This window comes from Girardinichthys multiradiatus, chromosome 12 (assembly GCF_021462225.1).
Source record: "Girardinichthys multiradiatus isolate DD_20200921_A chromosome 12, DD_fGirMul_XY1, whole genome shotgun sequence".
In the NCBI taxonomy this organism is placed as follows: Eukaryota; Metazoa; Chordata; class Actinopteri; order Cyprinodontiformes; family Goodeidae; genus Girardinichthys; species Girardinichthys multiradiatus.
The window spans coordinates 1,877,607-1,980,686 of record NC_061805.1 but is presented as its reverse complement, the minus strand read 5'-3'; the positions used below and the strand labels follow the sequence as shown (position 1 = coordinate 1,980,686).

General features: G+C 41.7%; 2 protein-coding genes across 3 annotated transcripts; both read left to right on the top strand.

Annotated features, from left to right (window-relative positions):
- The first annotated feature begins 23,666 nt into the window (after positions 1-23,666).
- Positions 23,667-42,542, top strand: arrdc1a (arrestin domain containing 1a). Its single transcript, XM_047380419.1, has 8 exons — positions 23,667-23,876; positions 29,417-29,527; positions 29,772-29,822; positions 33,765-33,919; positions 35,471-35,653; positions 37,032-37,208; positions 37,377-37,914; positions 41,602-42,542. Exons 1-8 carry the CDS (start codon positions 23,759-23,761, stop codon positions 41,634-41,636), a joined length of 1,368 nt encoding a protein of 455 aa, XP_047236375.1. The 5' UTR covers positions 23,667-23,758; the 3' UTR covers positions 41,637-42,542.
- A 2,366-nt stretch (positions 42,543-44,908) lies between these two features.
- ehmt1a (euchromatic histone-lysine N-methyltransferase 1a) lies at positions 44,909-97,612 on the top strand. Of its 2 annotated transcripts, XM_047380416.1 has the most exons (23): positions 44,909-45,007; positions 60,656-61,050; positions 62,170-62,302; positions 63,736-63,818; positions 64,533-64,728; positions 64,805-64,941; positions 67,162-67,305; positions 70,445-70,743; positions 70,854-70,922; positions 71,014-71,102; positions 71,450-71,556; positions 73,964-74,086; positions 75,251-75,352; positions 75,495-75,599; positions 77,453-77,607; positions 81,016-81,183; positions 83,181-83,325; positions 83,474-83,551; positions 86,254-86,369; positions 92,237-92,323; positions 92,418-92,496; positions 94,533-94,708; positions 94,789-97,612. In XM_047380416.1, the coding sequence occupies exons 2-23, from the start codon at positions 60,658-60,660 to the stop codon at positions 94,883-94,885; spliced, it is 3,081 nt and encodes a 1,026-aa protein (XP_047236372.1). In that variant the 5' UTR covers positions 44,909-45,007; positions 60,656-60,657; the 3' UTR covers positions 94,886-97,612. The 2 variants fall into 2 exon arrangements, with proteins under 2 accessions (XP_047236372.1, XP_047236373.1); XM_047380417.1 differs by lacking the exons at positions 44,909-45,007; positions 60,656-61,050; positions 62,170-62,302 and adding an exon at positions 63,433-63,586.
- Positions 97,613-103,080: the final 5,468 nt, after the last annotated feature.

Below are 103,080 nucleotides of genomic sequence, written 5' to 3'. Positions count from 1 at the left end.
CCTATATATCATATAGAATCGTTACACATAGAGTGATATATTCCAAGCCTTTGTTTCTTGTAATAAACAATGTTTCTTGTTTCTTGATGATTATGGCTTACAGGTAAAGAAAACCTAAAATTCTGAGCCTCAAAAGATTAGAATACTGTAAAAAGGTTCATTATTGAACGCTCTTACTGTCACACCCTAATCAGCTAATTAACTCAAAACACCTGCAAAGGTTTCCTGAGCCTTTAAAAGGGTATCTCACTTGGGGTCATAGGGTACACAATAATGGGGAAGATTGCTGAATGGACAGATGTCCAGAAGACCGTCATTGACACCCTTCACTAGGAGGGTAAGCCACAAAAGGAATTGAAGAAGCTGGTTGTTCACAGAGTTCTGTATTCAAACATATTAACAGAAAACTGAGTGGAAGGAAGAAGTGTGGTAGAAAAAAGTGCACCAGCAACATGGAGAACCGCAGCCTTGAGAGGATTGTAAAGTGAAATCCACTGAAGAATTTGGGGGAGCTTCACAAGGAGTGGTCTGAGGCTGGGGTCGGTGCATCAAGAGCTACCACACACAGATTAATACTAGACATGGGCTACAAATGTCACATTCCTTGTGTCAAGCAACTCCTGAACCAGAGACAAAGTCAGAAGCATCTTACCTGGGCTAAGGAGAAAATGAACTCGACTGTTGTTCAGTGGTCCAAAGTCCTGTTTTCAGATGAAGTCCACAGTCAACACAGCCATCTACTAGGATATTCTAGAGCACTTTTTATTGGTCTAATGTGATATTCAAAATTTTGAGAGACTGAAGTTTGGGTTTTCTTTACCTGTAAGCCATAATCATCAAAATTACAAGGAATAAAAGCTTGAAATATTTTACTCTATGTTGACAAATCTCTATTAAATAACCATTTCACTTTCTGAAATAGCTGGCAAAAAATATTGCACTTTTATGCAATTTTCTAGTTGTTTGAGATGTACCTGTAATTTCCTGGCAGACAGAAACTAATTGTGACTGTGCTGTACAGTTTGTTTGAAAGAAGGGTCAGAAGCAAGTTTGGAAAACGATGCAACATGAACAGTATGTGTTTAAACGTTTTTTCGCCTCATACGCTTAAAAATGTATATGATCCTAAGGAACGCAAATATAAGGACAACCCTGTTTTTGACTGTTACTACATACAAAATACTTGCGTCATGGGTCTATTCAGGAGATTGTCTAGAGAAAGTCTAGAGCTGTTTTGTAGCCCCATCCCACTCCTGACTGTCAATTCCAAAAATATTATAACCCTTGATGTTAATAATTTGGTTTGTGACAAATGTATGAAGCAATTTCATACAAAGCTAAGAGGACCATCATAGTCTGCAGTTTTGGCCCAAACTTGACTTATTTCCATAATGCAGGGCCATGCTGTATTGTGTCAGAGATATTTCCAGTGATGATGTCATTAACTTTGCTGCAATCCTTTTTGAGGGTGCATGTGAAACAGAAAGTAAAGAGTTAATGGCAGTAATACCACCTTTAGTGGCTCCACCTAGGAGAGAAATACAGCTAAACATAATGTTAACCTCATAGCATCATATTTGCCAAAATATGACTTAGGCAATTATGCTATGAGGCTGATGATATAAACTCTGAGCTAGTAGTATCATCCATGGAAAACAGAGTACATAACAGAGTTTGACACATTAATAGCTTCTTCAACTGTTGCTTCTAGGAGAGGCACAGGGTTAAACACAGAAAGACACAGTCAAGTATTTCATCTGTTGAGTGAGAATGCTTTGCTAGCGCTAAACCTCTAAACAATCTGTGGAAGCTAAAGCTAACCACTAAGGTAACTGTCACTCAGTCACCTTCTATAACTCTTCATGACTGCAATTCAAAACTGCCATCAGCTGTGTCACACAATAATGTCTTGACATGTGTATTGTACATGTAGTAAGCCACTAGCATGCCTAACGGACTCTCCAAGAAATGCCCAAAACAGATAGGAAAAATCTTGTGAATTTTTTTAGGGGCCTTGTGCAGCATTTACAGAGCTGGTCAGGTCCAGGAATTGGTCCAGTGATCGTTAAAAGTTAACGATGCTCAACTAGTAACTGCTTGATTAATGCTGTACCTTTTGACACCTACTTCTGCTCGCTTGAGGGTCTTGGCCTTTGGTCTCTTGCTAATATGCTTGCCATGTGAGTACCACCGTTTGGTGGCTGAGTTTCCCGCCCTCACGGTGCCAACTTTTTCTGCAGCAATAGATAAACATGGTGTGGAGCATTTTATCACTACTGTGGGTCCTACACTACTGTTGCACAGTGATGCCACCTAGATGCCGCAAAGGGGGAGTGGTGGCCTAGTGGTTAGAGCAGGAAGTTTGCCTTGGCATTGTGTACCACTGCAAAAGCCCATTGGCTTACACATGGTTCCCAAGACTGATGGGGCTGCCGGCCCTGTGAGGATTTCAGCACCTTAATAATGCGACCAGTAACAACAGGAACTCAGTCCCTCACATTCATGATTTTTCTGTCCATCTGGCTGGGGGTGGTTGTTTTTTCAAAGGTGTATTTGGTGTTGGGCTAAAATCAGGTTCCTCTCCATCCGCTGGATGTGCCCAAGACCACGGTTAACAATTCTTTTCAGTCTTTTTGAGTGTCTACGGATGCCTTTCAGCCCTGAGGGCTCCTCATGGATTCGGTCTTGTGAGGTATGCTGTTTTTGTTTGAGTATTTGGATGACATATCAGTGGCTAGTCCCTCCATTGTGGAGGACATGTTGCACCTCTGCCAGTTGTTTGTTCAATCCAGTGAGCACTGTGTTGTCGTTAATCTGGCTAAGTATCGGTTAGGTTTGGTCTGTCAGTTGTTGAGTTCTTGGGACATTGTGTGTCACATCAGGGGGCATTTCCCCTACCAGGCAAAGTTGAGGCGTTTTCAGTTAGATAGACTGGCTAAAGCTACACTTTTGCACCACCCATCTTCAATGGCTCCTGCTGCCCTCACAACCAATGTCACTGATTATGCAGTTGGTGCTTTGTGCGAGCAGTGGGTGGATGGTGCCTGGTAGAGCCTCTCACTTTTGGAATGATGAGGTTTCAGGATCATGGTCAGCATGGCAGCAGCAGCACCTTTCTGCTATTTCATAGTTTACTATGGACATTCAGCATGTGGCCAGTAGAAGTAATCTGGTGGATGACTGTCTGTCAAGGGCGCAGGTTACTTCTGTGCTCTATAATATGGACCACCTTGCTATGGCTTCCTGGTGGGTCCACTTTCCCCATCTCAAGGTTTCGTCCATCTCCTGACTATGGTGGGTAGGACTACATGGAGTCGAGAGGTGGTTCCTTTGCCATCAACTACTTCAGCAGATGTTTTTCTGGCTTTCATCTCCTCCTAGGTGTCTCTGTTTGGTGTACCACTGAACCTGACCTCCATCAGGGGTCCCCAGTTTACGTCTGAGTTGTGGACTACTAAGGCCGATAACCTGGGGGTAAAACTCCATCCGCGTACCACTCCAAGCCAATGGCCTTTGCGAGGGGTTCCACTGTACTGTGAAGGCTTCCTTGTGGGCCTCATCGGTGGACAACAGGTATGTTGACCTTGGGTTTTGTTGGTCCTGTGTTCGGCTCATATAGAAGGCCTGTGGTCTTCTATGGCCGAGTTTGTCCTGGGGCAGCCTTTTGAGGGTGCCAGGGGAATTTCCTCCTGGTGCGTCTGGTTTGGTTTGCTAAAAAGAGGAACAGGGCAGTTCTCCTGTGAGATTATCTTTTTTGGCAGCTCATAACTGCCTTCCACATCTGTTTATATCTAAGAATCTAATGCCTACCCAGTATGTTTTTATCTACTATGACGCACACCAATCCCCACTCCAACCTGCTTATAATGGTTTGTTTCACGTTCTGGAGGTGGGGCCAAAAGATTTTATGGTGGTGTTGGTGTAATGTCTGTTCATGTGTTTTGGTTGCCTTAATTATGGTCTTTTGGCTTCATTCATGTCTCGTTGATCCTGCCTTGATGTATTTCGCCTGGTTTCTTAATTACATGTCCCCTATTTAATCATCTTGGTTCCCTCCCTTCTTTGCTAGTTTGTGTCGACTCCTGTCAGCATACCATATGTCTTGTCTCGAACTTTGAAACTTTGACCTTGGCCTTGTTTTTTTGGAACTACACCTTTGGATCACTGACTATTTTTGTGTTCTTTTCTCTGTAACTTAAGACCGAGTTTGTACATTGGGTTCGGTCCTGCCCCTTGACAGTACAAACTAGCCAAAATGAATCCAACAGACTCGGACCCTATGCAGCATGCTATTAGGCATCAGGCGCACAACATACAGGTACAGGAAAGAGCCATTGTGTCCTTGCAACGAGACGTTAAATCCCTGGCGAATCAACAAGCTGATTTACAGGCTTATTTGAACTACCAGTTTATCCAAATGGTGGCCCAGATTCAGGCCATGCATACCGCCTTTACTTCTGAACCTGCAACCGCCCCTGCTGCTGTGACTTCTGATCCTTCTGCTGCAATGACTACTGCTCCTACAGCATCAGCTGACCTGTGTACCTCACTCCCACATTTGTCTCCACCAGTGCACTTCTCTGGAGAATCAGGAGACTGTAGAGCCTTTCTCACTGTCTGGAAGAGCGGAAGCCTGGGCTACTGCTGAATGGAACTGCGACGCTGCCATCTGCAACTCCTTCGCCCTGTTCAAGACCGCGTTTGAGCATATTTTCAAACATGTTTCTTCTGGCTGGGAGTCGGCTAGGGCCTTGGTTAATCTCCACCAGGGTCGAAGAAGTGTGGCCGATTATTCCACTGATTTCTGCACCCTCGCTGCTGGTAGCCAATGGAATGATGCGGCACTCCAGGACACCTTCCTGCTTGGATTGTGTAACCAGATGCAGGATCAGCTGGCGCCCCTCGATTTGCCTGTAGGCCTACACTCTCTCGTCGCATTCTCTCGTTGCCATTAAGATTGATTAGAGGTTTACCGAAAGTGAAAGGCTAAGGGACCCACTTCGTCTCCCAGGCATCGACGATTACTCCCGTTGTCCGCTGCTTCTCTGGAGACGCCGTCTTCTTCTGCTTCTTCTGGGTTTCCTGCAACCACTCAGGAAGAACCGATGCAGCTGGGTTGAGTCCGTCTATCAATTGAAGAGCAACGGCGCCGCCTGATGGAGGGACTGTTTTTACTGCGGACAGCATGGTCATCTCCGAGCTTGCTGCTCAGTAAAAGGACAGGCTCATCAGTAGACAAGAGGACTCTGGTGAGCCAAGCCATTGTTAATAATATTCCCTTTCGAGTCATGCCTACTGTTTTGTTTACTTCTGCCTATGCTTCTTGTTCTCAGGTGGTGTTGGTGGACTCTGGAGCAGATGCCAACATAATGCACTCTAGTTTTGCCAAGCGGTTGAGGTTACTGACTGCGCCTCTTCCCCAACCTCTTGAAGCCACCACCTTGGATAGGAAGCTCCTGTGGAGAGTGTTGGAAAATATTCATGCTATGCTTATAGGATCTGTATTGCTATGCTCAAGTATGTTTAATAATGTGTGAAATAAAATGTATTGTGTAACTTAGAGGCCTGCTAACAGGCTTCTCTGTGTATGTGTCTGTAAGATTTCTGCCTTACAACAGAAGATATTTCTGTATGTGTAAGATTTCTGCATATGTCTGTAGATAAAGGTCAAAAGTGGAAAAACAGGAAGTGCTGAAAAGTCAGCTGAATGTCAGAGTGCCAGACAGCTCCGGACATGAAATCAGACAGTCAACTGAAACTCGATTAAAATGTATGTTTTTAATGTACACGCCTTGCTTTTGAATAAAAACTGTTGTTCTGGATAGAAGGATTCAGAAGTTTCAGAAGTATTCGGACGAGCTTCTCCCTGTACAGGCATCTAAAAGCTGCGCAGTCTCCGTGTTCTCTTTTATTACTTTGTTTTTATTAGTAACAGTATAGGATGTCTTAGCTTTACCAAACAAACGAGCACGCAGGAGTTTAGGGAATAACTCCGACATTTTTAGTGACCCCAACGTGATTTGGGAAAATTGAGGACTTTTGGCTAAATCAGAACTTCACCAAAAGACTCTGACACCAAAAGACCCCTGCACTTCTTACAAGGTAAGCAGAAACCTGTTTAAACGAACTCTGCACTTTTGGCATTGTCGATAGGCCTAAATTCTTGGTGTCAGATGTCTGAGTAAGTGAAATGTTCTGCTAAATTTAAAATGTGTAGACCAGTGTGTTAAGATAATATAAAAGAGGTCAAGTAAAGTAAAGTGAGAAGTGTGTTTCCTGAGTTTGAGGGTTAGAGTCCCTCTGAATAAGGGTTCGAGGCCCGTGTGTTTCCTGAGTTTGGCAACTCCACATGTTTTCTGACGAGAATTCATGATTTTACTGGGTTGAAGTCCCGGAGGGTGGGGACCTCCGAAGTGTAAACAGTTTCTTAAGGTTTGAGTCCTTAAAATAGGGTTAGAGTCCCTAGGAAGGGTTAGAGTCCCTAGGAAGGCTGTTCATTGTATTCTGGAGTCAGAAAGCTAAGACCGGGCGAAAACACAAAGGTTTGAATGCTGTGTTTTATTTGAGTTCTGTCTCAATAAAACCAGATTACAGATGTGGTAAACCTTAAAACACATAGTCAAAAGTCCCATAAAGCTGTGAGCAGGCTGGATGAGCCAGTGAGATCAGTAACAGTTAGAGTGTGAATGTGAGTTATATATATAATAGTGAGAATAGAACAGATTAAGAGGAACTATGAGCTGAATAGGATAATTCAGCTAGAATAAACAGAAACGAGAGCATATTTAGTACACTCCAATAATAGATCAAAAGTGCATAAACATACAAACACACAAAATCGATGAGCTGTTCACAGAAGGGATAATCTGTGAGACAGACTTGTTAGGGGACTGCGTGTGAAAATACGGTGTGAGTGGGGAGAGGCGCAGCGGTTCGCCAGACTCTCATTGCAGGTGAATGATTGCAGCATTCCTGTATGGAAACCTAACTGGTGTCAACAATGACAGGGTGCTGATAAGCTGCTTGGTTTGGGGGAAAATTGAGGTGTCTTGAGACGTGTGTATGTCACTCTCAAAATAGTCCAGATACCAGGGACATAGCGTGCCACATTTTCTGGATGGCCTCAGTTGACCAGCGCATGAATAAAGTGAAAGGAAGGGTGTGAATGTTCACGTGACAAGCAAGTATTAAGGTGTAAAGACTTTGTGGGGTATTTATAGTCTGGTGAGGCAGTTTTACAGTCCAGTAAGATGGACGGGGAGTTTCAAAAGGAGATTGATGACTCAGGTTTGGGTGTAGAGGCACCGGTGTGGAAAACATTTAAGGAACAGGTGTATATGGTGAGGCAGTTGGTGCAGCAGACACAGGAAGAAAAACTGGAAGAAAAGTTGATTAAGAAAATGAATCAGAAAATACAGGAAGAGGTACAGAGAGATGGAATGGATGAAAAGAGCAGAAAGAACGTTGGCAGATGGTTTTGGCTGAATATGAAGAAGGCTAAGAAAGAAAGAGAGTTGGCGGAGGAAAAATGCAAAGATAGTGGATGGTTTAAAGGCAAGTGGAAGGATGTAAAAGATAAGGCAGCAAAAGATGAGACATTTTGGTCTCAGATGGTTTTAATATGGCAGGGCGGTAAATATGCAATGTTTGATAAACCTGACACCACACACACGGAACCACACACTGACAGGAATAAGGAAGTAGCTGACAAACCACCACCCTATGCACCTCCCTCTAGCTCTGCCCAGTCTCCTCCCCCTCCTACATCTCCTCCCACAGGTCTGTGCCCTGTACTTGACGTCAAAAAAGGGCATGTAACTGTTCGTGGGTTGTCCAGCCCACAGGCTGCTCTCACCTACTGTCCCGCCCCTACAGCTCCACAAGACGAACAAAAGGACTTAATTTCTTTCTTATCTGAATCACAAGACTCTCTGTCTGTACCTGATCCAGCTTGTTCTGAAGCACTCTCTGTTGGCTCTTATACTCAAGTAAGCCCAGATGGGTTTAAGCTTAGAAAAATGCGAGAAATCTTGGATGGTGCAACAATTCCCATCCCACTGTCTCAACACCATTCCCCAACCCCGCACAGATTATTCACCCCAAAGCATGACCATGGCAACACCTGCCCCATCTAAGCAAGTAGGCTCAGTGACTGTTGCTGTGTATGGTGACTGGCGGCCTGATGCCACACTTCCTCATAGATTATTTCCACCATAGACATCTACTCCTTGGGCTTCACCCACTCCTAGTGTAGAATGTGAGGCCCAGGAAAATGATGAAGCCGTCTCAACCCTGCATGGACCACCAGAAGACACACCTGAGTGCAGTGCCCCCCAACCAGAAACTCAAACCATGCAACCACGCGTCCTCCGTCAGGTGGCATCAAGAGGAGAGCCTGGGTTCTATAAAATGCAGTTGCCCCTCCTTCATCAACCTGGGTCCGGGGGTCAGCGCAAATATAAGTCTTTTTCCTTGGGGGATCTTACCACCCTCTGCGACAAGCTCCCACCCGTAACGGAGGGGGCTTCTATTTGGTTGCAAACATTAGATTCTCTTACCGCAGGCACCACTTTAGCTCTAGGGGACTATCGTGCAATTGCAGCACGTTGTATGAAACCACACAGCTGTAGAGAGGTTGAAGCGAATGCTCACTCCCTTCTCTTCCCAGACACAGATAATTTCTCTCTCCATGCCCAAGACATAGAGGACGCGCTGAGGGAGCTATACCCTGTAACCAGGGGGCGCACTATCCCTAAATTTGAATGGAATCCAAACACCAATCCAAGAGAATATTTGGATCAATGCAAATCCATGTGGCAAACACAAACAGGAACCAATCCAGCCAATGAGGGTTCACAGAGGGATTGGTTCAGAGACGCTGTGCTGAGAGGCTTACCCACTCAGGTTAAAACCAACATGGAAGACAATCCTGATTTACCAGGGCTGATACTGGAACGTGGGATCGCCATTTAATTCACCCTTTATCTAAAATAAGAGAGGAACATAAGAAGGATGAGGAAGAACTTAAAGCGTTGCAGACTCAGTTACTAAAAATACAGTTAGCTGAAGCAAAAGAAAAAGCAGGGGAAAAGAAAAAAGAGAATAAAACCACCAAAATAATGTATGAAGGTGCTGTGTCCCAACCACCACAAGCTCCTCCATTTCCTGGCCACCAGGACGCGTTTGCACAGGGGCCTATGATCTCTGGTCCTCATCAGGCACATGCTGGTCGTTTCAGGGGACAAGGTGGGCCCAGGGGAAGGGGATTCCAGCGAGGACCGCCACGGAGGTGGTGGAATGCTGATGTGTGCTATTACTGCGAAGAGCCTGGTCATTGGAACAGGTCCACATGTGGAATATGGATGGCATGGACCTATGGGAGGGCCAGCGAGACGCCCACAAAGGGGACGAGGTGGTCCATCACGTGGAGGCCAACAGCAGCAGCCTTCACTCCAATTGCCAGCCTGGGATGAGCCCAGTCTCTGGCCAGACCACCACTGAGGGTCCCCACAGAACCCCCTGGACAGAGGGACTGAGGACCCCTTACTGTCCGTGACGGTGTATGGACAAAGTCTTCCTTTTCTAGTGGACACTGGAGCTACATGCTCAACCATCAAACAAGCCCCTCCCAACACTCTCTCCACAAGGACTACCACTGTCATGGGGTTTTCTGGGGCTAAACAGGTCCTATCTTACACCAAGCCCCTAAGAACTGAAATAGGAGGGCAAATTTTGAACCACCGTTACTTAGTGTCCGCAGACACACCAGTAAATATACTAGATAGAGACATGTTGATCAAAATGGGCGCAACCATTCTGTGTGGTTCAGATGGACTGCAGGTGCATCTTCCTAATGGAACCCAACTTTCATGTGGCAGCAACGCACACTTTTCACATGGACAGTATTTAATCCAGCCCTTGTCTGATCCTATGGCTGACATTTACTGGGTCTTGCTACACCCAGAAACCACAGCATGCAGAGGTGTTCTCTCTTCCTTCCTTCGGTGGAAATCCTGGATCTCCACCCTGGCACCCTACATTTCTCCGCCTGACCCCCCGCATGTCACCCTGTTTTATGACAGAAATAACTGTGAATGTTACTAGGAAAGCTTTGCTGATGAGCTGGAAGGTGAGACATGTGACATTGTCACCACTGATATTTATGTAGCTCCAGAAGGCGTAGGTTGTCAGGTTGACCAAAGAACAGGATTTTGGTTTAAAATGTGGTCTGATAGCATTCCGCACCTTTCTTTAGCCCTACATCCAGGACATGAAGCACGTGAGTTAGGGGGTGTGTTAAAACGCTCCCTCTCCCTACAGGATTGGCGTCTCTCTTCCACTCCTAACCTCTCCTATTCACCTTCAGGGAACACTTATCGCATTCTTAATCACTCCATAGATGTAGGCACCCTGGAACATGTACAGTTAGACAGACATCATGGTAGAGAAAAATCAGATCACCCACTGGCAGCTGCAGTTGTACAGAGCATGCCCTCCACACTCTGGGCAGAAGGTCCCACGGACGTGGGCCTCACACACTGTACTCCCATTACTTTCCAGCTTACTTCTGATCAACCAATCTGGAGGTCCCAATACCCTCATAAACCCGCTGCTGAACTGGGCATTAAGGACACAATTGAGGGTCTGTGGAATGCCGTTGTATTAGAGTCGGCTGACTCATCCCCGTGGAATACACCTATTTTACCAGTTGAGAAAAAAGGAACAGGGAAATGGAGAATGGCACACGATTTGAGGGTCGTTAATGCAGCACTGTCCACTCCTACTGTCCCTGTTCCAAATCCTTATGTTGCTCTCACTAATCTTACTCCTGAACATGCATGGTTTACATGCATTGACCTGGCAAATGCTTTCTTATGCCTGCCTTTAGCTGAAGAATGCAGGGCTATTTTTGCTTTCACCTATGGATCACATAGGTACCGATACACTCGTTTGCCAAAGGGTTCTGCTCTCTCCCCAGGAATCTTTAACCAAGTTCTTAAAGACTCCTTACAGGACTGCCCACTCCCACCACATACTACACTCATCCAGTATGTTGATGAGATTCTTTTGGCTACACCTACTGTAACTGAATGTTTGGAGGCCACTGCTGTTGTTCTTCCACATTTAGCCAAGACAGGTTATAAAGTCAATAAGGCTAAACTTCAAATCTGCAGAAGACAGGTGGACTTCCTGGGCCGTGTGGTCTCCCAGCCAGGAACTGGTATGTCACCTGCACACCAATCTGCAGTACTTTCTCATCCCAAACCACTCTTTGTGAAAGACATGTTGTCATTTCTGGGCCTTACAGGTTACAGCAGATCATTTGTCCCTGGCTACACTGATCTCACAGCTCCCCTTAGAGACTTAGTGAAAAAACAGGGCATGAGAAATCTCACTGCCCCCTTGGAATGAACCACAGAAGCTGAAGAAGCTTTTATCACTCTCAAAACAAGCTTATCCCAAGCTGCACACTTGGCACACCCCGACTATACGCTTCCATTCTATTTGGATGTTTCTGTAACAGCACACACAGCCAATGGCCTGCTGTTTCAGAAAAAAGGGGGAATAAGAACAGTCCTTATGTACATAAGTGTTATACTTGACAACATGGAACAAAGGCATCACAAATGCACCAGACATGCAGCAGGGATGGCTAAAATAATCCAGAAAACAGCCCATGTAGTTATGGGACACTCCCTTCATATTCTCACATCACATGGAGTGGTGGCTTTTGTGAACTCAAAGACATTCACACTATCACCACTGAGACAACAGAGACTGAGCAAGATGCTGGAAGCTCCTAACATCACATACACACATGAAGGCATAAACATGGCAGACGAATGAAATCAGGAGAGCCACATGTCTGTGCAGAAAAAGTTGAGTTTAATGAAAAAATCAGACCAGACCTAAAAAGCACATCTCTGACAGATGCTAGAAATCTGTATACAGATGGTTGCTGTTTCAGACATGACACACAAGGACTTAAAGCAGCGTATGCAGTGGTGGAGGACACAGGGACAGACTTTGTGACAGTGAAAGCAGAAAGACTGACAGACACACAATCAGCACAGAAAGCAGAAGTTTTGGCAGTGATAGCGGCCCTAGAATTAGGAGAAGGACAGAAAGTAAACATTTACACAGACTCAGCATATGCCACAAGTGCAGTGCATGCTGAAATAAAGCAATGGTTGAGAACAGGGTTTAGAACAGCAGGACAGAAACCCATCAAGCATGAACAGGAAATGAGAAGGTTGGCTGAAGCATTGTTACTACCACAGGAGGTGGCGGTTATTAAATGCAAAGGACACGACAGTAGTAACACCAGAATAGCACAGGGGAACCAGGCGGCCGACAAGGCGGCAAAACAGTGCGTTGGTTATCAACCCAGAAACATATTGTTGTGTTCAGAGGTAGGGTGGACACCGGAACCCACCCTGGAGGAAGTGGGGAAACTACAAAAGGGGGCACCACCAGAAGAAAGGTCAGTTTGGAAGGCAAGAGGAGGCAGTGAGGACCAAAATGGACTTTGGAGGAGTCCAGACGGACGTCCAATCCTGCCACCAGGACTCACTACAGCAGCCCTGGAAGAAGCCCATGGCATGGGGCATGTAGGGACCACACAAATGATAAAAAATCTCGAACACTGGTGGCATCCTTATTTAAAACCAATGGCAGTGCATTGGATAAACTCATGTGAAATTTGCAGACAGTTCAATGTCAAACCTACTTTGAAGCCAGCGCCAGGGAAATTCCCAGTGGATCCTATTGCAGGGAAAGAAATCATCATTGACTATACAGATATGACTGAGAGAGTGAATGGGTTCAGATATCTGCTAGTGTGTGTGGATGCTTTCACAGGTTGGCCAGAAGCCTGGGCTACAAAAAAGGAGGACAACAAAGCAGTGGTAAAGTGTCTGATCAACCATTACATCCCCAGACACGGTTTCCCAGCCAAAATCAGATCAGACAATGGCACACACTTTAAAAATGAAGAGCTGAAAGAAGTGGAAAAGTTTTTGGGGCTCAAACATTCTTTTGGGACAGTGTACCATCCACAGTCCGATGGCAAGGTGGAGAGGATGAATCAAACACTCAAAACCAAATTGGCTAAAATCTGTGCACAGACCAAAATGAATTGGGTCACAGCCTTACCATTGGCCTTGATGTCTGTAAGAAGCTCTGTAAATCAGAGACATGGTCTGACCCCTCACGAACTGCAGACAGGCAGACCATTTCCGGGTCCTCAAAACAGACTACCTTTTCTAAATGAATGTGAAAGTTCTATGTCTCACCATGATTATTACAGATCTCTCCACAGTTTGGTGGCAGAGTTCTCAAAACAGGTTCCAGAGAAACCAACCGAGGGACCCCAGCCAACCACGTCCGACGCTGAGTGGGTCCTGCTGAAGGCAATCAAAAGGAAGTGGTCAGAACCCAGGTGGACCGGTCCATTCCAGGTCACAGAAAGAACCTCACATGCGGTGAAACTCAAGTGTAAAGGCGACACCTGGTACCACTGGAGTCAGTGTACAGCGACAGACGCTCCGCAGAGATCCATCGCTGAGGTCCAGGAAAACCTGAGAGAGAACACGACAACAGAAGAGCGACCTTCTCACCCTACAGAAGGGGCAGAATAATCCCCTAGGGGTGAGGAGAAGTCATCATACCCATAGGTTAGTCTACACCTTGGGTTCAACAATCTGCAAAAGTATTCATACCCACATAGGGGCAAAATAATCCCCTGGTATGAATCCCAGGCTCCAGGTCAGTCTACACCTGTGAGTTGAAGACCAGGACAGCATACAGCAGAAGAGGCGGAAATGATTGAGCTTGCCTCTCACAGGGTGGTTGTAGCTGCTCTCCCACCCAGACAGAACTGAACTAAAAAAAAAGAAAAAACTTTCTATTTTTCTATTTACAGAGTTTGTTCACTTATTGTACAGGTCCTTCTCAAAATATTAGCATATTGTGATAAAGTTCATTATTTTCCATAATGTAATGATGAAAATTTAACATTCATATATTTTAGATTTATAGCACACTAACTGAAATATTTCAGGTCATTTATTGTCTTAATACGGATGATTTTGGCATACAGCTCATAAAAACCCAAAATTCCTATCTCACAAAATTAGCATATCATTAAAAGGGTCTCTAAACGAGCTATGAACCTAATCATCTGAATCAACGAGTTAACTCTAAACACCTGCAAAAGATTCCTGAGGCCTTTAAAACTACCAGCCTGGTTCATCACTCAAAACCCCAATCATGGGTAAGACTGCCGACCTGACTGCTGTCCAGAAGGCCACTATTGACACCCTCAAGCAAGAGGGTAAGACACAGAAAGAAATTTCTGAACGAATAGGCTGTTCCCAGAGTGCTGTATCAAGGCACCTCAGTGGGAAGTCTGTGGGAAGGAAAAAGTGTGGCAGAAAACGCTGCACAACGAGAAGAGGTGACCGGACCCTGAGGAAGATTGTGGAGAAGGGCCGATTCCAGACCTTGGGGGACCTGCGGAAGCAGTGGACTGAGTCTAGAGTAGAAACATCCAGAGCCACCGTGCACAGGCGTGTGCAGGAAATGGGCTACAGGTGCCGCATTCCCCAGGTCAAGCCACTTTTGAACCAGAAACAGCGGCAGAAGCGCCTGACCTGGGCTACAGAGAAGCAGCACTGGACTGTTGCTCAATGGTCCAAAGTACTTTTTTCGGATGAAAGCAAATCCTGCATGTCATTCGGAAATCAAGGTGCCAGAGTCTGGAGGAAGACTGGGGAGAAGGAAATGCCAAAATGCCAGAAGTCCAGTGTCAAGTACCCACAGTCAGTGATGGTCTGGGGTGCCGTGTCAGCTGCTGGTGTTGGTCCACTGTGTTTTATCAAGGGCAGGGTCAATGCAGCTAGCTATCAGGAGATTTTGGAGCACTTCATGCTTCCATCTGCTGAAAAGCTTTATGGAGATGAAGATTTCCTTTTTCAGCACGACTTGGCACCTGCTCACAGTGCCAAAACCACTGGTAAATGGTTTACTGACCATGGTATCACTGTGCTCAATTGGCCTGCCAACTCTCCTGACCTGAACCCCATAGAGAATCTGTGGGATATTGTGAAGAGAACGTTGAGAGACTCAAGACCAAACACTCTGGATGAGCTAAAGGCCGCTATCGAAGCATCCTGGGCCTCCATAAGACCTCAGCAGTGCCACAGGCTGATTGCCTCCATGCCACGCCGCATTGAAGCAGTCATTTCTGCCAAAGGATTCCCGACCAAGTATTGAGTGCATAACTGTACATGATTATTTGAAGGTTGACGTTTTTTGTATTAAAAACACTTTTCTTTTATTGGTCGGATGAAATATGCTAATTTTGTGAGATAGGAATTTTGGGTTTTCATGAGCTGTATACTACAATCATCCATATTAAGACAACAAAAGACCTAAAATATTTCAGTTAGTGTGCAATGAATCTAAAATATATGAAAATTAAATTTTCATCTTGACATTATGGAAAATAATGAACTTTATCACAATATGCTAATATTTTGAGAAGGACCTGTATATTCCAGGACTTGTATTGAGTACTTTGATGAAAGTATGAGCCAAAAGGCAAAAATCCTACCCCATATATGTTTTATCATGTGTTTTACTGAGACATGGCTGCAGGATCATATCCCTGACTCCAGCGTCTCTCTGCTGGGCTTTTTAACCATACGAGCAGACAGAGATTTAAAGAGGAGTGGCAAATGTAAAGGAGGTGGACTGGCAGTACTTGTGAACAACAGATGGTGTAATCCAGGACATGTAACTGTGAAGTGTCATCTCTGCAGTCCAGATATTGAACTGTTGGCAGTAAGTTTTCGTCCATATTATTTACCCAGAGAGTTCACCAGTGTTATTTTGGCAACAGTTTACGTTCCACCTTCCGCTGTTGTTGACACTGCATGTGATGCCATCAGCTCAGTTGTTGCTAAGCTACAGACACAAAACCCCAATGCTTTTGTGGCAATTTCTGGTGATTTTAACCATGCTTCACTCTCTGCTACACTTCCAATGTTTCAACAGTTTGTCAGCTGCTCTACCAGAGAAAACAAAACATTGGATTTGTTTTATGCAAATGTCAAGGACTCATACATCTCTACAGCAAGACCTCCTCTAGGCAAATCAGATCACAATCTTGTTTTTCTCTGCTCGAAATATAAGCCCCTTGTTCAGAGGCAACCTGTAATAAAGAGGACTGTGAGAAAATGGTCACAGGAAGCTGAAGAAGCTCTGCAAGGTTGCTTTGAGGCTACAGACTGGGACGCACTGTGCCAGCCACATGGACAGGACATCAATGCCATGACTGAGTGTGTAACCGACTATATAAACTTCTGTGTGGATAACATCATCCCCACCAGAACCGTGAGATGCTTCCCCAATAACAAACCTTGGATCACCAGTGACCTGAAGGACCTGCTTAACAAGAAAAAAAGAGCCTTCAGAGAGGGAGACAGAGAATTATTGAGGAGTTTACAGAAGCAACTTAAAGTCAAGATAAGAGACAGCAAGGAGGTGTACAAGAAGAAGTTGGAGAGCAAGCTCCAGCAAAACAATATCAGAGATGTGTGGACAGGGATGAAGAAGATCACAGGCTTCAAACAGAAGGATGATCAGACCGATGAAGGTCTGGACAGAGCCAATGAACTGGTCACATTCTTCAATAGGTTCAGTTCAGAAACAAGCTTTGCATCCTCCTCTCCTGCTCACAGCCAAACAGACATTCCACCCTCCTTTGACCCACAGGACCCACAGCTGTCCAGTAACACCTCAAATTTTTTATCTGAATCGGAATAAGGCTGCAGGTCCAAATCATGTCAGCCCTAGAGTCCTGAAGGCCTGTGCAGAGCAGCTCTGTGGGATTCTGCAGCACCTCTTCAACCTTAGCCTGGCCCAGAAGAAGGTTCCGGTGTTGTGGAAGACCTCCTGTCTTGTTCCGGTACCAAAGAAAACTCACCCATCAGTCCTCAATGACTATAGACCTGTTGCCCTGACATCCCAAATCATGAAGGTCCTAGAGAGACTCCTGTTGGCCCACCTGAGTAAGCAAACAGTAAACCATCAGGACCCCCTTCAGTTTGCTTATCGCTGTGGAGTTGGAGTTGAAGATGCCATCATACACCTGCTTCAACAAACCCACTGTCATCTGGACAAAGCCAGTAGCACTGTGAGGATCATGTTCTTTGATTTCTTCAGAACATTTAATACAATTCAATCTGATTTGCTTTGTCAGAAACTCCAGAAGACTCAGGTGGAGGCCTCAACAATCTCCTGGATCAAAGACTACCTGACAAACAGACCACAGTTTGTGAGACTGAAGGGTTGTGAGTCTAACCAGGTAGTCAGCAGCACAGGAGCACCACAGGGGACTGTACTCTCACCATTCCTCTTCACTCTGTACACCTCAGACTTCCAGTACAAGACAGACTCCTGTCATCTGCAGAAATACTCGGATGATTTTGCAGCCGTGGGGTGGATCAGAGATGGTCAAGAAGCTGAGTACAGAAAGGTGTTGGACCGCTTTGTGGCATGGTGTGGAAACAATCATCTCATTTTGAACGTGACTAAAACAAAGGAGATGATTGTAGATTTTAAGAGAAACAGGAATAAGTCAAAAACTATTTCTATCATGGGAAAAGAAGTGGAGGTGGTGGAGGAGTCTAAATACCTCGGTGTTCACCTGGACAACAGACTAGAGTGGAGATGCAACTGTGAAGCCATCTACAAGAAGGGACAGAGCAGACTGTACTTCTTGAGGAAGCCTAGGTCCTTCAGTGTTTGCAGCAAGATGCTGCATATCTTCTATAAGTATGTTGTGGAAAGTGTGATCTCTTCTACCATCATCTGCTGGGGAAGCAGCATCAGAGCCAGGAACTTAAAAAAGCTCAACAAGCTGATAAAAAAAAGGCTGGCTCTGTTGTGGGGACTCCTCTGGAACCTCTGGAGATCAAAGACGGATTCTTCATAAAATGAAGAACATTATGGAGAACCCTGAGCATCCTCTTCATGAGACTGTCCTACAACAACAGTGTTTTCAGTCACTTCTTGGGGTTTGCTAATTTCTACGTAAGTTCATCAAGGACTTCAGCTCCATTGTGGCCTTACATGCTCTCACCTCTCCTACTAGGTTTGTGTGGTCTTCACTGGCTGATTCGGCTTTTGAGACTATTGGGACCTGTTTCCTTTCAGCTCCTGTTCTTCTCGTCCCTGAAGTGGGCAAGCAGTTTGCGGTGGAGGTGGATGCTTCCAATGTTGGTGTAGAAGCGGTTCTCTCTCAGAGAAGCCCTTATGATGGAAAGCTTCAACCTGTAGCCTACCTGTCTCGCAAACTGCCTCTAGCTGAACAGAACTATGATGTTGGTGATTGTGAATTATTTCCCATTAAGTTGGCATTGGAGGAGTGGAGACACTGGTTGGAGTGAGCGGTCCAACTGTTTCTAGTATGGACTGACCACAAGAACCTGAAGTACCTCCATACTGCTAAGCGTCTCAATGCCAGACAAGAGAGAAGGGCCCTGTTTTTCACTCATTTCAACCTTACTGTCTCCTATCGCCCGGGGATCAAGAACGTTAAACCAGATGCCCTGTCTCCTCTGTTTCTGGAGAGTCCTTCCCATGACACAATACCGGTTCTACAGGCCACCTGTATTGTAGGCGCCATCTCCTGGGAGGTGGAACAAAGAGTGTTACAGGCTACTAATGGACTGTCTATTCCTAAGGAGTGCCCTGCTAATTCCCCCTGATCTGAAGGGGGCTATAATTCACTGGGCTCATGCATCCTTGTTTTCTTGCCATCCAGGGGTTCATAGGACTACTCACCGTATTCGCCAGCAATTCTGGTGGTCCTCCATGAAGAAGGGTGTTCGGGAGTACGTCTCTGCCTGTCCTACTTGTATCGTCATAAAGGCACCCGACAGCCACCCTCTGGTCTCCTTCTCCCTCTCTCTGTTCCTACCCGGCCATGGTCTGACATCACCTTGGATTTTGTCTCCGGTTACAAGGTTTCCCAAAGGGTATTGTGTCAGATCTGGGTCCCCAATTTGTATTCAGGTTTTGGCGGGCCTTTTGCTCTCTCCTAGGGGCCACCCTCAGCTTGTTTTCAGGTTACCATCCTCAGTCCAATGGCCAAACGGAACATCTGAACCAAGAATTGGAGACAGGGTTATGGATCTTGGCAGCTCAGAATCTTTCATCATGGAATGACAAGTTAGTTTGGGTGGAGTATGCACATAATTCTTTGCCCTGCTCTTCCACAGGATTTTCTCCTATTGAGTGTGTCTAGGGTTACCAGCCCCCCCATTCCCTGCTCTTGAGCAAGAAGTCGGGTCTTGGTCCGACGATGCCAACACTCCTGGTTCCGGGCTCAATAAGTCCTTCTCCGCAGCTCCATGTCGTACAAGAAGGCTGCTGATTGTCATCGTAGGGCTGCCCCTCGATATCAGGTGGGACAGCAGGTTTGGTTGTCTACCCGAGACCTGTCTCTTTGCTCTGAGTCTCACAAGCTCGCTCCTCGCTTTGTGGGGCCTTGCAAAGCCTCTGCAAAGTCATCAATTCTGAGGCCGTTAGACTGAAACTACCCAGTGTGATGAGGTTCATCCTACTTTTCACGTGAATTGTCTGAAGCCCTTCAATGAAAGTTACTTAGTTCCTCACTCTAACACCCCTTCCCCCTCCCAGGATTACCTGAATCCTGCTTTTGTGTTCCTGGATGGTCTGTTGGAGCTGGCTCAATCTCCATCTTGTGGCTGTCCTCCAGTTTTTTCGCCCACTGTTCATGGGTGGGTAATCACACTGCTGTCAGAGCACCACAGTGTAATAGTAGATTGTAGTAGTAAATTTTAGTGTAAAGAACTTTGGGGTCTCTAGGGACTTGATAAAGCCCTATACAAATTCAAGCCATTCACCAGTTTTACCATTTACCGCCCCTCCTTAGCTCTTCCCCCTGTGGCAGCCAAGCTCAAGCAGGTTGTTAGACCATATAAGTGTTACTGTTAAAGTTTGGAATTTCTTTCTGCACTCTGGTTTTAATGTGAATATTGTATTGTTGGTTTATGTGCCATTCTGTGTGCTCGGGGGGACTGTGTGGCTCTTACATTTATATTTCACACCAGAATTTTGGCTCTTACTGTGAAGGTGTCGTAAAGAGGAAGTGGCATTATGGTGGAATGGATGAGGGAGACTGAAGTAAGTCTCCCTGTCTTTTCATGTTCTATGTTGGAAGACGCCATTATTATCATTGAGACTTCGAACACCCTTTCGTCTTTTTTGGTTAACTTCCACTAAAGTAAAGTAAAGTTAGACTACAGATTGAAATTAATGAATACACATGATGCTTTTATGCCCATATTTTCTTAACATAAAATCTAATGTTTCTCCCTACGGAGGAAGTAACTTCTTAGAACTGTTCTTACCCAAATGTAGTTATGATCCACTCCAGAAACCAGACTCGGGCATGGTTTAAACTGTTCCAAAGGTTTGGTGCAAATGCACTGTTAAAGTTGGCACAACCTAATTTGAAGCCAATCGGTCTGCTAATAGTTTCCAAAGTCAGAAAAAACGGAAATCCGTTAAAGAATAATTAGTTTTACTGTTAGCAGTTTTCTGAACCATGCCCACCACTGACTACAGAGATAGCTCAGGATACCCTAAGCGACTCCATCTATAAGCTTTAGGAAAGGGGAAAGGTTTTAAGCTTAGTCTTTAAAGTAGACATGGTGTCTGCTTCGAGGACTAGTTAGTTCCACAGGAGAGAAGCCTGATACCTGAAAGATTTGCCTCCCATTCTACTTTTGGAAAGTCTATAAACAACAAATAAACCTGCAGTCTAAGTTTAACAGGGAGCCAATAAAGGGAAGCTAAAATTGGAGAAATACAATCTCTATCTTTTAAATTCTCATTAGAACTCTTGGAGCAGCATTTTGCAATCTGTTAGGTATTGTCTGTGCTTTCATGTTCATACTCACACTGCTTTGTTATGTTCATAAAGACAAACCAACCTTAACTTAGACATAGAATTTGCAATTAAAAAGCTTAGATACGTGGGTTTATTCGCTTGTTTGTGTGCGTCTAGCATTCTCTGCCTCCTCATTGGGATTAGTTGTCTTATTCCAGCTCCAGCTGTTTAAAAAGACAGTAAAAGGAAAAGGAAAATTACAATAAAAAAATGTAAAAAACGAGAGACTTGTATAAATAAACCGGAGATCCTTATTTGCTCATTAAAGACTCAGGCTTTTATTGATTTTGCTTTTGTACTGCATGTTGATTCACAATCACCTGTTGACTTCAACTGTTTTAAATAACATAATTATTTTTTAAGCTTTTATCCAGTGTTAAATTGCTATTGCACTGGCTTATTGGGTATTATAAATTTGAATTTAGTTGTACTTTGTTGCAGGGAGAATGAGTGAAGAAACAAAACTATTCCAGAAAGCTTGCTAATATTCTGACACCAGGATTCACAGCAAGGATTTGCCATTGTTGCGTCAAAAAGAGGATACCAGTGTTTTTAATATTCAACTAAGAAATGAAATGAAGAACAAAGAGGAGTGAGACAAGCTTGGAGCGGAGCTTGGATCACGGCTTGGATCAGGTTTAGATATTTTTCTGTTTCTACAGTCAGATTGTTAAATGAATCTGAAATCTGGGTTGAAAACCATTAAGAGTGCCCTTTAATCATGCTCACTTTTTAAAGTGCCCTCCTTTGTGTGGCGTATTCTGGTTGCGCTGGGCCGGCTGGTCTGCTCTGTTTTCTTTGGTGTGGGGTTGTTGGTCCTGGTTTTTTACCACTAAATACATCTTGCATTGATAAGTACTGTGCACTTTTTGGTAAAAAAAAAAGCTGGTAATGTGAACGTTTCTGCAGGTGTAGAAGGAAGCAGGGTGTTATCTTGTATTCTCTTCATCCTTCTTTCTTTCCTCCATTCTATTCTCCCTCTCTCCCATTTTCCTTTTTGCCCTACCTTTCTCTCTTTCATGCTTCTATTTTTCCCCTTTTAATTTCTTTCTCCGTGTCCGTAACAAATGAAATAATCCCAAAGCAGTTTCTAATAAAGTTTCTTTTATAAATATCAAGCAGAGCTTTAAAGCGTTAGCTGTAATGCTCCACTTGTGAAAGTAAATCTGTTGGTCTTTTTCTTGGCACTCAGACAACAATTCTGAGCCCTACTCTGCCAGACAGGACACGGTTTAAAAAAAGAAAGAAATAAAGCTGTCATGTGTGCTTATATTCCTCAATGACTCTGGTCTAGAAAGCATATTTTGTTTTCTACATTTACATTTTTATCTAATGTAGATTAAACACAGCTCCATTACAGAGTACAGACTCCACAGAATCACTTCATAGTGACGGCAAAAACTGTCATTTCTTTATAGTGCGTAGTTTCAATATTACAGATAGTGAAGTTACAATAGAAAAAAACAGAAACATTAACATAAAAATCCATGTTGTCATATGCTGTATTCACTGAGAAATGCAACATTAGCTTAGATTTTTGACTATCATTTTAGTTTTTGATGTTCACTTGCACTTGCTGCTTGTTCTGCCAAACATTATTATTTATTTATTATTATTATTATTTATTTATCAAACTATTATTCTCTGTTAAGATTTCATAATTGTTTAAATTGGTCATTTAAGACTCAAAATACAAAATGTAAAATTTAGGACTTGGCACATTTTAATACTTTGGACTTAACCTGATGCTTGCATTTGGGATTTGAGTTTAGCATGAAAAGACTTGAATCTTAGGGAGACCAGGGACAGCAGCAACAGGGAATGGTTGCAACATGTCTTTTTTCTCTAATCAGAAACAAGCTAGAATGATGACACTCATACTGCACATGTTCAATTGGATGTTCCCCCTTGCAGTTGAAAGCAAGCAGATTCAAGAGCTGCTACAGGATTTACTGAAATTTTTTAGGGTATGCAAGTATTTTTTCTTGAGCTTTGTTTTTGTTGTTACTGTTTTTGTGATTTAGCAAGCACATGAAATTTAATCATGGCTGACAGAAATGGGGACAGTTGCAACATCTGTCACAGCTGCCCCCATTAATATAAAACAGACCACATAACAGTATTTTAAACATTTGTTCATTCGTTTTTACTTAAATATAATACAGTTAATCTGGTTGGAGCTGGGACAGGAGCTTTATGTGTATGTGTCTATGCCTTTTTACATGTCTACTATTCACTGTATGCTCCTCAGCACAGAATTTTCAAAGGTACATTTTTGCACAATGTACTGACAATTGACAAAATAAAAGGTAATTAGCTCACAAATTGCTCCATTCTTCCTATGTTACTGAAAGCCTTCTGTATTTTATATCAATTGGAATCTTTGAAATGTGCATATAAGGACTACTCATCTAGGCAAATTGTCATGTGATCAAAGCTGATAAATGGTTTTGACTATTAACAGATTACCTAATTAATATTATTATTATTATCATCATCATCAGGTTGATGACGTTTTGTTGCTCAGGACTACACAAACAGTGTTTATGGACTGCTGTTCCAGATGCTGCAGATACAAAAAAGCAGGAAAGGAAACTGGAACGGTGATGACTCAAAGATGACGTAAACTCCGGCTTCCGAGTTTAATGGAGCGCAGCACACGTTGGAGCTGTCGGTGACGTCAAGAAGGGGCGGGGTTAGAGAACCAGGTATACACTTCAGCAGTTGTTTGTGTTCGGAGCACAGGTGATTGTCGGTTTCGGCGAGGATAACATGGGAAAACTTGAGGCGCTTGACATCGAGTTTAGCGACAACAAAGTTGTGTACACTCCTGGAGAGTCCATTTCTGGGACGGTAACAGTCAAACTGAACCAGCCGATCCAATGCAAAGGTAGGAAACTTCCGCTAAACGGCCTCTCACCTGGTTGGAGAATGTTTCAGTCGCTGAACAAGGAAGTGGAAATTTGCTCAAGGTTATCCAGAGTTTTACTTTGGAGACCTGCTGGGTTTAGGAAAGCTTTAAAGTCAGTCTGCAGTTTTGGGCCACCTGTGGGACCGGATGGATATGGGGCCTTTATTCCAGACTCCTTGGACTTGGTTCCTGTTGAACATGTGTCCCTACAGATGAAGTGAAGATATGGAACCGAAACATGCAGGTGTTCTCTGATTGGTTCCAGAATCCAGAAGATTAAGACATAACTGGGATTATGTTTGACTGCTGACAGGTTATTTATTTATGCAGCTATATTGTATAGTTTACTGTCACTTAGGTCCTGTTACACCGTTGCTCCCTACCAAGGATTACCAGAAGTACTTGTTTAAGTCTGAGGTTAAAGAAGGAGCTCAATGAGCAGACTTATTTTACAATGTTTCAGTGAATTAAAATAACTGTCTACCAAACTTTTCAAGATTTTTTCATTGTATTGGCCGATGATTTAATTCCAGATAAAAATAAATAAATTCTTCTGCTTTTTGGTTGACTGCACAGCTGGACCTACAGGACTTAGGTTTGACAGGTTGACTGTCAGAACATCAGCTGACCTGACTCACTGTTTCAGACATTGCTTTTCCATTACAGAGTTCTGGCTGCAGGAGGACCAAAGCATGTTGTATTTTAAGAAAACAATGAACCCAATGTCTTGAGGACTAATAGAACAGAAACACAAACTAAAACTAGTTGAAAAAATGGACTGTGGAACTGGAAATGTGAGCACAACCTGTCCAGTTTCCGCTACAGAGCAACACCTTCTTTAGGTAAAATCTCCAGTGATGGAGATAAAAACCAAATAATAAGTAACCCATGTGTCCTCAGACAGTTGTCCGGTGGAAGAAAAGGACATAGGGTCAGACAGATTCCTTTTTAATCATTGCTTTTTGTAATAGTCCAGACTACAACACGTAGACCTCCTACCTGACCTACCAGCAACACTTCAGCTATCTGAATCATGTTATTGAGCTTATTCTTATGGGCTCAAGCTACTCTTGAGTCCAGTTTTAAAGATAAAACTACACTTCCTCCCTGCTGAGAGCGGTTTCTCCTTGTTGGGAGTGCCGCTCTGTTTTTGATCCTTCCAGTTAGTTAACATTCCTGTTCAGTCTGATCAGGTTGTTCTAATTCTTACGCAGGGTGGGTCCTGATAAGAGACACATGTTTCTTGGTAAATATTTACATTGTAAGAAAGGTTTCTGTGTTCATCAGTTTATTTCCCATTGAGTGGATCTTCTCAGGTTACTAAAGGACTGCTTAAAAGACTTTTACAAAGCAAAGTTTGTCTCTGACCGTAACTAGTTGTTTGTAGAAATATGATAACTTTTTATTAGCTCTTAGGGATTTATTTCTGTGGATATCCCCAACAACTTTACAATGGACCGTGCCTCTGTGCCAGCAGATTTGCAAGGTATCCTTCAGTGTGATGGCAATCCATATATATATATACAAGTCCTTCTCAAAATATTAGCATATTGTGATAAAGTTCATTATTTTCCATAATGTCATGATGAAAATTTAACATTCATATATTTTAGATTCATTGCACACTAACTGAAATATTTCAGGTCTTTTATTGTCTTAATACAGATGATTTTGGCATACAGCTCATGAAAACCCAAAATTCCTATCTCACAAAATTAGCATATTTCATCCGACCAATAAAAGAAAAGTGTTTTTAATACAAAAAACGTCAACCTTCAAATAATCATGTACAGTTATGCACTCAATACTTGGTCGGGAATCCTTTGGCAGAAATGACTGCTTCAATGCGGCGTGGCATGGAGGCAATCAGCCTGTGGCACTGCTGAGGTCTTATGGAGGCCCAGGATGCTTCGATAGCGGCCTTTAGCTCATCCAGAGTGTTGGGTCTTGAGTCTCTCAACGTTCTCTTCACAATATCCCACAGATTCTCTATGGGGTTCAGGTCAGGAGAGTTGGCAGGCCAATTGAACACAGTGATACCATGGTCAGTAAACCATTTACCAGTGGTTTTGGCACTGTGAGCAGGTGCCAGGTCGTGCTGAAAAATGAAATCTTCATCTCCATAAAGCTTTTCAGCAGATGGAAGCATGAAGTGCTCCAAAATCTCCTGATAGCTAGCTGCATTGACCCTGCCCTTGATAAAACACAGTGGACCAACACCAGCAGCTGACACGGCACCCGGACCATCACTGACTGTGGGTACTTGACACTGGACTTCTGGCATTTTGGCATTTCCTTCTCCCCAGTCTTCCTCCAGACTCTGGCACCTTGATTTCTGAATGACATGCAGAATTTGCTTTCATCCGAAAAAAGTACTTTGGACCACTGAGCAACAGTCCAGTGCTGCTTATCTGTAGCCCAGGTCAGGCGTTCTGCCGCTGTTTCTGGTTCAAAGGTGGCTTGACCTGGGGAATGCGGCACCTGTAGCCCATTTCCTGCACACACCTGTGCACGGTGGCTCTGGATGTTTCTACTCCAGACTCAGTCCACTGCTTCCGCAGGTCCCCCAAGGTCTGGAATCGGCCCTTCTCCACAATCTTCCTCAGGGTCCGGTCACCTCTTCTCGTTGTGCAGCGTTTTCTGCCACACTTTTTCCTTCCCACAGACTTCCCACTGAGGTGCCTTGATACAGCACTCTGGGAACAGCCTATTCGTACAGAAATGTCTTTCTGTGTCTTACCCTCTTGCTTGAGGGTGTCAATAGTGGCCTTCTGGACAGCAGTCAGGTCGGCAGTCTTACCCATGATTGGGGTTTTGAGTGATGAACCAGGCTGGGAGTTTTAAAGGCCTCAGGAATCTTTTGCAGGTGTTTAGAGTTAACTCGTTGATTCAGATGATTAGGTTCATAGCTCGTTTAGAGACCCTTTTAATGATATGCTAATTTGTGAATAGGAATTTTGGGTTTTCATGAGCTGTATGCCAAAATCATCCGTATTAAGACAATAAAAGACCTGAAATATTTCAGTTAGTGTGCAATGAATCTAAAATATATGAATGTTAAATTTTCATCATGACATTATGGAAAATAATGAACTTTATCACAATATGCTAATATTTTGAGAAGGACCTGTATATATTTATATATATATATATATATATATAATCATCTCTCATCTGTGCTTCCACCACTCTGTGACCTTTTAGTGTCCGGTGTGAGCATCGGCTGCAGCAAGACTCCGTCCTGCTGACTAAATGTTACATTAGCATGGAAAATGCAGATTCACAACACTTTTTAGCCAACAGTCATTTATTCCAAACAGTTCTTTGCGATATGAATATTGCAAACACAGTTGACAATGTATTTGTGATATATTGTGCAGTCTTACTTTTCGCATCAGCAGCACAATGGCACAACACCAGAACCTGGCATAATTCTAATGGACCATTCTAATGGCATTGCTCTGATTCCAGAAATTAACTTTGCCCTAATTTTTTTACTTTAAAAGACAATGATTGTACTTCCTGGGGGAATATTTGTTTCTGCAGGTGGATCAATCAGGCTTCTACATGCTCATACCAATTTCCTGACATTTAAGATTTTTTTTTTTTTTTTAGTAGCTCACCTGCTGATTAATGAAAACCAGACTTGATTTTTTTTATCACTTTTATCTAAATCAATGTTTGCTAAGGAGAGGGCAGGAAGGCAGCTACAGTGGAAGGAGGTAGAAGATTTCTGTTGCAAATATGCAACATGTAACTCTATTGGTGGCTCTAAAACATGAATCAGCAATGCTGCGGGGTTCAGCAGTTGTTAGCACTGTTGATTGCTGCAAGAAGGTCCTGGATTTGAATCCTGGCCTCAAGTCTTTCTGGATGGAGTCTGCATGTTCTTCTCATTCATGTGTGGGTTCTCTCTAGGTGGTCCAGCATCCTCTCACTGTCCAAATTCTAAAATGAAAAACCAAATGGAAGAAAATAGTTAATCAAATAGTTAATAATAGTTAATTCAAATACATAATTTGTAGATTTATTGCTTTAAAAACAAGTGCTGTGTTTAAAATATATAGTAGCAAGTACAAGAACAGAAAATATACTTAATGTCATCTGTCCATAGCACGCAGTTCCAGTTAATGTCCCAGTAAGGTTTAGAAAACTCTGTGTTTGTGATGTCAGAACAGAAAGATATTTTTTCTGCCATCCCTCCTAAACTACCAGGTTGCATGGAAAAGGATCTTGTTGCTATTGTGGCGGTCTTTGTGGCCCCCTAAACATTTGCTGCAGTTCTCTAACAGCGTATTCTGGAGATTTGTTATTCCTCCGTTTCCTGCTTACTATGTGTGGTGCTAAGATAAACATGGCTTCATGTCAACTATAGTGGCCAGTGAGTGAAAGAAACGAGAAGTTCCTAGAAACGAATCAACTTTAAAACCAAATGCATTTATTTTCGAGGTATCTTCAGGGTTAGGGTGGTCAACAACAGTTGGCTATCCAGCATGTCTTCCTGGAAAACTGCATCCATGCTGGAATATTTATTTTTATTGTTAATGCAGTCATTGCATTTACTTTTATTATAGAAGTGATTATACATTATTTAGCTTGCATATTTCCTGCAAGGCAAGTTTATTTGTGTATCGAATTTCAACAAAGAGACAATATTGTAGATATGTTTATACTGTTTAATTTGTATTGTATTGCACCGACTACGCCAAAACAAATTCCTTGTATGTCCAAAAACGTACTTGGCAATAAAGCTTTTCTGATTCTGATTCTGATTCAAAATGCTTTACATGTTAAACATGTACATTGTAGTGGCAGGACAAAGGAAAGTAAAGAAAAGCTGTTTCAGATAATAGTTTAAATAGATCAGTCAAAGACAACTCTAAGCTCTAAAGTTGCCAACGATGTGTTAAAAGAACTCAGGGATTCAGCATTTTGCAGTTTTCTGGAAGTAAAACAGTAAACTTCCTGTTTTGTCTCAGTGTTGTGATGGAGTGTGCAGAATAACTGCTGGTCACTTCTAAAAGTTCTCATACAGGAAAAAAGGGAACAAATGGTAGATGGTTGTAACTTATTGTTCAGTAATTTCTTTGTTTCCTTTTTTCAGAATAAAATGTAAATAGCTAATGATGGCTTTTGGCACAACAGAGCAGTAAAGTAGAACGGTAAATGAACTGAGCTTATATAGAGCCTTTCCAGTCATACCGACCGCTCAAAGCGCTTTACACTAGAGCCACCTTCACACAAACACACACATTTCTGAACCGATACATTGAATGGTAGGCAACTTGAGGTGCCCAGGGGCACATCGACATGTGGAAGGAGGAAGCTGGAATCTTTCGGGTTGCAAAACGACGACTCCTCCCACTGAGCCGTAGTTACCTCAGAATGCAATTTTTGCTGTTTTTATTTAGTTCATAAGTGTTTATATAACATTTTGCATAATTAATGAAAGCCCCTCAGTTAATGCCACTCACGCCTGCGTCATGAGATGAGTTAAATCTATTTTCTTTCATCTGCAGCTATCAAAGTGAACTGCAATGGTTTTTGCGGCATCACCAGTAAGCTAAATGACACAGCATGGACATCAGAGGAGCAGTACTTCAACAGCACTATCTGTGTTGCAGACAAAGGTACAGTCCAGCACTGTAAACACACATGTCCAGTCTCACTAATATTCCTATATTAAGTGGTCTTGTCAGAATTGTTGACATGCTTAATAATGAAATAATATTTCAGTGACTTCTATGTTATAAAAATGACAGTAGAGAGAGAGTAACTAAATGTAAGGACTACACAAATGAAAGCTGTAATTGTCCCCTGCAGCCCTGTGTTGGGAAAACAGGAGGCTGATTGTTCTCTCTTTGTCCCATACAGGAACTTTGAAACAGGGCGAGCATCCGTTTCCCTTCAAGTTTCTCATACCAGGTAGGAGTGATGAGTGGAGTGATGACGGGACGAACACATTCTGCTTTGCATTCTTTCCCATGATATTTCCTCTTTTATATCCAATCAGACTGAAATGTTTTTGCATGTGGATTTATACCCTGATTCTGTCATGGAGTGGCAATAGTTGCTTGGGACTTGTGGCACTGATTTTATTCTGTTTATAACTAGGTAGTAACAAACAATTATCATTTTAAACAACTGTCTTCAAGGGTCCTGAGCAACCAATGACCAAGGTGGGTTTTATAATTTCCTCCATGAAGTGCATGTATTTCAACACAGGTGCTGACATAGGAACCCTTGAGCCAAACGTTTCCTTATGTTCTTTGAGTGTTATGGCCACTGGAGAACTCGGCACACCCTTTCTAGTCTTTTTTTTCTGCTTGAAATACGTATGTATGTGTGTGTGTGTGTTTTATGTTGAGTTCATGAATTCTGTGTCCTGTTAAAGCAGACACTAACCTGTGAGGCTATACCAGTCAGCTCCAACCTTTGTAACAAAAGTAGAATTTTGAAGTTGGAGCTTTCTGGGGTTTTTTCCACCTAACTGGCTCCAGTGCTGAGCAGTGCTTCTCCACCAGTGAAACACCAGTTCCAGCATAAGTGGTTCTTACTTTGTAACTTGCTAACTTTTTGCTGGGCCAATGGAAAAAATTTCTATTGTCAGCAGCTGGAGAGGCAGGGTTTTGGAGACCAAAAAACAAGCAAATGTTATGAGTACCATGTGCAGAACCTATTAATATGCTTTTAATTTGTCTAATTTAAGACAAAAAAACTGTGCTTCAACATTAAATTGAGTAGTCTGAAAAAGTTTAAATAATGGAATAACGTACACGTCTGCTATTTTAATATCACTTGTTATGTAGTGAAGGTAGCTTGGTCTGGTTCTAGTGCACATAGAACTGCTTACAACTGGATTTTTACATACTGATTTCAGCTTGATGTTTAATTACTGTCAATGTTGGTGCTGGTAATTGGCACACACTAGCCAAGAGGTAATCTCTGTAAGTTTAACATTATTGTTCATTTACACTGTCAGCAATCAGATCTCAGATCAGTCTGATGGTTCCTCTTTGATTTCCAAAATGTCTTTCCCTCTAATGAAGAAGAAAAATTCCTCCCACTCAGCTTTGTCACCACTAACACCGGAGCCTTTTCCTGTGTGACGGTTAGGACATGAGCCTAGTCTGTTTGCAGTGGCGTTTATAACATAATAACAACATCATTTGACAAGTTATCCCTAAAATCCTCAGTCTTATTTCTAAATGCTGTTTTACTGTGTTTTTGAGCACAAATACTGACAAAGGATTTTAGGGATAACTTGTCAAATTATGTGATTTGCAAAAAACATTTTGCACCATGAACATATAGAGAAATACATAATACAGCAAAATGAAGATCACACATTTCCCAAGTAGGGCCAGAAAAAGTTGGAGATTCCCAAGTTGAATTTGAACTCATTTACAGTAAAAATTTATTTAAAACACAAATCAATCAATCAATCAACCTTTATTTATAGAGCTCTTTACACACCCAAGTGACCAAAGCACTGCACAGGTCTGACAATAAAAAAGACAAGAAACATAAAAATTACCAAAAGACTCGAACACCGACAATACCACAAATAACAAAGAAGAAAAGAGCAGCTGGATATAATAAAAACAGTAAGTAAGAAAAAGTAGAGGACTAATAATTAAAAACCGCCTGATATCTCTGCTCAACTGGAATTAAAAGCCAAGTTAAAAAGATGTTTTTTGTTTTTATAAAGGGATTGAAAATCATTGAAGGTATAAGCCATCCTTACAGCAAGAGAGACATTGTTCCAGAGTTTGGGAGCAACAACAAAAAAGGCTTTGCCTCCTCGGACATGTTCCTTGGACAAGTCCTAGGCACATTTAAAAGCAACAGAAGTTCTCAAATTTCTCCTTGGAACGTGCTTGTGCAGAAACTCTGTTAGGTAAAGAGGTGTCTGACCGTTGAAACATTTAAAAACCAAAATTAAAATCAATCCTAAAACATACAATTAACCAGTGCCAGGAAGACACTGGCAATCAAATCAGTAATAAACCTTCAGCATCAAAACATCTCCAGCGGTATGAATCTCATCATGTTCATTTTTTATGGAGAATTAAATAAAAGTGTTTTGTAACTGTTGTACCTTTCAGCAGCTGTAGGGCAGCTCATTGGGAGCAGTTGTCTTGCCATGAGAGGGTTTCACATGCAGGCACTGAATTGGAAATGAACTGATTGGGCAGAAAAATTAAACCAAATTGTTGGATTTGGTCGCCTGGTATCCAGGGTTTTGTTTTAATGCATGCCATGGTTTTTGCATATCGGTTTGACTTCCAAATGATTTGGTTTGGAAGCTACTGTTCTTTGTCGCATTACACCCATTCTCATACTGTTATTGTGCACACCCACAGGTCAAGGATGCCTGAAAATTGGTTGCATAATATCTAAAACACAGGCATTCTTCAGTTGAGAAATTGTAGTAATGGTGTAAATTGCTCGTCCAATGCCAAAAACTGTAATGCAGTGAAATTAAGTGAAACTTCTATGAGTTTAGGAGGTTCTTGTTGCCTCCTTAAGTTTGGTTAAATCTAGCTTGGTGATACAGCCTGTAAATACTGGGACCAGGATTAACAAAAAAAGATTTGAACTGGGTTTATTGGGACCTGTAGGATCTCAGCACTGATGTAGCCTATGATGTCAAGTAAAAATCATTAGGTCTCCTTTCTGTAGAAACCTTTGGTGGTCAGCACATGGTAACAGTTTTTTGTGTCTAGAACTCTGGTTCCCAGCCTATGGCCCCTTCCTTCTTAACAAATATCCAAAGGACCAAGCAAGGGTTCAATGTACAGATACTGTCAAATCCAGATGGACACTTTAGATTACCAAAAGTCTGAAGTTTAGGTAAGGGACTGCGAAAACTTTCACATTTTCAGCTGAGGACATAAAGTACCTACAGAACATTGTCTGTAATGACGAACCCTCTGACCTTCAATCTGAATCACTGTCAAAGAAATGTTTTCAGAATATTGATAGAACCAAATTTTGGATTATCAGTTTTGTTGCACCTAGACCGTTTCAGATCATTTATCTCGGCTGACATGTCAGAGGTATGCAGGCTGGAGTTGTATGTTTATGTGGGTTTCCCTCATTAAAGCTGTATCTGTCTTCAGTGACACGCAACAGTTTGTGACGAAAGCCTGAACTGAGATACAAAGTTATTTCTGGATAAACATCAAAAGAGATGATTGATTGTGTTTATCAGCCTTGCCATGTTGATGCATGAATCATTACATAGAGTTCTTAGTCATTCACTGCCATGCTTTTTACTTAGACTCTGACGTACAACAGAACTGACGATATTTTGATGATATCGTATTTTAGTCTTTGTTGTGCCACTTTTGTATTGGAGGCCATTTAACTTTCTAGGTAAAGTTTTCACAACATTTTAAGATGTAAAAAACCCCATAAAACCAGTCCAACCAATTTTTGTACACTGTTACGAAACATGGTGTGTGATTTAAAAATGTGTGTTTAGTAGTTTAACTATTTAAGACCTTTTCTGGTATAATAACTTACCTTCTGAAGACCAATAAGACCTATGGGGACCAAAGCCTGGTCCTGACATGGCAGACCCCCATTATTAGGGTTTGGGTTAGAGCTCTGTGGTGAATTAAATTAGGGCTAGGAATATACTGGTACTAGTTAAGGTTTGGGTGAGTGTTAGGGTTAGGCCTAAACAGAGTTACTAAAATCAAGTTCTAATATGGCTAAAAATTCAAATGTTATATTTGATGAATGATAAAGGTATAAAACATCCGTCACAATGACCTGCTGTTTGGAATGCATTTGATCAGGTTTTAAGCTTGTAATAAAGAGTAAAAAGGATAATTTTGTTGTGCTTGTCTCTCACAGCCACTGCCCCAACATCGTTTGAAGGCAGCTACGGTAAAATAATTTACAGAGTGAGGACGTTTATCGACACACCACGATTCGCCAAGGACTACAGCACAGAGAAGCCTTTCTACCTGCTGAGACTTCTAAACCTGAATGAACTGCCAGATATATGGGTGAGCCATTATGGATTTTTGTCCAGGCTAATCCTGGGTCAGTGAGAGTGGAAGATGTGGCAGTCCAGAAAAACATCCACCAACATTTACAGCCTTTAATTTAAAACTTGACTTTTATGGAGCTGCAGGTGGCAAAACCAAAAAGGTCCAGATTGTCTTTGGTAGGGAAGAAAATGGACTGGATACAAATAAGTTCATCTGAGCAATAGCTCAGGTTAACTGGTTCGTAGGTATTTGTTCAAAGGAGCGATGGTGAATTTATTGAGCAAGAGATGCTGATTATAGATCCTCCAGAGTGCCAGGCTGGAGATAAAGTACATGATTAGACTTGTTTATCTTCCAAACACTTAGGCCACATTCAGACGGCCTGGTTTAAATATGCATCTTCATCCAGTCACACTTGAGCAATGCTAAATAATGGCTAATTACACAGAAGACAGACTGTTGAAACATTTATGAGGAACATGAGGAAAAACATGAGGAAATTCACTGGATCATTTTCAGAGGTGATCAGGGAAAATTTTATTGGTTATCTACCAATTTTTATAGGTTATCTACTCTGGGACCACCCTAGGACACTGTTAGAGGTCAAGACATTAACTGAAACCCGTTATGCTTCTCAAACAATTCCTGAACCATTCTGACTGCATGGCAGACTTCAGTATCCTGTTGAAAGAACCACACCCATCAGGGAATACTGTTTCCACCTTAAATGGTTTCAGCTCTGCAGTCCCACTGCGACACACTTAATATCCTGACACCTTTCTATCAGAACCACTATGAACTCCTACAGAAGTATGAAATACAGAAGCTTGTCTTTTGAACCGGAACACGTGGGGAGGCCAAACATGACTCCCCACGTGCATCAGTGATTCTTGGCCACATGTTACACTGTCCCCATTATACCACTATTCCTTCCTTTCATCACTCCTGATAGATACTGACCACACAGTTGGAACACTACTTGAGCTGCAGCTTTAGAGGCGCTTTTACACAGTCATCATAAACGAACAAATTTACTTTAAAGAGAAAATGATCGTTGGCTGCCTAACATATCCAACAGACTAAAGGTCCTGGGCTGAAGACTTAATGCATGTTACTCTCCTCACCTATGAGAGGTCATAATGTTATGCCAATTCAGCATTGTTAAATATAGGCTCTACTTAAGCAGCTATCTTGAAGAGCCCTCTGAGGACTGGTTGGATTTTAATACCAGCTTTAAACAGCCGTGCTCCAAACTTTCCACTTTTAACTGAATCAGCCAGGATGCAGATTAATGCTGCTCTCTGTAGCAGTTCAGGAAAACATATGCAGAAATACCTGAAGGTAAGTCACTGTTCATGGGCATTACTACCAGGTCTAACTTAAAGTTACAAGTAGATCAAAAAATATAGAAGTAATTCAGAAAAACAACAATCTTCAATGTGATTGTTGAATTGTAAGGTTTTTCTTCTGTTTCAAACTTTAGGAGCAAATAAGAGTGCAATGACAGATCCAATGAAATTTACTGAAACTCATTCAACAGTGTCTTTTTACCGTCTTCTTTTTTAGGGACCCTCCACCTCCGCAGTAACTCAGCAGTTCACTTACATGCTTATGAAAACGGGGACAATTGTCCTGAAGGCCCAAACAGATATGAAGGGTTACACGCCAGGCCAGATTATCAAGGTGTCGGCCAACATCCATAACCAGTCCACGAAGACCACAGGCCACATAGCTGCCAGTCTGATGCAGGTAAAGGTTCACGAGACCAAAGAGGCTTTCACTAAAACTATGTCTTAATACATTATATAGTATATGTAGTAGAATTAATGATACCTTAGGGAGGCATTCACTACAGTTATTGCTTTGTGAGGTGTGTCAGAATTGATTTGACAACCCAGCAGATGCATTCACTGCTTGGCTTCTTTATAAAATATCTGTTGCGAAGAAGCTGCACCAGTTTGTGGTGTTTGATCATATGAACAAAAGGCTGAAATGCGGCTCGTGGGGGTTTAAAATCATTCCTGTTCTGTTGCCCAGTCTAATAAAAACACCATTTGCCATCCTTGAAGTAGAGTCCTCCTCCTCAGTTTAAATCCTTGGCACAAATTTTAATGGCTTGTTACCACCTAGTGGTAGCAATGCAGAGACAGAACTTCGGGTCTTTCAATAGAGTCCATTTCTATAGCTCAGCTCACTGACAAGAACCTGCTCTTTGAATTCCCAAATGGTTCCTCAGATTTTTTTCGTTTGGGCACCTCACTCCCTCGTTCTGTCTCTGTGCTCCTGCTTATCCCCTTAACAGACAAAAACCGGGGGACAAATAATAAAACAATGGCTTTTGCTCCCAAGCAGGAACCTTCACTCCAAAGAGCAGGCAACATCCCTTCAAGGTGTCATGGTCAAATGAACTTTGCTTGACTAGTCAAATGTCGGTGCGTTTCCATTTTTAAACCACAAGCAAATAGTCTACAATAGTCCCTCTGCATCATTACAGTTTCTCTTGCTATGTTTGCTATGGGGTAGACATCTTTGTTGCTATTGATTCACTCCTATTCAAGTATGTTACTTTTCGCAAACTTTACCATTTTGATTTTATATTAAAGGACCACCTGATCATCTGGGAATTAGATTTCAATGCTCTATAAGTGCCCCCAAGTGGTTGGATAATACTTAGTTGAACTGATCAGAAAGTAGGTGCTGTCAGATTAGAATCCATGTTTTGTTTCCATGCTTTGCATGAGATTCAGTAATTGTATTAATCAGTCAGTGCTTTGATATTGAAGTTGTCATTCTGCCTCATGGCAGGTTCTCATGCTATGGATTTTTTTGACATGTACAATACAGTCTGTGGCAGATCAAATATGTGCTACCGTGTTAAACGCTCAGAAAGGCAATGTGACAGCTTTATTTTCCTACACCATCTTGTCTTCCAAGACCATTCAAACGCCAGGTAGAAATGCAATAGTGGGCAGGGATATAATACATCTTTAAGAAACGAGCAGCAACTCTGTGTGTGTTTGTGGGATCGATTTGAAAATAAATCCTCAGCTTTTCCTGTGAAAAACTGCTTTTTAAGACCATATCACACTGAGCCTTGCTTTAGTTATCTCCATGTTCTCCAATGCAGAGGGTGACCTATGAGACGAAGAAGCCCACCCATGATCTGAAGTCTATGGTGGAGGTGGAAGGAGGTGCGATAAAGGGTGGCAGGGAGCTGGAGTGGAAGGAACAGATCATCATTCCTCCCCTCCCTCAGTCCTCACTTGCTGGCTGTGAACTTATAAAAATTGAGTATTATGTCAAGGTAATAGAATGCACACCCTGTCCTAAAGTATAACAGTTATGGACAAAGTGTTTATATATCTGTTTTTGTAAGCCAAATTATAACTAATTGATATTTTATGTTTATTTTATTTATGACATTATTAAAAAAAACATTTAAGAACTCTTTGTTCTGTTTTCCTTCCTTCAGGTCAGCCTGAAGTCTCCTGATGTTACGCTGACATTACCAATCCATATTGGAAATGTCTCACTTGACAAAAAATTCCGTCCATCCAAAAAAGAAACTCCTCCTTTCAAGAAAGACCCTGTAGCCTCTGGTTCAACAACAGATGCCCCTGAATCTTCCTCCAGGCTTACAGCTCCTCCTCAACCTGCTCCTAAACCCGCCCCCCGTCCCGCCCCACGCTCCAGGATGTCCTCCCACAGCTCCCCCAGTGCTCCTCCGGTTGAGTGCCACTCAGGAGCGGAAGGTGGGAACTTGTTGAATGACGACTTTCCCAACAAGCGCCAGTCCCAGGCGGTGTCACCTAATGCATTCAGCTATGCTCCAGGCCTCTTTTTCCCCCAGAATCAGCTGCCTAATGCGTCCATGCCAGCTCCAAGTGGGCCTTCATCTAGAAGGTCGACAGGCGCCACAGCTCCTTACCCCTCAGCGATTGATGCCCGCCCAATAGCAGCACCACTCAATATCCTTCCACCAGACTATGATACCTCAGCTTATCCACAAGGTGAGTTTTTATGGAACTTATTTTTACAAATGATTATACCATCAAAAAGCTTGTGTCGTGATCCATCACTGCTGTTCCGAGATTCACTGACTTCATGCTATTAAAGAGACAAAAATGTGTGAGTTAGCACCTAATCTTATATATTAGTAATTCCTTTTGGTCAAGCAGCTCCTTAAACGGCAGCTGCAAATGTTTCGGTTTGATTTTTTTCTTGTTAGAGGGCCAAAGCTTGCAAAGGTTCTGACATTTCCTAGACTTGAGCTGATACTCTATCATGCCGCATTTAGTCATATCAGTTTATAGCTCCTGCTTCAAAGTTGGAGGTTTTTCTGAGACAATAGGTAGACATTAATGTCTAAAGTAGACAGGATGGGCCCAGTTGTAACCATGTTTATGGGTCAGAATAGCTTATTGCTTGGCCATCACCTGCTGCGTTTAAAACGCCATTTGTACAATTTTATGCTGTGAGAATATTATTTATCCAAAAACAGTTATAAGGAAATATGATTTTTACACTACCAGAGCAGGCAAAAAATGGATTAACTCATGGATCACAGGTTTCAGAGGTCAGAATTACCTTAGTTACAATGGTTGGATTGAAAGGCTTCCAACAGTGACGAAAACAATCCATTACACCTCCACTAGTGCTATCATCTGTTAAACATGAATAATGTTCTGAACAAGAGTTTTCCCCCCGTGGTCTTCTCTTCTTCTGGACCCAAATTCAATTCAAAGATACTTTATTGATCCCCGAGGGGAAATGAGAATTCCAGTACAACCCATCCAAACATACATCATGACACAAGACAAGGGGGGACGGGTCACCGAGGCTTTGTTGCCCACTCACAGGTGCTGCCCTTGTTAGATGAGAAAAGAGGCCACATTAGGTAAGTAGAGGGAAAAAAATCATATTTCACACTTTATCCTTAGCAGGATACAATTTGAGATTGCAAAAAACCTCAGCACAAAGAAGCAACAAGTTTACAAAACAACATCATGCTGGGAATGGTGAAGGTGGTGTGAGGGGTGCATATGTTTATCTTGAGCATGTCTGTGTGTGCGAGTGAGTGTGTGCAAGTAAGTCTATGAAGCACTGTCCCAGAGGTCATTGTCCTTGATGGTACGTTGGAATGTTCATCAACCGGCCACAAAGTTCTGAGCAGGTCCACAGATGTCCTCAGGGAAGGGAGGGAGCAGAGGGAGCAGAGCGTCATGTTTACATAACTTCCAGGAGAAGTTGAAGATAGCCAGCCATCAAGGCCGTGCAGGGGAGCCAGATTCAGAAAAACAATAATTATTTGGGTTAGGCTGACTCTTAATCTTCCGTCAGCCTTGAGAGTCTCACTGGTTCTTCTCAAAGGCGAATCCAAACAGCCAAATTCCTGGTCTTTCTGCCAGATCCGAGCGAACAACTTTCTCCAAGATTTATCCCATTTCACCCCTGAGTCCAGGAACCGCAACCCGCCTGCGATCCTAAGGATCACATCCAGTCTGCGATTCAGCTCATTTAACATCTCAGTCTGAGTGCTGATCGCTCTGAAGAACCCATCACACATGCCTTACAATGTCCAGAACAGCTGCTGACATTCTCCGAATTTCTCGATATGCCAGGTAACCGCTGACTCCAAAAAGCAGAAATCCTGATATCAAACATCCAATTATATACATATCTTCCACATCCTCAACTGACATTATCGACAGACATACAATCCTCCACTTCTGCCAGGAGTCCATTGTGTATCCAGAGAAAATGTCCCGTCCGGACAAGTTGGGCTCTCCTTCACCCTGTCTTCTCGTCGAGAAAATTTGATCAATTGCATTGAGAGACCAGCTGACCAAATCCATAACTCAGAATTTGGAAGGTATGCAAAAAGAGGTTCCAAAAAGAAGACAAGACACAGAGCTGAAACAGGGCAGATATGGGAGGGGTGCAGAAGACAGAGGAAAGCGTCCTCCTCCACCGAGAGCAGAAAGAAAAAGATCATGGATCGTTAGAACACTTTTGTACCCTGATAGCCACCAGTGGGTGGCAAAAATACAGTAGAATATCAGATCAACTTAAAAACAATAGATCAGATTTTGTTTAGTGGGGTTCTACCTGCAGCAGGTAACACCCTTCTCTTCAGTTTAATGAAGCAGAGATCGGCTTTAGCCCTAACTAACTAATCAAAAACAGGCCAAGACAAGTGTTGACCTCTGCAATGCTAAAACCGCTGCAGTCTCAGAGATGTCTAAGCAATATTTTAAACCTTTACACAAGTTTCCAAATCCTTTTTAAGCCGGACTTTGATACAGAGTTATACCACATTTTGACGAACAGCTGTGTGGATCAGCTTTATTGATCCACATATAGTTTTTCTCTGTATTTTCTGTGATTTTCCATGTTTCAGATCCAACTTCATTCAGAAGGATGCTGTTATTGTGCAGAAATAATTAGCAGGGTATTAAATGAGTTTGGTGCTTGTTCTGTTGTCCTGATAGAAGCAACACTCATGTTTCCATCAGCAAGTGAGGTCATACAGTGATGCCCTACAGGTGTGTCATGGTTGAGCACTTCTGCAGGTGGCGCTGTTATCATGCTGGAGTTTTTAACAAGCAAACGTAGCTTTCAGGCATAATGATGCACAGTCAGATAAAGGAATTATTTAAATCAGACAATGACAGAACTGACATCACATTTGCATTAGCAGATGATTCACAGCACACACAAGTCGCTCGTCATTTACAGTGAAGTCTGGTTGGTCTGTTTCAGGGACAATGACTTAAAACGCATTGCAAAACTAACTCTTATCTGGAAATAACTTGTTGATTTTTACACTATTAATTTCATATTGGATCATTACTCTGACTGTAGTCTTCTATGTCGTTATCTTTCTAATGCAAATACAAGGACTTTTTAAAACGGCTTTTTCAGATTTTAGTTGTTTTGAAATGGCAGAAATAATTTTCTCTCGGCTCTGCTCTAAATAGCAGATATATGAAAAGCTAATCTGTTTTATTAAAATAAAGAAGCTAAATTACCTGCTTCTTGTAAAATATTTTCTGGTCATACCCTCTCAATGGAACCCCACTTCAACATAACTAAACTGTCCCTTGAGTTGTACCACTCTTGATGCATTCTTGTAATAGCACTTTGGAACTGGACACATTGATCCTTCTATCAATAGTTGAGCTGCTGATTTCAAAATGAATACCAAAGCCAAGTACTAAAACATGAGCCAGGGTAACTTTAGTTTCTGTCCATTCTAGGGAACCTAACTACATGTTCAAAGACATTTTGAAAAATTCAAAGCCAATACATATTATCTGGACACGCCTTTTTTTCTAGTGTGTTGTCAGACAACTGTTTGTGATTGGTGAGAAATTTGAAATGGACATGGTACCTACGAAGTCATATGCTGTAGTGAGAGGAACCTCTGAGGACTTCCAAGGAGTTCTGCACTTCAGTTCTTTTGTACTGTGAAATGTCCTGGCCTGGAAGACGTTTGTTCTTTCACTTGAGGTGGCAAGAAAAGGAACACATTTCTCTTTTCATGCAGCAAATGTACAGGGTTAAGGCCTGCTTGATGTTATATTCTAAGCATTATAGCAACTCACCAGGCTAGGATCACTGTCTGCTTGTAAGGTTGGAGGTAACATTGTGTTTGAGAACTGAAAAGGCTGTCTTATTGTTTCTGTCTTTTGCAGAAGCTCCTCCTTCCTATGAGAGCTGCAACACATGAAGTTCATCAGAAAATCAAAACCAGGACAACAATTATGTTTGAATTATTAAGCATGTACCATGTAGACATATATCCAGGATTAGACTCATGTTGGTTTTTTTTAACAAACAAACCCAGAATACAGAGAAGACCAATGGACAACCTGAAGAAAATCTGTGTTTTTTTTTTGGACTCTGCCTGGATTTTCTGTAATTTTGAAGACATAATTTTGAAGTGAAAGTGAACTGATCTCAAACTCTGAGCTCTGAATGCATACCTTTTAATAATCTTTGAACAGCCCAGTCACAGGCAGCCACATCTTTCACAAATCAGATTAACATAAAAAATTTATTTTCATATGTTTGTAAAAGAGTTTTATTTGAGGGTTATTCAGGATTTGCTTTGACGGCGTCTGTGAGGTCACGCTTAACAGTTTAATAATGAATCATCTCTTCTGGTGTTAAATCTTAGCATAACAAACCAAACTTGTTGGAGGTGTAGTATAAAATTAAAATCTTTTATTTGCCTTTGATCCATTTTTACTTTTTATCAGTAAATATTCATTTTGCATGTTGTTGACAGCTTTAAGCATATAAATGTTCAATGCTAGTTTTGGCACCTTTTGTTCTTTTCATGTCTAATGGTATTATCATTGAAGTTTTCACATCAATGTTGACGACTGTTTTTTTTTTTTATCTGTTCGCTCTGTGCTCACAAAACTTCTAAATTTCCCTATAGTTTAGAATAATGCAGCATCACTGTGATTTGAGCTTTCTTGGCCATTTATGATGTCTGTCTAGTTGTTTAGATAAGTGTAGATATATTACTTTCCTGGTGTAATCCAAGGAGACTTTATTGAGATGTTTATTTAATGTGTTGAATGTCTTCCTTCTGCTGCTGCTGTTTTAATAAATTGAATAAAACAAATGAGATGTTGCTTGTCTCCTCACTAACTTCTAATTCCTTCAGTTGATTCCCCAAAAAACATCACAAGTTGTTAAAGTTGAATTTATACATAGTTAAAGAGGTCAATTCTGAAAAGATGTGTTCTCGGCAATAACGCTTTCCTTTGGAATATAAATCAAAACATATCCACAGCCAGCTTGGTTTAATCTCTAGGCAGATAGCACAAAAAAACAGCATGCTATCTTCAGCTGCTCCAGGTTTGATCCACATGTGGCTGCTGCAGTAGCAATGTAGTACTAGGCTTTTGATAGTAGATACTTTACTGTCTGATTCTCACAAACATCAGCTGCCAATCTTGAGCAAGCTCTGTTCTGGTGGCAATGTGATTCTATATGTGGGACCACCCTTCTGCAAAAATGCTTTTTGACTTGGAAGTATTAGGACTAGCCCAGTTGTATTACAAAGGACTGGTTTCTAACTCTTGCTCTTTCCATTGTCTCTAATAAGAATTCAGCCATTATTGATCTACATGTTTGTCAAGCTTTTCTACGTGTTTCTTTTTTTAAGTCCAAAAGTCTGCTGTGGATTGGGGGTGCATTTAATCTGGACCCAGAATTTCTAAACTCCAGGTTGGAAAAAAAAAAAAGGTATAGCAAAGGTCAGCATACAGGGGTTGGACAATGAAACTGAAACATCTGTCATTTTAGTGTGGGAGGTTTCATGGCTAAATTGGACCAGCCTGGTACCCAGTCTTCATTGATTGCACATTGCACCAGTAAGAGCAGAGTGTGAAGGTTCAATTAGCAGGTTAAGAGCACAGTTTTGCTCAAAATATTGAAATGCACACAACATTATGGGTGACATACCAGAGTTCAAAAGAGGACAAATTGTTGGTGCACGTCTTGCTGGCGCATCTGTGACCAAGACAGCAAGTCTTTGTGATGTATCACGGCAGTATTAAATGTGCACCTCAACTCTCCTGTTTCCACCAGAACTGTCCGTCAGGAGCTCCACAGGGTCAATATACACGGCCGGGCTGCTATAGCCAAACCTTTGGTGACTCATGCCAATGCCAAACGTTGGTTTCAATGGTGCAAGGAGCACAAATCTTGGGCTGTGGACAATGTGAAACATGTATTGTTCTCTGATGAGTCCACCTTTACTGTTTTCCCCACATCCAGGAGAGTTACGGTGTGGAGAATCCCCAAAGAAGCGTACCACCCAGACTGTTGCATGCCCAGAGTGAAGCATGGGGGTGGATCAGTGATGGTTTGGGCTGCCATATCATGGCATTCCCTTGGCCCAATACTTGTGCTAGATGGACGCGTCACTGCCAAGGACTACCGAACCATTCTTGAGGACCATGTGCATCCAATGGTTCAAACATTGTATCCTGAAGGCGGTGCCGTGTATCAGGATGACAATGCACCAATACACACAGCAAGACTGGTGAAAGATTGGTTTGATGAACATGAAAGTGAAGTTGAACATCTCCCATGGCCTGCACAGTCACCAGATCTAAATATTATTGAGCCACTTTGGGGTGTTTTGGAGGAGCGAGTCAGGAAACGTTTTCCTCCACCAGTATCACGTAGTGACCTGGCCACTATCCTGCAAGAAGAATGGCTTAAAATCCCTCTGACCACTGTGCAGGACTTGTATATGTCATTCCCAAGACGAATTGATGCTGTATTGGCCGCAAAAGGAGGCCCTACATCATACTAATAAATTATTGTGGTCTAAAACCAGGTGTTTCACTTTCATTGTCCAACCCCTGTATATTCCACTCCTAACTGTGGCCGTAAAGCCTTCTTCTGCCTTCCTATTAGAATGCTCTGGAACCTGCTTCTGGAAGAGGCTGGAGCTAGAACGGTGTGTAGTTCATGTCCATAAGAGATTGTGTAAAAAGGAGTTGGTAGACAGCTAGGTGGAGAAGAGCATCATTGACTGTAAATAGAGAATAATAGCATGAAGTGACTAGATATAGCTGGAGATAAACTCATAAGTTGTAGATGCTGCCTGTTAGATGTAGCTACAGACCCCTGGTAGATGTTATCAGTGAACATTGTAGTTACCAACTAAGTGACTAAAGAGAAGTCTAATTAGGTGGGCTAGGTCTTATAACATCATCTCCTCGTTCACAGTTGAATGAAAAATAATATTGCAGATAATAGCTAGAAGGCTCATCGCGAAATCGGGATCAGTGTAAAGCAATTCCGTTTATTAAGCAGCTAGCTTCTTGACTGATCTATGCAAAAAGAACAGGTGAGCTATACAGCCCATAAATACTTATACCTCTGGCGTGTCTCAAAGCAACAGAAAACGTTAGAGGAAAATCTGTTTAGAAAAATATATATTCATATATCTTCATTCAAATGTGCATGAATATTTTGTTCAAGTCCAGGGGCAATTGCGCGAATTATGACCCTTCAGGCATTCCATACATACATGGTGTGGATCTCCAGCGCTGTTTCTCTCTCCGATTGGTAAGTTAAAACTTTGCTGTTTAACTCTTGATATGTCTTACCTGGTGGTTGTAGTTATGTAACACGGCTTCCCGCTTAGAAGCTGTGAAAAACGAACTCGTCCAATATAACAAGAACATTCATTAACTGCTTTCCGAAGTTTTGCCTCCGTCTCCGAATCAAAACAAAGATGGCAGCCATTGTTTGGTTGCCTCTTTCAAACTTGTGACTTCTGCATCTCATCCCACAGCGTGGTGACTTAGCTTTAGGGTAAAGTACGCCGGTGAAGTTTCCGCTGCAGTGATGTTTGGGGACAATGCAGCTTCTAAAGTTATCCTAGGGTTAAATGGGAGTAATGTGCAACGAATGAGGCGAATGAAAAGAAATAAACACACACTCTGAACAGAGATATTAAAGTTGATTAAACCGAGTCAAGCTAGTTCCAGGTTGGGCATTCGATTGTATTGGCGCACCGCAGATTCCGCGACGTCTTCCTCCCGTTTAAACCGATGCAGACGCTCTGTTTACGGGTAGCGGCTCTCTGCCTGCGCCCGGTGGTTCACCTTGGGTCTGTCAATAAACGCTTTTGAGAAACAAAAATTAATAGCTTTCAGGTCATGTGACCCAATGTCGCAGACTTTTTTGTTAAGTTTTTCTACTAAACTTGAGAAAATTAGTCACACTCATGCATTTAATGCATTCTCTTTTTAAAGAAGTTTTGTAATCAAAATTGATGAATTTGTTTGAATAGTTTTCTGGCCATGTGACCCACTGTCACACATTGAATGTTCAATTATTCTGCTAGATATCACACATACATCTAAGTGGATTTAACGCATTTCCTACAACCTCTCAATATACTGGAGGTGTTAAATGGCTTTAGCAAAATGCACTCTATAGTCTTTGTTTGAGTGCCCATGTTAAAGAAATGATAACTGATGTTTATCCTAATTATAAGATTACAAGACAGTGCTCCTTGATGTCAGTGACCCGGCAGCAGTTAGCCGGAGTGCAACAGTTCAGCAGCGCACAAATGCAGATGATCACCATGAACAAAGTGACTGCAGAAAGTCACGGACTAGAAAGTTCAAAACTGTGATAACAAGGAGACAGTGAAAGGAAATTAGATGTTGGGAGTAAACTGCATCCCTCATGGACTGATACGTTGTATTTCAGTTGTATCATCATGAACTGATGATATCGTTATATCATCAGTTCTTGAAAAACTATCCATGCTGTACTCTTGCTTTTGAATGCCAGCAGTAGTCGTAAACACAAGTCTCCATTTTTTTTAATGCTTCTGCAAAATGGACTTTCAGTGGATGCAGTAACTAAAGACAAATTTGGCAAGCAAAATACCTGAGAAGAGGTAAGATTGCCAAAGCTCTAATAAATGGTGTCAGTCTTTACTCTTGCTCCATATTGAAGAAGATGCCAATCAAACAAATAATGGCCGGACCCAGCAACCTAGCAAAAAGCCTACCCAAGGATGAGTTGAAAAATGGTGCAAGGCTCCATAATGACATGCTTGAACTCATGTTTACTCAAAGAGTGATACAAGAAGCCAGTAGTCAGGCATCATCAAAAGGTTATTTTCAGCACCCACAAATAGACTCTTTTGCAGGACACTGGAATAAGGATATTAGCAGGACCTCTAAGACGGTCATCACCCATTACCCTCCACTTTCATGTGACAGGCAGTGTTGTCCAGAAAATCCCTGATCAAGACATTCTATGTATTATGCTTCAATTTTTCCAGGCGTGGGAAAGGAACAACCTCCCTAGCCAATCAAAGAACTGATCCCCAATAGCCGTAGCACTCCTCCCATTTCCCATTGGAGGAAACGCATTCAGGAGGAAACTGTTAGAGTGATTACAGCTGGATTTTGATTAATAGTGTCATCGTTCAACAAGGAAGATATTTCTGTGTACCTTGCCAGAGCATTTAACATTGTGTATGGACTCACAGCAGGTATTGCAAATTTCTGACCATGTCATTTAGTAATTTGACAGGAAAAACTAGAGACAGAGGCATACACGAGAATGCAACATTCAGCTATGCATTCCTCTTCAACTGCCAAAGCATGCAGCTCGTCCTTGAGGTGTTTTATCATATATGTGTATTTTTTGGTAAAAACAAGCCAAACCTCAACAACTGCATCTTGCACATCAAAGACATCAAGAATGAAAACAGTGAACATGTAACTGAAGCTGAGGAAAGCATCACTGAGAAAAGTAACATTGTTGGAAAGTCACCTTTCACACACTTTTGAAGTGAGACAGGTCAAAGCCGAGTGTGAGTTTCTGTCAGAAGATTCCGGTGACATTGATGTTCTGCTGAAAGATCACATGGGGATCATCCCACTGTGGAGTGGTTTGTTTCTAAGACTTCACATGGAACTACAGTGAAGATCAGACAAGTTCAAGATGATCAGCATAATAAAGATTCACAGGTAAATTTGATTTCACCTTTGAGCTACTGCATACTATGTTTTTTTTTTTCCTAAAATCAAGATGCTGACAGGTATCAATTTATATACAGATGAGGTTTGTTGAAGGCTGGAAAATTATTTGCAGATTGCCATGAAAAGTTAAAGAATTGAGTTTTTAGTGTTCCAAACAAGAAAGTTTCCATTGAAATTGTCTGGATTTATTGGAATTCATTAAATTAACTGTAATTTCAAACAAAAATCCAAGAGTCAAATCATTTTACAGGGAAATAATGCATATGTCCTAAAGTGTGTAAAAGTAGCAAATTAAGGACCTAATTAGCATTAGATGACATCACTAATGACATCTATGTATGATAAATGCAAAATGTATATAGAGCAATATATTTTGAACATTCTTGCTTATGCAGATGGCTCTTATTAAAATATGTAACCTTATATAATTTTTTATGTTGTTATCCATCATTCAGAGCAGTGCTGGCTTCATCACCGGTTGATAGGGGAGGTATGTGATTGTATTTTTTAAGGTTATGTTTTGCTTATTTCTGCAACATTTGCTTAATCATTTTCACGAAATTCATATCAACAAATGTTCAGTTTTGCAGCAAAAGACAGTCATAGGCACTTTAAATGTGAATAAATTATGATGTTGCAGGTTATTGTAAGCCTGTTTCATGTGGCTGCCCATGCAGCGGGAATGGTGGACACAATTTTCCTCCTGAATTATTGCACAGCTGGCGTGATTTTGTTTGGGGACAGAACAGAGTGGCTGTCATTGTTTATGAAAATATATCATCGTCGTCGTCTTCCGCTTATCCGGGACCGGGCGCCGGGGCAGCAGACTCAGCAGAGACGTCCCTCTCCCCAGACACCTCCTCCAGCTCCTCCGGGGCGAGCCCAAGGCGTTCCCAGGCCAGCCGAGAGACATAGTCTTTCCAGCGTGTCCCGGGCCATCCCCTGGGCCTCCTCCCGGTGGGACGTGCCTGGAACACCTCCCGAGGAAGGCGTCCAGGAGGCATCCGGTATAGATGCCCGAGCCACCTCAACTGGCTCCTCTCGATGTGGAGGAGCAGCGGCTCTACTCCGAGCCCCTCCCGGATGGCCGAGCTCCTCACCCTATCTCTAAGGGAGTGCCCGGCCACCCTACGGAGGAAGCTCATTTCAGCCGCTTGTATCCGGGATCTCGTTCTTTCGTCATGACCCAAAGTTCATGGCCATAGGTGAGGGTAGGAACGTAGACCGACTAGTAAATCGAGAGCTTTGCTTTTCGGCTCAGCTCTCTCTCGGCTGTGAACCGCCCCAGCGCATGCTGTAGGTCTTAGCTAGAGGGAGCCAGCAGGACCACGTCATCTGCAAAAAGAAGAGACGAAATCCACTGGTCCCCAAACCAGGCCCCCTCTGGCCCTTGGCTGCGTCTAGAAATTCTGTCCATAAAAGTTATGAACAGGACTGGTGACAAAGGGCAGCCCTGCATGCACCAGGAACAGGTCCGACTTAGTGCCGGCTATGCGGACCAAACTCCTGCTCCGCTCGTACAAGGACCGGATGGCCCCTAATAAAGGGCCCCCGATTCCATACTCCTGGAGCACCCCCCACAGGGCATCACGAGGTACACAGTCGAATGCCTTCTCCAGGTCCACAAAACACATGTGAACCGGTTGGGCAAACTCCCATGAACCCTCGAGCACCCTGTAGAGGGTATAGAGCTGGTCCAGTGTTCCACGGCCGGGACGAAAAACACACTGCTCCTCCTGAAGCCGAGGTTTGACTATCGGCCAGACTCTCCTCTGCAATATCCTGACGTAGGCCTTACCAGGGAGGCTGAGGAGTGTGATCCCCCTGTAGTTGGAACACACCCTCCGGTCCCCATTCTTATGAAGGGGGACCACCGCCCCAGTCTGCCAGTCCAGAGGCACTGTACCCAACCGCCACGCAATGTTGAAGAGGCGTGTCAACCATGACAGCCCAACAACATCCAGAGATTTGAAGTACTCTGGGCGGATCTCATCCACCCCCGAAGCCTTGCCACCGCGGAGCTTTTTAACCACCTCGGTGACTCCAGCCTGGGTGATGAAACAGTCCAACCCGAGTCCCCAGCCTCTGTTTCCACCACGGAATGCGTGATGGCAGGATTGAAGAGATCCTCATAGTACTCCTTCCACCGCCCGATAATGTCTTCAGTCGAGGTCAGCAGCCTCCCACCCCCACTATAAACAGTGTTGGCGAAGCACTGCTTCCCCCTCCTAAGGCGCCGGACGGTTTGCCAGAATCGCTTCGAGGCCAACCGGTAGTCCTCCATGGCCTCACCGAACTCCTCCCAGGCCCGGGTTTTTGCCTCTGCCACAGCCCGGGCCGCAGCACGCTTGGCCTCACGGTACCCGTCAGCCACCTCAGGAGTCCCACAAGCCAACCACAGCCGATAGGACTCCTTCTTCAGCTTGACACCGCCGGGTTCGGGAATTGCTGCCGCAACAGGCACCACAGCCCTTACGGCCGCAGCCACTGGCAGCAGCATCGACAATAGATGTAGAGAACATGGTCCTCTATGTCTCCAACATCCCCCGGGATCTGGTCAAAGCTCTCCCGGAGGTGGGAGTTGAATACATCCCTGGCCGAGGGCTCCGCCAGGCGTTCCCCGCAGACCCTCACTATGTGCTTGGGCCTGCCAAGTCTGTCTGGCTTTCTCCTCCTCCAGCGGATCCAACTCACCACCAGGTGGTGATCAGTGGACAGCTCAGCCCCTCTCTTCACCCGAGTGTCCAAAACATGCGGCCGAAGGTCTGATGATACGACAACAAAGTCGATCATCGACCTCCTGCCTAGGGTGTCCTGGTGCCAAGTGCACTGATGGACACCCTTATGTTTGAACATGGTGTTCATTATGGACAATCTGTGACTAGCACACAAGTCCAATAACAAAACACCACTCGGATTCAGATCGGGGAGGCCATTCCTCCCGATCACGCCTCTCCAGGTGTCACTGTCGTTTCCCACGTGGGCATTGAAGTCCCCCAGCAGAATAATGGAGTCCCCGGGAGGGGCACTATCCAGCACCCCCGACAGGGACACCAAGAAGGCTGGGTACTCTGCACTACCGCTCGGCCCGTAGACCGAGACGACAGTCAGAGACCTATCCTCAACCCGAAGGCGCAGGGATACCACCCTCTCATCCACTGGGGTAAACCCCAACACGAGACGGCTGAGCTGGAGGCAACAAGCAAACCCACACCAGCCCGCCGCCTCTCCCCGTGGGCCACTCCAGAGTAGAAGAGAGTCCAACCCCTCTCAAGGAGATGGGTTCCAGAGCCCACCTGAAAATATATGTTTGTTTATTGTGTTATTGTGCCAATGTAAGAAGAATAAGTAAAATTCTCCCACTCGCACGTCAGTTACATGGAGTAAAACATGACTGAAATATACAAATCTGCCATGTAAACAAGTAATGCATTAGTTGAGATGTTATATATATATATATATATATATATATATATATATATATATATATATATATATAGATATTATATATAATAAAACCTCGCTGTCAGAAAGTAAACTTGTCAATAAAATAAATGACTTGAATATAGGGCATGACTACATTTGATACAAGAGGTTTAAATTTGTCATCAGAAATTAGACATGGTTTGTTTTATATTGTTTTATTATATTATTATATAATAAAATATATTATTCTATTTTTCAACTTTGACCGCTATGAAGCTGTTCTGTCATTTGTGCTGGTAAACAACTACTGGAAGTTGCTGGTTTGTGATTTTTGCTTCTACAAAAATATTCAATTTTTTGTGTGTGTTATGGTTTGTCTTTTAAGGCAGACCATTTTGAAATAATTTCAAATATGAATTTAAATGGTACTTTTGGTACTATGGTACTTTTCCTTTTTTGTTCTGTACCAATACATTAAAAAAGAAAAGAATACAGAAATTCAAGATTTAAGCAATTTTCCAAATTAGTGTACAAATACAAATAAACTTTGCAAAGTGATGCCATTAATTCTATTGATGTTTGCAAACACTTATGTGGTTGTCATTTTGAGAAGCTGCTAGTTGAATAAGAGAGTTGTCCTGTTAATTGAATTAATAATTAGACCTGAGCACCGAAATCGCTGCAAAGCCCTATTGTAATCGCAGATATTCTTATAATTCCGGGTCTTTAATTGACTTTTTGGGGGCCTAAGGATATATGAAGATTCACCAAACTAAAGGGGTGTGGCTTAATGGCTGTATAGCGGCCCCTAAACGGAGATAGCCCAATTGGTATATTGTAAAGGTTTTACATTTGATATATAGTGAGAACCCTCCAAATCAAGAAAAAAAGTCTCTTGGAGGTATTTCCTAAAACCTACAGGAAGTTGGCCATTTTGGGTCACATGGTCATTTTTGGCCATTATAGAAATTTCATACATGTCGCACTTTGACAAACTCCTCCTTGGGCTTTTGAGCTATTGGCTCCAAATTTGTCAGTATCCCTTTAAGGCATGTGGGATTAAAAGTAATCAAAAAAAAATTTTTGGAAACAGGAAGTCACCTTTTTTACTTGGAATGGTCCCTCTCTGACCCTCTGATCTGCACTAAATTCAATATGATCAATTTTACTCCAGCCCCTAAAAGATTATTGGATGGGTGTGTCCTAATTCCTCCACAGCGCCCCCTAAAATATAAAAAAAATCAGTCCCAAGCCATGCTTTGACTGAGGATGATAAAATTCAGTACAATAAATATAAGCAGGGTGGGTTTTCCTGTCAGGGTTCAAGACAGTCATCCAGTTACATCTGCGCTTGTTTCAGTTCTTATTCCAGCGACTGAATATTTCTAGATTGTTTCAATGCATTGGATGATTATGTGTCACTTCAGTCTTTGAGGACATTTTGGTGTTTTGGAGGATGCTGATGTAGACCCTCCCCTCGGCTTCCCCAGACCACTGCAGGTGAACGTTTTTAACCAGGAGTGTATCGACAGGCGATATCCATACGCCTCCATATGCTCCCTGACTATAAGCCTTCCCAAAGGGGTCATGGATGAGTAAGACTTGATGGCCCTTCTCACTGAAGCAATCAGAGACTCAGTGGGATTTGGAAATGTGTAATTCTGACTTTTATTTAGTTTGTATGTTGTTTGCAAAATGTTGTTTATATTTTTTTACTTGATACTTGTGGTTATGTTAGATTCAGACTGACCGCAATTCCAGCGGATTTTTCACCTCATTCACGGGCTGTCGCTCGCCTGACATTTCGCCAGCAATTCGCGTGGCCAACGGGCGACAGCACTCCACTCGCTTCACCATGTCATCAAATAGGAGGAGCTATTTGCTGCTTGCCGGGTTCAATTCAACATGGAGCGAGTGACAATGCTTTATTTATGGAAAAGTCAAACAACAGCGTCGACGTCTCTGGCTTCACCAGATTCTCCAGAGACGGAACCAGTTTGCAGTGTCCCACCACCTACTAGCTGCGTTTGGATGATGGTCGCTTTCAGCAATACATCTGTCTATGCAGGACCCAGTTTGAGGACCGGCTGTCCTGCGTTGGGCGATGAATCAGCCTCGGGGACACCAACTACAGGTGCCGTATCCCCGCTGCAGAACGCCTGTCCATCCGTCTTCGGTAAATAAATAAATCTCAACTCAATAGAAAAACAGCCAAATTGTACTGTCCACATCTAAATATAATAAACATTTTTGTGTCTAAACATATGGACTAGGACTGCCAAAATAGGCTACACTAGGCAAATGCTGATATGACAACAGAATGTAGCATGGTAACCATAAGTATTGAATAATTATTTAATAAAGGATGGTCTGAGACCTAGAAATCAGGCTCGCTAACAGATGCATCTGAAAATTAAATACTTATGAATAAAATATAATTTCCTGCATGAACATAGATGTACCTTGAGCTGAAAAGAGGACTATAGACACGAATTAACAGAAAAGTTCAGATTTTTCAATTCCAGCGAAATTTGCTTTGTGTCCATCGCGGGTTTTGCTTCCCTCTCGCTTCGCTTCTATTGGCGCTAATTACACAATTCGCATCGTGCCGTTTACATCGCATCCTTCGCGTCGCTTTGCACCTGAGCACGCCTCTACATAGGGTTAACATGTAAATCAACTTGAGTTAAATAAATACCACGGGTGGAAATGGTTTAAAAAGATTTAAAAAAATGTTTGGAAAAAAAGTTTTGTTATATTGTTTTTGTTATTTGATAAATATTTGGGGGTGTGAGGGGAGTGAAAAATAACAAATGCAAGGGGTTGAGAAATGTTTATAAAGATCAAAAAATATATTCAAATTTGTTATCAGCAGTTCTTAATAAATGTCTAACGTTTCTTTGCCTTTTTATTTTAAAACAAGATACAACAGGCAAAAACAATACATTTCACAAAATCTAATGGAAATAGTCCTCTCAATAATATTAAGATTTGCAGTAACTGCTAACTGAAAACCGAGACAAAATTCATTTGTCTCAAACTGGGTTCTTAAAGATTTTTCGGAGCCAAATTCAGAATTGATCGTTTTTTCCCACAGTTGGAAAATGCCGGTGTTTCTGTAGCAAAGTGAAAGGCAAATGAAAAGCATGCAAATACACATAAAAGTAAAACAAAAAATAAGGAGACACTGTACAGTTAGGGAAAAGCTTACCAAAAAAATTACAGTTACTGAAAATAACGTACTCAGATCTTTCACTGAAAAGGTGTGAAGAACAGCCTAACTAGTAAAACTAGCCTATAAAAAGTTTTACCTCTGGGAAAAACAAGTCTTTGGCCCTTTTAAACCTGAAGAGTGAAATGACACATAATCCTCCTATGCATTCAGTCGCAGGAATAAGAACAAAAACAAGCTCAGATGGAACTGGATGACTGTTTTAAACTCTGACAGAAAAACCCACCATGTTTATATTTATTACATACAAAATTTACTTATTAAGACGGATTTTTTCGTTAGACTGTTTTATTTTATTTTTTTTCTGCCGAAACACTCCTGATTAAAAAAGGCCAACCTGCAGAGGTCTGGGGAAGCCAAGGGGCGGACTTCATCAGCACCGGTCCCAAACATCAAAATGTCCTCAAAGACTGAAGTGACACATAATCTTCCAATGCATTGAAACAGTCTAAGAATCTAAATTTATATTTATTCAATACAAAATTTACCGATTTAGACAGATTTTTTTATTAGACTGTTTATAGACGATACGTTATTACTCAATTGTACTATGTGTGTTCACAATCATACAGTTTTATAATTGTCAGACATCTTTATTATTGTATTTTATTTTGTAAAACATTGTCCTTATTTGGTTGTGCGCACTTTTATTCGGTCTTGTGCTCACTTTTATTAAGTTTCGCGTGCACTTTCATTCGATCTCGCGCGTACATTCAGTCGGTCTCGTGTGCAATCTCACTCGGTCTCGCTTCTCGCGTCTTTTCGCCCAGCTATATACCATATCTACCCATTTGGAAACGGTCGGCTCTAAATCACATATAAATAATCAGATTTATTTAAAACGGTATATAAATGATAATTGTCAGCCTACACACAGATGCATGTAATAGGATTACATTAGAATTTGACTCAATTTCGCCTCCTAGAATATTTCAAGTAGTTATATCTTCCTGATGCATTATCAGATCCGCACCAGATTTTGTGTGCTTCATCATGAATAGGTGTTCAATACATGGGTATGTTCAACTGATGACATCACTTTAGTCCTGCCCACTGAGAACAAAGTCAGAGGTTTCTGTGGTGTTTGACCCTCCTTCACAATCTGTGGATGTTTCAAACTTTGTCTAACAACAGATAATTTGCCACTAAACAGGAAGCGACCACAGCCTATATCATGAAGGTCGGATTTTTGCCAAATCTTGAACACTCAACAGAGCTAAACTGAGCCTGCCTGAACAAGTCAAGATGAACGAGAGCCGTTTAGGTCTCGATGCGGGATGGGTGCGGTTGCGACACACGCTGGAGTGGCGCTTAAGTGCTGCTTGCAGCTTTAATAACAATTCATCTTGCACTTTTTATTCATTATGTAGGGAATACTTCAAGATGAGAGGGTGATTCCATGGAGACAACAGACTCGGTTAAATATCAAATGGAATGGGGGACTATATGCCACCCTATTCAACAGGTTGAAGGTGGCTTTGGAGTCATTTTTGTTAAAGTAAGATGAGGAGTTACTGTTTTGATCATGTCGTGCATGTATTTATGGTGTGAAAGTCTTAAGCCTGCATTCTCCAGAGCATCCTGTGGGGATAAAACAGAAGAACCTTAGTCAGTGCCAAGCAGTCCTTGTAATAAGAGTTGTGTTTGAATCTTAAAAAAATACTCGTACTCGTACTCATCGTCTTCCGCTTTATTAGGGACCGGGTCGCTGGGTCAGCAGACTCTGCATAGACGCCCAGACATCCCTTTCCCCAGACAGATCCTCCCAGGCCAGACAAGAGACATAGTCCCTCCGGCGTCCCCTGGGCCTCCTACCGGTTGGACGTGCCTGGAACACTTCCCGAGAAAGGCGTCCAGGAGGCATCCGCTATAGATGCCCGAGCCACCTCAACCGGCTCCTCTCGATGTGGAGGAGCAGCGGCTCTACTCTGAGGTCCTCCCGGATGGCCGAGCTCCTCACCCTATCTCTAAGGGAGTGCCCGGCCACCCTACGGAGGAAGCTCATTTCAGCCGCTTGTATCCGGGATCTCATTCTTTCGGTCATGACCCAAAGTTCATGGCCATAGGTGAGGGTAGGAAAGTAGACCAACCAGTAAATCGAGAACTTCGCTTTTCGGCTCAGCTCTTTCTTCACCACAACGAACCGGCACATCACCCACATTACTGGGGCAGCCGCACCGATCCGTCTGTTGATCTCCCGCTCCATTCTTCCCTGAACAAGACCCCGAGATACTTGAACTCCTCAACTTGAGGCAGGAACTCCCCTCCAACCTGAAGAGGACAAGCCACCCTTTTCCAGTCGAGAATCATGGCCTCGGACTTGGAGGAGCTGATCTTCATCCCAGCCACTTCCCACTCGGGTGCGAACCGCCCCAGCGCATGCTGTAGGTCTTAGCTAGAGGGGCCAGCAGGACCACGTCATCTGCAAAACGGAGAGACAAAATCCACTGGTCCCCAAACTAGACCCCCTCTGGCCCTTGGCTTCGCCTCAAAATCCTGTCCATAAAAGTTATGAACAAGACTGGTGACAAAGGGCAGCCCTGCCGGAGTCCAACATGCACCGGGAACAGGTCCGGCTTAGTGCCGACAATGCGGACCAAACTCCTGCTCCACTTGTACAGAGATCGAAAGGCCCCTAATAAAGGGCCCCTGATTCCATACTCCTGGAGCATCCCCCACAGGGCACCACGAGGGACACAGTCTAATGCCTTCTCCAGGTCCACAAAACACATGTGGACCGGTTGGGCAAACTCCCTCGAGTATCCTGTAGAGGGTATAGAGTTGGTCCAGTGTTCCACGGCCGGGACGAAAACCACACTGCTCCTCCTCAAGCCGAGGTTCTACTATTGGACGGACTCTCCTCTCCAATACCCTGGCATAGGCCTTACCAGGGAGGCTGAAGAGTGTGATCCCCTGTAGTTGGAGCACACCCTCTGGTCACCTTTCTTATGAATGGGGACCAATAACCCAGTCTGCCAGTTCAGAGGCACTGTACCCGACCACCACGCAATGTTGAAGAGGCGTGTCAGCCATGACAGCCAAACAACATCCAGAGACTTGAGGATACTCAGGGTGGATCTCATCCACCCCCGAAGCCCTGCCACCGCAGAGCTTTTTAACCACCTTGGTGACTTCAGCCTGGGTGATGAAAGAGTCTAACCCCGAGTCCCCAGCCTCTGTCTCCACCAGGGAATGCGTGATGGCAGGATTGAGGAGATCCTCGAACAACTCCTTCCACCGCCCGATAATGTCGCCAGTCGAGGTCAGCAGCCTTCCAACCCCACCGTAAACAGTGTTGGCAAAGTGCTGGTTCACCCTTCTTAGGTGCCGGACGGTTTGCCGGAATCGCTTTGAGGCCACCTGGAAGTCCTTCTTCGCGGCCTCACCGAACTCCTCCCAGGCCAGAGTTTTTGCCTCTGCCACAGCCCGGGCCGCAGCACGCTTGGCCTCACGGTACCCGTCAGACGCCTCAGGAGTCCCATAAGCCAACCACTGCCGATAGGACGACTTCTTCAGCTTGACAGCGTCCCTTACTGCTGGTGTCCACCGCCAAGTTCGGGAATTTCTGCCGCAACATGCACCGCAGCCCTTACGACTGCAGCCAATGGCAGCAGCATCGACAATAGATGTAGAGAACATGGTCCACTCGGACTCTATGTCTCCAACATTCCCCGGAATCTGGTCAAAGTTCTCCCGGAGGTGGGAGTTGAATACATCCCTGCCAGACGTTCCCAGCAGACCCTCACCATGCGCTTGGGCCTGCCAAGTCTGTCCGGCTTTCTCCTCTTCCAGCGGATCCAACTCACCACCAGGTGGTGATCAGTGAACAGCTCAGCCCCTCTCTTCACCCGAGTGTCCAAAACATGCGGCCAAAGGTCTAATGACATGACAAGAAAGTCAGTCCTCGACCTCCTGCCTAAGGTTTCCCGGTGCCAAATGCACTGATGGACACCCTTATGCTTGAACTTGGTGTTCGTTATGGACAATCCGTGACTATCACAGACGTCCAATAACAAAACACAGCTCGGATTCAGATCGGCGAGGCCATTCCTCCCGATCATGCCTCTCCAGGTGTCACTGTCGTTTCCCATGTGGGCGTTGAAGTCCCCCAGCAGAATAATGGAGTCATCCAGCACCTCCGACAGGGAAGCCAAGAATGCCAGGTACTCTGCACTACCGCTCGGTCCATAGGCCGAAATGACATGCGACCCTCTCATCCAGTGGCGTAAACTCCGACACGAGACGGCTGAGCTGGGCAACAAGCAAACCCACCCCAGCCCGCCGCCTCTCCCCGTGGGCTACTCCAGAGTAGAAGAGAGTCCAGCTCCTCTCGAGGAGATGGGTTCCAGAGCCCACGCTGTGCATGGAGGTGACCCCGACTATTTCTATTCGATATCTTTCAACCTCCCGCACAAGCTCAGGCTCCTCCCCCCCAGCGAGGTGACAGTCCACGTCCCTAGAGCCAGCCTAAACATCCGGGGATCGGGCCGCCGAGGTCTCCACCTTCGTCTGCCGCCCAATCCTCCTTGCATCGGTCCTCATATTTTCCTTTGCAAGTGTTGGGCCTACTGGGGGATGACCTTGCATCCCTCGTTCGGGCTTGGCCCGGCAAGGTCCCGCAAGGAGCAACCCAGCCACCAGGCGCTCTCCGACGAGTCCCGACCCCAGGCCTATCTCCAGGGTGGGACCCCGGCTCTGGCGTACCGTGAGATGTCACGTGCCTCGATGTAATGGTCCTTATGGGGGTGTCTTGAAAAAATATTTTTACCTTTTTGTGTATGTGTGGATGCCTTTATATATTGTTAACCACATGTATCTGTCAGGGTATGTTACATTATAATGCTATAAGAAAGAACCAGTCTGTAACAAAAGTGTCATTTCTTAATTTTTTGTTCTGTCGCGGCATATCAGGCATACCATATGGAGCAGATGGTTGCCTATATGTGCCAGGGAAGTTTTGCTGTACAAAAAGGATATCTCAAGACAGTTTTCTAATTGCGTGATTAACTTTATAAATCCCAGATTTAATCCAGCATCAGATGTTATAGTAACCTTTGTTTTTATGACCTTTAACCATTTTGAGTAATTGTGTGTTGTGTGTGTTTGTGTGTCTTGGTGGATAAGCATATATATAACTTTTGCACAGTACTGTATTTTACTGAATAATATATTGTCTTTCTTCTGTTTCTTATTACAGTGTTTGATGAGCACATTTGCTGTACAATGGTTGCTGCCTATAATCCCCCAGTGTTTGGGCCTCAAATAACAGATCAGGTGAGACCTTGAGAAATTTCATTGTCAACGTGTAATTGTAAAGTAATCATAAGGAGTAACTCTGTAGTGGTCATTACCTTCTGGGGAATACAATTGACAAGCAACTAAACACTCATGTGTAACATGGAGGTATAAGCATGTATGTTTTTGTTTTATACTTTAACAGATGCAGTGTGACGACCATGCCCAGTGCCTAAACATAAACGGCACAGAATATGAAAATGCAAAGAAAGGCAGCTGGAAATGTCTGTTGTACAAGTAAAGTGCAACGTCCGAACAGTGGTCAATGATGTTATAAATTATACGTTGGAAATAAAACTGTCGAACTTTGATATTGCTTCATGACTGTGTCTCATCTGTCCAATCTAATAGAATAATTTAAGATTAATTTTGTGACAGTGGGTCCAACAACTGAAAGCTATTGAAAACAAAACTCATCAATTTTGATTATAAAAATTAAAAATGGAAGATTTATTAATATGAGAATATGTCTCATCTGTCATCAGAATCAGAATCAGCTTTATTGCCAAGTTCGTACATACAAACAAGGAATTTGCACATTTGTACACTTTGCTCTTTTGTTCTGTTTTTGCATTACAGAATATACAAATTTACAATTTAAAATTTACAATGTACAATATACAATGTACAATGCAATATTCTGCATTACAGAATATACAAATTTACAATGTACAATATACACATATCTAATAAAAAAATGTTTAGAAAAATAACTTAACAAAAACATTGGGTCACAAGACATGAAAGCAATTACGGTAGTTTTTCTTTCTCAAGAGTGTTTGGTTTGGAAATTTATTGGCATCCTTAAGCGAACCACAGTGTGTAGAAGGGAGCAGGCAGAGAGCAGCTGCTTGTAATTAGACTGCCTGAATCGTGTCAAATGGGAGGGGGATCCCGCTGAATCCGGGGATCACCAACGTATCCAATATCCAACCTTGTGCTAATTTCACAGAGGTGCAAAAATGACTAATTCTGATCTTTGGCTGATTGGATGGTGCATCTCTAATTAAAATGTAATATATGTGATGGAATGTGTACTAAAAATCTAAAAGTGATCATTTTTATGTATGATTAATTTCTTCTTAAAATAGGCAGCTTTAGATTAATGACCTTGACCTCTCATGTCTGAGACCAAATTCACTGTAGATAATCAATGCATCTATTCGGCTTCTTTTCAGAGACCTTTGCTTAAGAACTTACCAGCAGTACTTTTTGTATTGGTGCCGACACAAACGTGCTTTTTCTTAACAGCAATGGAACCCAACCGAAACCATCTGTGCCCTGAACCAGGAAGATCCTCTAGTCCTTCTTCTAGAACACAAAAGGTTTCCAAAGGACAAGAAGCTAGAAGCAGTCAAAGGGCTAGATTTATAGTGACTCCTTTCCACAAGTCCCCCATTATTAGTAACGATGCTGCTTTGCAGAGAAAACCTGCTGAAGCAGCTCCTGGGAAAGCGCTGTCATCTCGGAGAGGCCTATTTCTGGCCACAGCTGGACAGCTGACTGCTACAGCTGTTGGAGAACGTTCTCCTCAAGCTGCTGCCACTGCTGCTGCCACTGCTGAAAACTCAAAGGAACTGGTTCCATCTTCGGGTTCAGCACAGGGGACGCAAATGGAAATGGCACAGTCAGGTTCTCTTAGCAAGGTAACTAAACATATATTGACTTACTTAGAAGTAGGTTTTCAAAATCATTCCGTTTTAAACTCTTAAACCTGAAGGGCCCAACTTGTTTATTTGCATGACATAAGATGACAACATAATACACTTTGAAGTTAGTCCATACTTTACTCCTTTTGTCTCTTCTTGAGGCTTGTCTCCTTGTTCACGCTACTTTCTAACATTATTGGTCCCTGCAGTCACAGAATCTGGGCTTGCAGCCTAAAGCAGAAGAATCAGGAGGTTTAGGAATGATCCTTGTGACTCAGTGAAGATGATGAGGTGGAGTACATGTTGAACTGTAGATTGGTTCTCAGTGTCTCGACAATCTAAATGTTTTCAGTGATTGTCTTTGTATTCTGGCCTTAGCTTTCTCCCACTATAACCACAGTTATCACCGATGGCACCAAAGAAAGTTTCCTGCATGGTTTAAAAACCAGAAAGGTCCAAAAACAGTTTCTGTTTCATTTGGTTGGGGGAGCAAGGCAGGTTAAATGTTGAACTAATAATTATCTGTAACTTCATCCCATTCACTGCTAAACTTATGTTACTGTGATGTTTCGAAAAGTATCCACCTGTAAATATCTGTCATAGGAATGCTGTGCGCTGCTGGGGGAGCAAGACCTACAGTTTATTTACTCAAACACCCAGAGCTGTTCAGTTGCATGCTTAATTATTAAACGGGAATATTGATAGAGGGGAAACAAGAACCTCCTTGAAAGTTGTAAAGGTAGGAAATCTTTGTAGGAAGTCTTTGTTTGCTCATCCCATCATGTGATCTGGCTTGTAACAAACTTCACTTGAACATGTTAAATAGGCTAAAGTGTTTCTCAAATCTAAGGTTAAGAGGTAAAAGCACAAGTAGTTTTATTACTAAAAAGTTTTCTCTTGAGGCAGATATTAAAACTGCAGGATCAAAGTTATGAACAGGACCGGTGACAACTGTAGGACACAGTAACTGCTGTTTGGCAGGCAGAGCTGTGTTAGTAAAGAAAATGTCCACACATGCTGAGCTTAATAAATGCATTTTAGAAGCCCGTTTGTTCTTGCCTTCTTTCTCTCATTCATTTATTGAAAAAGCATGCCTGTCATTTTTTCACTCCAAAGACTGCTGGAAAAAACGCACCAAGGTCTACTCCAAAGGACACCATGACATCTCAACCACCATCCACCTCAGAGCCTCCGCCAAACCACACAGGCAAAGGGAGGAATGTGTCCACCTTGGTCAAAGCTCAGATGGGTTAGTTGAGCCTTTTGTCTGCAAACTTTGTGAGATGCAGGGAAGCTTTTATTGATCTCAGACCATTGATGCAGAGTATCGTTTTAGGTAGCTGAGCTGTTGCAAAGATATGGATAAATATGAACTGCTGATTGTTTTGCTCCTACCAATTAAACCCAGTCAGACCACTTAACTGTGGGACGCATTGTGTCCAATGAGGAGACTTATATAAATACAGTATTACACCCAGTCTATCAACGTGTTGAATTTGATTTCACTACTTTTAGTTCTTAATAAGTTTGAGAAAAAAGTTAAGGGTCAGGAAAAATATCAGTTTCTGGACTTTATTCCCTATCTATTGTCAAATGTATCTAATGTTGTGTGTGTTCTTTCTCCCTCCTTCGTGTCCTTCATTCTGACTTTCTTTCTTTCTGTTGTTCCTTGTACCCTACCTCACTTCCTCTCTTCCTTTCTGGTGTCTTTGATTCTTTCTACCTATGATCATTCTTTCTTTGTCTTTCTTCTTTTATTATGTCCTTCCTCCCTGCTCTCTCTTCTCTCTGTCCATCTGTCCAGTTTCTGTTTTTTCCTCCCAGCCTGACATCAGTAGAAATGCAGTATATGCCATCATTTCTAGTGAATTTTAGTATTTTAGAATGGACATAACAGGTTTTGGGGAAGTTTAAACATAAAGAACCATCTAAAAAAAGATTTAAGAGCATTAAACTGTGATTAGGTTTACAAGTAGAAGGAATAATTTACAAGTAAAAGGGATAACTATTAACACAATGGACTCTGCTACAATTTATTTAACATTTTGAAAACAGGATTTGGTCTGTGTTCTAATGATGAGGAGCAATAAAATGTAGATGTGTCATTCTATTTGGTTAGAATTATTAAATATTTAAAACTTCTGGTCTGTGGTAAAAATTATTTGTAGAATCTAATGTACACAGCTCGATTTACCTGAAGTAATAAAAAAATATTTAGTATTCAGTTAATAATAGTTCTGGCACAGAGATCTTAATTGGCCCAAGTAAAATCAGCACCATCAGAGATTAAAAACAGGTGTGGATAATTCATTATTTAAAGGTGAACTTGGTGCGGACCGTTTCCAATGAGCTCTGGTCAGAGGTTTACATCCACTCATCATTTTTAATTTGGACTTTTAAGGATTTATTTAAATAGTTTATTTTCTGTGATGGACTGATTATAGATTTCCGATTACAACTGGACATAAGTGAGGAAAGAGCAGGGAGGACTTTTATTTAATTCTTACTACTTCAGTCATAATGAACAGCATTGGTAAGAGCTCCAAACCAGTCATATGTAATACTGAGCTTCATTTTATTTTATCTCATCTTAGTTAAATAAAATAATACACAATGTATCTACAATCTAATGGTTTTTTGCTTTTACACAAATCATGATGCCTGACTTTATATGTGTTCCAGTTGGGAAGAAGAAGAAGAGGAAAATGGGAACATACAGTCTGGTCCCAAAAAAGAAGGTGAAGACTGTTAAACAACCGGAGAAGGCAGGTCCATTTATTATTCATTTCTGTATACCCTGAGGTATACTGTATATACCTGTATATATACTTTATATTCTGTATACACATCAGCAGCACCGCTGTCGCCTCGTCAGTTAACATTCCCTAATTGCTGCCTTTAACACACTGTGCTGAATGCGCTGAGACAGGTGAGAGTACTGGACCCCAGGTTTGGGTAGTTTGATCTGAAGCGTTGCCACTTCTGAATAGAACGGGTCCAAACAGAACTGCAGGCTGCCATGCCTTAAAGCATGGATGACTGAACAGACGGGGCGGGGCCTGTGTGGGTTGCAATATAGAAACTAATTTGGGTGAATGTTTTTGATCTGTGTCTGATGCTGCTGTGTGTTGCCTTTAACTCTCCGCTGACTGTAACCCAGAGAAACAAATCTGTCCTCTTGTAAACCAGACTGATAATTAGCCTCTGTAAAGATAGTAACTATCAACATTTTTTCATTATTTATGGTTATGATACTTTATCATAAATGGTGGATGGTTAATCAAGTGATCTTTCATTTAAATACAACAAAATAAACTTAAATATCTGTGGGGTTGCTTCTGCATTGATATAATCTTGACGCAGATCTTTATATTTCCGTATGTGTTCTGTTACTGCACCAAGTTTTACTGAATACAGTTGTTTTGGGTGGAGGTCAGACAAGACATTTAACTAAAATTCTTGTTTCTATTTTTCCACAGAGAGAAAAGCCAAAAGCAGGCTTGAAGAAGAATCATCCTGCAGTAACTGAGCCAGAGACGCTAAACGCTGGAGTAGAGACAGCTAAGGTGAAGGGGAAAATGTCTTTAGAAGACCGGCATGTTGAATACACAGAGGTGGCTTTGGACTGTCTAGACCTGAAAGCTCAGGAAGAGCTTCTCTCTCCTTCTCTTTCAGGTAAAAAGAATACATTTGTTGAATTAGTCGCATGCCCTGAACTTTAGTGACCTGATAATGTTGTACCGTGTTGCAGGAGAGGCTGAGGAGAAGGAAACAGACCTGTCAGAGGAGCTGCCGCTGTGTTGTTGTCGCATGGAGACTCCGAACAACGGAGGGAGCTTTTCTATACACAATCAGTCCTGCATGGCCATGGAGAGCTCAGATGGAATGGTAAAAATACTGTAAATGAAATCTTTGGTATGCACCTGACAACATGGGCGGTTTGGGGGAACCTATTACAGTTTAAATAAAGATGTTTTTGAGGTTCAGATAATTGTACCATTGGTCATTTTTAGAAACACTTTATCTGTAAATATATGTTCCATTTGCCACTTAATAAATGTGCTCTGATGACATGTTTTTATGCTCTAAATGTTCCTCACTGATTTACAGCTGCCCCAGAGAAATTGTATCTGGGTGTACTGCTATGAAGGGCTTTATTTGCATTAGGCCTACATCTGAACAAATCTGCTGCAGGTGACCGCCCATCTGAGTGGCATCACTGTGTGAGTGACCCCAAGCTCTCTTTACGTTGATATCATTTATTTAAATACAATTCAGTCAAATGAAGACGCTGGGGGGGGGGGGAGGGGTGTTAATGGAGTAAAATCTAGATGAGTGAAGAATATTTGTCTCATATATACAGAATTGATGTATGTAAACATCTTTGTGTTGCCATTAGTATTCTCAAACAGCAAAGTAAACTCTGTGGATTACCTTGGACTATTAGTTCAGTGACACCACATGCAGTGGTGTCACATCTGTTACTTCAAGGCTGGACTACTATAATTCTTTACCATCTTCAGCTGATCCAAAATGCTGCAGCAAGAGTTCTGATGAAAATTAAAAAGATAGATCATATTTCTCCTATTTTAGCTTCCCTTCATTGGCTCCCTGTTAAATACAGAATAGAATTTAAAATTCTCCTCCTCACATATAAAGCCCTTAATGATCTAGCTCCATCATACATCAGAGATCTGATTGTTCCATATGTTCCTAACAGAGCACTTTGTTCTCAGACTGCAGGTTTACTGGTGGTTCCTAGAGTCTCTAGAAGTAGAATGGGAGGCAGATCCTTTAGTTATCAGGCTCCTCTCCTGTGGAACCAGCTCCCAGTTTTAGTCCGTGAGGCAGACACCCTGTCTACTTTTAAGGCTAGGCTTAAAACTTTTATTTTTGATAAAGCTTATAGTTAGAGTGGCTTAGGTTATCCTGAGCTATCTGTGTAGTTATGCTGCTATAGGCTTAGGCTGCTGGAGGACATAATGACCACATTCATTCTCTCTGGTACATTCTCATACTACTCGCCAATTTTGCATTATTTGCTGTTATTTCAGCTTTTAACTTTGTTCTTTTCTCTTCCTAGAAGCTACACCTGGCCTGGCTCTGTGTCTACCTGTGACACCTTTCTGGAGAGCGGAATCATCCGAGCTTCTGCTGGCAACAACTTAATGTTCACCCTCTACAGATGATCTACATAGCCCTGTCTTTTTAGTGTTTAACCCTTTCTCTCTCCTAGACATAGTTACTGACTGAGCTTCTACTGTGACTAACTCTATGTTCTCTCTTTCAGACTCTAACCTTGAAAACTGGATCAGAGTTTATCTGTTCTTTCTTTCTAGGTGAAACGACTAAAGGAGCTACATCCATTAACATTTACTTTTCCTTCCCATAAAAAGTACTGCTGGATCAGTGCTTCTTTGTTCTCTTTGTGTCTCTGCTCTGTTCTCTCTAACCCCGAGTCGGTCGTGGCAGATGGCCGCTCACACTGAGCCTGGTTCTGGTTCTGCTGGAGGTTTCTTCCTGTTAAAAGGGAGTTTTTCCTCTCCACTGTCGCTACATGCATGCTCAGTATGAGGGATTGCTGCAAAGTCAACACCAGTGACTGTCCACTGTCTCTACATGTTCATCCAGGAGGAGAGAATGCTGCAAGTCACTGACTGGATGCAATCTGCTGGGTTTCCTTAGATAGAAAAACTTTTTGTCCAATTTGAATAAATAACTGAATCTGACTGAACTGTTCAATGGTTACGATTAATTGGAATGTATGAACCTGAGACGACGTGTTGTGAATTGGCTCTATATAAATAAACTGAATTGAATTGAATACATCTCCAGTTTCTTTACAAAAATACCACATGCCAGAAACTGTAGATTTTCTAAATACTTTGAACAGTCCATACATCGCCTTTTATGGTCTCATGATTTCCTAGATGAATTCCCAGTAATAGGAAACAAGTTGTAGGGAGTCATCCCTCTATGTAAAGTTTATGTCTTGCTGAAGGTGACCAGGTGCCATTCTCGTTGACTCTGTGGTGTTGGAGACCTGTTATTTGTAATCTTGCAGATGTGATGGTAACAGCTGTTATTATCTGGATGGTTTCTTCCCAGCTGAGTCGTTGCCAGAGGCCCGTGATGAAGCCAGAATTAATGCGGCCCTCAAACACAGTCCATCTGCTGGTTTTGTGCGAGGATCACCGAGCCGGCATGGTCAAGCATCAGTGCTGCCCTGGCTGTGGATTATTCTGCAGGGTGGTAAGAACAAACGGAGCACTGGATTTTTGTCATTAAAACTATAGTCTGAACAGTTGAGGAAAAATGAAAATAAATGTGGTTTAAAATTTTAGGGTTTTACATATTCTGACATTTTTATTCTGATCTGGTCTTTATTAGGTTGAAAATGATTAGAATCTATGTGCAAAAAGTCACATTAGATTCCACACTTGTGATTTATTAAACAAAAATAAAATCAAAATGAATTTTGTGAAAAACACCTATAACCCATGATTCAGCATCCTTTAACAGCCAATAACTGTAAGTAGTTCTATGTTGGAGGAGTTTCGGCCTACTCTTCTTTACAACTACTTTGCCTGTATCACACTGTTTTTGACTAGCTTTAGTTTAAACTTTTTTATTTGATAAAAATGTGTGTTAGTTCTCTGTTAAAAGGAAAAAAATACTGTGACAGATTAGAGCCTTCTTTTACTGGCAGAGACACTGCCAGGGTATAGTATTTTCCCCCTTACAGTCTTGAGCATATAAAATCCCACCTTGTGAAATCACGAATCAGGGGCTGCTTTCTGCTTCAGGACCTGGACGACTTTCTGTAGTTCATTGAACTCTGAATTCTGCTCTCTAGCAGAACAAAGGAGAATGTCTGGCTGTCAGTTTGTGACCTTAAGCTTGTGTTACGCAACAGGACAGTGATTCAAAACACTCCAGCAAGTCCACCTTTAAAAACAAAAAGATGGAGAATTTCGAGAGGTCTAGTCAAAGTCCAGACTTCTGTGTGATTAACAAGCTTTGGCTTAACCTTAAACAGGAAATTCATGCTCTGAAACTCTCCAGTGTGGCTACATTAAGTCAGTTCTGGGTCAAAATTCCTTCACAGTGATGTACAAGACTGATTTCCAGGTATCACAGATTACAGTTGATGTCACCAAGGGTGGAATAAGCAGTTATTAGGTTTAGAGGAAATTAACTTTTTCACATTTTAGTTTGGATAGCCTTTTTGATAAATAAAACCATCATTTAAAAACTGCTTTTCATTTTACTCAGGTTATCTTTGTCTGATAATAAAATATATTTGAGGATCTTAAACATTTAAATGTGTGAAAAAGCAAAAACAAGAAATCTGTAACAAACACTTTCATGGTAAGTAGTAGAGGCCATGATAATTAATCAGAGGCCAAAGTATAGGGTACTTTCCTCTGACCTTTGTCAGAGAAATGAAGACCAATTAACCTTAAGAACAAAAACTATAATATATATCACATTTTTATAAACTTTCCAAACTATCAGCTTTGGTCCTCCTAAAAAAAACCTGTAAGATCCCTGGTTTTTGTAAAGGTTTGTCTTGTCTGTACCGATCTTATGTAGCCAGTGTGTTCTCAGTCTAGTTCCTCTATGCATGAAATGATGATGCTATGTAACAAACCCGAGTCAATATGCAGTTTGTACCTCAAACCTGCTGCTAATATTTATCCTATACATATACTGTATGTATATAAATGATTTCAAAGTTATTTGAAACGTCTCTATCTGAGCTCTGAAACAGAGAGTCCTTCCTGTACTGATGGGATCTGGCTAACATGGCTTGTCTCCATGGTTTTGTGATGTGTAAAAAGCAGCTGATGCAAACGGGACAGCATTGATCCGATCCGTTACTGGTTCCTTTGGCTTCCTGAATGCCGGGACAATCTGTCTGCTGTTGCTTTCTTTATTTTCAGAGATCTATACAGGTGGTTAGAGCTCTGCCTACTATCAGGGTCCAAACATATTTCCATGATATTTCTAGCTGTTATTTTAAGATGGTGGAGGTGTTTTATGTCAACGGGAGAAGCAGAAGGAGTCCATACAGCTGTGGGACCTTTGTAAGAACTAGAGATGCACCCATCAGATTTTTGTGGCTAGGATTTCTGGTTTTTGTAAATCTTTTACCTGCTAATAGTGATTTTTCGTTAAGAACTATAACATAATATCGGTTAGCATTTCTGCTGTGATTGGTTGTTAATTATTTATGTTGGAGTCGACAGTGAAATAGAGCAGTCACTATAAAACAGGGTTTTACAACAAAATAGTTACATTTTTTAACTATAGCGTCTTAAATTAGACATTAGGACTGTTAGCTTGGCTAGCATTGCAAAACCAGCTGTCCTTGAGAATGTAGACCTCACTTTTCTAAAAGGACCCAAACATTTCCACATATAGCTTGTTCTATACCAGACACAGGTTGAACCCTGAAAATGATGAAACTGAGCGACTATGCTGTAGTTTGTCCAGCCGTCCTGTTATTTACTGAAAGTATTTCTCACTCTCGCTGTCTAAATGCACTAGAGACATGTCTCCATGTGTATCAGAGGATAGTTTCATGTTAAGCTACTATTTAGCCTCCTTCACTCAGTAAGTGCATCCACAACGGAAGTGTTGGTGTCAGTGCAACCTGGTGGCATTCACTGCTTCTGACTGGCCGGTCACTAGGGATGGACCGTATGGACTTAAAAGGTCTAGCATGATATTTTGGGGTATTTACCTTGATAACAATGACAGTGATGAACGGTATTAAAAAATCCATTGCAGTCTTTTTTTGGTGATATATTGTATAGATGGTACTGCACATCTCTGCAGTCAGAGCAATACAAACACAAATTACTGTCCCTAAACACAAAATGAAACAGAATAAAACCAACAAGTTACCAGTTATTGAATAGACTACATTTCAGTCATATATTAAGTAGTGCAATTTCATTACCAAACAGTGTATAATTATAGTATTTAATTATATTTTTAATGCTCTCATGGAAACAACAAAGTAACAAAACCAACCATACTTGTAGTTTTTGGGCTTAACAAACAGCACGATTTAGAGTTAATTGTTATAACAACAATTCGAAATGAGAAATGATCACATGATCACTAAGCTGCACACTAGATAACCTGGTGGAATCGCTTCCTGCCATCCCAGCCTCTGCTGTTGGACAATAAGATCATATTCTCTTCAGACATGTTATTTAAAGTTGACCTAATCAACCATGGCAAGACGAGGATTAGGAGATGATGGAAAGCCTAAGATGTCCCCTGAGACAAAATTAAAATGCCAAGTAAATCTGAACACCTGAACGTTTTGGAAAGTAAAACCTGACCTTATTTCCATGGTTTCTCGCTCATTTCTCAGGGTTCCTTCATGGAGTGCAGGCCATATGGTAATATTTCCCACCGCTTTCATCGTGACTGTGCCTCCATACTGAACGATCGCAGATTTTGCCCCCACTGTGGGGAGGATGCCAGTGGGGCGATGGAGGTCACGCTTTCAAATCCTGATCTGTCACCCTTAGTACCCAGATCAAATCCTGGACCTTTACTTCCTGTTGTCGCCACTCTGCCTTCGGGCCTAACTACACCCGCTGTCCCTCAGATACTGAAGGCAAAGAAGAGCAGCCAGCCACACAGAAGTAGGGATGAGAGCCAGACAAGGTAAGTCTTTCCTTATATGTAGAAGATGGACAGAATCAGCCCTTTAAAGGTCTATTCCACTCTGTTACAACACAGAACCAATGGTAACCTTTGTTTTTTTTATTTTCAAGGTTAAAGGGAGAAGATGTACATCCTAAAAAGTCTCTGGAGACCATCCTCATGTCACTGGATGATGAGAAGTAAGTTTGTAAAGAAATGCTTAAAAGAAGAAGAACCTACAGCTTCCACTGTCACATAAATGATGATCGAGACATTTTTTCTTTTTTTTAGCATGAAACGGAAGAAAGTGAAAGGCCCCACCAGGCAGCTATACGTATCTGCAAAGCAAGGAGACCTCCAGATGGTCATTCAGCTTCTCGGTAAAACAGATTCTCAGACGGTCTCCTTGGTACTGAAAGTTTCCCTAATCTTTAGGAATATTGGGATGTAGGAGCGGGACTCTTCTTTTTAACATGAACATTTAATTTGGCTGCGTTAGTTTGCTGAACTTTATTATAATTTCTGCTTGGTTCAACATATTCTGGATGATTCATGAACCGGTGGAATTACAAAACATCGAGTTCCAAAGTCACACTTGTCCCAGAAGTTAGGAGCAGGATGTCTGTACAAATCTGCGGTGTTACTTTGAGAAAGTGGTTATTATGTACTTTAAATGGCAGAAAGTGCTTTAAAACGTCCCTGTAAGCCTAAAAATTGGTTTCTGCAGTTGATGGGAAGGACCCCAACTTTTTGATGGAGGGACACAACAAACGCACCGCACTTCATGCAGCAGCTGCTGAGGGTCATCAGGAGATCTGCCACATGCTGGTCCAGGTAAGGCAACAATACAGCACCAAACTGAAGAATATCCAGAGGAACAAAATGAATGTTTTCTATCAAAAACAACCTGCTTTCAGGTCTGAAACCTTATGGTTTCATGGTTGGAAAGCCAGACGCAGGATTTATGGTCAGTTAAACTGAAGGTTTAAAAATGACCTTTGGCTTAAGTTGAGGACAAAAGGAGGGACTTTAGAATCCATTCATACTTAAGCCGACTATTTGTCAAATTCTTTTGATCCACATGTTACTCTTCCGACATATTTAAATTCTTAAACCTATGTCTGAAAATGTAACCATACTGTACAGTTAAGCCCAAAATGATTTATATCTCTGGCAGATTTCGAGTTATTACTGCAACCAAACTCAGCTCATTTCATGTTTCCACTGGTATTTTGATGAATTATGTGAAGTCTTAAGAGGTCGCTAGTCCTGCTTACATCACATTAATATTACATCCAGCCAGAAGCAACATGTTGTTAATATTAAAAGATGACTTTAAACCTACATTTTGGGCATAGATGTAACTAAAAGACAACAAATTTATGCTTGAATAAAACTTTTTTGTGACATTCTTAGTCCTCCAGCCTATTAAAAACATGAGAAGTGGGACCAAAGAATAGCCGTTCATATATTCTGACACGTGACTGTAGTGTTACAAAGGGGTAAATCCATGTCATGCTAATTATGAAGATGTTTACAGTAGAGTGACAGGACAGTCACATAACTATGGAGAGCTGTTTCATTCAAAATTAAATAAATACTCCTATTGATAAAATATTAATAAATATTCCATGAAATAAAACAAAATAATTATGTTAAAATAAATTTTCATCTTATTTTTTAAATTAATTTCAAGATTTATTTAATTAACAGCGCCGTGACAGGCTTTTATGGCCGGTCTGACACCAGGGGAGCCAGGCTCCCTCCGGCTTGCTGTCTTCTGGCGGCCACAGCCACGAATCGAGCTTGGCCCTGCTGTCCCAGCGCCGCCCCACAGATAAAACTCCGCCCCCTCATTTGGATATAAGAACATTAAATTATAAGAGCTTAAAATGAAAAACGGGGTTAAAAAATAAAAGTCACTGAAATACATAAAATAGCTTTACAAAATAAAAGTGTCACACAATAAAACTGCATCATAAATAAATCTTTAAGTCAGTCAGTCAGTCATTTTCTACCGCTTATTCCATAGTGGGTCACGGGGAGCTGGTGCCTATCTCCAGCAGTCTCTGGGCGAGAGGCGGGATAAACCCTGGACAGGTCGCCAGTCCATCACAGGGCAACACACAAACAACCACGCACACACTCATTCATACACCTGAGGGAAATTTAGAGTTACCAATTAACCTAACACGGGGCTGCACGGTGGCGCAGTTGGTAGCACTGTTGCCTTGCAGCAAGGTCCTGGGTTCGATTCCTGGCCGGGGGTCTTTCTGCATGGAGTTTGCATGTTCTGCCCGTGTATGCGTGGGTTCCCACCGGGTACTCCGGCTTCCTCCCACAGTCCAAAGACAAATCTTTAAGTAAATTAAATAAATCTTGAAATGAATTAAATAAAACAAGATTAAAATGTCTTTTAACATAATTATTTTGTTTTATTTCATGGGGATATTTATTTATTTCGTGGAATATTTATTAATAATTTATCAATAGCAGTATTTATTTATTTATTTAATTATAGTGAAACGGCTCTCCATACATAACGGTTCTCATGTTGAATATAATTAAATGTTCTACTTCTACTGGATCATAAAGACAACGTTTTTCTCATTTGTTTTAAGTTATTGTTTGGTCAGATTCCCAGGATATGTATTTCAGTCCACCACACCTTTTGAAATCCCATTTCCTGATGGTCAGAGAATGTAGTGTAACACTGGTCACACATCTCACCTGCTTGCAAGGAAGACTCTAGTTGACTCACCTGTGTTCTCTCACCCTCCTTATGGCTGTGTATCAAACATCTAAGGTATTATTATCATTATATTCAATGTTATCATACTTCAGCAGCAGTGGGAATAATTATTGCTTTTCCAGTTCAAATATGTGTTATTACATTATATTCTAAATGTTTGTTTTAAATCCTTTTATTGTTATTATTATTTCAGTGCTACCATGAAACTGTTTTTTTCACTCATGTTTATTATACCATGAGATCTTGTTTCTGGCCCATGCCTAAATATATTGCCAATGTTGAGAATCATATTTTGTGGGGTTTTTAAAACTTCTCACAGATCATAGTGTCCTCCTCAACTAAGAAGCAGGAAACAGGGAAGCTTCCACAATATAAAAATGTGTCAAATGAAACTGTCTTGAGCCCATATTGTTCAGGACTGAGAACCCCGAGCTGCTGCGTTTCTGTGTGAGACGATGTTGATGGTTTTGTGTCCATATGTGTGTAAAGGCTGGAGCCAACCTGGACATGTTTGATGAGGAGCACAGAACACCGCTGATTGCAGCCTGCGAAAACAACCATCTGGACACAGTGAAGTACCTGGTCAGAGCCGGAGCTACAGTTGGTCACAAGGTGGGACATCAAGCACTAACTTACTGCCAGCTGCCACCCATTAAACTCATGCATTGTTTATTCTGATCTCTGCTGTCTACATCCATTACTTGTCCATCGTTTTCTGAATTCATGTGAATTTGATCTTTTAGAGCTTCTGAACGTGTGAGTATATTAACAGTAGCTCAAATGTAGCACTGAAATCCAATCGCTCATTAGACGCAATTTGGACTAAACTACCAGGCTCTGATTGCGCATATCCACATATATTTTCATGGAAAGGGACCAACATGGACGGATTTCCGAGTGAATGTGTGTAAACAGAACATTTGTAAAATCACATCGGATTCATAAAATAGAAGGTGAACTTAAATGAAGAGTCAGTAGTAGGGGTGCACAGATTGCAGTTTTCTGGACAATCACAGATAACTGATCTTTAAAAAACCTCACCTGCCGATTCCGATTTGGGCTGATACCGATTTTCTTTATAACTGACACTGTCAGGTAGAAAGAATTAATCTGATTAATCATGAATAATCAATTATTGAAATAATCATCAACTAATTTAGTAATCGGATAATTGTTAACTGGTGTATACAGACTCAAAAAAAATACCATTTGCTCTAAGACCAACCCACTCACAGCAGTAATTAGGCCAAAATTGCACAAAAAATATCTACATTTTGCACAAAAACCTTCTTTGTCTTTAAATATGCTCTATCCAGAACTCCTGAAGTGGCATAGCTTTAGCTTCACCTGGTTCAAATTCTGTAAAAAAAAATCTCCAATTAAGTACCCTTTAATATCTGATTATTTATCAGTTAATCAAAAAAAATAACCCACAGATTAATCGATTAGCAAAATAATAATTAGTTGCAGCCCTACTTTCAGGTGTCATAAGGTCACAACACACCTTCAGTGTTCCACGTCTGCAGAGGAAAACTGAAAACGTTAAATAAACCTAATTATATTTAGCGCCAATGAACTTATCTTTGAAGGAGGAAAGAATTAGACAGCAAACATTTTCTAACGGATTCGTACAGTTCAGAAGGCCCTCTCTGATCTGCTGCTGTAACACAGTTTTAACTAAGGAAGGCCAGAAAGAAATACAGCAGAATATCTGACAGATTGTGCTAGTTAGTGTCCTTGTTATTTTGTTCAATGTGAATCATAATGTCATCCCAGGATATCATGGGTTTTACCTGTCTGCATCTGGCTGCTAAACTGGGACATTATGATGTTGTCCATCATCTGCTCAACAAGGCATCCAAATACATCAACTGTCAGGTAAACATGCCTATAGCCTTCCTGTACTAACTGCTGGGATCACCTGCTGTTACACCTGAAATCAGTCAACCCCCAACAGTTTCCTATAAATACAAAACCCATGTGTGTGAAAATGAGTTTACTGGCTTTACTGTCTGATCAGGATAATGGGGGGTGGACTCCCATCACCTGGGCCATTGAACACAAGCACAAAGAGCTGGTTCATCTGTTTCTGAAGAAAGGGGCTGATGTTAACATCAGAGACAAGGTAAGTGTGGACCACACACACCACAGGCCTGACAGTGGATCCATGTTTAGCTGTTGCAGACATACTGTAGGTGCACAGGTGTTCTGTACATAATACATCGTATTAAATATTGTGCAATACGCAATTATTGATGTCAGAAAATGATGCACGTACTGCTCCTAATAATAATCTGGCTCCTAATGCCAGGGGTCAGCGACCTTTACAACCCAAAGAGCGATCTTCACTTTCCCTCGTGCTGAATAAAATTTGTCTAAATGATCCTTTGAAAAAAACAATTTAACCTAATATTGGACCTCAATTTTCTTTCTATTTTTAAAATTATGGATCAAAGATAATATAAATGACATTTACAAAACAAGAATACATTGCTTTCTCCAATCGAATGCTTAATTTTCATGGACAATGAAGGAAAAGGCTGAATGCTCCCCAGGCGCCACACAATGGCAGCCCATTGCTCTCTAAAGAATGGGTTAAATGCAGAGGACAAATTCTCCATTGTGAGATCAATAAAGTTTAAATTACTATTATTAAATTATGAATTATCTGGGCTGCATGTGGCACAGTTGCTAGCACTGTTGCCCTGTAGCAAGAAGGTCCTGGGTTCTACTCCCGGCCAGGGTCTTTTCAACATGGAGTTTACATGTTCTCCCTGTGCATGCGTGGGTTCTCTCTGGGTACTCCAGCTTCCTCCCACAGTCCAAAAACATGGCTGTTAGGTTAATTGGTCTCTCTAAATTGCCCTTAGGTGTGAATGAGTGTGTGCATGTTGTTTGTCCTGTATATCTCTGTGTTGGCCTACGATGGATTGGCAACCTTTCCAGGGTGGACCCTACCTCTCGCCCGTAGACTGCCCCGTAACCCTCTATGGAATAAGAGGTATAGAAGATGAATAAATGAATGAACGAATATTAATTATCTATCTAATCCCAATCATGTCTGCTTGGATGCAATGTTCAGTAGGATGTAACATGTCATACATTCTTGTTACGCATAGCTATAATATATTTGGCCAGTTAATTTACTCCAAGGTGTCTTAATGCCCACAGCAGGAGTATTTGTGTAGTGACTAAGATGCCAGAGCTCATGGAGACTGGTGGGCATATCGTGTTACAGTAAAGACAGAAGAGAGTCCGGAAAATGAGGGTGAATCCTAATCAGTGTTTACACAATTTGCTGCAATGGTATCGTAATGAAATAAAAGTATAGAAAACATAATCAGACCAGAAAAGTACAATAATACTGTTTTAAATTTTTTGTCAGTGTTTGTGTGGTTGTTTGGAGCCAATATGTAAACTGTAATAAAAATGTTATGAATTATCTTATGCAAGACAGACCGCAAGTTCTCGTGACTCCAACCATCAGCTGTCCTGTTTACCTAACAGTGGTAGGAAGCTTTCTGTCTCTGTTCCATTTTTATGCTCATCTTTTATTTATACTACATTAGGGATGATCAAACAGATGCTGCTATGATGTGACAAATATCCATGTATATGAGCAAATGATGTCAGGTAACTTCATCTCAGATCAGATATATTTAAAGTGACTTTATTTTAGAAATATTTACCGCTGTGGATAAATTGTTGGCTCTCTGTGTGGCCTGACAGTTTGAAGACAAACTGCAGCATTGAGTTACATTGCATCTGTTAGCAGCAACAAAGACAAAGAAATGGAAACCTTTCCCAGACATTTTTCGGAAGAAGACCCTTAGCACTGTGGGACCCATGTAATTATTAAAAAACTAGTTTGCTTGACTGAGACCGTTTGTTTGCAGAGTTCGTTCTGGTGTATACATTAATAAAAGTCATATATTTCTGATCATTACTATGTTGACCTCTGCCTTGGGCTTTGTGCAGGAAGAAAATGTCTGTCTGCACTGGGCAGCTCTGTCGGGGTGTGATGACATCGCTCAGGCCCTGTTGGAGGCTGGATGCGACCTGAACGCCATCAGCATTCACGGGGACACACCGCTTCATATCGCTGCCAGAGAGAACCACCTACAGTGTGTCATGTGAGTGTGTAGTCTGCAGTCAAAGATCTGCTGGATTCTCCAGACATTTATCCATCTCAGATCAGACAGAAACCCAAAAGACCACAAGTTCCTAATTGGTGTGAAAGGATCAGTAATTAAAGAGTAATGACGTTCTTATGGACAGGAACGGCCCACGTCTGGAATTGTAGTGTCTCCAAATAAATTACACAATTAAGGAAATACAGGCATCTTAAGTTTTTTTGTTATTACCACATCTAGAATTGCCAAACATTGCATAAAATATGAAATAGTCCCATGGTTTAAACGTAACAAGGCTTTCTGTATTAAATTATTGTTTGTTGAGTCAATGCAGATCTATTTGTAGAGGATGATACTGGTGAGCTGCAACTCAGGCTGTATGCTAAATCCCTCAAGACAATCTCAGAATCACTCATCACTCATTGGAGGAATGTATACAAGGTACACAGAAAGGACAAATGGTAGGTATTTGAAGTCACTGATGAAGAAATTTGTGACATCAAACAATCTTTAGTTAAAGAAATCCTCAGAGAAGCAAGAGGCAGTAGGAGATGGAAGCAGGGTCAAAGTGTCCTGTCGACAAGACATCCAAGACAGTGATACAAAATATCTGACCCTGGTTAAAAGAACCATCATCATCAGTGTTTTAATCAGGATCTAGTCTGTTAGAACATAAGAGTTTCAGCTTAATATTGGTTTCATTTTTATGATTAAAATTGTCATAAAATTAACATTTTGCTGCCATAATTGCTCCAGACCTGAAGAAGCTATTTGGATGATTTGTTAAATATTTTCAAGAAACAAGACAAGAAGCCCAGTTGCCAATTCTGTTTAAGCTCTTAGGATTGACATCTGCCAAGAAGTCTAATTTTATAATCATATTCATGTTGTGATTATTAATATGAATATATTAATATTTTATTAAATAATAATTTGGTCTGTTAAGGGTTGTCCTGTGAATACCAGCCCAGTAAGGCGATGGTATTAGGACAAAATAAAAAGGTGTGAGACGAGCTCTAACATTATTGAACAGCATAAACTCTGTATACACATGGAATAAATTCACACAATTTCTTAAAATACAAGAATTTATTAACAAAAATAAGTCAACTCAAAGTCAAACATTTCAATCAAACTCTTTACTATGCTAAAATAATCCAACTAAACTACCAAGCAGAATGAAAGAATAATGAAGACTAATGGTCTATGTACAAGCGAATCAAAGATAGTTGACAACCATGACCGAAAGAGTGATGCAACATTACAATGCAATATTTATGTTTGAGAACCAAGGATTATCTTGAAGAATCTGGAAATAAAGTTAAGTTAGTCTTGGAACTAACTTAGGCAATAATTGGTATACCTTCAAACAACCACTGAAGGTATACCAATACCAATACTCGGATGATTCTGCAGTTGTGGGTTGGATCAGAGATGGACAAGAAGATGAGTACAGGAAGGTGGTGGACCGCTTTGTGGCATGGTGTGGAAACAATCATCTCATTTTGAACGTGACTAAAACAAAGGAGATGATTGTAGATTTTAAGAGAAACAGGAATAAGTCAAAAACTATTTCTATCATGGGAGAAGAAGTGGAGGTGGTGGAGGAGTATAAATACCTCGGTGTTCACCTGGACAACAGACTAGAGTGGAGATGCAACTGTGAAGCCATCTACAAGAAGGGACAGAGCAGACTGTACTTCTTGAGGAAGCTTAGGTCCTTTGGTGTTTGCAGCAAGATGTTGCATATCTTCTATAAGTCTGTTGTGGAGAGTATGATCTCTTCTGCCATCATCTGCTGGGGAAGCAGCATCAGAGCCAGGGACTTAAAAAAGCTCAACAAGCTGATAAAAAAGGCTGGTTCTGTTCTGGGGACTCCTCTAGAACCTCTGGAGATCATTGTGGAAAGATGGATTCTTCATAAAATGAAGAACATTATGGAGAACCCTGAGCATCCTCTTCATGAGACTGTCCTACAACAACAGAGTGTCTTCAGTCAGAGGCTTCTTCAGATCTGCTGTAAGACGGAGCGCTACAGGAGATCCTTCCTGCCCACAGCCATCAGCATCTACAACGTTCTTTGAAGAAACCTTCATGATGAACTACAACATAATTTAATTTCCCTTTGGGATTAATAAAGTGTTTGTGAATTGCATTGAATTTCAATCAAATAACATTTTAAAGAATGATTTGCTGAATAAAATCAAGCTTCTGGATGACTAATTCTCAACAGTGTTTAATTAGCTGCCTTTATTTATTAAAATAATATTTAAAGAAATATTATTTTGAATAAGAACCAAACGTTTTGGATAAATGGGTCCTACAGGTGTTTAATTAGTTATCACGTTTAGTAAAATAATATTTAAGGAAATATTACTTCCTAGATTGGAAACAAACAACCTTTCTGGGTAAATGATCTTCAGCTGACTCATAAGGTGGGCCAGCACATGTTCTTAGCCATTAGAGGTTGGAGCTAACAAAAGCTTGTCATCAGAATCAAACACATACCTTAAAAATACCACCAATAAAAGGGTTGAAATGCATAAGTGTGGACAGAAACGTGATTAAATGAATATTATTTATCTTAAACTAATCTCTGCCCAAGCATTACCTCATACGTGAACCGTGCTAAGGAGAAGTTGTCCTCGGCGTTGAGGAAACATCCACGTGTGGGTAAACAAAAGGTTAACTTGCAGCTAACCTCTGTAACTGTGGGGTGAGGCAGCTGGTTCTGCAGAACAGTACGACAAAGGCACGTTGAGTGGCCGCGATGTGGCACGGCAGCTCTCGCTACCTGGACGTGCGATGCGGTCCCAGCCTTCTCTTCCAGGCCATGGGGGAAATCCGCTTTGATTAAGGCTGCTTCTGGAGGTGTCAGAAGAAAAGCGAAGTCAAGCTTGTCTTATTTTTTATAAATGAATGAATGCCGGATACTTGAACAGCAAATCATTACTTTGTTGCATGTGATCATAGTCAGTCTGGATCCAAGTTGAAGAGGTATGTCTGCTTGCCAGCATCTCCTTCCAGCTCCGCTGAGGACCTGTGTCGAGGAGCTCTGTTTGTTGGAACGCAGGGTTTTTATTCAAACAGTGATGTTATGGGAAGTCCTTCCGCTCCTGGGCTGAGTTAGGAATAGGTTACTGTGATTTATTTTGAAAATTCCAGAAAAGATCAAACTGGTCTTTAAATGTTGTAATCCATGGCTGGAATTCCAACATTCGACTTAAGTAATGTTTATTCGTGTGTATTTGTGCATAACAGAGGCATGGAAAGGTTACTTTTGTTCCTCAAAAAAAGTGGAAGCAAGTTAAAAACGGAAACCTTTTGCAACTTGCATTGCTAATAAACCCCCCAGTGCTGCCAGTTTGTTTTCTTGATTAAACATTACTTGTTTTATATGGTCTGCAGGTTGTTTTTGTCTCATGGGGCGGATGTATCTCAGAAGAACAAGGAAGGTGACACCGCTCTGGAGCTCAGTGTGAGTGGCTCAAAGGTGTGGACAGCGCTCAACACCAACAAGAAGCTTACTGATGCCAGGAGAGAAAGAGACTGTCAAGGAGAGAGACAGCTCAGCAGGTAGGTGCTACTCTGTAGGGGCTGTAGCAAGATCTGAGAAAATCTGGCCTTAGAGTGCAGCTGACAGGGAAGTTAATGGAAGATTTTCACGCTTGGCCAGCAGGCACAATGGTGAGGGTGACATTGTTTACTGGAGCCTACATTTAGTCATCACTAGTTCAAATCTTAAAATACTTATACTGATCAAAGCTGTAGTGGATAATTTAGAGGTACTGTAGCTATAAAAAGTTTCTGATTTGTAAAACCTTTAATTCTCAGAGACACAATTTTACTGCTATTTGCTGCCTGGTAAAATAAAAAATAGACTTTAATAATGAAACCTTTTGTAAATTTTGTATGCCTCATTTGGTGTTTTATAATCTTCATAACTTTCCCTGATAAAGCAGTAGCCTTTAGAAGCTGAAGAGAAGCAAGCAGGTCTAGTTAAATCCTGAAAAAAAAGGTCATGTAGACAGTTTCTAATAATTAATGGGTTCAGCATTGGTGGAGGAGCACACAATGGAAGAACGAGCAGAAGCAGAGCTAGCAGAGCTGAATGTTTACTATAGGGAGCCTGTGGTCCATGAAGATGTTGGAAAGAAAACAGCTGCTTTACTCTCATGTGCTTCGTGTCTTTAACTGCTGCATCCCTGGCTCACACCTGATAAGACCAATAAGTGGGTTCTGTAACATACCTTCCAGATTATGAACTTCTTAAAGCTCTTAAGTATTTTTTTGTTTATGTCACTTGGTCCCATAATCTAAAATCATTAAAAGAACGTATGCCTTCTGAAAGGAGTAAATGTATTCTATATTAGAACTTCTTTGAAATTAGCTAAATTAAATGAAGTAACAATAACTTTGCAAACCCATCTGTTCAGAGAGTAATACTGCATGCTACGATACAATTTGAGAAGGGCTAAACAGTATTCAGAAATGGATAGAGCCAAAATAAGTCCTTTAAAAAGCAAAATACACCCTATCAACAAGCTTAAAATAGAAAGGTTCTGTACTGAAAACACCTACATGATTGTAGCTGTTTTTTTGTTCTTTATCATTTTACCTGTTCCATTTTACATTGGGATTAAAACTGTATTTTTGGGTTTAATTGAATTAAATTCCATATTGAGCAGAAGCAGCCGATTTTTTGGCTGACCAGCCCTAATCAGTGATTGGTTTGTCAGAAACCAAGAAAATTAGATGTTTCTCCAAACAGTGAACCATCCATTCCTAAGTGCCAGTGCTTTTGTGTGGAAGTTGTTAATGCAGGAGGAAGACTTTATTAGTTATTTTCAGTGTCAGGTTTTATTAGAGGAAGGACACATGTGTCAGAAACCTCTAGAAAGGGAGCTGTTTTCTGCAGAGGCACGTCAGAGGTTCTTGGTGAGACTTTAGCAAAGAACAGAAAGTCAGACATGTTACAGCAATGTTGATTTTTAAGGTAAGGTTCTACATTTTCACAGACTGATGTTTACAGTTAGAGCTCTATTAATTGTTTTAATTGTGTTTGCTGCTAACTGCCATGCTAAACCCTATAATTGTTAATGATACATTTTCTTTAATTAATAATCATCTGTTAATTATTTATAGCTCTTAAAGATGAAACTGTATCAGCAATTCAGAGCTTTAACAAAACAAAATCTCTGAATGGTGCATCTGTATGATGAAGCTTTTGTGTTCCTTTTGTTTGTGTGCATACAGCAGAAAACTAGAAGCATTTTTCTTTAGACTGGAAGAATAATAGTAGAACTCCCTTTTTACATGGCCGGGTTGGCCTTTTCCACTTCCTTTCTTCTTTTTTTGCTGAGCTGGGTTACATGCATGAGATTGCTATTGATTGTCGACCGTCTCCACTTAGCCGATTGGCCGTGTCTTTATACTGGATATGCCTCAGCCATCTGTGTAGCTTAATGTATATATTTTTAAATAATAGGGGCTCTTTGTGAAACCGATTGCTTAGTTGTTTTATTTTACCTTTCAGATGTTAATAAGGTTCAACATTTGTTTTCCTCTTTAAGGGATATTTCCCGGGGATATGAGGCAGTTCCTATCAGCTGTGTTAATGGCGTTGATAGTGAACCATGTCCTGAGAACTTTAAATATATACCAGACAATTGTCTCAGCTCACCACTGAACATAGACAAGGACATCACCCATCTTCAGGTAAGTCTTGATCTTTACCTGTGAAGTCTAAACCTATCACAGGCTCCTTGAGAAGATGGGGCATGCAGCATGTTTCCTCTTTCTATTGTCTGAATTGTGAAATGTTAAAGCTAATAGTTGAATTGTTTGAATGCATTTTGTCACAAAGCACTGTAGCTGTACAGACGACTGCTCATCGAGCTCCTGTAGGTGTGGTCAGCTCAGCCTGCGATGCTGGTATGACAGCGTAAGTCCACACAGACACACTCCTGAAATCCCATTTTAGAAGTGTTAACATTCTAATTTCTACTCTTTGTGTACTTTGATGAGCTTTGTGTGACATGCTTCGGTGTAGATTCCACAGAGATACAGCAGCTTCCCCTTCAGCCCTGTCAGTCCAGCTCTGTTTATACAGTGCCTTGTGAAAGTATTCGGCCCCGTGAACTTTTCAACCTCTTGCCACATTTCAGGCTTCAAACATAAAGATATAAAATTCTAATTTTTTGTGAAGAATCAACAACAAGTGGGACACAATCGTGAAGTGAAATGAAATTTATTGGATGTGTCAAACCTTTTTAACAAATAAGAAACTGAAAAGTGGGGCGTGGAATATTATTCAGCCCTTTTACTTTCAGTGCAACAAACCCACTCCAGAAGTTCAGTGAGGATCTCTGAATGATCCAATGTTGTCCCAAATGACTGATGATGATAAATAGGATCCTCCTGTGTGTCATCAAGTCTCCGTATAAATGCACCTGCTCTGTGATAGTCTCAGGGTTCTGTTCAAAGCGCAGAGAGCATCATGAAGACCAAGGAACACACCAGGCAGGTCTGAGATACTGTTGTGGAGAAGTTTAAAGTCGGATTTGGATACAAAAATATTTCCCAAGCTTTAAACATCCCAAGGAGCTCTGTGCAAGCAATCATATTGAAATGGAAGGAGTATCAGACCACTGCAAATCTACCAAGACCCGGCCGTCCCTCTAAACTTTAATCTCAAACAAGGAGAAGACTGATCAGAGATGCAGCCAAGAGGCCCATGATCACTCTGGATGAACTGCAGAGATCTACAGCTGACGTGGGAGAGTCTGTCCATAGGACAACAATCAGTCGTACACTGCACAAATCTGGCCTTTATGGAAGAGTGGCAAGAAGAAAGCCATTTCTCAAAGATATCCATAAAAGGTCTCATTTAAAGTTTGCCACAAGCCACCTGGGAGACACACCATGTGGAAGAAGGTGCTCTGGTCAGATGAAACCAAAATCAAACTGTTTGGCCACAATGCAAAACGATATGTTTGGCGTAAAAGCAACACAGCTCATCACCCTGAACACACCATCCCCACTGTCAAACATGGTGGTGGCAGCATCATGGTTTGGGCCTGGTTTTCGTCAGCAGAGACAGGGAAGATGGTCAAAATTGATGGGAAGATGGATGGGTCCAAATACAGGACCATTCTGGAAGAAAACCTGTTGGAGTCTGCAAGAGACCTGAGACTGGGACGGAGATTTATCTTCCAACAAGACAATGATCCAAAACATAAAGCCAAATCTACAATGGAAATGGTTCACCAATAAACGTATCCAGGTGTTGGAATGGCCAAGTCAAAGTCCAGACCTGAATTCAATCAAGAATCTGTGGAAAGAGCTGAAGACTGCTGTTCACAAACGCTCTCCATCCAACCTCACTGAGCTCCAGCTGTTTTGCAAGGAAGAATGGGCAAGAATTTCAGTCTCTTGATGTGCAAAACTGACAGACATCCCCCAAGCGACTTGCAGCTGTAAATGCAGCAAAGGGTGGCGCTACAAAGTATTAACGCAAGGGGGCCGAATAATATTGCACGCCCTACTTTTCAGTTTTTTATTTGTTAAAAAAGTTTGACACATCCAATAAATTTAATTCCACTTCACGATTGTGTCCCACTTGTTGTTGATTCTTCACAAAAAATTAGAATTTTATATCTTTATGTTTGAAGCCGGAAATGTGGCAAGAGGTTGAAAAGTTCAAGAGGAATACTTTCGCAAGGCACTGTAGAAGCTGCTATTTGGAAGCAGCTGACGTTAGCCTGAGAGTCCACATGTCTGCTGGATCAACTGGGACTTCATGTGTATGAAGCTTTAGAAGGTTTAAGATGTTGTTTGCATGAAGTGTCTCCTTGGCAGGTTACTGTTTCGGCACAAAGGTTCCATTCTAAAACAAATTGGACATTTTGATATTGGGTTTAGAAAAGAAAAAATGAACAACACAAAGAAGCTCAAGCTTCAGCTAAATTCAAATGTTTTTGCTTGGAACCAAAATAAAATATAAACACAATGATTTGCATAGCCATATCCAGAATATGTGACAAAGAAACTCTTCATTTGACTGACTGTGGTACCAGTTCCACATGACTAGACTCAGGACTAGATTGGACCTAAAATGTTGATCTATCGAACCTGTAACTGTATTTTTCTATCGTTTTATTATGTTTGCTTATGGGATTTGTTAGGGTGATTTGGCTCAGAAAGACCCCAGAAATATTCATTTAAACCCAGGAAAAAGTGTCTGATTTTTCTTTTAAAAGTACCTTTCCTTTCTAAACAACTTATGATGCGGGTCAGAACACCAGCTTACCTATCAATGCAGATATAGAATAATATGGTGTTTTTAAAAGCTTCAACACACCCATGTATTCAAATACAAATAGTTTATGATACAAGGCTTGTTGCCTTTGTGCTCATTTAAAATGCAACAAAACATTAATTAGAAATGAACTGAATTCGGTTTGAATTGACTTTGAATTCAAGGTTCCGGCTGACTTGTTAAATATCATCATTGAACATGTATAGAACACTCTGAGCATCTGTGCTCATTTATGTGACGGATCTTTTTATGGCATCTCTGATATTCACAGGTTAAATCACATTTCTTTCAGTCAACATTCATTCATTTCTTGCGTGTTTCTGCAGGAGGGTCGGCTACCATTGGACTTCTGTCAGTGGGAGCCTCCAGTGCTGTTTGAGTGTAATCATGCCTGCTCCTGCTGGAGGACCTGTAGGAACCGTGTGATACAGAATGGACTCAGGTGGGCTGGACCCAGATTCTCTAACAGCTGAGTGTAGTTTGTTTCCACCTTGGTGCTTCATATATTTAATAAGTTATTTGTCTATTTTAAAAATGCATGTAATTAATGGCACATTTAAATAATTATTAAATTAGTTATTTTATTTAGTTTTTGCTCTTTTCACCCTCCATATACGGAGGGGTGGCAAAGTGAATTTGGCAGCACAAAAAGGGCTCTTCTCTATTGCACAGTTATTTATGGGGAGTTTTTGTAAATGCAACAGTAAAATAGGGTGAAACATTCACTTTTTATTTAGACAAAAGTACCTTCAGACACCTGGAAAATATCTCCAAGGATCGTCCACTATTCTCTTCCTAATGTTTTGGAAGACTTTTTTCCATACAACACAAGTGTATACAGGTCCTTCTCAAAATATTAGCATATTGTGATAAAGTTAATTATTTTCCATAATGTCATGATGAAAATTTAACATTCATATATTTTAGATTCATTGCACACTAACTGAAATATTTCAGGTCTTTTGTTGTCTTAATACGGATGATTTTGGCATACAGCTCATGAAAACCCAAAATTCCTATCTCACAAAATTAGCATATTTCATCCGACCAATAAAAGAAAAGTGTTTTTAATACAAAAAACGTCAACCTTCAAATAATCATGTACAGTTATGCACTCAATACTTGGTCGGGAATCCTTTTGCAGAAATGACTGCTTCAATGCGGCGTGGCATGGAGGCAATCAGCCTGTGGCACTGCTGAGGTCTTATGGAGGCCCAGGATGCTTCGATAGCGGCCTTTAGCTCATCCAGAGTGTTGGGTCTTGAGTCTCTCAACGTTCTCTTCACAATATCCCACAGATTCTCTATGGGGTTCAGGTCAGGAGAGTTGGCAGGCCAATTGAGCACAGTGATACCATGGTCAGTAAACCATTTACCAGTGGTTTTGGCACTGTGAGCAGGTGCCAGGTCGTGCTGAAAAATGAAATCTTCATCTCCATAAAGCTTTTCAGCAGATGGAAGCATGAAGTGCTCCAAAATCTCCTGATAGCTAGCTGCATTGACCCTGCCCTTGATAAAACACAGTGGACCAACACCAGCAGCTGACACGGCACCCCAGACCATCACTGACTGTGGGTACTTGACACTGGACTTCTGGCATTTTGGCATTTCCTTCTCCCCAGTCTTCCTCCAGACTCTGGCACCTTGATTTCTGAATGACATGCAGAATTTGCTTTCATCCGAAAAAAGTACTTTGGACCACTGAGCAACAGTCCAGTGCTGCTTCTCTGTAGCCCAGGTCAGGCACTTCTACTGCTGTTTTTGGTTCAAAAGTGGCTTGACCTGGGGAATGTGGCACCTGTAGCCCATTTCCTGCACACGCCTGTGCACGGTGGCTCTGGATGTTTCTACTCCAGACTCAGTCCACTGCTTCCGCAGGTCCCCCAAGGTCTGGAATCGGCCCTTCTCCACAATCTTCCTCAGGGTCCGGTCACCTCTTCTCGTTGTGCAGCGTTTTCTGCCACACTTTTTCCTTCCCACAGACTTCCCACTGAGGTGCCTTGATACAGCACTCTGGGAACAGCCTATTCGTACAGAAATGTCTTTCTGTGTCTTACCCTCTTGCTTGAGGGTGTCAATAGTGGACCTCTGGACAGCAGTCAGGTCGGCAGTCTTACCCATGATTGGGGTTTTGAGTGATGAACCAGGCTGGGAGTTTTAAAGGCCCCAGGAATCTTTTGCAGGTGTTTAGAGTTAACTCGTTGATTCAGATGATTAGGTTCATAGCTCGTTTAGAGACCCTTTTAATGATATGCTAATTTTGTGAGATAGGACTTTTGGGTTTTCATGAGCTGTATGCCAAAATCATCTGTATTAAGACAATAAAAGACCTGAAATATTTCAGTTAGTGTGCAATAAATCTAAAATATATGAATGTTAAATTTTCATCATGACATTATGGAAAATAATGAACTTTATCACATTATGCTAATATTTTGAGAAGGACCTGTATGTGGGAAAAGGGTTTGAGGTTTTGCCTTGAATTACATCTACAGCGTGCCTCCATTTAACTCAGATTAACTAACCTGTCAGAGGCTTTCTAGAATTGCGCCGCTCAAGGTGGCAGCAGGTTGGAGTAACTCTGTTACTTTTGATTCTGATTTATTCTTTTTTGGAAACTATTCCTCTTGTGGTGGAGACAGTTGATTTTTTTTGGATGACTGTCCACTCCAGTGTTGGATGCTGTGCAGCTTGGAGGATTTTTCTTAATACTTTCTATTTTTGGACATTTGTCATGATGCAATGCCATGGCAACAGGGTTGTTTCTTACAACCGGGAGCAGCTGATTAATATCTCAAAAGCTCAAATAATACTTCAGCTACAACCCCAAATCCCTGATGAGTTGAAAAGGAGACGCCGTGGATGCAGAGCAGGAGCTAAGAGAAGAGAGAGAAGGAGGAAGTTCAAACCATCTCTTCCGTCTATTTTGATGGGCAATGTGAGATCATTGGGAAACAAGTTGGATGAACTCCAAGCCCTACAAAGGACCCAGCCAGAGTACCGGGCATGCAGTATCATGTGTTTTACTGAGACATGGATGCAGGATCATATCCCTGACTCCAGCGTCTCTCTGCCGGGCTTTTTAACCATACGAGCAGACAGAGATTTAAAGAGGAGTGGCAAATGTAAAGGAGGTGGACTGGCAGTACTTGTGAACAACAGATGGTGTAATCCAGGACATGTAACTGTGAAGTGTCATCTCTGCAGTCCAGATATTGAACTGTTAGCAGTAAGTTTTCGTCCATATTATTTACCCAGAGAGTTCACCAGTGTTATTTTGGCAACAGTTTACGTTCCACCTTCTGCTGTTGCCGACACTGCATGTGATGCCATCAGCTCAGTTGTTGCTAAGCTACAGACACAAAACCTCAATGATTTTGTGGCAATTTCTGGTGATTTTAACCATGCTTCACCCTCTGCTACACTTCCAACATTTCAACAATTTGTCAGCTGCTCTACCAGAGAAAACAAAACATTGGATTTGTTTTATGCAAATGCCAAGGACTCATACATCTCTACAGCAAGAACTCCTCTAGGCAAATCAGATCACAATCTTGTTTTTCGCTGCTCGAAATATAAGCCCCTTGTTCAGAGGCAACCTGTAATAAAGAGGTCTGTGAGAAAATGGTCACAGTAAGCTGAAGAAGCTCTGCAAAGTTGCTTTGAGGCTACAGACTGGGACGCACTGTGCCAGCCACATGGAGAGGACATCAATGCCATGACTGAGTGTGTAACCGACTATATAAACGTCTGTGTGGATAACATCATCCCCACCAGAACCATGAGATGCTTCTCCAATAACAAACCTTGGATCACCAGTGACCTGAAGGACCTGCTTAACAAGAAAAAAAGAGCCTTCAGAGAGGGAGACAGAGAATTATTGAGGAGTTTACAGAAGCAACTTAAAGTAAATGGTAAATGGACTGAACTTATATAGCGCTTTTCCAGTCATACAGACCGCTCAAAGCGCTATACACTAGAGCCACATTCACCCAATTGCACTCACTAACGCTCACACATTCATACACCGATACGCAGATCGGTAGGCAACTTGAGGTTAAGTGCCTTGCCCAGGGGCAAATCGACCTATGGCAGGAGGAAGCTGGAATCGAACCCACAACCTTCTGATTGCAAGACGACTACTCTTCCTACTGAGCCACAGTCGCCTGAGCCCAAATCGATAAGAGACAGCAAGGAGGTGTACAAAAAGAAGTTGGAGAGCAAGCTCCAGCAAAACAATATCAGAGATGTGTGGACAGGGATGAAGAAGATCACAGGCTTCAAACAGAAGGATGATCAGACCGATGGAGGTCTGGACAGAGCCAATGAACTGGTCACATTCTTCAATAGGTTCAGTTCAGAAACAAGCTTTGCATCCTCCTCTCCTGCTCACAGCCAAACAGACATTCCACCCTCCTTTGACCCACAGGACCCACAGCTGTCCAGTAACACCTCAAATTTTTTATCTGAATAGGAATAAGGCTGCAGGTCCAAATCATGTCATCCCTAGAGTCCTGAAGGCCTGTGCAGAGCAGCTCTGTGGGATTCTGCAGCACCTCTTCAACCTTAGCCTGGCCCAGAAGAAGGTTCCGGTGTTGTGGAAGACCTCCTGTCTTGTTCCGCTACCAAAGAAAACTCACCCATCAGTCCTCAATGACTATAGACCTGTTGCCCTGACATCCCAAATCATGAAGGTCCTAGAGAGACTCCTGTTGGCCCACCTGAGTAAGCAAACAGTAAACTATCATGACCTCCTTCAGTTTGCTTATCGCTGTGGAGTTGGAGTTGTAGATGCCATCAAACACCTGCTTCAACAAACCCACTGTCATCTGGACAAAGCCAGCAGCACTGTGAGGATCATGTTCTTTGATTTCTCCAGAACATTTAATACAATTCAATCTGATTTGCTTTGTCAGAAACTCCAGAAGACTCAGGTAGAGGCCTCAACAATCTCCTGGATCAAAGACTACCTGACAAACAGAACACAGTTTGTGAGACTGAAGGGTTGTGAGTCTAACCAGGTAGTCAGCAGCACAGGAGCACCACAGGGGTACTCTCACCATTCCTTTTCACTCTGTACACCTCAGACTTCCAGTACAAGACAGACTCCTGTCATCTGCAGAAATACTCGAATGATTCTGCAGCCGTGGGGTGGATCAGAGATGGACAAGAAGCTGAGTTCAGGAAGGTGGTGGACCACTTTGTGGCATGGTGTGGAACCAATCATCTCATTTTGAATGTGACTAAAACAAAGGAGATGATTGTAGATTTTAAGAGAAACAGGAATAAGTCAAAAACTATTTCTATCATGGGAGAAGAAGTGGAGGTGGTGGAGGAGTATAAATACCTCGGTGTTCACCTGGACAACAGACTAGAGTGGAGATGCAACTGTGAAGCCATCTACAAGAAGGGACAGAGCAGACTGTACTTCTTGAGGAAGCTTAGGTCCTTCAGTGTTTGCAGCAAGATGCTGCATATCTTCTATAAGTCTGGTGTGGAGAGTGTGATCTCTTCTGCCATCATCTGCTGGGGAAGCAGCATCAGAGCCAGGGACTTAAAAAAGCTCAATAAGCTGATAAAGAAGGCTGGTTCTGTTCTGGGGACTCCTCTGGAACCTCTGGAGAACATTGTGGAAAGAAAGATTCTTCATAAAATGAAGAACATTATGGAGAACCCTGAGCATCCTCTTCATGAGACTGTCCTACAACAACAGAGTGTCTTCAGTCAGAGGCTTCTTCAGATCTGCTGTAAGACGGAGCGCTACAGGAGATCCTTCCTGCCCACAGCCATCAGCATCTACAACGTCTCTTTGAAGAAACCTTCATGATGAACTACAACATCATTTAATTTCCCTTTGGGATTAATAAAGTATTTTTGAATTGAATTGAATTGATTTGAATTAAAGAGCCATGACATCATCTGCGCCTTGATGCATTGTTTAAAGACAAGAAAAGCTCTAACTGCAAAGTAATAAAATTCTCTCTCATTCTTCTGACATTTAGCAAATAGAAATAATTTTGGTATCCTAACTGACATAAAACAGAAAAAGCTCAGTCTGATCTAATGTCTGTGTGAATAAATTATGAATATTTTTACAGTGTCTGCAAGTATCTAGTTGTTGCAGTATGTGATTCACATCAAAAACCTGCCTCTATTACTTTTCACTTTACCTACACTACCAGCATGAAAACTGTATAGCGGCATGGTTGTCAGATAAAATTAAAGAAACTTTTGAATTTTCCATTTGTTGAAGAGATCTCCTTCCTTTCCAGCACAATGAGATTAAATATGTGTGTGCTGTTTGTTACAGGGTCCGTCTGCAGCTCTACAAGACAGAGAAGATGGGCTGGGGAGTGAGGGCCTTGCAAGAAATACCTCAAGGAACATTTATTTGCGAGTGAGGATATGCTGACTAATTAAATCCATTGTTGTACTGCTTGTAATGCTGTAGAGCTATAGCATGGTAAGCTTTGTTCTGTATATTTTAACAGGTACGTAGGAGAGATCATCAGTAATGCTGAGGCTGACAAACGAGAGAACGACTCTTTCCTCTTCACTCTGGACAACAAGGTGATGTACATCTTTGCATGTTTTTAGTAAATCCAGACACTGTAGGATGTTCAGCATAAAAACGTCCATGATGAAGTAGAAGTGATCCTGTGCGGTTGTTCCATGTCTGCTCTTGTCCTCACTTACCTGTTCATCATTAACGGTGCTGACCAATCACTGGAACTGACTGTCTTCGTCCACTCACTGTCAGACTGAGCCGTCTTTAGCTTTAATAATTATTCATAGGGAGATTCTGTTTTAGAATAAAGGTTGATGAAAATGATTGAGCTGTAACTGAGGCTGCACGTCCTGTTTCCATACTTCATTTGCCTACAGCATAAGTATCCTTAGGATGTTAAAACTGAGTTTCTCTTGTTGAACAAGGTTCCTTACCCTGTATCTGATCAGGGTAAAAAGAAAGTACACCCTTGTTCTAATCTGAGGTGTTATAATTCAGAACATTACGAAAGAATCACGTGTTTCTTACTAACTGAGAAAGTGAGGTAAGTGTAACTTTTAATGTACTAAGAACCTTAGATGACACACTGCACTCATATGTTGCTCCTAAAAGAAACATTGATGTAGCACACAGGTGCTTTTATCCAGATGCATTGATCGATCTATCATCATCAGGAGTGATCTCCTCAATAAAGGATTGGACATTTTATATTAATACAAAAGAGGAATTAGACCAGCAATGATCCCAGTGAAGCAGTGCCTTCCAGAATTTAAACTAGAAATTAGCTGAAGTAGAGAAATATTTCAAAAAGCTGCCAATCTTCCAAGGAGTGAACACGACATGAATGAGGTGGTAGGGGTTTGTCCTGTAACCGGTGCCGGTTCGAATCCACGCTCTCTCCGTCTCAATCGTTGTGTCCTTGGACAGGACACTTGACCGCCGTGCCTGCTGATGGAGCCTGCCGATTGTATAGTGCTCTGCTACTATTAACGTTACTGTGTGACAGTATCACATTAAAGTAATCTGCGTGAAACCATAAAAAATAGATATTAAAAAGATAAACTAAATATTAATGTTTCTATTATTTTTCTGGATATGCAAGAATGTCTTGTATATGTTTGTTCATGTATAAAATGATCCACTTGGATAATTATTTGGACCACAGCCCAGCCAGAACATCAGATAAGGTTCAGGGGTTCTGCTGTGAGGGGGGTGTGGCAGGAGAAGCAGAGAGGAGAGATGCTGCTGCCTGGATGGTGAAGTTCCAAAGTTTTCCTGAAAATGTGACAAATTTGTGCTTTATGAGGACGTTTTTGTCTCAGCCATGGCAGGCAGCTGCTTTCTGCCTGCTCCCTCCTCCTTCAGACGCTGGTTCGCTTAAGGACCGTCAATAAATTTCAGAACCAAACACTCGGTGTCATGGTGGTATTGTTTTATGTGTTATGGGGCAAATGTTTGTGCATCTGAACAGTTGATTTTATGTGTGATCAGCAGATTTAGGATGTTATTAAATACAGCGCCCCCTACCTGCGTGTAATTCAGAAAGCTGACGTATCCTTTGTCTTTTCTTTAAATCTTCAGGCAGGTTTATGATTTGTAAATAGTAAAATTATATTTGGGTTTGACCCGCTCCAGCCATTTTGGTCCTTAATATTATTGTAGTCGCTCTAGAGTTTTATTAACCTTTCCCTTACACTTACCTCTTGGAAAACCTACTCATTTATCCTGGTCCCACAGCCAATCAGTGAACAGCAGTCTGTTCACGTCACGTGTAGTCCCGACTCCGCCCTGGTCGGACCTGCTCAGGAGCAAGGACCAAAAAGCTAGGTACCAGTACAAAAAAAACAGTAATGGAGTAAAGCAGGCCCAAATCGAGCCAGTGGAAAAGGGGCGCGTCTCTCCAACAGCTAAAGTGTGGCCCAAATCATTTCAACATGACAATAGTCCAAAAACTCATCAGCAAAGCTCCAACAAGGAGGCTGTAAAAGAAAAGAAGGTGCTACAGTGGCTAAAGTCCATAGCCTGTTTAATGTGATGTTTAGGCACAAGGAAAGTCCTGTATGTGACTGTGATTCTGTTGGGTCACCGTCTTATTTAGGTAGGGGAGCCCTACTGCATTGATGCAAGGCTCTTTGGCAACATCGGCCGCTTCATCAACCATCTTTGTGAGCCCAACCTGATAGCTGTGAGGGTGTTCACCATACACCAAGATCAGCGCTTCCCAAAAATAGCCTTCTTCTCAAGTAGACTCATCAAAGCTGGAGAGCAGATAGGGTGAGTTGGTAACAAAGCCTTACAACAGCTCTTCCTGCTATTCTATGAGGTAATAATCATGTGTTTTTCTTTCTTACTAGGATTGACTATGGTGACAACTACTGGAGGGTGAAAAGCAAGTACTTCAGCTGCCTGTGTGGTTCTCTGAAGTGCCACCACTCAGCTGCAGGCAGATAGAAGCTGATTCATTCTGTCCAAATCAACACATTCTGTACCAGTCAGAAGTACAAAATTATGTACCAACCTTGGTTTGGCTTGGTAAAACACATAACATGGTTTTAGGATTAATCTCTGTTCCTAGTTTACACAGAGCAAGTTCATTTCTGCGAAAACCATAAGATGTAACTTATTTTGTGCTCTGACAATACTGCAGTTTTATTTAGGTTGCACTAAAGTTCTGTGCTGTTCATGAAGTTTTATCTTTTTAATGAGGTCTTATTTTGGGTCATGTGACTTATTTCATTGTTCTTTGTGCTGCATCTAATGAAACAAACTTTTTAACATTTATCATACAACACCAGATGTGCCTGGAGACATTGATATTAAATCAAACCGATGGAAGTGTATCATCTTCCACACCCTGAAAACCTTTGAGCGAGGGTTATCAAAACTGGTCCATGATGCCTGCTGTCTCAACATGTTTGTGTCTGCTTTCAGCACACTTGATTTAAATGAAGAAGTTGCCATTGATATTTAATGAGTCGTCAACATGCAAGAAAATAACAGGGAAATTTTAACTCGTTGCTGTTCAACCAAGGTCGTTCTGTCATGGAGTTTTTGTTGACCTTTCCAAATTTTTGTCTGTAACTTATTTTGATTATGACTGCATTCTAAAAGATGGAGATTTTAATATTCAAAAATGATATAAATGTTAGAAGAGAAACAGAGCTCTTGAACATTCCTGTTGTGATTATGGTTGATGATGTTCCATCTGAAACAACAAAGGGAAAAAAAATCATGTTAGAGAAATGCAACAGAAGTCAGAGCTCAAAGCATAGATTAACTTTTCTCCACCTGAATTCAGATGAACAACAGATTCATTTTCACAAATAAAATGTCTTCATGACTGTAATCTGGAGTTTAAAAGAGAGTTATATTTTTCTGACATCATCAATAAAAACAATAATCAGCTGATTCTGATTCTGAATAATGTGCTTGCACCTTATTTACTATTGCTGACAGGCTGACTAATCCCTTCCATGACTTGGCATTGAGCAGCAGGTAAATCCACCAATGGTAAAATATGTCTCCTGAGCCTTCCAAAGCATTTTGACATCTTAGATTATTTTAATGCCATGAATTATGCATCTGCAAATGAAACTGTTAACAGCATAATTTCCATGAGTTTTCTATAATATGTTCTTAGTGGTTATGTACTTGAAATACTGAAAATGGTAAATGCTTCCCTTAAATCAGGCCATTTTATGCAGGGCCTGAAAACTGCAGCGATCAACCTTTTTTTTAAAAGGAAGCTTTAATAATAATACTTATTATGGCATCATATCTAACCTAACATTTTTGACCAGGGTAATTGAAAAGGAAGTTTATAACGAAACAAAACGAATGTACTCCTTTTTGATAAGAAAAACATTCTCTTATCCTTTTGAATCAGGTTTTTACGCTTCAAAACCCAGACTACACTGCTAAAGGTTCTGAATGACATACATGTCAATAATGATGCATCAGAATCTCATTTAACAGACAGGAATTACTTTGTGTCATTTGGTAATTATAAATCAGAGCAAACAAATCTATGCTGATGACGACAACTTCATGTGTCTGTGTCAACATGTGCTCATAGTCCATTACAGTCACTGAGTCAGTATGTCCAAGTTATCCATGAGTGGATACGTCAGAATTTCCTCTACCTTCCTCTCGACGCAGAAAAGGCAGAAGCTGTTTTTGTTCCTAAAATTGCAAGTCAAAACTAAGGTAAACTCAATAGTAGACTCAGTAAGCCTAAAGACCCCAGATTAAGCAAATAACCTAGACCTATTGTGGACTAATTTAAACAACTAAAGTCTATAAGTAAATCAGCCTACTACCATCCTTATATGTCAGAATAAAGGGCTTCCTTTCAAAAACATGACAGAAACATTTACTCATGTTTTTGTTTTACATATGTAAGATTATTATCATGGTGTCTATATAGGTCTTTGTAAAAATCCATCAAGCGGCTGCAGCTTATCCACAATGCTGTTACCAGGGTCCTGACCAACACCAGAAAATGTCCTCACTTTTCACCAGTCCTTAAATCACTACTCTGGCATCCTCTTTGTAAAAGGATAGACTTTAAAAGCTTGTTGATAATCTAGATGGCACTGAATGGTCTTTGGCCTAAATACAATTTGGTGTTACTGGTCAGGTGTGAACCACATATGTCATCAAAGACCCACTCTGGGTTTCGGAGGATGAGAACATCATCTAGTTTCTAAGCTCCTCCACTCTGGAACTCCCTGAAAACCCGGGATGCAGAAACTGTTGGCTTTCTTTGAATTAGGACTGAAAACATTACTGTGTACTGCAGCTTACTCTGAAAGGTCAAATATTCTTATTTCTATCATGTCTAAGCCATTTATGTGCCTAAATGTTGACCTATTAACATACCTTTATGTGATTTTTCATTTGCCATTTTTTCTTTATGTATTTTGTCTACTTTTATCTCCATCTTTGTTCTTCCTGCAGGCACTTTGAATTACACTGTGTATGTATGGTGGTATACAAAGAAACTTGCCTTGTCTTGTGTTGAGACAAGAACTCATCAGAACCTTGCAGGATAGAGGGTACTAAGCCCTCTATCCTAGGCTTATAGCAGTGGTAAACACTGCTATAAGAAAACAGGTGTAAGCACCCAACTGTCTCATTCGCTTTCACTGGAAAATAAAACAAGCTTATTCACACAAACTCAGGAGTATTTTGGTTTTTTGTCTAACATGCCTCTTTAAAATGATTCTCGTACTCGTCGTCTTCCGCTTTATCTGGGACCAGGTCGCGGGGGCAGCACACTCGGCAGAGACGCCCAGATGTCCCTCTCCCCACACACCTCCTCCAGCTCCTCCGGGGGGAGCCCAAGGCGTTCCCAGGCCAGCCAACAGACATTGTCCCTCCAGCGTCCCCTGGGCCTCCTCCCAGTGGGACGTGCCTGGAACACCTCCCGAGGAAGGCGTCCAGGAGGCATCCGGTATAGATGCCCGAGCCACCTCAACTGGCTCCTCTCGATGTGGAGGAGCAGTGGCTCTACTCCGAGCCCCTCCCGGATGGCCGAGCTCCTCACCCTATCTCTAAGGGAGTGCCCAGCCACCCTACGGAGGAAGCTCATTTCATCCGCTTATATCTGGGATCTCGTTCTTTCGGTCATGACCCATAGTTCATGGCCATAGGTGAGGGTCGGAACGTAGACCAGCTGGTAAATTGAGAGCTTCGCTTTTCGGCTCAGCTCTCTCTTCACCACAATGGACCGACACAGCGTCCTCATTACTGTGGCAGTCATACTGATCCGTCTGTCGATCTCCTCCATTCTCCCCTCACTCGTGAACAAGACCCCGAGATACTTGAACTTCTCTCTTGAGGCAGGAACTCCCCTCCAACCTTAAGAGGACAAGCCACCCTTTTCCGGTCGAGTACCATGGCCTCGGACTTGGAGGAGCTGATCTTCATCCCAGCCGCTTCATACTCGGCTGCGAACCGCCCCAGTGCATGCTGTAGGTCTTGGCTAGAGGGGGCCAGCAGGACCACGTCATCTGCAAAAAGAAGAGATGAAATCCTCTGGTCCCCAAACCAGACCCCCTCCGGCCCTTGGCTGCACCTAGAAATCCTGTCCATAAAAGTTATGAACAGCACCGGTGACAAAGGGCAGCCCTGCCAGAGTCTAACATGCACCGGGTACAGGTCCAACTTAGTGCTGGTAATGTGGACCATTCCATACTCCTGGAGTACCCCCCACAGGGCGTCACGAGGGACACAGTCGAATGCCTTCTCCAGGTCCACAAAACACATGTGAACCGGTTGGGCAAACTCCCATGAACCCTCGAGTTCCCTGTAGAGGGTATAGAGCTGGTCCAGTGTTCCACGGCTGGGACGAAAACCACACTGCTCCTCCTGAAGCCGAAGTTCGACTATCGGCCAGACTCTCCTCTCCAATACCCTGGCGTAGGCCTTACCAGGGAGGCTGAGGAGTGTGATCCCCCTGTAGTTGGAACACACCCTCCGGTCCCCCTTCTTATGAAGGGGTCTCCCTTGTCAGTACTTTTCTCTTTCAAGTTTAGATTATTAAGATACAAATGAAAGAAACATTATTATTAGAACTCATTAAAACTGGTGCATATAAGAGGTACCCAACTACACAATAGCTGTCCTGGGCAGAGACTCACTGCGGGAGAGCTGTTTGTACTGAGATTCTTGTGGGACTCAAAATCATCGAGAACAAGGCAAACAGAAAACTGCAAAATTTAAGGTTGAAGGGCTTGCTCTGTTGGCTGCAATGTGCAGGTATGGATGGAGCCCCCCATGAAAAACAACCCATTCACTGAAATGAAGAATTTTCATGGAGCATCCATGATGTTGCTGCAACAAAAGTACAGGGGTTGGACAATGAAACTGAAACACCTGGTTTTAGACCACAATAATTTATTAGTATGGTGTAGGGTCTCCTTTTGCGGCCAATACAGCGTCAATTCGTCTTGGGAATGACATATACAAGTCCTGCACAGTGGTCAGAGGGATTTTAAGTCATTCTTCTTGCAGGATAGTGGCCAGGTCACTACGTGATACTGGTGGAGGAAAACGTTTCCTGACTCGCTCCTCCAAAACAACCCAAAGTGGCTCAATAATATTTAGATCTGGTGACTGTGCAGGCCATGGGAGATGTTCAACTTCACTTTCATGTTCATCAAACCAATCTTTCACCAGTCTTGCTGTGTGTATTGGTGCATTGTCATCCTGATACACGGCACCGCCTTCAGGATACAATGTTTGAACCATTGGATGCACATGGTCCTCAAGAATGGTTTGGTAGTCCTTGGCAGTGACGCGCCCATCTAGCACAAGTATTGGGCCAAGGGAATGCCATGATATGGCAGCCCAAACAATCACTGATTCACCCCCATGCTTCACTCTGGGCATGCAACAGTCTGGGTGGTACGCTTCTTTGGGGCTTCTCCACACCGTAACTCTCCCGGATGTGGGGAAAACAGTAAAGGTGGACTCATCAGAGAACAATACCTGTTTCACATTGTCCACAGCCCAAGATTTGCGCTCCTTGCACCATTGAAACCAACGTTTGGCATTGGCATGAGTGACCAAAGGTTTGGCTATAGCAGCCCGGCCGTGTATATTGACCCTGTGGAGCTCCTGACGGACAGTTCTGGTGGAAACAGGAGAGTTGAGGTGCACATTTAATTCTGCCGTGATTTGGGCAGCTGTGGTTTTATGTTTTTTGGATACAATCCAGGTTAACACCTGAACATCCCTTTCAGACAGCTTCCTCTTGCGTCCACAGTTAATCCTGTAGGATGTGGTTCGTCCTTCTTGGTGGTATGCTGACATTACCCTGGATACCGTGGCTCTTGATACATCACAAAGACTTGCTGTCTTGGTCACAGATGTGCCAGCAAGACATGCACCAACAATTTGTCCTCTTTTGGACTCTGGTATGTCACCCATAATGTTGTGTGCATTTCAATATTTTGAGCAAAACTGTGCTCTTACCCTGCTAATTGAACCTTCACACTCTGTTCTTACTGGTGCAATGTGCAATCAATGAAGACTGGCTACCAGTCTGGTCCAATTTAGCCATGAAACCTCCCACACTAAAATGACAGGTGTTTCAGTTTCATTTTCCAACCCCTGTAGTTACATGTGGTGTTGGTACATTTATTATTTAGTAATTAAACATAAATAAAAGGTGCAGAATTGGCTTTGACCATCCAGCACATTGTTAATTTCAGTTTGCAGTTCTATTTTAAAATGAGTGCCTTTAACTTCTGTTTAATGTGTTTTACATCTCTATAAGAATAGCCTATCATACATTTTTATTGCTCCCTTTGCAAAGTTTAAATGATCTTTTAAAAAATAATACACCGTTGTGTAATAGATCTTAAGTAGTAAGCTTAATAATGTATCATTCCAAAATGTCTCAACCTAAGAAAATTATTTTTTACTTAGAAGTGTCATGGTGAGGTGGGAAAGGCTTAAATGCAGAGCAAACTTAAAGTGAGGATGAGAACTTTCCATAGACAACTTGAAAAGAACTTACAAAATCAAGCAGACCCAATGAACTTGAACCATGGAGAAATAAGGCATTAGGACCATACCGTAAAAAAAGAAAGAACAAGTAAGAAACAAAGAGAAGTACATATGCTGACAGAGTAGAGAAATGACAGGAAAACCATAAGAGCTAATTAGAGAGAATGAAATGCAGCTGAGGCAGAGAGAAGGCAGAGCAATCAGGCCAAATGTGGAGCAGCTGAGACAGAAGAAAAGAGCAGAGAAGGGGAGAAAAGACAAATAAATATGAATAGAGCTAAACAAGAAATCATAGAATGCAGAAATATCAGGAAACAATCTAAATGTAAAAGGATCACAAGAAAAGCAAAGAATGAACTAAAGAAATACACCTAATACTAATTAGCACAAGGAAATGAACGTTATGGCAAAACCCAAGTGTCAAAAATGCCCGTGTTTAAGTGGTCTGGGTTTACATTAAATCTCTGTCGGTGCTAGAGGGAAAACAAAAGAAGCATAAAGCACTTGAAAATGGTCTTGGAAGCCTTTAAAAACATATTCAATTCAATCCAAAAATACTTTATGAATTAAATCCCATTGTAGCTCATATTATGAAGGTTTCTTCAAAGAGACGTTGTAGATGCTGATGGCTGTGGGCAGGAAGGATCTCCTGTAGCGCTCCGTCTTACAGCAGATCTGAAGAAGCCTCTGACTGAAGACACTCTGTTGTTGTAGGACAGTCTCATGAAGAGGATGCTCAGAGTTCTCCATAATGTTCTTCATTTTATGAAGAAACCTTCTTTCCACAATGATCTTCAGAGGTTCCAGAGGAGTCCCCAGAACAGAGCCAGCTTTCTTTATCAGCTTGTTGAGCTTTTTTAAGTCCCTGGTTCTGATGCTGCTTCCCCAGCAGATGATGGCAGAAGACATCACACTCTCCACAATAGATTTAAAGATGTGCAGCATCTTGATGCAAACAACAAAGGTCCTAAGCTTCCTCAAGATTGTTGAGGCCTCCAGCTGAGTCTTCTGGAGTTTCTGACAAAGCCAATCAGGTTGGATTGTATCAAATGCACTGGAGAAATCAAAGAACATGATCCTCACAGTGCTGCTGGCTTTGTTGATGGCATCTTCAACTCCAACTCCACAGCGATAAGCAAACTGATTCAATTCAATTCAGTTTTATTTATATAGCTCCAATTCACAAGATTTTGTCTTAAAGCACTTCACAAAGGTTTGGAATGGTGCGGAGTTGTTGTGGAGATTAGAATAAACTACTGAGTGTTAGACTTTGGCCATTTTAGAATTAGATTTATTAGATTCAAACTAAGATTCATATTTACAGCTTCAACTTTTAACACAATGAGTCAGATACCAGTTTTCTCAGGTAGTAAGTGAACTGTATCACCTTTAAAACTCTATCACAGATAAAAATCAGAAAGTGATTCACATTAAAATGCAAACAATACAGTAGGGGACCAAACACAATAAAATAAAAATTAAAAAATTTTACTTCTTCATACCCCTTTTCAGACAATGTATATTAATTAATAATCAATGTCAGATCTCAGGTTAAATATACTGACAAGTTTGCTTGTTGGAAAATGTTTATTTTACTGGTTTCTATTTGTGTTTAAGTTCATTTAATTTATTTGGAACTGGACATTTAATTTAATTTAATGTTTACCAAACACTTCTTTGTATGGTATTTGGATATTTGTCTGTTTGTTATAAGCATTTCTGAAATTGATTTATTTATTTACTGTTGTTTGTCTGAAATCATTGTCTGAAATAAATAAATAAATAATAAAAGGACATACAGATTAAAATTTTCATTTTGTCACTGAAATCTTGTCTGAATATAAAAACGTTTACTGTTGCTTTCTGAAGGAATAAGAAAGATAAGGGAAGGGTGTTTCAGAGTCAGGGAGCAATGTCTATGGACTTTAAAACAGGTCTGACAAGGTAACAGTGCAGTCATATTCAATAAATTATTGTAGAAATAATATAGACCAGTTCATTTATTTTAGTTTAGAATATTTCATCAGACAAATAAACATTTTAAATACAGAAATGGGGGCTTAATGAAATTATGTTTAATATCTTATTAAAGGTTGTTAATTTGAAAATATACTTTTAATCTGGGGCTG

Excerpts from the sequence above, each read along its gene's own strand:
- arrdc1a (XM_047380419.1), top strand. The coding sequence starts at position 23,759 with ATGGGAAAACTTGAGGCGCTTGACATCGAGTTTAGCGACAACAAAGTT. Across the intron at positions 29,823-33,764 it reads CTTCAAGTTTCTCATACCAG|CCACTGCCCCAACATCGTTT; the intron begins GTAGGAGTGATG and ends TGTCTCTCACAG. Across the intron at positions 35,654-37,031 it reads TAGCTGCCAGTCTGATGCAG|AGGGTGACCTATGAGACGAA; the intron begins GTAAAGGTTCAC and ends TCTCCAATGCAG.
- ehmt1a (XM_047380416.1), top strand. The coding sequence starts at position 60,658 with ATGGAACCCAACCGAAACCATCTGTGCCCTGAACCAGGAAGATCCTCT. Across the intron at positions 64,942-67,161 it reads TGGAGAGCTCAGATGGAATG|CTGAGTCGTTGCCAGAGGCC; the intron begins GTAAAAATACTG and ends GTTTCTTCCCAG. Across the intron at positions 92,497-94,532 it reads TCTTCACTCTGGACAACAAG|GTAGGGGAGCCCTACTGCAT; the intron begins GTGATGTACATC and ends CGTCTTATTTAG.